This window comes from Saccostrea echinata, unplaced genomic scaffold (assembly GCF_033153115.1).
Source record: "Saccostrea echinata isolate AGI-Se365-2 ecotype Australia unplaced genomic scaffold, CSIRO_AGI_Sech_v1 ptg000045l, whole genome shotgun sequence".
In the NCBI taxonomy this organism is placed as follows: Eukaryota; Metazoa; Mollusca; class Bivalvia; order Ostreida; family Ostreidae; genus Saccostrea; species Saccostrea echinata.
The window spans coordinates 2,386,710-2,508,605 of NW_026889794.1; the positions used below are offsets into that span (position 1 = coordinate 2,386,710).

General features: G+C 33.1%; 2 protein-coding genes across 5 annotated transcripts; one reads left to right on the top strand and one right to left on the bottom strand.

Moving 5' to 3' along the window:
- Positions 1 to 55,801: 55,801 nt before the first annotated feature.
- On the bottom strand, positions 55,802 to 95,335 carry LOC133201763 (N-acetylated-alpha-linked acidic dipeptidase 2-like). 3 transcript variants are annotated; one of them, XM_061337558.1, is made up of 20 exons: positions 95,228 to 95,335; positions 75,872 to 76,075; positions 74,113 to 74,178; positions 73,466 to 73,622; positions 73,218 to 73,349; positions 72,462 to 72,587; positions 69,724 to 69,898; positions 69,328 to 69,418; positions 67,378 to 67,467; positions 66,876 to 66,961; positions 65,886 to 66,005; positions 63,451 to 63,533; positions 62,603 to 62,734; positions 62,206 to 62,291; positions 60,977 to 61,070; positions 60,617 to 60,747; positions 59,384 to 59,508; positions 59,041 to 59,134; positions 58,798 to 58,890; positions 55,802 to 57,398 (listed from the first exon to the last, which is right to left on the bottom strand). In XM_061337558.1, exons 1-20 carry the CDS (start codon positions 95,323 to 95,325, stop codon positions 57,209 to 57,211), a joined length of 2,373 nt encoding a protein of 790 aa, XP_061193542.1. In that variant the 5' UTR covers positions 95,326 to 95,335; the 3' UTR covers positions 55,802 to 57,208. The 3 variants fall into 3 exon arrangements, with proteins under 3 accessions (XP_061193542.1, XP_061193543.1, XP_061193544.1); XM_061337559.1 differs by lacking the exon at positions 95,228 to 95,335 and adding an exon at positions 86,317 to 86,356; XM_061337560.1 differs by lacking the exon at positions 95,228 to 95,335 and adding an exon at positions 77,381 to 77,409.
- A 6,558-nt stretch (positions 95,336 to 101,893) lies between these two features.
- On the top strand, positions 101,894 to 120,259 carry LOC133201766 (uncharacterized). Of its 2 annotated transcripts, none has more exons than XM_061337564.1 (2): positions 101,894 to 102,131; positions 119,329 to 120,259. In XM_061337564.1, exon 2 carries the CDS (start codon positions 119,332 to 119,334, stop codon positions 119,842 to 119,844), a length of 513 nt encoding a protein of 170 aa, XP_061193548.1. In that variant the 5' UTR covers positions 101,894 to 102,131; positions 119,329 to 119,331; the 3' UTR covers positions 119,845 to 120,259. The 2 variants fall into 2 exon arrangements, with proteins under 2 accessions (XP_061193548.1, XP_061193547.1); XM_061337563.1 differs by lacking the exon at positions 101,894 to 102,131 and adding an exon at positions 104,387 to 104,464.
- The last annotated feature ends 1,637 nt before the right edge of the window (positions 120,260 to 121,896 follow it).

The window sequence follows — 121,896 nt, forward strand, 5'->3', positions numbered from 1 at the left end:
ATAATCAATAGAGCTCTTTCCCCCTCACCAGAACCCCTGACCCAAGGGCCATGAGGCATTCTTCCTTATCATAACCATGCACTTCCTTTGTTCGAAAAATACCCAGGCGCACACAAGATTTTGAAAGAATTCATGCCAATTCCCTATCTAATCAATAAAGCCCCGCCCTAACACCAGAACCCCTTACCCAGAGGCCATTAAATTCATAATTTCTGAGGCAGCCATGCTCATCATAACTATGTACTTAGTTTATTTAATATCCAGGAGCAGAGAAGATTTTCAAAGAATTAATGCAATTTTACTATATAATCAATGGAGCCCATCCCTAACACCAGAACCCCTGACCCAAGGGCCATGAAACAATTTCTGAAAAGGCAGTCATGCTCACCATAACTATGTTCTTAGTTAGTTTATTTAATACCCAGGAGCAGAGAAAAAGATTTTCAAAGAATTAATGCAATTCTACTATATAATCAATAGAGCCCTGCCCTAACACCAGAACCCCTGACCCAAGGGCCATGAAATTCAAAATTTTGGAAGAGGCACTCTTGCTCATCATAACTATGTACTAAGTTACTTTATTTAATGCCCAGGAGCAGAGAAGATTTCCAAAGAATTAATGCATTCTAACTATATAATCAATAGAGCCCCACCCTAACACCAGAACCCCTGACCCTGGGGCCATGAAATTCACAATTTTGAAAGAGGCACTCTTGTTCTTCATAACTATGTACTTAATACCCAGGAGCAGAGAAAATTATTGCAATTCTACTATATAATCAATAGAGCCCTGCCCTAACACCAGAACCCCTGATCCTGGGGCCATGAAATTCAAAATTTTGAAAGAGGCACTCTAGCTCATCATAACTATATACTAAGTTAGTTTATCTAATACCCAGGAGCAGAAAAGAAGATTTTCAAAGAATTAATGCCTTTTCACTATATAATCAATAGAGCCCCACCCTAACACCAGAATCCCTGACCCTGGGGCCATGAAATTCATAATTTCAGAAGAGGCACTCTTGCTCATCATAAATATGTACTAACTTAGTTCATTTAATATCCAGGAGCAGATAAGAAGATTTTCAAAGAATTAATGCATCTTCACTATATAATCAATAGAGCCCCGCCCTAACACCAGAACCCCTGACCCTGGGGCCATGAAATTCACAATTTTGGAAGAGGCACTCTTGCTCATCATAACTAAGTACTAAATTAGTTCATTTAATAACCAGGAGCAGATAAGAAGATTTTCAAAGAATTAATGCATTTTAACAATATAATCAATAGAGACCCGCCCTAACACCAGAACCCCTGACCCTGGGGCCATGAAATTCACAATTTTGGAAGAGGCACTCTTGCTCATCATAAATATGTACTAAATTAGTTCATTTAATACCCAGGAGCAGATAAGAAGATTTTCAAAGAATTAATGCATTTTAACTAATGTATATAATCAATAAAGCCCTGCCCTAACACCAGAACCCCTGACCCTGGGGCCATGAAATTCACAATTTTGGAAGAGGCACTCTTGCTCATCATAAATATGTACTAAGTTACTTTATTTAATACCCAGGAGCAGAGAAGATTTTCAAAGAATTAATGCATTTTAACTAATGTATATAATCAATAAAGCCCTGCCCTAACACCAGAACCCCTGACCCTGGGGCCATGAAATTCACAATTTTGGAAGAGGCACTCTTGCTCATCATAAATATGTACTAAGTTACTTTATTTAATACCCAGGAGCAGAGAAGAAGATTTTCAAAGAATTAATACATTTTCACTATATACTCAATAGAGCCCTGCCCTAACACCAGAACCCCTGACCCAGGGGCCATGAAATTAACAATTTTGAAAGAGGCACTCTTGCTCATCATAACTATATACTTAGTAAATTTATTTAATACCCAGGAGCAGAGAAGAAGATTTTCAAAGAATTAATGCATTTTCTCTATATAATCAATAGAGCCCCGCCCTAACACCAGAACCCCTGATCCTGGGGCCATGAATTTCACAATTTTGAAAGAGGCACTCTTGTTCTTCATAACTATGTACTTAGTTAGTTTATTTAATACCCAGGAGCAGAGAAGAAGATTTTCAAAGAAATAATGCACTTTCCCTATATGATCTATATAGCCCCACCCTAGCACCAGAACCCCTGACCCTGGGGCCATGAATTTCACAATTTTGGTAGAGGACTCAATGCTTATTACAATGATGCCAACAGTTTGACTGCTTGATGTCCAGGAGTAAAGAAGAAGATTTTTAAAGATTGCATTATTTTTGGTGGTTTTAGCCCCACCCCTCAGGCCCCAGGGGGGCAGGGACCATGGAATTCACAATATTTGTTCCCCTTCACCCATAGGTGCTATATGCCAAATTTGGTTGAAATTGGTTAAGCGGTTTCAGAGAAGAAGCTAAAAATGTTCAAATGTTAACACACGACGCACACCGCACGACGCACGACGCACGCCGACGGACGAGAACGGATAGCAATAGGTCACCTGAGTGACTCAGGTGACCTAACAAACAGGCCGGTAGTACGAATGTGAGTGGGGGGGGGGGGGGGAGGTCTCCCACCCCACTTTTTGGGAAAATAGTCTTACTATAGTTTAAATATAAAAAAATCATTCATTGATTGAAATTTTATTGGAGGCTGCCCCCCCCCCCCCCTTCAAAATCACGGGCCTGTAAAAGACATAATAATAGCTCTTCAAAAGGCATAATAACGCTTTATGGAAAGGCGTTTTAATGCCTTTTAAAAAGACGTAATAACGCCTTTTGGAAAGGCGTAATTACGCCTTTATTTGCGTTATTACGCCTTTTTCTGCGTTATAACGCTTTTTCAAAAGGCGTTATAACGCCTTATAATTTTTTTTACCGTAGTTTGATCCTAATAGGCTTTCGTATTTTATAATTTTTTATTTGTATTGTAAAAATTCTTATTTGTATGCGATAATTTTTCATTTGTATTGTATCTGCGGATTGTTTATTTGTTTCGTTACGAAGGATTTCATTGGTCAAGTCTTAGCCTGTATCGGGTTGAAGATGTTCCTGGTGCTCAAAAGCAAACTGGACTCATAATTATGTATTTGCGAGCGTGTTAGACGGTTTTTGGATCCTAAAAGGGAGCGCTGGCAGATGGCAAATAAATACCCTCTCCTTGTCTCTGGTCATATTAGAAATAAATATTCTCTCCTGCGAGAGAATGAAAATAAATAATCGGATTCGACATTTGCCCCCCCCCCCCCCCGAGAATCAAATGGTCGTCACTTAGAATGCACTCAAATAGAGGAGTAGGGTTTGTGTTGGAAGAGTGCGCGATCGGAATTGTGGGAAGGGTACGAGACTGAGTTTTTGTTGGGCACCTGAAACATCTCGCTCGTTTTGAACATTTTCTACAGACTAATGACCAATAAAATCCTTAGTAACGAAATAAATAAACAATCCTCGGATACAATACAAATGAAAAATTATCGCATATAAATAAGAAATTATACATTGCAAATGAAAAATATAGAATACAAATAAAAAAATATATACAATACAAATGATTTTTTTACAATACAAATGGAAAATATAGAATACAGATAAATGTTATACAATACAAATTGAAAATTGTAGAATACAAATAAAAATTATACAATACAAATGGAAAATTATACAATACAAATAAAAATTATACAATACAAATACAAATAAAAATTATACAATACAAATAAAAATTATACAATACAAAAGGAGAAGATCGAATATTGCAACGTTTGACATGCCATAGTCAGCATTCAGACATTCGTAATCATTAATTTTAGATTGTTGCATTTGTCTTTGAATTAAATAATTTCATGATAATACATTCTTATCATCAGTCCGAATTTATTTCTTTTGATTAATATTTAACAATTGATTACTGAAATTGAAATTTTGCTTTCTTTCTTGCGGTAATTGGCTTACTTTCAAATGCTAGATATATTTTTGCGGCCGATTTGATGCTTTGTATCAATTTAACTTGTGGCTTATTGTAACTATCTTGTTTGTGTGTGCTGTCGTGTCTGTGCATTATACAAAACAAGATATAATTTATTGAATAACAGCTATGGCAAAGATGATAGCCTCTCAAAACTACATCAAACTTCAAGATCAAGGTCATAAGGTCAAATATCATAATAAAATCCGAGTAATGCACACGTGAAAAAAATATCAAAAACCAGAGTATAAGATCGGAAAGGTCTTGAAACAGGTAATGCACATGTCATATGTAAAAGCCACATCTTCTCTCAATCAAAAGTTATTGGCAATGTTAACATTTTTGAAAATTAGGTCAAACTTCAAGGTCAAGGCCATGGGATCATTTTTTAAATGCTTTTTACAGGTAATACACGTGTCAAATATGAATGCTCTATCTTCAATCCTTCAAAAGTGAGCAACACTGATGAAATGTTTGAAAATTAGGTCAAACTTGAAGGTCAAGGTCACGGGGTCAATATCATAGCACATTCGAAAACATTTTGACACAAGTAACGCACTTTTCAAATATGAACGCCCTATCATATGTCATTCAAAAGTAATCACCAAAGTTAATAGTTAAAATTAAGTTAAACATAAAGGTCAAGGGTAAGAAATATCAGCATGTTCGGAAAAACCTTGTCATTGGTAATGCACATGTCAATTATGAAAGCCCTATCTATTCTCAGTCAAAAGTTATAAGCAAAGATAAAAATTTTGAAAAGTAGGGCAAACTTGAAGGTCAAGGTCATGGGGTCAAAAACCATAGTATATTTGGAAAGGTTAATACATATTTAATATGAAAGCCCTATCTTTTCTCATTCAAATTTTATGACCAGTTTAAAGTAGTGTTAAAATCTTTGAAAAGTACACAGACAAAAGTGGCTTACATAAATTTTATATGAAATTCACATGAATTTCAAGTGAATTCTTTGCATGAGAAAGAGACAAAAAACAAGACATGTGAAATTTATGTGAAAACTTCAAGCCAATTTAACATAACTTTGATATGAATTTTACATGAAGAGCATATCGCATAAATATCGTGCAAAGAAAACTTCACATGAGTTCTAAAAAGAAATTTCGTTAATATCATACAAACTTAATCACATAATATACGCATGAAAAAATATTAACATAATTTTTCCCATTTTCACATAATTTTCAAATCAAAAGATAATCACATGAATATCATGCAAGTCACTTTTCCCTATAGGTCAAACTTCAAGATCAAGTGATCAAAAATCATTGTATATTTGGAAAGGTCATGTCACAGGTAATGTTCATGTGAAATATGAAAGCCCTTTCTCTTCTCATTCAAAAGTTACGACCACGGTTAAAGTTTTTGTGACAGACAGACTGACAAATGGACAGACAGACGAATGAGATATAATGTTCCCTCGCTTTCGCGAAAGGGGGGAGGCAATAAAACTCAAGATATTCAAAATCAACATTTTGACTTGAGTCTTTTCTCAGTGCATACTCTTGAAGCCTGATCATTCGATCTTTGATACATTAGAAAATTGGTCACGGGAGAGAAAACATGATATGAATGGTACTGTGAGAAATATACTTTTATTTCTCACGAACTCGTATCACACAATTAAGATTTACCGTCAAAGTGCACAGGGTATTGAACTCTTGATTATAAGAACTTTAAATTTTGAATTCACGAGCTATCGCACTTGCAAATAAAAGCTGATTATTTTCAAAATCCATTCCAAATAGCAACTCTCATCTCTCTCTCTGTCTCTCTCCCCCTCTCTCTCTCTCTCTCTCTGCATATAAAAAGAATATAACCTTTAAAGCAATTAAAGAAAAAGAAGTACCTTTTTATTGAATACTTATTCATAATCTTGACTTCTTCCAAAACCTCTGCCAAGAAGTGCAATTCAGCGGATCTTTCTATTCTCGCCAGAGTCATGTTATTCTTATGACATACATCATAAGCTGTGTGCCATGACGCCTGAGGTAGATGAATTCGATATCTGCACTTTGGGTCTTTTTCTACAGACGAAAAGGCAATATGGTCTGTACTTTTGTACATTTTTGACAAGTGAATTGCCTTAAAAATATAATTCAAGTTCGATAAAAATTTACCTTTCTTGAAATCATTGCCTATTTTAGCGTGTATTTCATATCTTGGCAGACAAATTTTTCATGAATATCCATTATCAAAATACTTTTACAACTAATGCCGTTAAATTCCGGGAAAAATGACCATCGTTTTGAATTGCTTGAAACATATTTTGAACTACATGTACTTTCTCATAAGTATCTGTAAATGATTTTGTCTCCATGCTCACATGCTTTCATGTATGATGAAGATATGCGGGGGGGGGGGGGGTGTAGCCAAACTGAATCTTTTAAATTTACTAAGTTTGCATTTTTTCACTGTGATCTAAAGTTTGATTTTTTTTTTTCAATATTAGAATCACCATAAGTGTACTTGACCAAAAACAACCCCCCCCCCCCCAAAAAAAAAACAAACAAACAAACAAACAAAAAGCCAAAAACAAACAAACAAACAAACAAACCTCTACTAAGTATTTCCCATATTGAAACATACTAAAATGTTACAATATATATTATTTTAATAAGTTCTTGTACTAAAACATCATTTTGAAGACACTCACCACTTAAACCCACCACTACTATGATGACTACTATGATATCTGACAATATTTGAAGGATGAGGCGTATTCTCTTCATCTGAAAAAAAAAATCTGACAATTACACATAGAAAACCTCAGCATAAATTTAGGTCTATGGTAATAAGCTTGTGTTTTTGTATGCAGTGGTATATTATACCCGCATTTAACTGTTTGCCTCTAAATGTACGCTAGCTCCCTTGTACCTACAAAAGTTATTCTATATTTTACATAAAATATATATAAATCTATCAAATTATATACAGCATAAAATTCACAGATGAGCATATGACCATGGGCCTCTTCTGTTAGTATTTCAAACGAGATGCTGTCATAAGACAGTAATACCTGCACATGTGTTTGCCTCTAAATGTACGATAGCTTCCTTGTACATGGGTAGCGAAGAAGCCACAAAAATAATTCTATAATTTATATAAAAGATGAATACATTCATCAAATTCAGCATAAAATGCACAAATGAGCACATGACCAATAGCCTCTTATGTTAGTACATGTATTTCAAATAATAAATTCATTAACGTTCTGAAATTAAAGTTTGTAATGAACCCAATTCTGATTTTAAAAATAGAGATTCAGAGAAATGTTTTTCTTAAAAAAAAAAAGAAGAAGAAAAACCCGGCCTAAATTGAAACTTGAAAATGTCCCCCCCCCCCTAATTGTCCCCCAGAGTAAAACTGAAAGTTTCAAAACCTTATTGCACATCTACAGGACACTACCTAATCTACCTAATATATTACAAAAGATAATTGGTCACTGAACATGTGCGGATCTAGAGGGGGTGCGGCCCCCCCCCCCCCCGGGAATTTGCAGAGTTATTAAAAGTATAAACCGAAGCAAATAAAACATGATTATACCCTTTAGAAAACGTGGACCACGTAATAGGTTTTCTTATGTTAGGGAATGGACTTCACGCTTTTTTCTTCGCTTGTCAGAAAAATCCTGGATCCACCTGGTGCATAAAATGAAAGAGGACCTTGGGGAAGAAAAAATTGCAACAGGCGGACGGATCAGGGTAACAACAATATACCCAAACTTTCTTTAGAAAGTGCGGATATAATTAAAGAAATTGTGACAAAAGCGGCCGGGCGGACCGGGATAACAACAGTCGATCCGAACTTTCTCCAGAAATTGCGGGTATATTAAATAACTAAAAGTAAGGTAAGTATGAAAACGTCAAACTATTAGAAGTACACATTAATTGTCAGACTTTAAACTCTGTTGATGTCTGCGGCAGTGCCAACAAGTTTTCTTAGAAAGTGGTAAGCTCATTTCAATGAATTTAGAAGGAGTGTTCCATGGACGAAGGAAGTATTAACTGCATGTCTTTTAAAAATTAATGATACTCGTACTTTTTTCCCGAGCTCTATTTGATTAAGGTATGCTATAACACGCCTCTTTTGTTTCATAGTGATTTGAATCCAGCCTACACTTCACGCGTCATTCAATAAAATAAACTATTCAAAATTTTACACGACAAATAAGGCCGACTGTGAATCTTCTCAAACCTTGTCAATTCATTCATTTATGGGAACCGTGCCTATGCATATACTTATATTGTATTAGGGCCAATTCCTGCATATTGCGAGGTAACTTTTTAAGAATTATTTTGCCTAATTAGTTACTGTCAAACAAGTCAAGTTCCCTTGTGGTATACTTAATTAATTATATTGACACTGTATTTTAATGTGTTTTCAAAAACAAATTAAGGGATGCATTTGCAACAATATTTCAAAATACGGGTTATATTCCTGCTTAAATATAAATGTGTCCTTGTTCAGTTTTTCAATTCAGAATGTGCATGGTGCATGGAAAGTGTAGTTTGACTCGTATTATTTAATCATAACTTTAATAAATATCAAATTTCAGAAAGTGGTCGAATATTGACTCTTAATTCTCTTTCCATTCTCTTTTAAAGTTTTTCAATCAGGAATGTTTGAAGAGTGACATTTATATATCATTTTTAGTAGGGATGTCAATTTTGTCAATAATTCATATTCGAATATTCAATGAAAGTATTCGAATATATTCGAATATTCGATAAAATTAATAAGATCTGTTTTATTTTAAATATGCATCATCCTACTCTCATGAAAGGTTTAGCGTAGGTATACTTACATTGGAAGTAAAACTGTATGAAGACTTTTGTAGGTGTACAATAAAAAAATCCATTTGATATTTGTCAATGTTTGAAATAAATAATTGATTTAAATGTAGAAAAATAAATTTTTAACCAATGAAACATGTGTATCTATAGTAGCTCCAACTGAGGAACCAGTCATCTAACAAAAGGCAAGATAGTCGTAACTGTATACTGTTCAGATTTCAATATGTGTAATAAATTACAATTATCTGCCTATTAAGAGATATGATTATAATCTTTGATTCAATGTTTTTAAAATATTAACAAATATTTCCATAGACAATTTTCCTAGGTAATTGACTAATTTCCCGATAATGAATATAAAATTCAGGATTATGTACTATACAACCCAAGATAATCAAGTAATTTACACATTTATTCTGAAATTAAGCCCTTTATAATATTAGACTGATTCTATCGGACATTCATTCAATGATCAATTAAATTTATTTTGATAAGTATTCTCACGCCTATTAGACAATCTAAGATTTCATTTTGTTGTCCTCGATTCTAGATCCGATCGTATCTAATTAATAAAAACTATGAAAGTACGTTTTGTATTGTACATAAAGCATTATTGTACAATTCTTTAATACCTTACTCAAAACAAAATACATGTAATTTAGTAGATCTTAAAGATAAGAAAGTAGTGAAAGAAATCAGGCGATCGAAACTGAGTGATCGCTAGTAAATTAAACAGGGATAATTCCAGCACTGTTCTAATCAAAATTTATTAACCACAGTACTTCTTTTTGAAGTCTGAAAAACACCGAATATTCGAATTTTAAATTCATATTCGAATATAAACTCATCGAATGAATATTCGAATGTTCGAATATTCGTTGACATAACTAATTTTTAGTCATTGTTCAAAAATGACAATAATGGCCCCGTAAAATACTAAATTTTTCATAATTTTGCCAGAAAATGCAACAGGAAACAGCTGCAATACACATTATTATAAATTTTCCCTGAAGAGATTCATTTACTGTCTCGTTACAAGTAAAATATAACCTATTAATAATTTATTAATATATTCGTTCATGCTTGACATGTTCTCTTTCAAACACTTAAAAAAATGTATCTTTTAATCTTCATTATTGAAATTTTTTTCCCAATACACCTATGCCTCTTCATCGATAGATTTATGTATGGTCATGTTGAATCATTTGAAACATGTTTCACCAAATATTTTGCATCTCCAAATTAGTTGCTAATGGTCTCCAAATTACTAATGGTTTTGAAAAGAGTAATACTACTTTATTTATACATCGACTTTCCTAGTTTCTTAAAAGTCTAAGACATAAGAGATTTTTTTTATTATTTTAGTGACTTGAATATAACTTTTTAAAATGATGATAAAATTCTGTCTTTTTTTCGTGAAAATTTTTTTTTTATGTATAGATGTTTAATTTAAACAATATTTTATTCACTATTAAAAGTGAATAAGATTGGGCAGTAGGCACGGCCTATTCCATCCTTCTCCTAGTATGTATAGTACTTGCAGTTATATGCTACTTTTGACTACGGATTACCACGTCTACGTGATCAATACATAGGGCTCACGGCGGATGTTCAATGGTCAACAGGGGATGTTTACTCCTCCTTGGCATCTGACACCATATCTGACACATATATCAACCCTTGTTTCCAAGGGTTGATATATCATTTTGAAAAAAAGTGAAACTTTACTAAAACCATATGCATTGAATTTTTAAGTAAAAAAGTACATAATCAAAGAAAATATGGCTTCATCTAACACCAATACCAAAAGCAAAAATCATGTATTTGTTTGTAAAAATTTCCTGAGTCATAATAAAAAAGAGATAACGAAAAGTAATCAATCTCTACTGACAATACAAATTTGCAAACAGGACATTAAACATGAACCCCTGGAAAATCCGGTGGCGGGATCGGGTACCTAGTGAGGAGTAAGCATCCCCTGTTTACCGGTCACACTCGCCGTGAGCCCTATGTATTGATCAGGTATATTGAATATTCCGTAGTCAAATTTAGTATAAAAACAAACAATTGGTATGAAACACGTCAGCCAAAATGCGACCCATTGATAGCTTTTATAATATGATTGAATAATCCCTAGCTCTCTGATTTGCTGAGATCCAATGTTGTATAAAAAATACCACTTTATGTTCACCTGCAAGTACTATTCCAGGTGAACAAAAGGATTTATTTTTTCCTTATTGGACTAATAGTAGAAAGGGGAATTCTAAATTGATGCAAATTTTCATTCGCACCCAACTTCCACTCAGGTGACATAATATCAGGCATATAGAATCGGGTGTGGAGGGGGGGGGGGGAGGGAGTCTGCTAGGACCTCATCAAATGTAAACAACTAAGATGACAGGAATTGCTTAACGAATTTATTTCATTTAATCAGTGTTGAATAATATAATAAAACAATTATTTTTTTCCGTCAATACGATGATTTAGCCACTTCAAATACAATATTTATTGTTATACCTTTCAATATTGGTTCCTATATAAATCTATGCTGAAACTAATATTTTACTCAGCGGTCATAAAAAAATCGATGTTTGACTGCAGAGTGAGATGTTGGACCTCTCGATGAGAGATTGGGCCGCTTACGTCACATAATATGGGCGGTATCAGCTTAATTTTATTTTCATTCATTGGTATTTGGCAGTGACAAAATTGACCGAGTTTTTACGCAGTGCGGGTAGAAAAAATTTACATCATAGAAGCCAACACAAGATACATGTATGTCAAAAAAGAAAAATAAATAAAAGGTATAACAAAACATTTATTGACTGTGTTCTCGGGCAAAATGCGTTTTATTGACCCCTCCAACCAAACGGTTTGCCTTCGGCATACGGCCTCAGACAAACAGTTTGGTTCTTAAATTGGGTCCGACAAAGCGCATGTTGCCTTCGAGCCAAGTCAATAATTGTATAATATTGTATACCTTAAAATAGCTGAATCATCGTATTGATTTCAAAAACAGCAATAATCATACATAATTGCTAACAAGGTCATATAACTACCATCTGATTTAGAAATGCTGACTTTAAATTGTAATAATTCCAGTAACATCAACTTAACTGTTTTGAATATTGAATTAAAGAATTACCTCAAACAAGAGAAAATAACTACAAATCCAGTCTGAATTGTTTTAACATTTTTAAAAGAAAAACAGAGCTTTAAAAAAAATGAAATATATGTATATTGCAAATATACCTGACAGGTGCAGATAGCAAATAAAAATTGAATTCTAGATACCTATTAGAGGTCTTTAAAATTTATTTATTAATTGTTCAACACTTTTCGTAATATTCTTTCAGAAAAGAAATCGTGCTCTGGATAAGATATGAATGATAGCAAATTATTTTCCAATTGTTGGAAACAAGCCAAGAGTTATTCAACAAATTTTCCTATCCAATAACTTACTCTTAAAATGGTTATCTATGCTTATCAAATAGTTATCTATGCTCAGGCTTTGTTGTTGTTCATCATTATTGTAGTGGTGCTGTTGATATTGACAATTTTTTATAGGCAATCCTGATTATTTTGATTATTTTTGAATTTTTTTTTTCAATTCGGCATACTATCACTAACGTTTATAGGAAGAAAATATGCACCAAAAACATTTAATGACAGAATTTACTACAAGTTATTCAATTCAATTCATTTATTGACATCACCATGTTGGTATACAGTCAAAATAAGAAATCAAATGACAGACAACAAAAAAAAGAAGAATATTATAACCTAATTGCATGCAATTCATTTTTACATGTTAAAACATTAACTAATACAACATTTATTTCTTAAAATTAAAATAGTATACTACTTCATCGTAGATATGTTCCCTTTGTAATTTCAAATTACAGATTTACATAACACAAAGGAAGTGTCATAAAACACATGTACTTACCATTTAGCTTCTTGACTAATGCTGCATGATTTTATCTCACTTCAGTTGCAGACTACTGGAAATCATTTCAAAAATCATTATATCATTAAGTTTTTAAAGCCATGCTTAAAACATTCTGCACATGGGCGGCGGAAAGGGTAAAAGAGACATTAATGCACAACGAGCAATTAATTTTCAAAAATATATCATATTGAAATACAAAACAGATTTGCTATAAACAGCATCAAAAGTCTCAGTTGCAAAATCAATATACACCATTGCAAAACGAACGAGCCGATGCAAAACTAGCAGTCATTTACAGAATTGTCGCTAGGTCGTATGCAAAAACAGACAGACATAATTTGAATTAACGGTAGATGGAGCGAGAGAGTCTGTACATTATAGAAACTCTATTAGTTCAATATCTGCAATTGTGCGAATTGCTACAAAACAAAGCTTGAAAGTATATTTAACTCTTTACGAGCTGACAATTCGCAAGTTCATAAATAACATGTTCTGCATTGCCATACTTTGCTTTTACATCTTTGTTAAGCTGGATAGTTAAAATAAATAAGTTGTGATAGTATAATTGACAAATTCTAATTTACAAGTTTTAGCATGTAGATATTTCTCAAGGCTCAAGTGAGCTTTTCTGATCACATTTTGTCTGTAGTCCGTCTGTCCGTCTGTCCGTCTGTCCGTCTGTCTGTCTGTCCGTCCGTCCGTCTGTAAACTTTTCACATTTTCGACTTCTTCTCAAGAACCACTGGGCCAATTTCAACCAAACTTGCCACAAAGTATCCTTGGGTGAAGGGGATTCAAGTTTGTTCAAATGAAGGGCCACGCCCTCTTTCAAGGGGAGATAATGAAGAATAAGTAAAAAATTAGTAGCATCTTTTAAAAATCTTCTTCTCAAGAACCACAAAGCCAGGGAAGATGAAACTCATGTGGAAGCATCCTCAGGTAGTGTAGATTCAAGTTTGTTCAAATCATGACCCCTGGGGGTAGGGCGGGGCCACAGTGGAGGATCAAAGTTTTACATAGAAATATATAGGAAAAACCTTTAAAAATCTTCTTCTCAAGAACAGCAAAGCCATGATGAGTCATATTTATATGGAAGCATCCTCAGGTAGTGTAGATTCAAGTTTGTTCAAATCATGACCCCTGGGGGTAGGGCGGGGCCACAATGGAGGATCAAAGTTTTACATAGAAATATATAGGAAAAATCTTTAAAAATCTTCTTCTCAATAACAGCAAAGCCATGATGAGTCATATTTATATGGAAGCATCCTCAGGTAGTGTAGATTCAAGTTTGTTCAAATCATGACCCCTGGGGGTAGGGCAGGGCCACAATGGAGGATCAAAGTTTTGTTAGAAATATATAGGAAAAACCTTTAAAAAATCTTCTTCTCAATAACAGCAAAGCCCTAATTGGTCATATTTATATGGCAGCATCCTCAGGTAGTGTAGATTCAAATTTGTCAAAATCATGACCCCTGGGGGTAGGGCGGGGCCACAATGGAGGATCAAAGTTTTACATAGAAATATATAGGAAAAATCTTTAAAAATCTTCTTCTCAATAACAGCAAAGCCCTAATTGGTCATATTTATATGAAAGCATCCACAGGTACTGTAGATTCAAGTTTGTTCAAATCATGACCCCCCGGGGGTAGGGCGGGGCCACAATGGAGGATCAAAGTTTAACATAGAAATATATAGGAAAAATCTTTAAAAATCTTCTTCTCAATAACAGCAAAGCCCTGATTGATCATATTTATGTGGAAGTATCCTCAGGTAGTGTAGATTCAAGTTTGTTCAAATCATGACCCATGGGGGTAGGGCGGGGCCACAGTGGACGATCAAAGTTTTACATAGAAATATATAGGAAAAACCTTTAAAAATATTCTTCTCAAGAACAGCAAATCCATGATGAGTCATATTTATATGGAAGCATCCTCAGGTAGTGTAGATTCAAGTTTGTTCAAATCATGACCCCCGGGGGTAGGGCGGGGCCACAATGGAGGATCAAAGTTTTACATAGAAATATATAGGAAAAATCTTTAAAAATCTTCTTCTCAATAACAGCAAAGCCATGATGAGTCATATTTATATGGAAGCATCCTCAGGTAGTGTAGATTCGAGTTTGTTCAAATCATGACCCCCGGGGGTAGGGCGGGGCCACAATGGAGGATCAAAGTTTTACATAGAAATATATAGGAAAAACCTTTAAAAATCTTCTTCTCAATAACAGCAAAGCTCTAATTGGTCATATTTATATGGTAGCATCCTCAGGTAGTGTAGATTCAAATTTATCCAAATCATGACCCCTGGGGGTAGGGCGGGGTCACAATGGAGGATCAAAGTTTTACATAGAAATATATAGGAAAAATCTTTAAAAATCTTCTTCTCAATTAAACAGCAAAGCCCTAATTGGTCATATTTATAGGAAAGCATCCTCAGGTAGTGTAGATTCAAGTTTGTTCAAATCATGACCCCCCGGGAGTAGGGCGGGGCCACAATGGAGGATCAAAGTTTTACATAGAAATATATAGGAAAAATCTTTAAAAATCTTCTTCTCAATAACAGCAAAGCCATGATGAGTCATATTTATATGGAAGCATCCTCAGGTTGTGTAGATTCAAGTTTGTTCAAATCATGACCCCCGGGGGTAGGGTGGGGCCACAATGGAGGATAAAAGTCTGAAATAGAAATATATAGGAAGATATGTTCTGATGAAGAACTGCAAAGCCATGATTAGTCATTTTGATATGGAAGCATCCTCAGGTAGTGTAGATTCAAGTTTGTTAAAATGATGACCCCAGGGGATAGGGATGGGCCATAATGGGGGATCGAAAATTTTACATAGGAACATATAGGAAAATATCTTCTTCTCAAGAACTGAAAATCATGTTTAGTCATTTTGATATGGAAGCATCCTCAGGTAGTGTAAATTCAATTTTGTTCAAATGATGACCCCCAAGGGTAGGGTGGGGCCCAATAAGGGGATCAAAAGTTTTACATAGGAACATATAGAAAAAAAATTCTTCTCAAGAACAGAAAAACTATGTTTAGGCATATTGATATGGAAGCATCCTCAGGTAGTGTAGATTCAAGTTTGTTCAAATGATGACCCCTGGGATAGGGAGGAGCCACAATGGGGGATCAAATTTTTACAGAGGAATATATGGGAATTTTTTAAAAAATCTTCTCAAGTACAACAAAGCCATTTGTTAAAACAAATTAAACAAATTATATAATATTGACATGGAAGCATCATCAGGTAGTTTAAAATTCAAGCCCCCCCCCCCCCCCCCCCGTAATCTTTTCAGTACTGAACTGATTTGTGCTTTTGCCTTGCCAATGTGCTCAGGTGAGCGATGTGGCCCATGGGCCTCTTGTCTTTTTTATCTTCAAATGAAGATACAAAAAACTCATGGACCAAAAAAGATAGACTTTACTGCATTTAAAATAAATTTCCTAAGATTCCTTAAAAGTCCCCTTTTGCAGTCCTCAAAATCCTAAACACAAGAACAAGTGCTCCCGAGGTTTATATTGTATTTCGTTACATGTATTATTTTAATTAGCATTTTCATCCATACATCCCTAGGTAATAATACAACAATAATAAAAAATGCTTGTGTTTGTGAGGGAGGTGAGGGGGGGGGGAGCAATCAAGCAGAAAAAAAAGATTTATGAACAATTCCCATTTGTGGTGTGGTTTGGTGTGGGTGGAGGAAAGAAAATTTGGATTGGGGTTAAATACAAGGCCTTGAAAACAGACCTTGTCTACCGTGGTTTTTGTTTTAATTTCGTAAGGGATTCATTTTTCATAGGTTATCCGTCTTTACGCTACTTTAACGTGTAAAGTAAAGAAATAAATTCTAAGTTTTTTTATCGTTAATGCCAACATTTTTTTTTTCTTTTCCAGAAAGTGGGGGAGGGTTCATACATGTATACAGCGGGGGAAGGGCATACACATATCTAAAGACGAACGTGATATCACGAGATCACTTTAGTCCAATAGCTGACAAAAAACAAAAAAACATATAAGGAAAATTGTAGGAACAAGGCTGTTTAGATTTTTTATTAATCGAGATTTCACACGGCATCTACATGTACAATGTATTTATACACATGTACTTATTTTAACCCCATCCCCGTATCCGGCTATCATATTTGCAACATCCTTAGAGACAGATGAAATTGATTGATCGGGACTTTCTTGCTAGTATAAGCTGCAGGAGCTTGCGGACAGGACATCTTCCCCTCTTTATATACACAAACTGGCCCGATGGATTTTTTTAAATTACGTTTTGTTTCATTTATTGTTCTTCAAACACTCATCATATATATATATATATATATATATATATAAATCCTTCTCGCAGAATCATAAAATTTTATACCGTGACTATGATTTGTATTAATTTTAAACGTTTAGCATACCTTATGGGCTATGTACGTTAGCGTAATGCAACGTAACAAGTTGTCAATTCCCAAGTCTACACATTACAATGCTGTGCATAGACAGTTTTCGTTTACATGTTGCACAATTCTGTAAAGATAGATAGTTACGATAAACTAATTGTGCAATTTAAAAATTGCAAATAGTCACCCGCGTGGCACAATGGTTAGAGCGTTTGTTCTAGAGTCGCAGAGTAAGGAGTTCATCCTTATGTCGCGTGTTCGAATCCCACTGCGGGACGTGGAAGACCGGTCTTTCCGATGAGACCGTATAAACCGAGGTCCCGTATGGCAGTAGGTGCTTGCAAGAAAACGATCCCTTTATGCTCAATGGCCCTGAGTACCTAGTCTAAAATTTGCAGCCCTCCATCAGCAAGTGGTGGCGACTCAATTTGAGTGAAAAATTCTCGAAACAGATCTCACATTTAGATTCTTCAAAATAAGCATTTAAGAAATTATCGAGATGAACCTCTCGGCTTTCCATAATTTACAGACTCGCGTGCCCTCTAGCGTTAACTCAGATTAATGTCCGTTCTTTTTTGCACGCCATCTAGCGTAAATAAAGTTTTATACTTTTCCTTTTATATCAATTTTCATTATACCTCTTCCTCGAGACATAATTTAGTTTATCATACATGTAACATCACAAACATACAATAACAACGCCCACTTACTTATGAATTGCAAAACTCGTTAACAAATAAAAGTTGTTTTAAAAATATCTGTTATATCGTTTGATTTGATCAAAGTCACAAAAAATGTTTTAAAATGAAAAATTCTCTGTATTTCTCTCTGCTGCAAAAAAAAAATACATTACGGCCACAAACACCCGTTTTACCGGCAACGCGTAAGTTAGACCGTTAAATCTGCAATAACAGTCGCAAATGAAGAATAAAAGAAGGCAGTTATTCGCTATACTTTCGCCTTATTCATACAATGTAATTGTAATCATATAAAAACAAGATCTTCCTTGTTTTGTGGTTGATCTGATTTTTTATCCAACGAGTTGTGCGGGGGTTTTTTAAGACTTGGCGAGGGGATAAAAAAGACGACGAGATGAATAAAATCATATCTCACCACAAATCACAGAGATTCTTTTTATCACATAACTTACTCATAGCTATCATATTTTGCACTGTTTTTATACGAATCCACTTTATTGGACTTTATAACTTTCACAAAACTTTTGTGATTCAAAACTGTGACATGAAATCAGTATCATTTGACCGGTATCCGCCTTGACGGTAAATAGGAGTAAACATGTGATAAAAATAAGATTTATCAGGATACGAAGTAAGAATTGTAAGTTTTAAACTTCTCATTTTTTCGTGTTATTTTTTTAATTTTAGAAAGTTGATTAATTTGTGAGATTTTTGCAATTTGATGAGGTAAGTTTTCAAATAAAAATTGTTTTATAACATGTAATTAAAATAAAATTATATAATTATTTAATTTTTTTCTTTTCCATTTCTGTTTTCAATGTAATGAATCACACAAATTTTATAAAATGTTTCTGGCTTATTGTCGTATTCATTTTTGTAGGTTGAATTGTGCAAGCAACTAAAACTAAAAATTTCCTGATTATTAGCAGATGATGTAGTAAAAAAAAACTCGTAGTTTAAAACTGTGTTCCAAAATATTTAATGAACAGAATTAGTTATTCAGGTTATCTTAGAATAAATAACTTTCATTGTAAGCTCCATATAAATTTCAAATAAAATTGTGGTAAAGAAATTATACTAAATGAATGGAAAGCTAATTGGTTTCTTATATCAAAGGAAACAAACTAACAAGTAGCTGAATGGTCACTGAAAGTTTTTTTTTTAATGAATTAAGAACATTTGCTACAAAAAAGGATAAATGGACTGATATATGTGTTTGAACTTATTTCCTGTTAATTGATGCAGATATCAAACTTCCAAAATATTAAGAAATTGTAAATTTTCTTAACTATTTAAAATTCTCTTGTTCTGTTGTTCTCCTTATAAACCTGTTCATTTAAATCACTTTATGGGATATTATTGAGCAATCTTAGTATTCATTTTCATGATTAAAAATGTTTTTAGCAAGTGTCTTTAAAAGGCACATAAATGGCTACCTAAAGTCCACTGTCAGGTCACGCACAGGTAGGCCATAGAAAGATCACTGAACGGTATCTGTTGAATGGTAATTCAAAAAAATGAACGATTACTTACTGAAAAGTCGCTTTATGTACAATGTACCGGCTATTCAGTATCGGTCACTATCTGAAAAGTCATTGGATGCCGTCTTTCAGTTTTGGCTGAGAGATCTTATTTCCTTCATTTAAAATATATGAAATCTGAATCACTTAATTTTATATAGTTGAAGTTTGATTTAAGACTATTAGAATAATATTTATGACATGAACCGAACGCTCCGTTTGATTGTTTCACACGACAGATAACATGAATTGGGTCGCCCGCGCGGCGCAGTGGTAAAGAGCGTTTGCTCTAGAGTCGCAGAGTAAGGAGTTCAAATCCCACTGCATGACGTTGAGACCGGTCCTTCGGAAAAGACCGTATAAACTGAGGCCCCGTGTCGCAGTAGGTGCCGGCACGAAAACGACCCCTCACTACTCATGATCAAAGGCTGTAAGTGCCGATTACAGGTCTAAAGAATGAATCTTCATAACACTGCTTTCTCGCCCCTTTTTAAATGCAGAATTTTACCTTTTCAAATCAGAACATTGTTATATTATAGCTAAAGTCTTCAAGCATAATCTGTATTGATACTCATAAAAGATTTCTGGGGAAAGAGACTTTCAATATATACATTATATCGATTAAATAAAATCGTATACTTCACTGTAAAATCCCGGTTTCGCCATTACAGCTATGTAGGTCATTGTATTATTTGAGTGAGTAGGCGGAGCGTCTATCAAGCGTGCGATGGTATAAATACATTAGCGTGTGTTCGAGGTGTACTAAGTTTTATGATTAACTGACACCTAAAAAAACCTTTTTTTTCATGCTAGAGACCGACAAAATATAAGCATACATTTTTAATTTGGCTGGTTAACTTACGATTCGTATTTGAAATGATTTACTAGAAATTTGTTAAATTATTTATACATTAAATATACAATGGAATTTGGAAACAGAACGTATAACGAATGATACACTATTTTTCATACTTTAAAGAAACCTTTTTTTTAAAAAAAGAAGATATAATTAATCCATTTAAGCTTATTACGTAATTAGAAATTTTTCATACATATATTTAATTTTGCACAATCCGAATGCTACAACAAATACACGTAGGCGGTTGAATTATGATATAAAACTAACTCAGTGTATAAAAAATAGATAGTTAAGAAAGTGAAAATTTTTAAAAAACGCCAATTAAATGTCAGTATAACGTCAGTATCATGGTGGATAAAGAAACATCAGTGTCAGTGTACTTTGTACAGTCCAAAATGTTTTGTTTCAAAAAATCCTGTTTATTCATGCCAGACAAGTTAATATGATCTTCCTCATTTAGGAATTCATTAATTGTCGAAATCCACTCCTGTACTTTTTGATTTTAACAAACTCTCTCCCTTTAGTGAGATAAATAACAAATCACTCCGAGGTATTTTTAACGCCCTTTTTCATTCGACTGATTTTTTTTGTTTACTAATATCTACGTTGATCGGACATGTGAAAGGGTCATACATATGCATGTTCTTGCTGTCTTTCTGACATACTTTCTATTTATCAATAAAAATATGCATTATGACTACTTTGACTAATGCATATTTTTATTGATAAATAGAAAGTATGTCAGAAAGACATTGCTTTTAAACATTATGCTTTAAAAATACCTGCGAACATGGACTTTTTTTTTTTACATGATCTAAAAATAAATTGTGAAATTTTGTGCTGGTGTAAAGAGTTACAGCATTTGCGTCAGAAGAAACCTGAAGCTTCCCTCTTTTCAAATTAGGGGTGCTTTTTGTGCAAATGTATTATCCAGTGACTTTTCATCATGTACACAGGTTTTTTGAGCGCTCCGTACTTCAATTTCTTTCCCTTAAGGTTTCTTCTACTGGAAGTATGCATTTGTGCACTTGTAACAAACAATTTATTTTTCTAAAGATATGATGAATGAATCGGTGTTTTTCAAATAATGGACTATAAAATTAATGACAGTTTTAACTGTAAAAAAGAACTTTTATATCTTCCAAGTCAATGAACGGAGCACTGATGTATATATAGGAACAAGGGCAAATGTATAATATATATATACCCACAGTAATTTAAATTGTAAAATTCTGTATTTATGAGACACAAGCAGTAAGTGCAAGCTGTATGTTACAGGACTTCAAAATAAATTGATAGATACAGAAAAAAAATCAAACAAAATCGACTGAAAATCTTAACACATCTTAATCATAAAAAGTTTTCTCCCAGAATTTTAATTACCCATTTGAAAAATGATTTGACCATCGATAGCTCGCAGACACTAGACACAATGTCGCATAGGTGTGCTTAAAGCGTGGAAGTGAATAGATTTGAGTCATGTGTTCAGTGCTTTGTTATTCATGAGGTCAAGGACGGGTTGGAATTTGTAAACAAGGTGCCTTTACTATGGAGACAAGCACCCGTGATTTTGTACCTTTTTGGAAAATAACAAATGAGCGCAAGACTGTTTCAATTTCTTTTATGAATGTAAATGACTAGTATAACTCTTTACATTGACCGTATTTACGACAACTTGAAACATCCATGCGCTCATATAAAAAATGGGCTTGCAAAATGGGGGTGTGGCCTAAAGTCTATGAGAAATAGATGTAAACAACATATCCCTGCTATATTAATCACATAAATACCTAATTACAGTGCAAGGAAGTAAAAATTGAAATTGAAATTAATAAACTACAATGTTTGATGGAAAGACTGAGGCAAAAATATGTAGAAAATCTTTAATCTTATTTTTTGTAAATTATCGGGGGTCCAGATTTGGACGTTTAAACGATTCATCCTTTGCAGCTCTCCACTTTAAACAAACAAGCAAACAAACATGAATGGGTTAAAATGGTTATTTATTGTAAATAAGAGAGAATAAATAAAATCCATCACATTCGCATCAAACTTTACTGTGTCCCTTTGAAAGTTCTATATGGTCTATCTGAAAAGGTCAAGGTCATATTTGGATTCTTCGATACCAGAATACAGGCTTGGATCTGTGATTATGGATATTGCAAATCATAGTTTTTTAAACCGACACGTTTTACGGAAAATAATACTGCTCAAACAACTCGTTTGTTCCTTAAACTTGAATTTGCAAACAAAGGAATCGACGCAGTTAATATATGTAATATTCTTAATCACAAATGGGTTCCACCATATTTCACGTTGAAGTCTACACCATGTATTTCTTATAAATATACATCGACTATTGCTTCCAAATTTTTTAATTACAAAAAAAATATACAATGCCTAGATGTCAAACATCTGATACATAATCCTGTTACGTGTTCATGTTCTTCTTCACAACAATAGTCCTGCTGGACATGTCATTACTGGTGATGTAAACATAATTAAAAATGAGGACCTTAAATCTCTTATTTTAAAAGGGTCACAATTTAGGGAACCCCGTTCTTTTAACAGGCGTCATGATTTTATAAATATTATGAATTCTGTGGAAGATTACGCCAGGTGATGGACCAAACACGAAAAAGAAGACCTTGACACTTTGTCAAAATGGATTAAGAGCATCAGATGGGTATTGAAGTATCGCATTAAACGATTGAGGGGCTGTATGAAAACGATTTATCCTTCTGCCTTTAATAATTCAGAAATGAAAAAAGGAATTAGATAGATTACACGATCAGTATGTACTGGTCCCAGCTGATAGAGCTGATAACAACATAATCTTTGTTTATAGGGCCCATCATTTGAATTGTATTTTAGAGGAACTAGGATTTAATTCTGCGGGTGGAAATCCAACTTACACCCAAAGCTCCCTTTCTAAGGAGGAAATTCTTGAAAATGATGTCCGTTTTAGATATTTTTAATATTCCCAAAAATCAAAATAAATTTGAATTACCATACCTCTACTGTATTCCTAAACTTCATAAAAATCCTTACAAACAAAGATACATAGCGGGTTCCAGTAGATGTAATGAAGGAAACACTTTAGGAGTACTGTACAACAGTATATTCGAGAAGTGGTGTAAATCAGATGTGGATACTTAAAAATTCCAAGGAACTTTTAGAAAATTTGAAATCAAAAAAACTTCACTAAAACCAATAACATCAAAACCCACGACTTTTCAACACTTTATACAACCAATTCCCACGATAAATTGAAGTCCAGGTTTTTTTTTAACATCATAGACAGCTGCTTTTTCAATAAAAATAGAACTTGTAAATGTACTTAACTTTTAATTGGTCATTTGCAAAATTGTTAAAAAGCATTCTAATTGTACACACAAGTACTTTGAGGTTGATACTAAAAGATGCTTGAGTTTCTGATCGACAATACCTATGCATGTTTAGGAGACCAGGTCTTCCAACAATCTGTTGGATTTCCTTGTGTACCAACTGCTCCCTATTATTAGCAAACCTATTTTTGTATTCATATGAAGCAGAACTTATTCAAAAACTTCTACATGAGAAGAAGAAAACACCTGTTGTGGCCTTCAACTCGACATTTCGATATATCGACGACGCATTATCAATTAACAATAGTTACTTCCATTCATATGTCGACTCGATATATCCCAATGAGCTTGAAATAAAAGATACCACAGAGTCTGACACATCAGTTTCATATTTAGATATTTTACTAGAAAAAGACGTTAATGGTAACTTAACAACAAAGCTTTATGATAAACGTGATGACTTCAACTTTTCAATCGTAAACTTCCCTTACCTATGAAGCAATATACCCTTATCACCTGCATATGTGGTTTATGTCTCTCAGTTGATTTGATACGCAAGAGCATGCTCTACGTATGAACAATTTCTAAAATGATGCAAGGTATTGACAAACAAGTTGATGAAACAAGGATATCAAAAGTCTCGTTTGAAGTCATCATTTTGCAAGTTTTATGGTCGATTCAATGACCTTGTCAGCACATACAACCTGTCATTGAGTCAAATGCTGACTGACTTTTTCATACTAATTATTAGGCCATTTATACACTGAACTGTCTACGGATTTTTCCCCGATCATGGCGGGTGTGACCGGTCGGCAGGGGATGCTCACTCCTCCATGTCACCTGATCCCACCTATAAATTTTGAGGTCTGTGTTTGCTCTCCTCCAAATTTGTATCGTTTCATTGGACTGTCGAGATTGAATACTGCTCATTCTCTTCATATTTCATAATATAGTACATGATGCACTCGCATAATTCACAACATGTGACAATCAATATGCCAATCTCAAATAATATATCAAATAGGAAATCATAAAAGATGGGATATTGTTCAAGCACAAATCCTAACTAAATACAAGCAGAAACACCGAGAAAGCTAATCACAAACAACAAATTAAAAAAAATCTACAAAGATGATCGATAGAACAAAATAATAAATGTTCAGGTTAACTAGGGATGGATAGCACGGGATCCAATTTGTAACTATTTAAAAAGGTTAGAAAATATGTAATCGGCTAGTCGGGAAAAAAATAAATAACCGTGTAAATTTCCTTAAAATTCAATTTACATGTGCAATGCAAGAACAAAAAACAACACAAAACAAAACAAAACAAAACAAAAAAAAAAACAAAAAACAAACAAACAAACAAACAAACAAACCAAATAAACAAAACAAAACAAAATTAAATAAAAGCACTCTGAATATTAATAGGTTATAAAAATTTATAAGTCTTCAAAGTATAAGTATATACGCTTTCAAATATTACAGGTGATTTGGAAGTAATTAAGGCTCTCCGGATTGAGATTCTTCGGGTAATTGATCAGTTTGTGAAGTGTAAATTGCTGTTGAAACACCAAGTCGTTCCTCAGTCTGTTCTCTATCTGTTTAATGATATTAATGAAATATGAAGATAAGATAACAAACACTATTAAATCTCGGATGTCCAATGAAACAATACAAATTTGGAGCAGAGCAAACAGGGACCTCAAAATTTAGAGGTGGGATCAGGTGCCATGGAGGAGTGAGCATCCCCTATTTTTAATTTTAATTAAATCACCTTTGAGTACTGCGAACTGATTACCGTGTAGATGATGTATATTTTACCTCGTCTATCCTTTACAGTTATTTGTCAAATCATGCTTTTTATACCTCGTAAATTAAGTGATAGGTCAGACTCAGTTTCTGTTTTTGATGACAATGCAAAATGATCTTTTTTAACATCTGGTCTGAAAAATTTTCGACGTCTTTGATATCTCAGGATGTTTTATGGTTTTCGTAATTTTTCTGCATTTTGAAATTGAAATAAGATATTTATATAAAACCTTGTGCTTGGGGGTTGAATGTGTAAGTTTCCACAAACAATGTCTACACTGTGCAATATATTCCTGGTATAGGTAACTAATCAAGCATAAAAGGATATTATGAAAGTCTTTCGTGTGTATAGAATCTACAACAAAAAATGTCAGCAAAATGTATATTTTAATACAATCAAACGGTTATTTGGTCGGAGCGCCTTGCGTTAACCGATTAGCAATTCTGTATTCGATTGACATCCATGTCGTAGTATGCATGTACCAAACTGAGCTTAAAACGTACGAGTGAGCATATTACCATGGGCCTTTTATGTTAGAATTTCAAAAAATAAATTCCAGTCTGGTGTTAAAAATTGTAAATTCTGAATTTAAAAGAGGGAGTTTCAGATTTGTTTTTGATTGGAAAAAAAATCCTGGATCTGCGCCTGCCCCCTTTGGCACCAAGGGTGAAAATTAAAATTTCGATTCCTTGTTGCACATTTGCAAGATACCCCGCAGGTATGTTAAGGCAGTACCCAGATCATATTTCGGCGAATTTAGACTTTTTTTCGTAAAATGTAACATTGATAAATCGCAAAAGTCATAGATAAAACATTTACTATCATTATCCCTTGTATAGAGGTCATTGAGTCTTAGGCTAAAAGAAGCACTCCACTATCCGTCATCACGTGACGTCTATAAATAGAAAAATTGCTCTTAATGAAAACGTGAAAAGTTCAACACTACCCGGAAACTAATTCATTTCTTTTAGTGAAAATAATTATGTAAAAACATTACTGGGCCATGAAAAGTGCTGCTAGAATCCTACTCTCCCGACACAGAAAAAAATGTTCCAATGTTTCACATGAAACCTTACCAAAATTTTTACATTTTATACATACGATCAAGGAATTGTTATCAATTCATGTTAACCACACGATTCTAGCAGCACTTTCCAAGTACTATAGAATACAAGCTTTCGATACAAACAAAAAATTTGATTCAAAGTATGCGGCGTAGTGTTGAACTTTTGCATCTTTGTTGTTATAGAACGACAAAGGAAAGGCTGATCGGGATTTCAAAGCACTGTCTGTGTTCATTTGAAGAAAACATGATAAGAATATATCAGCGTACCTGATTCTTAATATTCAATTCCTTTTGAAACACACATAACATTCACGGTATATGCTTTAAAACTCCCATTTCATCTATTTGTTTACATGAATTCTCGTCACGTTTAACTTTACTCGGCATATATTTGATCAATAGTTATGACGTCATGGGTTTGGTATTTAACCCCGGTGCTAAATATTTAGCTATTTATACCACCCAAAAACGACAAGATTTAGTTTATATTATGTTTTGAATGATTCCATTCATTTCTTTGACCTGAAATTAAACTTTAATATAGATATTAAGAAATCATAATTTCTAAAGTTCACGTCATACAGCTTACTATGACGTCATATTGTAAAGGCAAGTAGGATATCTCTGGGTGTAGCCTTAACATACCTGCGCATGGCCTCTATCATCTTGCAAAATACTATTTGGCTACTGTGCAAAATGTATGAGGAGTTCAGGGAATCAGGTTTTTGTAAAATGAAAACCGTCATTTTTCGACTCCCATTTGACCTCCAGGGTGAAAACGAAATTTCCGAAACTTTATTGCACATCTGCAGAAAACCGCAATCATCTTGCAAAAGATGGAATGGCTACTGTGTTCAATATATGAGAAGTTTTGAGAATCAGGATATTTTGATAAAAAAATCGTTTTTCAACCTTCAATTTACCCCTCAGGTTGAAAAACATTTTCAAAAACACATCTGCAGGACAACACAATCATCGTCCATAAGAGTGTTAATTGTAAGTTGAGTTCCGGGAACCAGAGATTTTCTCTTTTTTTTTGGCTCCCAGAGTGAAAATGAAAATTCCGAAACATTACTGCACATCTACAGGACACCAGCAACCATCTTTTAAAAGATGATTAAGCTACTGTGTAAAATTTAAGAGAAGTTCTAGGATCCTGTTTTTGTTTTTTTTAAAGAAAAACGTCATTTTTGACTCCTATTTGGCCTTGAAGATGAAAATCAAAATGCTGATACCTTATTGCACATCAACAGGACACCATCAATCTTCACTCAAAAGATGATGATGCTACTGCGTAAAATGTAAAATGTGGGAATCAAGTTGTTGTAGGAAAAAAATTCATTTTTTTGACCCTTATTTGGCCCGAGGGTACAATTGAAAATTCCATTTTTTTTTCACACCAACAGAATAGATGGACGGATAATAAATTTATACTAGAACTCTCTTTATAAATTGTGTATATGATTACAGAGAGAAGTGTGATAGGCACGGAGGGTGGACCAGGATAACAACAGTAACTTTCTTCTGAAATTGCGGGTATTTTAAATAACTAAAAGTAAGGTAAGTATGAAAATGTCAAAGTGTAAAAAGTACACATTAGTTGTCAGTAAAACTGTGGTAGTATTTGCCAGCAGGTTTTCTACAGAAAGTAGTAAAGATTGATTGATTGATTGCTTATTGCTTAACGCCGTGTCGGCAATATTTCAGCCATATTTCTGCGGAAAATTAAGTTTATTTGACCAGTTTTGAAAGGTTTTGGTTTCTCTGACGGGCCCCAGTGAGCCTACTCTTTTCGAAATCCAGAGAAACGATCTTTTACGTACGTGCCAAGGGGGTTGTAATCTTAAAAAGTAGTAAAGACAGTGGCATATTTTCCTTTCTCTAATGTGTAGGGTAATATTAAGTCAAAGCTTAAAGCTAAGGTGTGAAGCTCCAGATAGTGGGCATGTCCCCTTCCGTTTAAAAAGGAAACTTTCTTACTGAATAATCCAAATACCAACAATATGTTTTTTACATTGAATTTATCAATGAAAAAATAATTTCTGTAATTCATTTCTATTCCATCTCCTAATCGTGGGCTTGTGTTGCCCCCCCCCCCCCTTTTAAAAAATAGTCTGGTACTGACTTCACATAGTATTTCATTTTCAGAACGAAGAAATCCACCAGCTATAAGAATCAAAAAGTTTTATCATTAAATAAAAAAAACTGTAAAGGTGTATGAGTATAAAGTGCTGATTGCTATTTTGCATTTGATGTCCAACAAAATAAAATTGATAGATAAAATTCATGGTCAACTTTTTCCAGTTGTTCAACTAAGTATGTATATATATTATTTCTTTTTTAATCTTGAGAAAATGATGTGTATGCTACAGCCCTGTTGCCTATTGGGAATATACGCCACTGAAAGAGATTTCAACGAATTTAGAAGTGGGGGTGTTCCATGGACGAATGAAGTAATAATTGCATGTCTCAAAAAAAAAAATAAACTTAAGATAATTTTTTCCCGAGCTTTATTTGATTAAAGTTTACTATTCAACACGCAGCATAAAGAAAGCTTACCATATCTGTAAAGTTTAGAATGAGATCAAATAATACTAAATATTTGTCCAGTTAGATTTTATTTAATATACTAGTGCAATGTATTCATTTTCTGAATGACTGCCCAATAATGATAAATATAAATTATATGAATTTGAATTACCATAACTTTACTGGATTCCTAAACTTCATAAAAATCCTTACAAACAAAGATACATAGCGGGTTCCAGTAAATGTTCTACCAAGCCTCTTTCTGAACTCCTCACTAAAATATTTACTGTAATGATGGAGAAACCTCAGGTGTTCTGTACAACATTATATTCGAGAAGTGGTGTAAATAAGATGTGAGTACTTAAAAACTCCAAAGAACTTTTAGAAAACTTGAAATCACAAAACTTTACTAAAACCAATAACATTAAAATTAACGTACGACTTTTCAACACTTTATACAACCATTCCCCACGATAAATTAAAGTCCAGGCTTTTTGACAACATAGACAGTTGCTTTTTCAACACTTTATACAACCATTCCCCACGATAAATTGAAGTCCAGGCTTTTTGACAACATAGACTGCTGCTTTTTCAATAAAAATGGGACTCGTTAATATACTTACCTTGTCATTGGTCATTTACAAAATTATTTTGTCAAAAAGCTTTCTGCTTATACACATAAGCACTCTGAAGATGATGTTAAGGTATTCCATCCCTAATAACCTCAGATTCAATGAATTTGAATACATAACAGATGTGTACGGGTGTAATACTCAGTATATTTAGATATAATTCCCATTTATTACTATTAGCATGTAAGAATGGAACGTGTCCTAATTTATGAACTTGACAATTGTTGAAGAGTTATCTCCCTCTTTTTTTAAGTAATAAAAATCAATTTTATAAAAATATATTCGGTAAAAAAATTGTTTTCAATTTTCTTTCTATATCTAATGATTTAATGAATCTTTCCACCACAGTATTTATTGATATTCTTATTATTTGAATTTTTATTTTAAAAAATCGCTTGTCCTCATAGACTTCAATGTAATTTCTGTTAATTAATTATTGCTTAGTTAATTACATTTTTGAAACTTTCTCTTGGTGGATCCTTTTCTACTGTAAAATGCTTTAAATTAATATCAGAGTATTATATACGTGATGGATATTTAGGGATGGAAAACCTTAAAAAAGATGCTTGAGTTTCTGATTGACAATATTTGTGTAGTTTTTGGAGATCAGGTCTTTCAACAATCTGCTGGAATTCCCATGGGTGCCAATAGCGCCTCGTTATTAGCAGACATATTTTTGTATTTATATGAAGCAGAATTAATTCAAAAACTTCTACATGAGAAGAAGAAGAAAACACTTGCTGTGACCTTAAACTCGACATTTTGATATATCTACGACGTATTATCAATCAACAATAGTTACTTCCATTCATATGTCGACTCGATATATCCCAGTGAGCTTGAAATTAAAGATACCACAGAGTCTGAACATCTGTTTCATATTTAGATATTTTACTAGAAAAGGACTTTAATGGTAATTTAACAACAAAGCTTTATGATAAGCATGATGACTTCAACCTTTCAATCGTCAACTTCCCTTATTTATGTAGCAATATACGCTTATCACCTGCATATGGGGCTTATGTCTCTCAGTTGATTCGATACTCAAGAGCATGCTCTGCGTATGAACAATCTCTAAAACGAGGCAAGCTATTGACAAACAAGTTGATGAAACAAGGATATCAACAGTCTCGTTTGAAGTCATCATTTCGTAAGTTTTATGGTCGATACAATGACCTTGTCCGCACATACAATTGAGTCAAATGCTGACTGATGTTTTTCATACTTATTGTTAGGCAGGTATTCATACACTGAACTGTCTACAGATTTTCCCGTTTTTTTATCATTACAAGGAGCACACGGCGGGTGTGACCGGTCAGCAGAGGATGCTCATTCCTCCATGGCACCTGACCCCACCTCTAAATTTTGAGGTCCGTGTTTGCTCTGAATTTGAATCGTTTCATCGGACTTTCGAGATTGAATACTGTTCATCATCTTCATACTTCAAATGAATATATTATGGAAATCTCACTATCCTTTAATATCTTTAAAGCAATTTTTCATATTTTCCCTTTTGAATCCTGTATCAATATGTCAGAAGATTCATTGTTATCTTTGATAATATGAAAAGGGTTAAGCCATTTTTGTATTTTTATGAGCAAAATTTCAATTTCAAATACTAGTCGTTATATTTATTTAAAGAAGCGATTTCATAATTCTGATTTTTATTTCTTCTCAGGTTAAGTGATCAAAGAATAGGGTATGCAACATTTCAGCATTATAAAAATGTGTTGAAAATTGAATGAGCGTATTGATCTCACTTTAATATTTACAGTGTTCTCTATCTAGAAATAAAATTCGAAAATAAAATAGAGTCACACCAAAAATTCCTGTAAAGTTTTGATAAGATGTTATGCTGTTTTAGAAATGGAATCGTGAAGTGTAATTTTTTATATGGACAATTCTAAGAATATTTCTAGATATGGAATATTTGAAATTCATTCATATTGTCAGATTTATAAGAGAAGAGTTTTAAATAACACGCCTCTGTTGTTTCATAATCAGTGATTTGAATCCAGCCAATAAAATAAACTGTTTAACTTTCAAAATTTTACACGACAAATAAGGCCGACTGTGATCCTTCTCAAACCTTGTCAATGCATTCATTTATGGAAACCGTGCCTATGCATATACATGTACTTATATTGTATTAGGGTCAATTCCTGCACATTCCGAGGTAACTTTTTAAAGAATTATTTTGCCTAATTAGTTACTGTCAAACATATCAAGTTCCCTTGGGGTAAACTTAATTAATTATATTGACACTATATTTTAATGAGTTTTCAAAAAAAGTTTACAGCAATAAAGGAATACGTTTGCAACAATATTTCAAAATACAGGCTATATTCCTGCTTAAATATAAATGTGTCCTTGTTCAGTTTTTCAATTCAAAATGTGCGTAGTGCATGAAAAATGTAGTTTGACTCGTATTATTAAATCATAACTTTAATAAATATCAAATTTCAGAAAGTGGTCGAATATTGACTCTTAATTCTCTTTCCATTCTCTTTTAAAGTTTTTCAATCAGGAATGTTTGAAGAGTGACATTTATATATTAGTTTTAGTCATTCTTCAAAAGTGACAAAAATGGCCCCATAAAATACTAAATTTTTCAAAATTTTGCCAGAAAATGCAACAGGAAACAGCTGCAATACACATTATTATAAATTTTCCCTGAAGAGATTCATTTAATGTCTTGTTACAAGTAAAATATAACCTAGCAATAAAGAATATTAATTTATTGTCTTTTTCGTTTATGCTTAACATGTTCTCTTTGAAACATTTAAAAAAATTGTATCGTTTAATTTTCATTACTGAAATTTTTTTCCCAATACACCTGTGCCTTTTCATCGATAGATTTATGTATGGTCATGTTGAATCATTTGAAACATGTTTCACCACATATTTTGCATCTCCAAATTAGTTGCTAATGGTCTCCAAATTACTAATGGTTTTGAAAAGAGTAATACTACTTTATTTATACATCTACTTTCCCAGTTTCTTAAAAGTCTAAGACATAAGAGATTTTTTTATTATTTTAGTGACTTGAATATAACTTTTTAAAATGATGATAAAATTCTGTCTTTTTTTCGTGAAAAAAAAAACTTTTTTATTATGTATAGATATTTAATTTAAACAATATTATATTCACTATTAAAAGTGAATAAGATTGGGCAGCAGGCACAGTCTATTTCATCCCTCTCCCTATTATGTATAGTATTTGCAGTTATATGCTACTTTTGACTACGGATTACCACGTCTACGTGATCAATACATAGGGCTCACGGCAGATGTCACTGGTCAACAGGGGATGTTTACTCCTCCTTGGCATCTGACACCATATCTGACACATATATCAACCCTTGTTTCCAAGGGTTGATATATGATTGCGCCCATGGGAAAAGGGCCCTTATGGCAATTTTTACACATTTTAAGTTTTACATGGATATTAATAGAGCAAGGTTAGAAGTTGCCAAATCTGAATTTTAATGGCCCTAAGTCAACTCTAAGTAGGTTTTTTCTTCATTTATATCAATGATACTTTAACAGGTAAACAATGACGTCATGTTACTTTCGCACCAACGTCAAAAGTTTTCAGAGTGAACATGACTTTCACTTTGCATTGTAATGTTACTACGGTAATAAATGTATGTTATTGAGCATTTCCAGAAACATTTTTGAGTCATTGTCTCTTTTAATAATTGTATAATGTAATAATAAATAGTTGTATTAACTATTATCCATCATGCAGTGGTGTATAGAATTATGAGTGTTTGTTCGTTTGATTGTTTTACAATTCACTATACTGGAATGTCAGGAAAACCCGAGAAGCAAGCGGCTTCTGTTCAATATCAATTTATTCTCTCAAAACCAAAGTATTTATCTCGTGTAATAATCGTTTGAGAAACCTGCAATACTTGTAGTTAACATGAGTTTAATAGCATACGAGGGTTGTTAAAATCTTCCTACATTTTAGGTGTGCAGGGGGGATGCCTTCCCACCACCAACCCCATAACCTCAAAATACGTCATTTGGTTAGGTTTGAAATAATATTGAAATAATTCCTCAATTTATTTTTGCACCCTGAACTCTCTCCTTACGTACATGTATATGAGCAGGGTAATTTTCAAAACAAACAGCGATCATGAGCTCCACATGCCTGGAACTGGAAACTTAACTGCTATCAAATCTAGTTAATCATGAGAAAAATTGCGTCCTAGTATAACGATTTTGTTTGATTTTGTAAAATTAAATGGTTTTAGAAGAACATGTATACACTGGGTATTAATAGATATCGGGTATTTTATTGTCATTTCAACAAATTTTATCCGAACTTTGAATGAAATCAATATGTCATTTTTTAAAAATTAATATCAAATAGATTTTTCTAAGAAATAAATCATAATTGTGACATGACCCGGCGAGTTTTCCTTTGAAGTCAGCCGTACAATAACTGCGATACAGAACACTTTTAGTGGGCATTTCTTATGCAAATGAGCAGAAACTGTACTGTATCTGCAAAATATCAACGATATTTTTAGTGATGACGGAAAACTGAATCCGTATATTAAATAATATAAATAAGAATCAATCAAATCGCATGATACGCTGTTAGTATTTCCAAATTTGAAATGAAGTAAGAATAGAATTTTACAACCTAAAGTTGCCAGTGGAGGATTCAAAAATTTTAGAAAGGAGGGAGTGGGGGCAGTACACAAAATGGTTTTCTTCCAAAAAAAAGAAAATGTCCAAACTGCAAAATCGGGGGTTTCGTGGGGGGGGGGGGGGGTTCATAATCAGGCCTGACACTATATGTGCGTGATCGTTTCGTGTTGATAAATTAAAAGTGTATACAAGTTAAGCAAACATAATTTACGAAAGTCAAAAAGAAAAAAATCAAAAGGGGGAGGGGATACCGACGCGCGCGAGTGAGTGCTGGATCTGCCTTTGGTTCCTCAATACTTTGTTTCAAACATGAAGGTAATATGCACCCTTTCTTACATCTGTTTATTTCAATTTGGAGCCAAGAATACAACCTCCCCGGAACATTTTTGCTTCAAATACATTCCCATATATGATTCTTATGTATCAAAATGTTTTGCACTAAATTCATAGCTTAGATTTAAAAAAAAAAAATCAGCAACAGCTTAATAGAAAGGAAAAAACCTACGCAATCAAATATAAATTAAATTTTGCGAAAACATATTATATAATGCATCTCATAATTATAATTATTCAAATTGATAGATACCTGCACGTCGACCTCTCTCGGCATTTCAGTTGCGATTGCTTAAAATGGGGTACTAAATCAACTTTCTGCAAAATCATCTGATTGGTTGAGAGATATGTACCTAAATACACATGTAAATTAGCGAGGTCATAAGAAAGGTCATGTCACAAGTCATTTAGAATACACGTTTCCTACTGTATCGGAGACACAGGGCGGGGCCCGCTCTCGGCTTAAGCCCCGCCCTGTATCTCCGATACAGTAGGAAACTCGTACTTTAAATATAACATAATTATATATATGTTGTCGTTATGAATCAATGACATGCAGATTAATTAATAGAATTTTTTCGGCGGGGGGGGGGGGGGTGTAAAAATTAATTGAAAGTTTTATATATCCAGTCAGTTAAATGCGACTGGTTCATAATATTCCTTGACTGGCTGAGTTTTTAAATGACAAATTTTTACGATGTGGCACACATTTAGGTACATGTAAATATTGTTATGTGATGGTGTGTGTAGAATCCCCCCTCCCCCCTCCCATTTCTCGCGGCTTCTTTATCGTATGAAATTCTAATGTTATTGTTTTCAAATGTTATTGTATATGAAGTTTTACAATATAAAAATTCCATTCTGGCCCCATGCCAGAGACTTGGATATGCTTATCCTTGTAAAGCTTTACAGATACACTGTAAAGTAGTTAGGTCCCGGTAATATAAAATGACCCTGGTCCTCTACCCCGGTCTCCTTGCACTGCCACAAAAATAAAAACTTGCAAACATAGTCTTTTGTGCAGTATATTTTTAGAATTTAATTTAATTTGTACAATGCATGTTTAAATACAATTTTATCTTAACAAGATTTATTTCAAGAAATCGAAATAACAAAATCAGCCCGTTTACATAATTCAACAAGTTAAGCAATATCATACTAACCCGATAACTGAGATTATTATTTCAATAAGAAACGAGTTTTATATTGATAATAGAACTGTAATGACATTCTATGAATGACAAGGATTACATATATTTGACTTTTAAGTGACTAAAAACTGCAGATAAAGCTAAAACCTTTGAACTTTTTTATGCACAACACGAGTACCAAAATGTTATATTTTCGAGTTACTGAAAATAAACAGACAGCAAAAGAAAAAAAAGATAGAGATTTCTTTTCATAATACGATATTGTTGTGTTTTTGAAAATTCGCCTTTTCATTAAAGTTTCACATTTCACATTGTGTAAATAAACTTGATTTAATGTAACATCTCTCTCTCTCTCTCTCTCTCACACACACATCAGGTATACATACATGTAAACTTTTTTTTAAGCTAGAACAATTAGAACAATGCTATTTCATTCGGTAGTTTTTGTTTGTTTTCAAGTACTTACATCGGAAGTGGCAACAACAAAAATAAGACGAAACAATTTTTTTTTTTAAATTTCATTTTATTTTATTTAAATTTATGATCATTATTACTGAAAAAAATTAAAAATTCAAGTTATTTTAAAAAATAATTTCATGTTAGAATAAATAGAAGCACATGTAACAGATTTAAAAAAAAATGAAAGTCTGGTTCAATGTAGCATCTATTTCTTATTCTATATATTTTTTTCTCTTTCACTTTGACAGCAGCTAGTTCCATGAGCTTTCAAAAATACTTTTGAAGAAAATATAAATATAATACTTACAATTAAAACGTTTTTTAACTGATGATAAGTAAGATTTTTGAAAAATATTTTTTATACTACGGAAGCAAATTTGTATGAGTATGCTGATTTTGAATGGTGTTAAAAAAAAAAGAAAGTCCCTCTCTGGTACGTCTCTAGTATCTTGCTTGTCAGAGTTACCTGTATAGTTCTTAAAAATAATATCACGTCTGTCATTCGTTCGTACTTTTGCTAGATTTGTGAAAACTTACAAGAATACTTTTCATTTCTGTTGGAAGAAGTGTGATCAGTTTCAAATTTTTGGCAATTAAAGCATTTTACAACAAAAATTTATGCACGATGTACCAATGCTTCAATGTTTACATGATCGATGTGTTGAGAATGGTGGGGCGGATCTTATACAGGAAAACGATTTCCTCTGCAATATTTTGATAATATACCCGTGTCTAACAAATAACTTCAATTTGTCTATATATCAAAATCGCATTCGTTCATCCATATTCAATTATCCAGAAAATCACCTAGTCTGAAGCTTCTATACATGTATGTGTATAGGAAATGCATAGCCCAGATCAGAGACGTATAAAGCTACAATAACATGTAGTAAAGAAACGGGTCTCGAATAAAATTCTAAATACATGTATTTTAATTAATATCAGTGGACTAGAAGATCAAGACCTGAATTGAAGATATAAATGAAAATAAATAATTATTTCAATGTTGAGAACAAGACTTGAGCTGGACGTGTCAAAACGTAAATAAACACGTGGATAAAAAAATCTGCGTCGACGCTCACCGTCTGCAACGTCATATCTTTATGACGTTATTTCTCTGTTTTAACAAAATTGCCATAAGGCCCTTTTGTCATGGGCGCAATCATATCATTTTGGAAAAAAGTGAAACTTTACTAAAACCATATGCATTGAATTTTTAAGTTAAAAAGTACATAATCAAAGGAAATATGGCTTCATCTAACACCAATTCCAAAAGCAAAAATCATGTATTTGTTTGTAAAAATTTCCTGAGTCATAATAAAAAAGAGATAACGAAAAGTAATCAATCTCTACTGACAATACAAATTTGCAAACAGGACATTAAACATGAACCCCTGGAAAATCCGGTGGCGGGATCGAGTACCTAGTGAGGAGTAAGCATCCCCTGTCAACCGGTCACACTCGCCGTGAGCCCTATGTATTGATCAGTTATATTGAAATTTAGTATAAAAACAAACAATTGGTATGAAACACGTCAGCCAAATTGCGACCCAATGATAGCTTTTATAATATGATTGAATAATCCCTAGCTCTCTGATTTGCTGAGATCCAATGTTGTAGAAAAAATACCACTTTATGTTCACCTGCAAGTACTATTCCAGGTGAACAAAAGGATTTATTTTTCCTTGCTGGACTAAAAGTAGAAAGGGAAATTCTAAATTGATGCAAATTTTCATTCGCACCCAACTTCCACTCAGGTGACATAATATCAGGCATATAAAATCGGGTGTGGAGGGGGGGGAGAGGAGGGAGCCTGCTAGGACCTCAGCAAATGTAAACAAGTAAGATGACATGAATTGCTTAATGAATTTATTTCATTTAATCAGTGTTGAATAATATAATAAAACAATTATTTTTTCCGTCAATACGATGATTTAGCCACTTCAAATACAATATCTATTATTGTTATACCTTTCAATATTGGTTCCTATATAAAGCTATGCTAAAAAGTTCTAACATTTCCAATATTTTTCTCAGCGGTCATAAAAAAATCGATGTTTGACTGCAGAGTGAGATGTTTGACCTCTCGATGAGAGATTGGGCCGCTTACGTCACATAATATGGGCGGTATCAGCTTAATTTTATTTTCATTCATTGGTATTTGGCAGTGACAGAATTGACCGAGTTTTACCGCAGTGCGGGTAAAGAAAATTTACATCATAGAAGCCAGCACAAGATACATGTATGTCAAAAAAGAAAAATAAATAAAAGGTATAACAAAACATTTATTGACTGTGTTCTCGGGCAAAATGCGTTTTATTGACCCCTCCAACCAAACGGTTTGCCTTCGGCATATGGCCTCAGACAAACATTTTGGTTCTTAAATTGGGTCCGACAAAGCGCATGTTGCCTTCGAGCCAAGTCAATAATTGTATAATATTGTATACCTTAAAATAGCTGAATCATCGTATTGATTTCAAAAACAGCAATAATCATACATAATTGCTAACAAGGTCATATAACTACCATCTGATTTAGAAATGCTGACTTTAAATTGTAATAATTCCAGTAACATCAACTTAACTGTTTTGAATATTAATTAAAGAATTACCTCAAACAAGAGAAAATAACTACAAATCCAGTCTGAATTGTTTTAACATTTTTAAAAGAAAAACAGCTTTAAAAAAAATGAAATATATGTATATTACAAATATACCTGACAGGTTCCGATAGCAAATAAAAAATGAATTCTAGATACCTATTAGAGGTCTTTAAAATTCATTTATTAATTGTTCAACACTTTTCGTAATATTCTTGCAGAAAAGAAATCGTGCTCTGGATAAGATGTGAATGATAGCAAATTATTTTCCAATTGTTGGAAAAAAGCCAAGAGTTATTCAACAAATTTTCCCATCCAATAACTTACTCTTAAAATGGTTATCTATGCTTATCAAATAGTTATCTATGCTCAGGCTTTGTTGTTGTTCATCATTATTATGGTGGTGCTGTTGATACTGACAATTTTTTTTATAGGCAATCCTGATTATTTTGAATTTTGTTTTTTTTTCTCAATTCAGCATACTATCACTAACATTTATAGGAAGAAAATATGCACCAAAAACATTTAATCACAGAATTTACTACAAGTTATTCAATTCATTTCAATTTATTGACATCACCATGTTGGTATACAGTCAAAATAAGAAATCAAATGACAGATGAAAGAAAAGAAAAAAGAAGAATATTATAACCTAATTGCATGCAATTCATTTTTACATGTTAAAACATTAACTAATACAACATTTAATTTATTTCTTAAAATTAAATTAGTATATTACTTCATCGTAGATATGTTCCCTTTGTAATTTCAAATTACAGATTTACATAACACAAAGAAAGTGTCATAAAATACATGTACTTACCATTTAGCTTCTTGATTAATGCTGCATGTTTTTATTTCACTTCAGTCATGTCAGTTGCAAAATGTTCAGACCACTAGAAATCATTTCAAAAATCATTAAATCATAAAGTTTTTAAAGCTACGCGTAAAACAGTCAGCACATGGGCGGCGGAAAGGGTAAAAAAGACATTAATGCACAACGAGCGATTAATTTTCAAAAACATATCATATTGAAATACAAAAGAGATTTGCTACAAACAATATCACAAGTCTCAGTTTCAAAATCAATAGACACCGTTGCAAAACGAACGAGCCGATGCAAAAGTAACAGAACTGTCGCTAGATCGTATACAAAACTCATGAACCAAAAAAGATAGACTTTACTGCATTTAAAATAAATTTCCTAAGATTCCTTAAAAGTCCCCTTTTGCAGTCCTCAAAATCCTAAACACAAGAACAAGTGCTCCCGAGGTTTATATTGTATTTCGTTACATGTATTATTTTAATTAGCATTTTCATCCATACATCCCTAGGTAATAATACAACAATAAATAAATAAACGATAAAAGTTTTTTTTACAAAGTTTGCGCTTGTGAGGGAGAGGGATGGGGGCAGCAGTCAAGCAAAAAAAAAAAAGGATTTATGAACAAATCCCATTTGTAGTGTGGTTTGGTGGGTGGAGGAAAGAAAATCTGGAAAAGGGTTAAATACAAGGCCTTCAAACCAGACCTTATATACTGTGGAAGTTGGTTTTTGTTTTAATTTCGTATTGGGTTCATTTTTTTCTTAGGTTATCCATCTTTTTGCTACTTTATAATGTTAAGTAATAAATCTGGAAATTTTAAAGTTTTTGATCGTTATTTCAACAATGCAAACATTTTTTTTTTCTTTTCCAGAAAGTGGGGAGGTTCTATATATGTATGCAGCGGGGAAAGGCATACACATATCTGAAGACACTTCAGTCCAATAGCTGACAAAAACAAAAATATATAAGGAAAATTGTAGGAACAAGGCTGTTTAGATTTTTTATTAATCGAGATTTTACACGTCATCTTCATTCATTTATACATATGTACTTATTTTTAAAGATGGTAACTTGGATGATAACCCCCTGCCCGTATCCGGCTATCATATTTGCAAACAGCCTAAGAGACAGCTGAAATTGATTGATTGGGACTTTCTTGTCAGGATAGGCTGCAGGAGCTTGGAGAAGGACCCCCTCCCCCCCCCTTTATATACATAAAATTGCCCAATGGATTGTTTTCATACGTTTTGTTTCATTCATGGTTCTTCTAGCTCTCATTAAATATGCTTTCGATATGAAAAATAAAAAAATGGGTGAAAAACATTTGGTATATATAGTATCCTACTCGCAGAATCATAAAATTTTATACCGTGAATATGATTTGTATTGATATGAAACTTTAATTATACAGGTACCTTATGGGTAAGGTAACAAGTTGTCAATTCCCAAGTCTACAAATTAAAACGTTTTGCATAGACAGTTTTTGTTTACATGTTGCACAGTTCTGTAAAGATAGATAATCATAGATACCATTAACAAATTGTGCAATTAACAAATTCTAAATAGTCGCTAGCGTGGTCCAGTGATTTGAGCGTTTGCTCTAGTGTCATAAAGTAAGGAAATGATCCTAACGTCGCAAGTTCGAATCCCACTGCGGTACGTTGAGACCTGTCCTTCCGATGAGAAGGAGGTCCTTTGTCGCAGTAGGTGCTGGCACGAAAAAAAGATCCTTCACTGCTCGATGACCCTTAGTATCGGGCTTAAGTTTAAAATTTGCAGCCCTCCATCGACAAGTGGTGGGGTCTCAATATGAGTGAAAAATTCTCGAAAGGGGCGTTAAAAAACAAGCATTTAATAAATAAAGGAGTTTAACCCTTTGACCATCCATAATTTAATGACTCGCGCGCCATCTAGCGTTAACTCAGATTATGTCCTTTTTGGCACGCCATCTAGCGTTAATTTTGCCTAAAGTTTATACTTTTGCTTTTATATAAATTTTCATTATACCTCTTCCTCAAAAGATAATTTAGTTTTTAATACATGTAACTTCATAAAAACACAATAACAACGTCCACTTACTTATGAATTGTAAAACTCGTTTAACAAATAAAAGTTGTTTAAAAAAATTATCTGTTATATCATAACTCTGTTTAATTTGATCAATGACAAAAAAAGGCTCTTTAAAATGAAAAATACTCTCTATTTCACTCTGCTGCGCAAAATATATAACGGTCGCAAACATCCGTTTTACCGGCGAAGCGTTAGTTTAGACCGTTAAATCTGCAATAACAGTCGCAAATAAAAAACGAGAAGGCATTTTTTTATCCCCTAGCCTTGGAGAGGGGATAAAAAGACGAGTTGGATAAAATCATATCTCACCACAAACCATAGAGATTCTTTGTTGCATAACTTACACATAGCTGTCGCATATTTTGCACTGTTTTTATATGAATCCACTTTATTTGATTTATAACTTTCACAAAAACCCCTTGTGAAATAAGAACTGTGTGATATGAAATCAGTATCATATGACCGATATCCGCCTTGACGGTAAATAGGAGTAAACATGTGATAAAATTAATATTTATTAGGATACAAAGTAAAAAATTGTAAGGTTTTGAGTTTTATTTTTTATATTCATTTTTGTTTTTTTGTTTTTTTTAAATTTTTTGTTTTGTTTGTTTGTTTGCTTGCTTGTTTGTTTGTTTTTTTTTTGGGGGGGGGGGCGGGGGGGGGTAAGAGTTTTGCATTCTGATGAGGTAAGTTTTTAAATAAATTGTTTTATAATATATATATATATATATATATATGATTATTTAATATCGTTTTTCCGTCCCATATCTATTTTCAATATAATGAATCACACATATTTTATAAACCGTTTTTTGGCTTATTGTTGTACTCATTTTTATAGGTTGAATTGTACAAGCAATAAAACTAAAAATTTCCTGATAATTAGCAGCTGATGTAGTCAAAAAACTCTTAGTTTAAAACTATGTTTAAAACTATGGTTTCTTATCTTAAAGGAAACAAAGTAACAAGTAGCTGAATGGTCACTGAAACTTTTTTCTTCTTCTTTTTTTTCTTTTTGAATGATAATTAAGGGGGCCGACTGGGGTTTTAATTGCGCAATACTTCGCGCAGCATAGTAAAATAAAGCGTATTTACTCTTTTAAAGCAATTATTTTTACATAATTTATAAAAATTAACAAATTTAGGAAATCTCAGGTTAAAAAATCTAATTACGTTTTCAAATTACTGATTTTTTAAACGATTTTTCAAATGATGGGTAGATAGATGTCGTAATAGGGTGTTTTTGACGATATGAATAACCGAAGTTCTTTAACCGGGGTCATTAATTATGCCATAAAATAAAAAGTATAAAATACATTCTCTTGAAATTTTAAACATAGGAAAATAATTTAATTTTGTTTGTATTCTAGCCTCTGATTGGTTAATATCTAAAAAGGAACACAAATTATTTCTGTATAACCTGGTTTGGTATGGGGACACACCCCCCTGACAACAAGCTGAATCATCTGTATCCATACAATCGTCTCATTTCTAGTCCTCGGGATTCATGGAAAATTCCAGATTTAATAAATGTACCTTTAACTTCAAACAATAATTCGATCCTACCAAATGTAAACAAACATCAAGGCTGCTAGGACTATGGATCAGTTTTTACCTCCCCCTGCTTCCCATCACTTCCGTTACTTCCCTTAATACGGTTGTATTATTGAGCGGCAAATTTGAACTAATAAAAAGCAACGACATTTTACACCCATAATTTTTTAATGATTTTAAAATTAAATTATAAGGAATGACTCTAATTCTTGGCCAAATTATTCGAGTATAACCTGGTTTGGGTCAGTTTACGCTGTTTTATAATCCAACAATCATTTTAATTATTTTTTATGTAAATATGTGGTATCTGTCATATGTTTTGTTGTACTCCATAAAAATAGGAAAATATCATGAATTTTGACATTTTGAGATGTCCCCTCTGGAAACCAGAAGGTAGAATTTTGTGTTTCTTGCACAAAATGTACAATATAGTTTTACCCATCAAATAATATAATTTGAGCAAAAAGTCTATGGTAGCATTTGTATAATTTGCTCTGAAGTGCGAAAAAAAATGGTATTTTCCTATATACTCCTATAGTAAATGTACTTGTGTTTTGAGATGGTCCCTAAAAAATAACCAGACAGTAGATTTTCACTAAACTTTGAATATATACTGAAGTCAATGTGAGGTACATATGGTATAAAATTAAAAGGTTTCTCTATAGTAGTTTTCACACAATAAAACCCCAGTCGGCTCCCTTAAGTGCACTTGCTTCCAAAAAAATAAATAGATAAATGGAATGGTATATATGTTTGAACTTATTTTCGTGTTAATTGATACAAATATCAAACTTCCAAAATAGCAAGAAATTCTCACATTTTGTTGCTCCACTTATAAACCTACTTATTTAAATCACGTTATGGGATGTTATTAAACAATCTTGATAAATAATATATTTATGCGGCAACTTAATTATTTTACATATATAAATAAAGATTAAGAATCCATTTTCATTATTTAAAAATGTGTTAAGCAAGTGACCTTAAAAGGTACATGAATGGCCTTTAGAAGACCACTGTCATGTCACGGACAGGTAGGCCGTAGAAAGATCACTGACCAATATCCCCTGATTGGTGACTGAAATGTAACTGAAAGATAACTTACTGAAAAGTTGCTATATGTACCTGCTATCAAGTATCAGTCACTATCTGAAAAGTCATTGGATACCATCTTTCAGTTTTGACTGAGAGATCTTATTTCCTTCATTTAAAATATTTGTTAATGAAATCTGAATCACATAATTTGATATAGTTGAAGTTAAATGTAAGATCATTAGAATAACATTTACATGAACCGAACGCTCCGTTTTAATTTTTCACACGACGGACAACATGAATTGGGTCGCCCGCGTGGCGCAGTGGTAAAGAGCGCTTGCTCTAGAGTTGCAAAGTAAGGTGTTGATCCTTATGTCGCAGGTTCGAATCCCACTGCAGGACGTTGAGACTGGTCCTTCGGATGAGACCGTATAAACCGAGGCCCCGTGTCGCAGTAGGTGCTGGCACGAAAACGACCTCTCACTACTCATGATCAAAGGCTGTAAGTGCCGATTACAGGTCTAAATTTGCAGCTCTCCACTTTAAACAAACAAGCAAACAAACATGAATGGGTTAAAATAGTTATTTATTGTAAATAAGAGAGAATGAATAAAATCCATCACATTCGCATCAAACTTTACTCTCCCTTTGAAAGTTCTATATGGTCTTTTTGAAAAGGTCAAGGAAAGTCCATACCGGCTTGGATCTGTGATTATGGATATTGCAAATCATAAGTTTTTTTAAACCGCCACGTTTTACGGAAAATAATACTGCTCAAACAACCCGTTTGTTCCTTAAACTTGAATTTGCAAACAAAGGAATCGCAGTTAATATATGTAATATTCTTAATCACAAATGGGTTCCACCATATTTCAAGTTGAAGTCTACACCTTGTATTTCTTTTAAATATACATCGACTATTGCTTCCAAACTTTTTAATTACAAAAAAAATCTACAATGCCTAGATATCAAACATCTGATACATAATCCTGCTACGTGTTCATGTTCTTCTTCATCCTACAACTATAGTCCTGCTGGACATGTCATTACTGGTGATGTAAACAGAATTAAAAATGAGGACCTTAAATCCCTTATTTTAAAAGGGTCACAATTTAGGGAACCCCGTTTTTTTAACAGGCGTCATGATTTTATAAATATTATGAATTCTGTGGAAGATTACGCCAGGTGATGGACCAAACACGAAAAAGAAGACCTTGACACTTTGTCAAAATGGATTAAGAGCATCAGATGGATATTGAAGTATCGCATTAAACGATTGAGGGGCTGTATGAAAACGATCTTCTGTCTTTAATAATTCAGAAGTGAAAAAGGAATTAGATAGATTACACGATCAGTATGTACTGGTCCCAGCTGATAGAGCTGATAACAACATAATCTTTGTTTATAGGGTCCATCATTTGAATTGTATTTTAGAGGAACTAGGATTTAATTCTGCGGGTGGAAATCCAACGTACACCCATAGCTCCCATTCTAAGGAGGAAATTCTTGAAAATGATGTCCGTTTTAGATATTTTTAATATTCCCAACAATCAAAATAAATTTGAATTACCATACTTCTACTGTATTCCTAAACTTCATAAAAATCCTTACAAACAAAGATACATAGCGGGTTCCAGTAGATGTAATGAAGGAAACACTTTAGGAGTACTGTACAACAGTATATTCGAGAAGTGGTGTAAATCAGATGTGGATACTTAAAAACTCCAAGGAACTTTTAGAAAATTTGAAATCAAAAAACTTTACTAAAATCAATAACATCAAAACGTACGACTTTTCAACACTTTATACAACCATTTCCCACGATAAATTGAAGTCCAGGTTTTTTTGACATCATAGACAGCTGCTTTTTCAATAAAAATAGAACTTGTAAATATACTTAACTTTTAATTGGTCATTTGCAAAATTGTTAAAAAGCATTCTAATTGTACACACAAGTACTTTGAAGTTGATACTAAAAGATGCTTGAGTTTCTGATCGACAATACCTATGCATGTTTTGGAGACCAGGTCTTCCAACAATCTGTTGGAATTTCCTTGGGTACCAACTGCTCCCTATTATTAGCAAACCTATTTTTGTATTCTTATGGAGCAGAACTTATTCAAAAACTTCTACATGAGAAGAAAACACTTGCTGTGGCCTTCAACTCGACATATACCGTAAATCTGGAAATTTTTACGTCGATTTATTTTTGCGAATTTGGGTCAAAAAGCTGTTGATTAATTTTAACGTTTCAAAATTTTACGAATTGTCATTGGCGCTAAAATTTAAAAAAGAGTTTAAAATTTTCATAACAGTTAATAAGTTACGCATGTACATGTACATACAATAAATCACACATATACATACAATATTAAACGATGCCAGCATTCAAAAATCAAATAAAAATATAATAAGAGATATTATTATACTTTCATGTTAAATACTAAAATCTGATTGGTTTAGACGCATTTAACAATCCGTAATGTTACCCTCAGCGTTAGCAACACACTTGACAACGGGTAACATTACGAAAATATCACATGCGTTCAAATCATGCGCGTACGGTTCACCGTAGAATTCTCAAAGCGTCGGTTGTGCGTTTGAAAGAAGCCGAATAAACGACGTCAATAAAAGCTTGCGTCCGATGTAGCTTACTTGAAAACAACAAACGACAGACGAAACATCCCTGCGAGTGCAAACTTTAGATGACAAAGGACTTTTTGATAGCAAACAAACAATAAAGAGGTTGGTTAATCTTTTCCGAAGCTTTCTTATTGAGAAAAGTAGAAGCGGGGAGTTTGAAAGCTTTCTAAGCGTGAACTTAACGACGATCTCCGAATTTTTTTATGACACCCGAAATCAATAAGACATTCAGTATAATAAAATAAATAGTGCACGTTTTTGAGGGTAACAGTTGAAATTGACACCCCTCGGAAAACCATTGTCAACCTCCGCTGACGCGTCGGTTGACAATGGTTTTCCTTGGGGTGTCAATTTCAACTGTTACCCTCAAAAACGTGCACTATTTATATAATACATCTAAACTGTTTAAAGTTTTCTTACACTTTATTAAAACAATTCTCGTTAACAATCTGTCGTAAACACTTGTTCACCGGGTTAAAAATAGACACCAGCCGTCAGAAAAAAAATTGTTTACATTTTTTGTTGCTGATTTATTTTTAAGAAGAATATTTTTGCGTATGCACTGCACGCGCAAATTTGTTAAAAATTTATCTACAGTAAAATTTTCCAGATTTACGGTATCGACGACGCATTATCAATTAACAATAGTTACTTCTATTCATATGTCGACTCGATATATCCCAATGAGCTTGAAATGAAAGATACCACAGAGTCTGACACATCAGTTTCATATTTAGATATTTTACCAGAAAAAGACGTTAATGGTAACTTAACAACAAAGCTTTATGATAAACGTGATGAATTCAACGTTTCCATCGTAAACTTCCCTTACTTATGAGGCAATATACCCTTATCACCTGCATATGGGGTTTATGTCTCTCAGTTGATTCGATGCGCAAGAGCATGCTCTACGTATGAACAATTTCTAAAATGAGGCCAGCTATTGACAAACAGGTTGATGAAACAAGGATATCAACAGTCTCGTTTGAGGTCATCATTTCGCAAGTTTTATGGTCGATTCAATGACCTTGTCAGCACATACAACCTATCATTGAGTCAAATGCTGACTGACTTTTTCATACTAATTATTAGGCCATTTATACACTGCTCATTCTCTTCATATTTCATAATATAGTACATGATGCACTCGCATAATTCACAACATGTGACAATCAATATGCCAATCTCAAATAATATATCTAATAGGAAATCATAAAAGATGGGATATTGTGCAAGCACAAATCACTAACTGAATACAAGCAGAAACACCGACAAAGCTAATCACAAACAACAAATTTAAAAAAAAAATCTTCAAAGATGATCGATAGAACAATATATAAATGTTCAGGTTAACTAGGGATGGAGAGCACGAGACTCATCAAATATTCAAGGGATGTATAAACCTGCCGCAATAGCAGGCATCAAATTTTTATTATGTAATATTAAGTGGAATATATACAATAGTTTCATTTTACGAGACTTCACCAATAGCTTTTTTCTAAAACAGGAAACCAATGAATGAAAAGTTTAAGATATCCGGAAAAAGTAATCTATCATTTGGAGGAGAAAGGTCAGTAGACAAAAAAAAGTTTATATGATTCTAAAAAAAAAAACCCTATCAGAGACACAAAATATATGAAAAGCCAGGATATGTTCCAACATTATGAATCACGATGAAAAAGCATTAACCAGAAGTCTCTGATGAGACTGTAGCTCTACTGGTCTGTACGTATAACAAAGTAGCACTTGGATTTGAAACTTTGCAACATGCAACAATAAATAGAATTTTGTATCTTAATGTAGGTCTTCTGTGCCAAGTTATATTGAAATCAAACGAAAACTGTAGGAGGAGTAGTGTTTTGAAAGTATTTCACAGAAATTTCTATTTTTAGTAACCACGACAACACCATTCACTGAAATCAAAACCGAAATACATGTTATGTATCGTAGTGAATTCTAATTGTGTGCCAAATTAAATTGAACTTAGACCAAAACTGTAGGAGGAGTAACGTTTTAAAGGAATTTCACAGAAATTTCTATTTTAGTAACCATGGCAACATCGTTCATCGAAATAAAAAAACCGATGCACTAAATTATGTATCTTAGTGTAGTCTACTTGTGTGCCAAGTTATATTGAAATCAGACCAAAACTGACTGTGGAAGGAGTAGCGTTTTAAAGGAATTTCACAGAAATTTCTGTTTTTAGTTACCATGGCAACACCGTTCATCGAAATAAAAAACCGATGCACTAAATTATGTATCTTAGTGTAGTCTACTTGTGTGCCAAGTTATATTGAAATCAGACCAAAACTGTAGGAGGAGTAGCGTTTTAAATGAATTTCACAGAAATTTCTATTTTTAGTAACCATGGCAACACCGTTCATCGAAATAAAAAACCGATGCACTAAATTATGTATCTTAGTGTGTAGTCTACTTGTGTGCCAAATTATATTGAAATCAGACCAAAACTGTAGGAGGAGTAGCATTTTAAAAAATTGTTTACAGACAGACGGACAGACAGACAGCTAGACAGACGGACGGACGACGGACACCTTACCATCGCATAAGCTCTTCTGGTCTCTGACCAGTAGAGCTAAAAATTTACTCAGTCTAGATATCACATTTCCCAATTCAATTACCAATATTTAGCAGAGTTAATAAAAACAAAGGTACTAGTAAGAGTTCAAAAATGTATCAAGCTTTGATATACAATGTTCAACATTCTCAAAAAATGCTTATTTTGAACACATTCTCATTCATTTTAGGATACGTTTAGTCGCAGAAAATATACAGTGCATGCTTGACTATCAAATGTTTTTATACCATAGTTGTACCTTATGATACTGCACATTTTAGAGATAGGCAAATGTGCACTGTAGTCTTCTTCATAAAACTAAAAAAATTGTAACCCATTTTATTGCTGTATAGTAGCAGAAATACTTGTTTTAAAATAAATATCATCTTGAATAATTAACTATTTACCATTGAGTTAGTGACTTAATACTTACAAAAAAATTACTTCGAAAATTTGGCCCGTGTGAGGTCCTTTTGTCTTGTTTTTTAAGCAATAAAATGTATCAATTTGATGCCAAACATCATGGTTATGTACTTTTGTTGAATCAGGTACTAGTAGAGCATTTTGCTCAAAGTATTCAATGAGAATAAAGCCAAATCATTCTTGGATTCTTATGCGGAAAGACTAATTCTTGGACATGTATATACTTGTAAAAAAGGCAGGAATAAACACTAACAGTGGCTTGCTAGCCCAAATCAAACAAAATGGAAGGTCAATATGATATTTTTTCATAATTCTCTCTCTCTCTCTCTTTTAAATCAATTTTGGTCAAAATAAGCTTTCTATGGATCGCGTACATAGTAGAAAAATCTATATATGAATTAAAAATTAAGTGTTTTTTACTATTGATTTCCATTCTAAACGGCATGAAGTCGGTCAATACATTGATATTGATACTTGTTCACCCAGAATTATACGAGAAACGTTCGTTTTTCAGTTACATAATTTTTTTGTTTTTCAAAAATCTTGTTTTTAGGATAAACAGAACAAGAGGCCCATGGGCCACATCGCTCACCTGAGTAACTTTGGCCATGCTGTTCTTTACCAGATTTCCCCCTTTTAATATACCTATTGTGGCCCAACCCTACCCCTGGGGGTCATGATTTGAACAATTTAGATTCTACACTACCCCAGGATGCTTCCATATATAAGTTTCAGCTTTTCTGGCCCAGTGGTTCTTGAGAAGAAGATTTTTTAAGATTTTTCTTATATATTTCAATGTAAAACTTGGATTCCCTATTGTGGCCCCGCCCTACCCCCGGAGGTCATGATTTGAACAATTTAGAATCTACACATCCCCAGGATGCTTCCATATAAGTTTCAGCTTTTCTGGCCCAGTGGTTCTTGAGAAGAAGATTTTTTAAGATTTTTCTTATACATTTCAATGTAAAACTTGGATTCCCTATTATGGCCCCGCCCTACCCCAGTGGTCATGATTTGAACAATTTAGAATCTACACTACCTCAGGATGCTTCCATATAAGTTTCAGCTTTTCTGGCCCAGTGGTTCTTGAGAAGAAGATTTTTTAAGATTTTTCTTATACATTTCAATGTAAAACTTGGATTCCCTATTATGGCCCCGCCCTACCCCAGTGGTCATGATTTGAACAATTTAGAATCTATTCTACCCCAGGATGCTTCCATATAAGTTTCAGCTTTTCTGGCCCAGTGGTTCTTGAGAAGAAGATTTTTTAAGATTTTTCTTATATATTTCAATGTAAAAATTGGATTCCCTATTGTGGCCCCGCCCTAACCCCGGGGGTCAAGATTTGAACAATTTAGAATCTACACTACCGCAGGATGCTTCCACATAAGTTTCAGCTTTTCTGGCCCAGTGGTTCTTGAGAAGAAGAATTTTAAAAGATTTTTTTTTATTAATTTCAATGTACAACTTGGACTCCCTCTTGTGGCCCCTCCCTACCCCCGGGGGTCATGATTTGAACAATTTAAAATCTACACTACCCCAGGATGCTTCCACATAAGTTTCAGCTTTTCTGGCCCAGTGGTTCTTGAGAAGAAGATTTTTAAAGATTTTTCCTATATATTTCTATGTAAAACATTGATTCCACATTGTGGCCCTGCCCTACCCCCGGGGGTCATGATTTGAACAATTTAGAATCTACACTACCCCAGGATGCTTCCATATAAGTTTCAGCTTTACTGGCCCTGTGGTTCTTGAGAAGAAGATTTTTTAATGACCCCACCCTATTTTTGTCTTCTCTTGATTATCTCCCCTTGTGAGGGGACTTGGCCCTTCATTTTAACAATTTAAATTTCACTTCACCCAAGGATGCTTTGTACCAAGTTTGGTCAAAATTGGCCCAGTGGTTCTTGAGAAGAAGTCAAAAATGTGAAAAGTTTACAGACGGACGGACAGACAGACAGACAGACGGACAGACAGACGGACGGACGGTCGGACGACGGACAAAATGTGATCAGAAAAGCTCACTTGAGCCTTCGGCTCAGGTGAGCTAAAAATTGCTTTCCAGTGTCTGAAGAAAGCATCAAATTACAGGGAATTCTACAGGAAACTAAAAAAAAAGCTAAGCTTTAGCAAAGGTCATATGACTTCTTGAAAGTCAAAGTCAGCCCTCAATCCCATCTGAAATCAATCTTGAAAAACATAAATTTTATCAGTTCTATCTTTATGGGGAAAAATGGGAGAAAAAGAATTATAATTATTTTTTTTAATGTTAAAGGTGATTCCAATACAGAATACCAAAAGTGAATAGAACAAAAACACGGACCCCTGGAAACACCAGAGTCGAGACCCGCCACAAGCCCTCTGTATTGATCAGTTAAACGGAATAATCAGAAGTCAATATTAGTATAAAAAGCAATAACCTAAGAATTAGTATGAAAGTTAGCAATGATAATACGATTCAACGATAAGTTTTTTTTGTTGTTGGAAGAATGTCAACGACCATAGAATTTGCGAAATGCTGACTCTAAAGGACATAGTTAAAAACCCTGTAACTTCTTTTTTTTTTTTTTTTTTTTTTTTTTTTTTTTTTTTTTTTGTTGTTTTTTTTTTTTTAGAAGCCTGCCTCGGTTTAAGAAATTGATCTACTCAAAACATGCTGTTGTGTACCGAATCAGTCAGGAGACATAAACACCATCTGCATACGATACTGGGATTTCATAACATAAATAGGGAAATTTGACGATGGAAAGCTGAAGTCATCGCGTTTGTCGTAAAGTTTTGAGTTTGTCACTAGCATGTTTAGTCAATAAAATATCTAAGTATGAAACAGACGTGTCCTATTCTGTGCTGACATTCGCTTCGAGTTCACTGGGATATATCAAGTTGACATACGATGGAAAATAACTATTGTTAATTGATAAAACGTCGTCGAATCAATAGGCTATCCATAAATTTTACACAATGAGCATAATCCTCTATTGAATAATTATATTTCATTTATAAAAGTTTTCATAAATGGGGATTATACAAATCTCCATTACTAAAAAAAATAGACGTAACAATTCATGAGAATTAGTCTGAAATCGCAATGGGCGTGGCGTTACCAATATAGGAAATGAGGGTCTGAATTCGCTCACGGCGAAAACTCTGGCGAGACTCACATCTATTGGGGTGACATCACACACTGTACATACAACGACGAAAATGGGGATAAACAATATTTATCCCATTATGTTCCTAGAACCTATAAACTGTCCATAAAACTTAATAGGGACTATTACTTTAGATATCCCTATCAATACAACAAAGCTTTTATTTCCCATATCAATTTTCAAGTAACCATCGAGTGATGGTAATTCGAATGTATGACAATCCTAGCTCTTGGAATCAATCTTAGACCACAATAAAGATATAAAATTTACACAGAAAACTAAAAAAATTGAGATTTTACAGTTTGTAAACCTGATATAAATCTCAATATCCTTTTTATTACATTTGAATTCCATGAATATTAAATAAGTGGTTAATTTTTCGTATTCATTTGTAAAGAGAAAAAAAAATATCAGGTGGACATTTGCTTTTCCGCCGATGGTCCTGTTCACTTATAGTTACCATTTTTTTAATGATTCAAACAACTTTTCTATTATTTTACCCTTTTGTATATAAAATAATAAATACGAGCACTGGTCGATCAACTTCACAATTTTCTTTCACAATATTTTCCCTTCTTTTCTTTTATGTTTAATATGTACGTGAATATCAATTTTGTATGAAAATTAATTATTTCTTGTCATATTCTACATTAATAGGGTCCTTACTCGTAGGAATAAAAAAAATAATCTAAATCAAGAACTCGGCAAAACATTTATATGACATAACAATTATATGACAAGAGATAACCTCAGATTTCATCTTCAACTCTCCCTATTTATGAATGGTCTTTGTGTAAATTTGCTCAAACAGCTGCATTTGGCTTTTATGCCTCCCAACTAATTTGGTATATAAGCATGTTCTTAGTATAATCACTTTTTAAACCAAGGCACTACTGACAAATGAATTGACGTTACAGTGTTTTCAACAATCTAGTTTAAAGTCAGCATTTCGCAAATTCTGTGATCATTATAATAACTTTTTTTAAAGGATTCACTGTTCGTTATCGTCATCTTTTTCATGATGCCCTCAATGTATACATGTACGAGGGCTGTTCGGAAATTATTGAGACATTGTGTATATTCTTCTTTCTAATGAACATTTTTCGGTGAAAATTTGCATATACGTTTGACAAACACTAAGAATTAATAAAAGCAAGAAATATTTTTAAAATATTTTATTTCTTCTTTTCAATGGTATATAAATGTGTCAATGGTAGGGGTACCCAGCGCAGTCTAGAAATTGGATATTGAAAATTTGTAACACCAACGCTAAAACTCCCAGTGAATCCATAGTGAGAGAAAATAATTCAAATTATGTATATAATTTTTCGATTTAATTTTGACTTCATCTTGTGCAAGTTTGCTAGAATTTCGATCAGAAAAACGGAGATCATTAAAAAATTTAAGCGCGGTATAGCAATCTGATACATGTAACGACGACAAAACGGATTTTGACATCAAGGCGGCGCAGCGAGCATACCTAAAATTTTGTGTAGCGGTATTGAGAACTCTTGCCCAGACTAAACGACCTGCTAAAACAAAAACAATGCAATAAAACGTGTCTATGGGTTTATTTTTTCATTGGTATATTTTATATCACAAATTACTCAACCAGAGTAAAAACAAAAGCTTCGGACGACCATCAATTATTACGGACTAAATAACGTTGACCCACGTTGCACAACTGGGTACTGCATGATACTAAGTCAACCTGTATATGACACTTCGTGTATATTTTACACTGGAGTAGCAACAGCACACGTTTTATTTTAATTTTTTTTTTTTTTTTTTTTTTTTTGAAGAATTGTTTAAGAATTATAAGAGACAGTTTGAATTTCGGAATGTTGTATGTAATGACAGAGAAAGTAGATTGAACGATTCCCGATCATTTCACAATGAGAAAATATCGGCTGACCAGGCGATAAAATGACGTAGCGATGCTGCTCCAGGTCAATAGACATGTGCTTGTTTATAATTTCACCGGAACCTATTTAATCATCCTATAAATTAGAAATTTTGCACACTTGTTTTATTTGTTCTTTATGAAATGTTGACGAACTTTCATGAATTTATCTCTGTCCTTTGTGGAGTAAAAGTCATTGTCTCAATTTTCGAACAGCCCTCGTACACCCTTGGCCCTATTTGTTATAGTGTTACTTTGGATGTTCTAGTTGTTTATAAATAATTTAAACTGCAACTCTTCTATTGTTGGAGACCGTCTGGGTAGCTCAGTCAGTAAAGCGCTCGCTCCGTAATCGGAAAGTCGTGGGTTCAAACCCCGACCGCAACTGGCGCAAGTCAATAAAAAATATGTAGCAACTGCGCTCGCCATTTTTGAGATGAAAGTTGCGGCTTGCGTTGGCACGATAACGATCCCTCAATGATCTCAATGAGTAAAAAAGTATATTTAAAGCCCATCACCGGTATGTGGTGAAGTCTCTATATAAGTTAAAAATTTTCGAAAAGGACGTAAAACTACGTACAATCAATTAATCAATCTATCTATTGTTGAAAGTCAGCTCTGCTAAAAACTGCAGATACTTTCAAAGGTGATGATCTTCATACATCACGTCATGCTCCATACTGTGTGCGCTTCCTATTTGCCCTATTTGTGTGATTGAAAAGTCACTTTGTATCACTTGAACAGGAAAGGACATATGGAAAAGAACAACAAGATACACATGTACTAGAAATATCAAAACAAGGTAAATCATCGAAAATCTTGACGTGTCTTTTCTCATTTATTCCAAAAAAAGCTAAAACTATTAACGAGGAATGTAAACACTAAATACACATTTTATGTTTTTGACACAATCAAACTTCCTCTTTCAGTAATAATATTAAATATAGCAACATAAACACACAGATTCTTCATTACAATCTTTAAATTCAGCAGACAAACAACCTTTTACAAAACATTTGTTATTTTTATTTTACATACATGACATACTGCAAAGGACAATTATGAGAGTATTTATTCAATAATTACAAAAATTTAAATTAGCAATAGAGCTCTATGTACGTTCATAAATCAATAATAAAACAAAGATGTTGGAAAAAACTCTTCGCTCCAACTGACGATCATCACTAACGACAGAACACGGTTTTGGACAGTCCATCTAACAATATTTCTCTGATTTTCTTAAGAGCGTCAGAAAAACGCGTGTTTAACACATAAAAGAAAGTTTCGATCTTAAGCAACAATATCTCTGAGAAGGCCAAAAACAATATTCGTTATGTAAAATTGCGATTTTCTAGTTTAATAATCGATTTTCATTTAAATACACGCTGTATTTGTCTGCAAGTTAAGAATTATGCATAATTTGTTTTTGATTTTTTTTTTCAGGAATTTCTTATGAATCAAGTGGGATATTGCTGAAAACTGCCTAAAATATAAAGAAAAAAATTTAATTGAAGTGTTTGATAGTTGCTTGAAGAATACGTGAAATTATTGTGGCAAGTGATCATGCATTGCTTAACACGCTTATATTTACTTGTATGCCAAATCTTTAAGACATATGCATAATAAATATTAGCATATATCCGGGGTTTTTTTTTCCGTGTATTGCAAATTTTGCGAAAAAAGGGTAGATTTGTACAGTTTTAATTTTGCGTCAGTTATTTTTTGTGATTTAAAAAAAAAAATTAAAAAACGGTAACGTTTTTGTGGCACACAATAACCGATATAATTTCTGCGTGCTTTATTTCTTGCGAATTAAAATTGATCGCAAAAAATGCGAAAATTAGATCATCGCCAAAAAAAGCGGATATACGGTACTTCTGTAAAAACTACATATTTAAAACAGAAAAGAAAAAGAACTGGCCGACAATCATAAGCGATTTTTAATACTTTCTCTTCATTGTAAAAACATCATCGTAGTCAATATAAACATATAATTTTTAAAGAAAAATATTTCAAAATATACCTTAAAAATTGACATTTTACATTTATTATGGTGATTTTAAGTGCAAATTCACAAACATGATCATGTTAAACATTCATAAAACTCCACTTTTACAATTTGTAGGAAATAAGTATTACAAAAAAAAAAAAAAAACTGCAGTTACTAATATGAAAAAAATTCTAGGAAAAAAATCTAATCGATTAAAACAAATATCAAAGTCCAATTTCAGTTAATGTATTAGCTGCTGATTGTATTGTGAAAGTGGCTACATATACTTGTTGTTTCAATATTCCCCACTTTTCGGTTGCATTACGGTGTTCAATTTCGTTCATAGTGTCCACTATACCTGGGAAACTGTTGTCCGAGTAGGAATCATACATACTGGGCGCAAACATCACGTGTCTAAAAGAACATTAATATCAAATTCTTATGTAGTCCATATGCTTGGAAAATATTTTTTTTTCAATATATTTAGGACATACCAAATATCATACGCAAAGGTAAGTACGTGTATTTGGAATCTAAGAAATATTTTCTTACAATGAATTAAGATTTCCTTTGTTGCTATGTAATGGCTTAAATTGTTTATTTTATTTCTTCTTTCTTTTAAGACAAAATCCTAACACCGGTGTAAATGCATAAATGAAAGCCTAATTCAGGGGTAGACAAATAGAATTTTTCAGTACTTGCCTTCGGACAGGTTACCATGGTAAAAGTACATGCCCTACCAAAAAATATGCTTGTCCCACCTTTTTCTTAATTGACACAAAATTAAAGCATTATCGTTAATATTAAATTAATTCTCAATTGATACAATACATGGGGACCAAACTAGACCCCAAATTACCTATTTCTTCCACGGAAAAATTTAGGGGTAAGTTTTGTTCCAGGGAGATTTCTTAGCTTGTGCAGTGGGCTTATCTATATACATGTACATAATTTAATCATTTCTCTGTATTACTTTAACATCCCAAAAATACTCTAGGAGAAAAAAATTGAAGACGTCAAATCATTTGATGATTTCCAATGGCAAGGCATATGAATATCAAGCATTAGAATTAAAGTTCACATTGTCAATTTACAATTTCTCAACTGAAAAAAGATTATTTCATATCCTGCATAATATGCATACATGATCACAGTTCAGTATTTTAGTAGTAAAATTTTACATTTAAGATTCTTTCTTTCTGTATTTTCGGAATATTAGTAAAGTCAAATTATCAGTCTATTTTCTTCAAAATTCTTAAATGAGGTATTCCCTATTTTTTTTAATTTAAAATAATGTGTATTTATTTACTTGAAAACAAAAAAAATATTATACAGTATTTGATTATGAAAACCACCACTGCATGCCGATCGTGACTTTCTGTGATCGCCAGTCAACAGCTCCAATTTTAATATCAGTATAAACGTTTGTACTCACGTCATGAATTTTACATTTTTACAATACCTAAAAAGGTCTAAAATCCTCTTCAACTTTTTTGACATAGAATCGATAGCTGTTATGTTTTGTGTCTTGTGTATTTTTTAACTACACATGAATGGGTAAATTCTAGAGGAGTTCCGACCGAGTATTCGATGTAGTGATGAACAGCGGCGAAAACAGGTGCTCTACTGTGATTCATTACATTTCAACAGCAGTAAAACAAACAACATTTGATTTTTTGTTAACTTGTCCGCGGCAGGTACTACTTATCAAAAAACTTTCCCGCCAAACAAAATAGGTTGTCCCTGGCGTCGGGCAATGCTATTTGACTAGCCCTGCCTAATTCTCATTGTAAATTTTACTCAAATGACTTACTTGTACATTGGGCGGCCTGGAAGTCCCTCGCAATCAATGAAAGCTCTCTCAAATTGTATCAACCTATCATTAATCATCCTGCTCTCTAATACACTGTTGTAGAAATCAAGACTTAGAAATATACAACAAATCAAAAAAGTAGATATTTTTCTCTTTTATTCAAAAATGAATTTCATGTAACTACTATTTGCATGGTATAATTTTATTTCCGTCAAAAGCATACTAATTTAAAACATCAAATACCTTATTTTGTTTTTATGGTGTAATTTCTGTTGTAGTTTTAGATGGAATCTGTTTGCTTCCGTTGTTAAATTCTGTGCTGCAGATTCGAGAGCGGCTGTTAAATAAGAAGAGCTTATTTCAAGCATTTCTAAGGAATTTATCATCATGCAAGTAAAGTTTAAATTATCACTGTTTTGAAACATTTAATGAGATATTTATCATTAATTCTACATAAAAAGTTGAGCTACCAGCATAAAGCAGAAAAAATTTAGTAACTTAACCATTAACTCTAAATATTACTGTAATTAAATCTGCCTTTTTAAAAAAAAAAATCTAAAATTCCCAAGTTTATATTTTTTTTTACCTATGTTAACATTTTCTTTTGACCACTTTACTCCAAAATCTTTCTTTAAACTTGTTATAAATGTATTAATTGCTGAGGCATATCTTCTGACATCATACTTTAAAACTTTGTCATTGGCAATGTTCCTGAAATAAGATGATATGAAAATTATCTTACTACATAAAAGACTAATAAAGCAAGGGAAAAATAAACATTTCTACATATGGTTCGTAAGTTTGGCTATTTTTTTTTTACTGAAACCCAAGTTAAAAAATGATAAAAGTATATCTGTTATATTTTTAAAGTATGCCTCATTGTCAACTAAAACATTAAACAAGTAACTATGCTGGTGAAAAAGCTTTCATGAATATACATATTCACCTTGATTAATTACATGTGACAACATTCAGATGAATGGCAGGACAAAAACTTTTATGCAAGGAAAAAAGTTGTTTGGTTTTTTTTTTTTTAAAAATAAGTCCACTACCAAACTTACTTTTTTAAGTAACCACTTACTTAACATTACATTAACATTTGTTCATGAAAAAAAATGAACCTTAATTTGAAAAGAATAAAAACGCATTAAATATATAATATATTCTTATAGTATCTTGGCTAACAGATTTCATTACTTGAAAAAAAACCCCTAGATTTGGAGGTGAAAATAACGAGATGTGATCGATCTAAAAAAAAACCTACAAACGATGCAAATCTATGAACAGGGTGTAAAACACAGAGCCCTTGAGATTACAGGTGGGATCAGGTGCCTAGGAGGAGCAAACATCCCCTTTCAACCGGTCACACCCACCATGGGCCCTATATATTGATCAGGTAGACAGAATAATCCGTAGTCATATTCAGTATAAAAACAATGTCCTAACAATTGGTATGAAATACGTCAGTCAAAATACGACCAAATGATAGGTTGTATTGCAAACAAGGTCATTATATTGACCATAGAATTTACGAAATTCTGACTTTAAACGAGATAATTGAAATCCCTGTAACACCAACTTATTTATCAGTTGCTGCCTCGGTATAAATTTGTTCGCACTTAACGCATGCTCTTGAGTATCGAACAAAATTTTAGACATAATCAACATATGCAGGTGATAGTGGAATATTACTATATAAGGAAGTTGAGGATGGATTTTGCGTTGCATCGGAAGTAATTGGTAATAATTATTGGTAAAAAAAACATTCTACTTGAATCAGATAGGAGTAATAGATTACTTTTGTGGATTTTCTTCTTACCATGCAAGGATGCCCCACAGTCCAGCCATTGATTTCGTGTATGAGAAATCTGGATCAATAAACTTCTCGTACAGATAAATTGTTTCGTATGCAGAATGATATACAGGATATGAAAGAATATCCCATTTATCCTGAAAAGAATTGATAGTATATATATATTAAATTCATTTGATATGACATGCTTTAGCATAATAAATCTTGATTATAGTAAAATAAAAGATACTTCACATATATTCACTTGTGCTGTATAGAACTCTACCAAACATTGTTTTGAAAGGAATCTATCATGTTGAACATTTTGAATTTACTGAGTTGAGGTTAATGTATAATTTACAACATGGCAACTCTATAAACGCTCACCGAATCATAGGTAAACCACATGTCTACACTTGGTACTCCAGCTCTTTGATAAAATGTGGCCATGTCACTCCCTGATCCCAGGGAATAATATACGCTAAATTTAAAAAAAAACCAGAAATTATTCAAAGTACTAGATGTTTAAATAACGAAGCACATAAAAGATTCTAACGTGGTATAAAATTACTGAAAATTATTTTTAATATTTTTTTTGTGTAAAAGATAAATATATCACCAATCTTCAAATTATTTGACAATAAAAGCAAAAAAATTATTTTCTGCGATTGAAATAAGTTTGTTTTCATACTGGACAAAACAATACAGGTGGTAAAATGAGTCAAAATGTTCACCTGTGTCACCTTTCGTTTCCCGATATGTGTTTATTGATATGATGAAGATAATTATCAACAATTTATTGTCACTATCAAACTGAAGTCAATGATTTCAATAATTCAAATTTATAGCAATCTGGGGCCTGTTGAGAGGAGCCTATTTATCTGTGTGAATGTTGGTCTTCAATAAGGACCCTTTCTTTGCCTATTCGCTAAAAACACTTAAGGATGAATTTTACTTCTACACTTAACTACACTTAACTCCCAATTTGGAACAATTCAAGTCTCTAATTACATGACTTTAATAAACTGTAATATTTACTCAATAAGCAAGCATTAGCATAGGTTTCTTGAAAAGGACAAAATCAGAATTTCGCTCAGCCTTGTTCACTTTTGCATAATTTTTTTTCTCAACTGAAAAGGCCAGTTGATGTTTCTATTGGAAAAGAAAACCTACAAACATCTCTTCTTGGAAAAAAAAGGACATATCCCTTAATTTAAAGAAACTTTGAATTTGCTTTAAACAAGGATCATTTGCGTCAGGTTTATTTGTATATTTGAAAAGTGTCCAGTGTTTCTGGGGAAGAAAAAACTCGGAAATATGAAACGTTAACAAATGAACACTCAACAGAATACTTTACAGATAAACAGTTCGAAATTCATTCATATCAGAAAGGCCTTCTTAAGCTTTTGCCTCAGAAAAAAATTCAAAACGGTGGAATTCTAAGAATAAATTCACCAAAACGAACTTCATTATAAACCTTAAATACAGACACTTTCCCTGAAAATGTTATACACTCCATTTTCCTTTATCAGATTGATAAAAATTGCACAGAACACTTTTATATCAGTATATTTTTTGAGACAGGAAAGTATGCATTTTCTTTTGAAATTTCATACCTTGGTTCCACATCATTCGAACCATCTCTTGTTTTCCAAGCATCATACACGGTTTTATCCGGACTATTACTTTCTGGATTAGGAACCTTGAGATATATTTATCAATTCTTAAATATGATTGATATATTGACGCAAATAAAACGTTTTATGTTAAGGAAGCTTTATGGAGATGAAACTTACATGTACGTTGGGGAAAACATGCCAATAACGTTTTTAAGTACTTTACCTTGACCTAATATGATGTTAAAAATACTTAAATCTATTCTAAATTGTTTCATTTACTTTAGACTTCTGTTTATTCTTTTTTAATGATATTTGACCTTGTTTAGAGATTCCTTGATTTCATAGGAAAACAATAGAACCACAATGAAATACCAGGACTAACATGTACACGTACTAGTTTAGTAGCTTCATACAGAGAATCCTGCAGCAGTGGACTGGTTCCAGCAGTTAAGACATAACTGTAATCTACTGCATAGTCAACATTCAGGTAGGCAACGGCACGCTCATACAGCACTTTCATGTACTCCTACAAGCAATGACAACATTTCATTATGCATATATACATCGAACTTCTGGTGATTTTCTCAACTACAGTGTACATGGACATATTTACTAAGGTAAACATTAGGCTATTTATAGTTTTATTAATTATAGCCTTGTTATTCTTGTGGACATTTTTGTGTAAAAACTTTGTTCTCTGTTGGGAGCCCTTCTCAAGTCCTGAAGGCTAAAATTTGAACAAACGTGAATCTGTAATACAGGGGATGTTTACGTTTCAATTTGAATATTAATGGACCTGGAAATCTTCATCTGATGCTTTCTATACATATTCCTATGTAAAAGTTTTGACACACCCTTAGAGTGCCCAACTTTTAGACTAGGAGCTAGGATAAGGATAAATCTACACGACCTATCCCATTTATTTACAATTTGAAATGCCTGCTAACTTGGTGTAAAGCAATAAACAATCAATCAATGAATTTCTCAATTATCCTTCTTCAGAAATATAGATATTGTATTTAAAAAAAAACCTTAAAAAATAATAGTTCACTTAAGATGGTAATATCTGTGTGAAAAAAAAAAAAACTACATGCAAACAGTCGCTATATGGAAACAGACGATATGGTGTTTATCAAATGTAATCATCTTTGCACTAACTTTCTTGACGCCGATACAAAAATAAAAATCATGCAAGAAACAAAACTCCTGCATGTTTCATGATTTACAAGTTACCGTTCGTACCTCAACCCATTCGGTTGATCCTATTAAACCATGTTCCTCCGCTCCCCAGGCACAGAACACAATGGTGCGGTCAGGTCGAGTACCTTTATATATATATATATATATATATATATATATATATATATATATATATATATATATATATATATATATATATATAAAGCACATTTTACAACAACTCTTAAACTAACATAACTGCCCTAAGTGAAGAAATATTAATACAGAAAGCACAAAATAACTGTCCAATAACTGTATCTCACTTCCATTCTCAATGACCGTGTAGTGTAGGACAGCGCCGCGAGAATTCCATCGGCATCGAAAGCAAGTTTTTTGACTTGCCTAGATAGCCGAGCGGTCTAGCGCGCTGTTCCTGTACTGCTAGGAGACAGATTCCGTAGGTCGAGAGTTCAACCCCGGGCTGGGGCGGAAGTAGGTATCCTTATAAAAGTGAATTTCTTTGTGCTTTCTATATATATATATATATATATATATATATATATATATATATATATATATATACAGGGTGTTTCATAATATGTTACATTTTGAATCTTCAATTAGAAAAACACAAGAAAAAGATACAGACAAGTGTTTTTATCAATTTGAGGCATGTGTCCATAAGATTCATTATGTATAATTACCAACCAAAATATTAAACACTGGACGAAATCTCAAACATTAATGAAAATTAGTGAAATTTCTAAATAACGCCATTTTGTTACGTTGAATTTCACAACGTCAAAAACCCAAATTACATGTTCGTAATGTAACCATTTCAACTACAAATAAAAATTGCTTCTCAGAATTTGTATAACTTGTCACACATATTTTTAAGACCTCCTTATTTGAAGGTTTATGGGGTTTTTGGAGCTCATTCAGTATCTGTGGTCTAAGATTGTACACCCTGTTTCTAAAGAACCCCTACAGAAAAAGGCCCAAAGATTGAGATTGGTGAATGCAGATATCAAACTCTTTTCTTGGGGTATTGCATTATTAAAAATTTGTACGCTTATAACTTTATATCATATTTCAAAGTTCAATATATGCTGGCAATGCTGATATTGCCAGCTGAAAACATCCATCTGACTCTTTTCTAAGGAGTTTGCTAAACTATCTAAGAGTCTCCAGTTCCCAATTAAATCTTCGTTTCTTGAAGTCCTTAGGCTCTCTGGAGAACCATGTCATTTTTTGCATATTACCCATCCCTGTTTTTAACCTTGTTACTAGCCTTCTGATAAGCATCCTAAAAAGCTTCCATTCTTTTGTTGTAATATTTCCTTCATCTGTTTCTGAATATTGGCGACATGAATTGAAAAAAGAGCTTTACAATTCAGCAGTATGTTGATACCGTATAATAAAATTTATAAATACTTGTTTACTTTATACATAATCTTAGAATACATAAATGATATAACATATAAAGACTTTGTTCAAAGAAAGTGCGCGGTATTGTTTATAAAACACAACCTTTTATCGTCCAGAAAAATACCAATCGTTTTATGACCCGCCTATAAGTCGGACACAGAGTTTTGGACCAAAATTTAACTCCCCAAAAAGCGACTTATAGGCAGTATATACGGTAAGTCAATTTCGAAAAATAATCAAGTTATGACATCGGCGATTACGTCACAATTTATCATTGTAATATCACGATTTCCTTGACATTTTCACATGGAACAAAAATGCAAGATTTGATGTTTAAAATGATATATAGTTTTTAATAGAAATATGATAGGTAAGAAATATAATTAGATTTGAAAATGTAACATATATTATGAAACACCCTGTATATATCTAGAAAGCACAAAGAAATTCACTTTTATAAGGATACCCACTTCCGCTCCAGCCTAGTATTGAACTCTCGACCTACGGAATCTGTCTCCTAGCAGTACAGGAACAGCGCGCTAGACCGCTCGGCTATCTAGGAAAGTCAAAAAACTTGCTTTCGATGCCGATGGAATTCTCGCGGAGGTTGAGAGTTCAACCCCGGGCTGGGGCGGAAGTGGTTATCCTTATAAAAGTGAATTTCTTTGTGCTTTCTATATTAATATTTCTTCTCTTAGGGCAGTTATGTTAGTTTAAGAGTTTTTGTAAAACTTGCTTTATAAATAAAAATTAACTTCATTACAACGTGTATTGGTACCGATCCTCTAATTAAACTAATGTCCAAATAACTGTATCTCACTTCCATTCTCAAGATTTTTTTTTGATAATTGTCACACTCTTTATAAAACGTATGAGTTTTCTTTGCATGTGATGGATTAATTTTTAAGTCATCATTTTTATGATATATTTGACATCACAAATACAGCTTAATATAAAAAAAAATATATGTTGGATGTTTGAATATCTTGGATTTTTATTTTCAGACTCCAAGCAAATATAAAAAGATGCCATATGGCATTGTACTTTAAAATTGTACAAAATTACGCTACCAGATTTTAGCATCTCTCCAAATACCCGAATAAGTTCCGTCAGAACGGCAGTTCCTGAGAGTGGATCAATAGCACCAAACACCCACGCATCGTGATGGTTACCAAGTAAAATATACCTGTCTGTAAAGGTAATTAATAACAATTTAGTAAATATGAAACATTTTATATAAATTTCAAAATTATTGAGTGTAAAACGTAACGTTAGATATCTTATCATTGTAGAAAATTGAAAAAAAGACAAGTATATTTGGTGAATATGATGTTGCATGTTTTATATTTACAAACATATCAAATCCAAGAAAGATGTAAAATGCATAATATAAAGAAATTAACAGGCCCGTAGGAAGCAATTTCACTTTGAGTGGGCACAACCATATATTTTCAGTTGGGGGGACACTATCAACTACCAAAATTCCTTGACAAGCCAAAAAAAAAAAAAAAAAAAGAAAAAAGAAAAAAAAGGTCATCAGACGTTATTATTGAGGGGACACAATCATACAGTAGCTTTGTTTTCTATAGTATTCATTATATAGGCAAAACACCCCCCCCCCCCCCCCCGATTCCTACGACCATGATTAAGATGTAAAACATGTCATATCAAGCCCCTGTCTAAGTTGAATGAGAGGACTTCAAATAGTGCACTTAAAATTGATTGACATTCATCACAGGTATATCGAAATCAGAATCTCAAATACTGCAGCTATCTTGTAGAAATTACTAATCTTGAGGAGATTCGGCTAGGATATATTCTAAAGTATATTACATTACTATTACTTCAAGAGAAATGCTTACTCAGTTGTTGCTGAAAATAAAATAAATTTGCCATAAAATGAGGTTTACTATAATTTCAACATAGCTGTGATTTTGTTCTACATTAAGTGGGGGCAAAGGCATACTCTTGCCCCCCCCCCCCAATATCTGAAAAGTGCTGCCCTCCTGTGACTACGCCCATGGATTGGTTAGAGGTGGTAAATAAAACAGATGTGTGACCTGGTTCCGTTTGGCCTTTGATGTACCCAATAACATTTTCAACTATTCTTCTCTCTTCAAAGTTATTCACCTCTACACGAATTTTCCTACAATAAAAATATTCATCAGTAAAACATTACATTATAAGAAAGCAGTCGGAAATATACAGTTACACAGCATACTTGAATGATATACTCTATTTTTCTCGTATTTTGTGTGAGAGGAAGATAAAAAAAAGATAAAAACTATATAATATACTAGTATCTTATTTTATTTCAGTTGTAATCAATAAATATTTTTCTATTTACATTAAATACCAGATGAATTAAAGTGATGAAATCTACATGTTTACGAATGAATTTAATGAAAACATACTTTTACTTTCAGTATTACAACTTAAAATGCATGTGATTCCAGCACTTTGCAATTTTCAATTTATTGGTGTTCTGAACATTAGGGCTATGGAATTCAAAGTATAAGAAAAAAAATTCATGAATCTCGTGCCACTGAGTTTAGAACTTACAGACTAGAATTCCTGAATCCTGGCCCTAATCTATACGATATAGGAAGGGCTCCTCTCCAATCTGGGGGCACCTCTTCCCCAGCCATTTCTCTATAAATAAAATAATCGTCACGTCATGAAATAATCAATAATGCAAGAAATTATGCATTCATTTACCAAAGAATTTCTTAAAAGACCTTGAGGACAGATATGCAAAAAAAACTTTTTTCCAAAAATCACGAAAATTACAACTATGTATATATAAGTAAAATGAATAATTCTAACCAAAAATATTTTCATTCAAGGTTTCACAATAATGTCCTACAAAGTGATAAAAAGTTGTAGAGATTTATAGGGGTGACGACAAGAAGGTAGAATTTGAACATCATAGAAAGTTTTCAATTTCTTTATATTTTAGGAATTTAATATTTGCATTATTTAAAATCAAAATAGGTCCAAAAAATATATCAACTCAGACATCCATTTTTTTTGGGTTTTGTCACCTCTCCTTAAGAGTTGTTGTTTTATTGTACATAAAGTTTTTTTTTCACTTTTGTGTGAGGGTAACTCTTTATTGACATAAAGAGCAAAACGTTCAATACAGGTGAATGCTATAAAAGAAAAACGATAGTGAATAAATAGTAAATATAAAAATTCAGTTAATGCTTTCTGTATTATAGAAAATCATAACTATTTTGAAAATCAAGTAAATTTCTATAGTGTCGATAACCCAAACATTTAATTATTAGGCAATTATTTTCAAACTGAATTGTCTACGGATTTTTCCGTTCGCTGATCATGACAAGGAGCACACAGCGGTTGTAAGCAGTCGACAGGAGATGCTTACTCCTCCATGGCACCTGACCCCATCTCTGTTTTAAGAGGTCAGCGTTGGCTCTGCTCACAATTTATTGATTAAATGGTCCTGAGACCATGATCAAATATTTGTAAAGTGAGTTACAAAGTAAACACAATTAACTTTCATCTTGACCTTCGTTTGAGTGTCTAAAGTAGATTGTATCTACATGAACAAGAGATTATAGTCAACAAGCAAATAGCGGAAATACTTGAACTACAATAATAGACTGCCGTGTACCCATCAAATGTCTCCACAAAGCACGAGAGAGGATAAATTGTTGAAGATGATTCAACTTGAATTCATTAAAGATGACACAGAAAATGAAAGGAAAGAATGCCTCAGAAACGTTTCGTTGAAGATTTGCAAGGATAGTACACAAATAAAGGGATTGCAGAGTTAACGTATGGCGAATATTAGACAACCTAGAGTAACACGATCCAGAATAATAAAAGAATGCAAAATAAGGAAATAAAATAAGGATTGTTTGAGAAGATGAAAAAATAGGCATTGGACAGATAAAAACGAATACATGTATGAGAAGAAATCAATCAAAAGGACGAAGTATGCAGAGAATTAAACACAGAGACTCCTCAGTTACATTAAGAACAAAAATAAACATCGGAGATTTTTTTTTTCATTACATCAAATTTTAATTGAATTCAGAGGACTGATGTTGCATAAGGTTGACACCTAATGAGGTATTCATTCAATTTTTATATTCTACAGCTATTTACGTTTGCCCAGCCTTTTCCTCAATAGCATCACTACTGGTGTCAAGTTAATTCAATATAACGCACCCATTTTTTTTCCAAGTTGGATAAAGCAATGAGACTAAAATGATGTCATGTCTTGTCAGTCAGCGTTCTTTCAAATATTTTGAAAAACAACACTAGATAACGCAGATAAAAAATGAAGGTAAAATACTTTTTAGAAAGTGTTTAGGACTCCAAATCACTTTGACATAACCATGGTATTCGAGATATCCGTGTTCAGATACCGAAGCTGAGCTTACAACAAAGTTATTGAACAGTGGTTTAGAATAAACTGCACATTCGCACTAATATATTCTGATTACTTTCTGGAAATCATTGTGTAAGTTTAATGGAATTTACCTCAGTAGTGGAAGAGCATCTCCATAACTTATAGGTTGTGCTGGAATTCTAAAGTTTTCTGTATCTGACTGTTCCTTTCTGTATGCATAGTCTGTATAATAAATAAATAAATTCTAAGACTACTTTAATAATTAAAAACACAGATTCATTTTTTCAGTATCAAATTTGTTTTGTTTTGTTTTTTTAGCTTTTGTTTGTTTGTTTATTTTGTTTTGTTTGTTTGTTGTTTTTTTTTATTTCAAATTTAAATTGAAAACAATTCAAACTTGGATTTTAAACTCTTCGTAAAATAGAATTCATTAAAATATTAACCATGAATCGCCCATCAAATTAAATTTAAAGGTACATGTATTAATTTTTTTATGTTTTTTTATGTGTTTCATGTTAGATTCTCACCAGTTGCCGGGTAGAGAGGGGTCAACTGGTCTCCGTCTGGTCCCACTGTCCCCCTCTGGAGTCCAGAGGGTGGCATCCACCAGGAATCTGGGTAAGTACTGTTTCCTCTGTTAAAATCGAACGGGTCTGTATACATAATAATCCCTGAGGCGTTAAAACGCTGCGCATTCTTCACCTTAAATTTAATACCGAATGATTATATTTATTATGACTTTAAATTAAGATGGAGACAGACATATTTTTCACATTTGATTTCAAAAACATGTCAAGAAATCCTTACCAGTGTAAAATTGAGGTAGCTAGAGTCAATATTTTCAATTATCACTGATATTCCAGTAAGAGGCTCAAGGTAATGTCAGTAATGCCTTGATTGGAAATTAAATTGTACAGGTTTTAAAATAAATTACTCTACTTAGCTTTTTTTATTATATAAACGCTGTTTAATTACGAATAAAGTCTCCCTATAAACACGTTTTATGTTTTTGGTTCTTTTTATGGTCTCCCCTATAAACCCTTTTTATTATGTTTTGGTTCTTTTTTTCAGGGAGGGATGGCTGAATATATGTTCATTTTTTAAAATTTCATGTGAGGTTTAAATGCAAAGGAATATCCGAGATATAAATCGCTTTTATGACAAAAACACTTCTGCCACAAATTTCGAAATTTTGGGGATTATTTGAATTTCAAACTACATAAGAAATTCAAAATATGAACAGCTATTCAGCCCCCTCCCCCTGAAAGTACATAATGAAAATGTTCAATCACAAATACCATACATAATAAAGTAGTGCCTATATAAAGTTGATTAGTATTGTTATTAATAAAAAGTATTTAATTTTAAACCTGTATCGTTTAGGATATACCTCTGAGAGCTACTGACATTGCCTCGCACTAGCTACTGTGAGACTGATAACAGTAACGAGGTGAACTGAGCTTTTATCGAGACCACCCTGAACTACTAAGGATTCATCGCCATGTGAAAATTCGTGTACATATTTACGATCTTATATATGCATACATTGTAATATTTACATTTGCAAATGTTTTCCTTTATATAACACTATTAAAAGCAACGCGTACATGTATCTATATCCGTATAAACACGGGTTCCTCGCGTCATAAACGTTCGACGTAATTTCTCAGTGACGTCATAAAGGGTCAACGCGCAATCAATAGATCAAACTCGTGCCGTTGAGTTTGAAAAAATAAAACATTTCACGCGTTAAAGGTTATAATCAGGCTAATAAATAATAAGAATAAGTCACAAATGTAAATATAAGTAATAAGGTATCATTTTAAAACATCTATCGGGATATAAATACGGGTTGGTACGAGATCAAATTTACCATAAAGCCCTTCGGGCTTTATGGAATTTGATCTCGTGACCAACCCGTATTTATATCCCGATAGATGTTTAAAAATGATACCTTATTTCTTAAATAAAAAGACAGAAGATGCACATGTAGAGACCTGAGGGAAATCCATGATTTACTTTTAATATCTACTGTAATCATGGTACTTTTAAAAAAGATGGGTTTTTTTTGTAATTTTTCAGAATCTTCGTTCTAATGACAAGACGGAATTAATAACTTTCCGCTAAGATAGAATAATTACAAATGATAGGTCACTATATAACTTTTTATCTTTCAACAAATATTTGTCTTTAAAGTTTTCTCAGTATGGTTACTAAATTATTGAATTTCATTCTGTTTAAATATCGTCATGAATAGAGAGAAAATACCATTTTCCACTTAAAAAACATACGTTTACTCATGAGTGTAAGATGGTGGGTGCATTGTAATTCAGAATTTCTTTTCAAATTCACTTGCAGTATAGATAAAAAAAATCATCTCAACTTGCTACTGAAAGCACAAAAATTTAATATTTTTTAATACTAACTAAGATAGTGTAGTTTTTGCGACAGAGCAGATTGAATTTTGTAATGAGTTTCTAATGTCTACAATAATGCTTTATTATCACGCAGATGGATTTCCATTAAGGTGTTCTATTTTCATCAATACAGATGAACTTGAGAAATCCATACACTAATAGTTTCTAATGGTTTCAGATAACTTGTTAGGAGTGTCATCCAACAGTATTTTTTTTCCATGTTTTAATTATAACTTTTTTCCTAATAAATCATTCACTGACGACAGCAACGTTTTTTAGGGTTTTATTTTCCTCATTGAGGGATAACCTAACACTTCAAAAAGAAACAAGACCTCTTATGATATGTATGTAATTATGTAATACACCGAATATTGCAACACATTGTTTTATAGATTATACAGGAATAAGTCTTGCAAATTGAATATTAGAAACACATTTAATTTATAACGTAAAATTTCATGAAATTAGGATTCAATTCCAAATTGTGCACGTGGGAGGAAATATGAAATATCAAGAAAAACTAGTGCAAAGTTCTTAAGACACGCATAATTTGATTTCATATTCATACATCTTAAGAGAGGCTCAATAAAAGATAATTGACACCTCATGCACTAACTTCCAAGTGGATTAATCTATATACTCTTTGCCGGATGATGACTTGATGACTCAAGAGCATAAAGTTGTGATGACCCCACCCCCTCCTCCTCCTGTTTCTTAATTACTACAGCAAGCTAAATATAATAATGAGCAGTAAATGCTCCTGACCACCCCAGAGCACTGAGGGGGCAAGAGGAAATCTTAAATCAGCTTCACGATAATTGGCAATAAAGCGCATGTGCGAAGCGTACCTTGTCACCTCGGAAGATCTTCCCGTATCGTGCGATCATTGTTTTGCCTTTCAGATCCATGGACTTATTGTTTATAAGATAGAGGAAATCTTTTATCCTGCCGTAGTTTACATACACCAGTTCACCCTTTAGAGCAAAGTAAAAACATTTTATCAATATCTAATATATCTTGGATGTTTACCTAATAAACAAATTGAAATTATAACCATTGGACTTATTAGATCTTCCTAGATTCATTATCTCAAAATTATTCAAAGCTACAAAGTACATATACAATGTTTTCTTACTGCAAAAAAGAGCAAATTTATTAGTATTATACGAGTTATACAAACAAACATAGATGACTCAATCTGTGATACTTTGTTTCCTCATTTTTTTGGTAACAAATAGAATAAAATTTAGACAGTCATATATGCTGCTAATAAAAAAAGGGACAGATCAAGGACCTATTCATACAGTTTACCAATCATACTCAAACTTTCTGGGAATGACCATTTGATCATAGACCACTTCACAATAAAAGTACTTAGTGGCTTTGTGTTGTGTGTTAATATTTTTTAAATTAACTTTATTGAGTCAAATTATATACTAGAAGAGGCACACGAACACATAATACATCGTATTAATCCTAGATATGGATGCCTTATAAAATGAACTAAGGGTATACTTAAAGGAAAGGGTTTTGGTCTCCTTTTATTGTATAACATTATTGGAAAATACTTGCAACATTTAGGTTAAGTTTAATATCGTTTTTACCTCACTAATACCAGCCGCAGCGAAGGCATTGAATGGTGGAATGATTTCGGAATTGTTACTCAGATCGTCTAAAGCTGGTTCAAACAAAGCAGACTGAAAAACTAACTCATTTGATAACGTCAGAAGTTGTACCTGAAATTGAATTACAGAAACTTTGAACATCAAAAAAAGGTGATTAGATATGTCTTCATTTTTCACGGAAATGATACAAATCTGTGTTGTCGGTCTTTAAAAAAAACTAGTCATACCCTATTTGGATTTGTTTTATTAGGATAGGACATCAATACGTCATATGGTGTTACTTTGACCTCATCAATACCGTAAGATTTCCAAGTGTCATGCAATATCTGCACCAACTCATCTCCTCCAGGTGTTCCGGACATGCGCGGACGGCTTGTGTATTTTCTTTTTCCAGAAACAAAGAGTTAAACTGACTTTATATTCAGCAATTGTACGTTTTCACTTTAACAATAACAATTTACTAAATAAAATTCTAATTTGTTTTTCCCCCAAAAGTTTAAACAATTTTGCAAAAACTTAAAAAGTTGAAACACAATTTTTGACAAAAATAGAAAATATTCATGCACTTCTATACATTCGAATTCTGTAAATTAACGAAAATAGAAAGACTTTTTGAATTCGTCTTTCATATTTTTATACACAGATAACAATTCTATGAGGAAAAAGAGTCCTTTTATCCTTGTAGTACTGTACTTGTATGTGTTGATTCAGAATCTATTTACAAAGCCAAGATGAAAAAACTGTATCTTTTTTCTTTATCTCTTTAACTAAGATAATGAACGGAAGTCGTTTTCAGATTATTTTACATGATATGCCTTGTAAACGGAAATAAAATATTAAAAGCTTACCTCATTCTAACTACTTTGTTAATTACCTTAGATTTTGTTTGATATTTTCTTTGTTAATATGGCTTAAAATGGTTTCCACTGGATTTGAAGACCTTCAGAAAATAATAAAACGAGGAGTTCATTTACACATTTCATAGTGTCGGTCTAAGGTACATTTATAGAAACTATTAGATATATCAACTATAAAGACTGAGATTTGATAACGTTTTTGCATTACATTATCGCTGATAATTTTACATATTTTTCATAAACATTATGTTGATAATTTGTAGACTTCTTTTAAAACTGAGCGCTCGCTCCGTGATCGGGAGGTCGTGAGTTCGAATCTCGGCCGCGATAGACCTAAGTCGATAAAAAATAGGTAGCAACTGTTCCTTCGCCATGCGCTCGGCACTTTGAAGTGAAAGTTGCAGGTCCTTCGGATGAGACCTTAAAAACCGAGGCCCCGTATCACGGCAGGCGTTGGCACGATAAAGATCCCTCACTGCTCAATGGCCCTGAGTGCCGAGTAAAGGTCAAAATTTGAAGCCCTTCACCGGTATATGGTGACGTCTCTATATGAGTGAAAAATTCTCGAATGGGACGTAAAACAATATACAATCAATCAATCTTTTAAAACTTAGTAGTTGGCATTACGTCAAGAGTTTCGGCAAACTGCAGCTTTGTCTTGAAATATCATTACAATTGATATTCTTTCTAAATGAGTTCTCTTAATATATCAGTGACAATATTCATTCAATACGTCCTTGAACCAATATATAGTTGTATAATCTTTATATAACCAACAGATTTACTTAATTTTCAACACAGATCTGAAAATCGAAGGATGAATGGGAGTTGCCAAAATGAATTTAAATTTCAACAGACAGACAGAAAAGAAAGATGAAATCAAGAATTATGATTAAAAAGACTATATTTTCGTTGAAGTCTCCAAATTTGACTTGCTTCAACGTCGGCATGTCACTTTATACAACCAACATCATGAAAAGTGGCTGCAAACACTTCTACGAAGTTAGAGAAGCAAAAATACAAGAAGTTTAGTGAATCGCATCATTGAAACATGTAAGTCAGTAAATCTTAATGGTTTGTAAAGTTTAATTGGACATTAATATTTTTTTTTGAAAATCTCCCTCGTGCAGCTTGGCATTTTCTAAGTCTCCCACGACTCAGGAAATGTTAAGTGGCGAATACGACAAAATGCCAAAGACACAGTTAAAGGTCCATTGAAAATTAATGAAATATTAACGCTATCTTCTTTAAGAAGCCTTATAAAAAAATTAAACTTAAATCAGCCATCAGGAAACGTCTTGTGCCATTTCATGTATAAATGAAATATGGAGATAACGAACAGCACCCAAGCTTAAAGTGCATTTAGACAATAAAAATCGGGGGCAGAGCAATAACGGACCTCCAAAATCATCAGAGGTGGGATCAGGTGCCATGGAGGAGTGAGCATCCTCTGACAACCGTATTTTAGAGAGAGAAAAACTGAGTATGTTAGTCGAGACACTATATAACAATCAAGCTAGTATCACAAAACAAGACCACTGCGTGTCAATAGATATACACATAAAATATAAGTATTTATTCAGGTAAAATAAGGGCATTTTATATTTATCATCCATATAGATATTGTTTTATTTTATTAAAAAAATATACATACACTCGCATATTGAACAAAAAATAATTATAACTTGGGTAAGTCAATTATTTTAAAAAGTCAAGTAAAGTGTTTATGGAATGTTCAAAAGTTTCACAGTTTTTAAACCCTCAGTAATTAATTACCTGGGTGGATCTGTTGCTGTTTCTGGAGCAGTGACCCCTGCTTGTGGAATTGTTTGCTCTGATTGGTTTCGACCAATGCCATAACCTATACCAATTCCGACCCCGAAGAAAAGTAAAGAACAAACAAATAATATTAAATACTGCCATCTACCCCATCCTGTTTTCTTGTACACGTCCTCCGAGTCAACGGTCATACTGGAAAACCTGAAAGAAAAAAATGTCAAATGTCCAATGACCTACTTGTTAGATGAATCAAGTGATGTCCTAGTTTGAAAATACACTTGTATATTTGATTGAAGGCCAACAGATAACACTAAAACTTACATCCTGTGTAAAACGTAAATATAGATTAAAATCCTTCCTTCGTCGTGTTCAGAAACAGATGATCAAGCTTATAACGGGTAATTTATGATATATCTTATCAAACAAGCACAAATATCATTGATACAGGTACTAGAATATAACCATTGGCCGAATATCTCTCTTAACAATGAAATCAACTTCCACAAATCAAAGAGGAGGTTAAAAATCAAAGCATTGCAATCTCCATTATTGATCATTATATATTGTCATTTTGTTAATTTTTGCAGGAATCAAATTTTGTGGGTTTTTTGGCAAAAATACAAAACGTTGATATGTTAACTTTAATTAAGATATGTAACGCTTGTCTTATTCTATCATCCATATTATTGGTTTGTTGGTCACTAATTCAGTGGTCTGGCTTAATTAATGAAAAGGAATCATATAATAATAAAAAACATATATCACGAAAACATTCAACAAAAATTGATGTTCAACGAAAAATGAAATAATGAAACTTCTGTAATAAGTTACATTCGGTATTAGCGTTAGCTTGCTCTCTGAAGAAAAAAAAACACAATGACTTAAAAACAATACCTCCCACTAGGATAAAATTATTATGACATAATAGTGTTTAAAAAAAAAAATAACAGCAACACAAAAAATTCAAAGAAATACTAGTCAACGACTGTTAATTTCCAAAACACGACCTTCACACATTAACCCAAATTGTGGTGTTTGTTGACACATATTTTGAAGTAAGATACAATATAACCGGAAAATGACATTAAAACTCTGTTACCTCAATCTTTAAACTTCCTTTTAAAGAGGACATTTGGGTGTCTGGCACTGAGAGAGAGAGAGAGAGAGAGAGAGAGAGAGAGAGAGAGAGAGAGAGAGAGAGAATGAAATTAAAAAGGTGAACAAAATCTTACGCTCATGTGCCAAGCTACGATTAATATCTAAATAAAATAAAACATCTTATATATTCTGTCAAAATGACTTTAAAGTCTCATTTTATGTGGTTATCAAATAAAAAGGGGATAATTGACTATATCAATGTTTTATGCATCAAAATAAATCATGTTTTGAGTTTTCAAACCATCCTTCCTTTTGTTAATCCGGTAAACAATTCGTATCATCAAAAATAAACATTGATGCGGTAATACTTATTCTACACTCTAAATGTATATTCTAAAAAAAGCTTACCAGAAAGTAGTCATTAATAAATTCAAACTAATTATTCCTAAAACACTGAAACAAGAAATTCCATTAACGTCTGAGACCACGTGTATTCAAATGAATACAAAGACAACGTGTGTTCAGACAGCTCCATATGATCTTATAGGGGCCACTTCCTGTCTGGCACGTCAGTCAAACAATTAAGTTAACACCGCGATTTTTCTCTCATTCAGTGAATTCAAATAATCGAAAGTTATACTAAATTAACCTGGAATAACAAGAGGATATTGACGTAATTACTTTTTTTAAAAATCGAAACGTGAAAATAACTTACAAAGGTGTAAATCACACACACTTAATCCTTCAACTCATTTAAATATAACCGGAAACAAGCCGAAGGTATGTTCTTATCAATAATGTTATCATAAAATAGGTTTTATCTGTCATTACATATAACTTATGGATTTTATCTCGATCTATTGTTCCGTTTTTTCAAGCAGAGGGTACTAAAGTAAGAATAAACTCAGTCTTAACATCAGTTTCTATGATCAAAGCTTTGACTTCTCTAGTATTTCATACTGCAAATATTCAATTACACATACAATGAAATTATTATCTAAAGATTGACATTTGTTAGAGTTTGTTAAGATTGTAACTTTTTTCCCTTCGTTCTTACAAGAAAATATCAAAACTGAGCATGAATAATGGTATATTTTTGAAAATTTTTACTTAAAATTCATTCATTTGCTGATTTAGCTCACAAGAACAAAAGAGAAGTTTAGACATACACTGTACGTGTGTGGTAGACACGCCTTCCAGAGTTTACGTGTGTGGTTACTCGTTCTCTGACGGCGCTAAGGTGACTTCAATCACGTTCGGTGGAGTATAGCTAGATCCAAAACTCTGCTACATCGATAGTTTAGCAAATAATATTTTTCACTCATAGTGCTAGTAAAGGACATGACTCTTACTCGTGAAAACTTCCCGAACACTCACTTCCACACGACGTGAATAAACGCTAACATATAACAACTTGTCCGATTTACAAAAAATACAAAAATGAATTATATCATCGAACTGATGCCATGTTTAAATCTAATCACATTGTCACAAAATGAATTTCATTATCAAAGTAAATGCTGACATTAAAATTTAAAAGATAACTTATTATAGCAAAAACATTTTGGCTAACATACATATACACATTTAACACGAACACATTAATACAAAGGAAATTAACAGAAGGTTCCTAAAAATTGCCGAGATACATAACCAATTTGAAAACTACCTCGTTACATTAAATCTACCTCTAAATAATGACAGAAATACGACAAATGTTCAGTGTTCTTTCTGTGGCTAAATGAAAATGTCGACACAATCTACTAACATATTAAATTCTAAACTGTGATCTTGCAACAATTGTAAGAAAACAAAAAGGCGTGTCATAATAATCTAGTTTGAAAGACACATAAACCTATAATAGCAGTTATAAAATAAAACTAAATCAAAATGCATTTCATTGCTTGTAGCTTTATAGTATATTTCTGTTGCTTTCATTTTAAACATCTAGAAGTAAGCACAAGTTTGATACTAATACAAGGGGAAAGCTGTCAATGTGACAGTAAAGCGGATTTCCTTTTGTATGAACAGTACTGGTGTTTCTAACATGATGAAAAACGTGAAGATAACGAACAGTGATCAATCTTAAAAAATCTAAAAACAATACAAATCTGTGAACAGGGCATAAAACACGGACCCCCGGAAATTGCAGAGGAGAGATCGGGTGTCTAAGAGGGGTAAGCGTCCCCAGTTGATCGGTCACACCAGCCCTATGTATTGATCAGATAGACGGAACATTCAGTAGTCAAATTTAGTATAAAAACAAAGGCCTTACTATTGGTATGAAACACGTCAGCCAAAGTACGACCCAATGATAAATTATATTTGTAACACGGTTCCTTCGGGTGAGACCTTAAAAACAGAAGTCCCGTGTCACGGTAGGCGTTGGCACGATAAAGAACCTTCACTGCTCAATGGCCCTGAGTGCCGAGTAAAGGTATAAATTTGCAGCCCTCCACCGATATATGGTGACGTCTCTCTATATGAGTGAAAAATTCTCGAACGGAACGTAAAACAACATACAATCAATCAATCATTTAAACAAGGTCATTATAACGACCATAGAATTTAGGAACCCTGATTTTAAACGTGGTTGTTGATATCCCTGTAACATCAACTTATCAGTCAGTAGTCTGCCTCGATTTAAAAACTGATCGTACTCAGAACATCCTCTTGAGTATCGTGCAAGTTGGGAGACATAAACACCAGGTGATAGCGGAATATTACTATATAAATCAGGAAATCTGGCGATGGAAAAGCTGAAGTCATCTCGTTTGTCATACAATTTTGTTGTTATTTGACCCTTATCGTCTATAGTCAACCGTTACGGTAGCTCATTCGGTAGAGAACTCGCTCCCTGATCAGAAGGTCGTGTGTTCTAATCACGGCCGCGACTGACCTAAGTCGAAAAAAATAGGTACAGCAACTGTCCTTCGGAGGAGACCTTAAAAACAGAGGTCCTGTGTCACGGTAGGCGTTGGCACGACAAAGAACCCTCACTGCTCAATGGCCCCGAGTGCCGAGTAAAGGTCTAAATTTGAAGCCTTTCACCGGTATATGGTGACGTCTCTCTATATGAGTGAAAAATTCTCGAACGGGACGTAAAACAACATACAATCAATCAATCGTCTATAGTCAGTTAATCATCCAAATATGAAACGGATGTGACAAACTGTGTTGTCTTTTATTTCAAGTAACAATTATTAATTGATAAAACGTCGTCGATATATCTGAATGTCAAGTTGAAGGCCACAACAAGTGTTTTCTTCTATTGAGAAGTTTTTGAATAAATTTTGCTTCACAAGCATATAAAAACAGGTCAGATAATAAAGGGAGCACAATTTGTGTCCACCGAAAATCCAACAGTTTGTTGGAAGACCTGGTTACCAAAGACTACAAATATATTGTCAATAAGGAACTCCAGCATCCTTTTAATATCAACTTCAGAGTACTTGTTTGTAAAATCAGGGTGTTTTTTAAAAGTAATTTTGTTGATGATCAATCACAAGGTAGGAAAATTTCCGAGTTCCATTTTTATTGAAGAAGCAATTTATCGTGAGGAATCGTTGTATAAAATTAAAACAACTTCCTATTCTGAAAACTGTAGGAGGTGACATCCCAAAATCAATGTACCCTAAGTAAAACCAAGTTCAACAAATGGTATTTTCCTTATAAATGATCAATTATCAAAACCAAGTACCATGCACATCTCTGATATAATATGTACAATTGATAAGCAAAATAAAAACATCTTGAAAACTGTAAGAGTTATCTGGACAAATGATATACCCTACGACGGTTGTCCTAGAAAAAAAGTTGTTCAATATTTTTCGGTTCAGAATATGATGAAGTTAAAAACTGCATGCATCATTTTCAACAAAATATATTTCTATAAATAACATTTTTCTCTCGGTTGAACGACCGTCACAGTAGCTCAGTCGGTAGAGAGCTCGCTCTGTGATCGGTATATGGTGACGTTTCTATATGAGTGAAAAATTCTCGAATGGGACGTAAAACAACATACAATCAATCTCAGTTAAACGAATCTTAAAAAATAGCTGTACAAGTCGGTGCAACACTGAATTCAAAACGTAGTTCGTGACTTTTGTGAATTTTTTCAAGAATAGTGCATCTCGTTGAAATATAAATTAGTCAATGCATTTTATTTTCTACTATACACCGAGTTAACCATTTCACGCGTACATTATCGGTCTCCACGTATGACCTCAAGCTCTTGCTTTGTCAGTTGTCGTCATTTTTGTTGGTCTACCTAATGCCTTTTCCATCGGATAACCACTCCAGACATTTTTGATCCTTTTTCCCGAATATAAACAAGTGTCCGAGACATGTTTGTGTTGTTCTATCGTTTCCATTTCTTTTATCGTATGGACAGGAGTCATACCCCTCTGAACACAGTACTGAACGATAATTTGGTGTTCCGCATCATCGTTCAACGTCGCCATTTTTAGCAATTCATAACTGATGTTTGTGCACAAAAAGTCATATAAGTTTATCATTTATGAAGTCAAAATTATGATTTATGATTGATTGTAAGTTGCTTAACATCCAGTTAGAGAATTTTTCACTCATATAGAGACGTCACCATATACCGGTGAAGGGCTTCAAATTTTGACCTTTACTCGGCACTCAGGGCCATTGAGCAGTGAGGGTTCTTTATCGTGCCAACGCCTGCCGTGACACGGGGCCTCGGTTTTTAAGGTCTCATCCGAAGGACCCGCAACTTTCACTTCAAAGTGCCGAGCGCATAGCGAAGGAACAGTTGCTTCCCATTTTTTATCGACTTAGGTCAGTCGCTGCCGAGATTCGAACTCACGTCCTCCCGATCACGGAGCGAGCGCTCTACCGACTGAGCTGGTGTCAAAATTATGAATTTTCTTACATAAGTACTCAAGATCATAGAGTGTTTTGTTACATTATACTCACTTATAACTTGGTAATAAAGAAAACATCGCCGGCAATGCTATTTTTAAAAGTCAAAAAATTGAGGTACGCCGACCACCGATATTTAAAACCCTTTAAATACTATTTCTATATACAAATGATATTGCAACCTTAAAATATTTCGTTAAAATCAAAAAATATTATTTTTAAAGAATATTTATTAACATCTTTGTCAAAAAATACTGAATCAATTTTTTTGACTGTTTTAGCCAAAATATCAAAGCTGGACTTCGGCAAATTTCTTCAGAAAATGTTACTTTAAAATTTGCTAATTTAATTTGACGAGTTAAAAAGCCATTAAACTGTTCGTGACCCCTAAAATGCTTACCCTCCTGTCGAGGGTAGATTGTAATTCATTTAAAATTCTCTCTTCAAAAGTGGTTAAATTTTTCTTTTTATTTTTATTGAGTGAATACTATATATTAATATTATACTATATATTAATTCTTACAAATTACGACAACGTAATTTTTTACGCATATTCTAAATGTTTAATACTGACGTATAGGTCCAAGGAACCGGTTGTTAATATCAATGTGCCTATATAAAATTTGTCATGCTACTGAAGACATGTCACTCTCATTAATGATTTACTTACTAATTCTGGACTTTGTCTTGGTAGGAAGACTGCCAAATGTATCGTTTGTTTAATTTTAACAATATAGTGGTACTGGACACTTAAACAATTAAGATGTATATACTCAAAAGACTAACCATATTAAACGTTAAAGAGGAAGCCAAAAGTATCAAGATCGTCGATGACTAAGCAATATCGAAGTAGAAAATTAAATTGACCTCCCACATGCATAAATATATTCTAAGATTAACCCATTAAATGAGTCATTTTGAGACTTTTTCTGTTTAAAACTTAAATGTAACAAATCAATGCCGTCATATTTCCAGAACGGTCCTCCTTTATGCCATATTATTTCCTGATTTATCACATTAAGTATCTAAATCGAATTTCAATTGACTCCCACATTTCATAACTTAAATATACTTATGTCTCCTTAGCACTGATCTTTTGCACTAAATGAACAAAAACCACATTAAAACTTCTTTTATCTATGATATCAAACAACTTTGCTTCTAATCTTCAGAAAACTGCTATTGATATCAAAATGTTATCATTAACAAAATCTTACACCGAAGTAATGCTTAATAACCTTGAACTATGTTTTGCTTCAATCAGTGTGCGGGGGTGATGACATTTATATGAGAGACATATGTTATAGGCCTCGGTGGTTTAGACTGAAGGAAATGATTCAGTTCGTATTGACATTAAACAATATGAATATTTCTCTGTTTTCAGTAAGCCGGACAGGCTTGCGTCTTAGCTAGAATTCCGATTTTAAAAAAATCCAATTGCTATAGTTTATAAAAAAGTATGAAAATTTGTCAGAATAGAAAGTTTTGTTTTGTTTTGTTTTGTTTTTTTAAATCTTAATTCCTGAACAAAGTTTACATTGAAGCGATGTTGAACAATTCTTGTCAATTTTAACATATATATTTTACATCTCACTAAATAAATGAATGACTAAATAGTATGCAAATAAAATTATAAATTATAATGAATCATTTGAGCTTAATACGTAGTTAATTTTTGTTTATCGTATTTAATAAATGGTTAAATAATCAATCACCAGAGAAAAAAACGCATCATTAAAGATATCTTTTTTCATAATCATCGAAATGATAAAACAGAATTGAATATAAAACTTACTTGTATGGTTTCTCTTTAACATCCATCCTTTTTGTTTTTTGGTAGAAAAGGTACCTATCAACACTACGTCTCCAAGAATTGACTAATAATCAATGTATGACAACACCCCACAAGAAACCCGGTCAAAAAAACTTAGTATCATTGATCAATAAAGCACATTCTCCCACACAGATTTCAAATCAAAAAAATGTTAAAACTGTCACGCCCTTTAGACCATTTCATAAGGGTTAAATGAGTCGAGTATTATATATTTATATAAACTTACACTGATATGAAAGTAAATATAAGCATTTAGTTTGTCGATAAAATACGCATCACTGAAAACCATAAAATAGGTCCATAAACAGAAACATAACAAAATTCACATAAATTCCAGCCTTTGCTATTTCCTCCGAGGCTTGCACTGAAAATATTAAGAACAGTCATTACATGTACACAAGTTTAACCTCTATACTGGACAAAGGCTAGATAAAAACATCTATAACAAGGAAGAAATTAGAGCCATTAAGTGGGTACATAGATGTCCAAATCTTAACCGTAGACATGAACGCTGCGATTAGCCTTGTCTATAAGATTGAGAGCTTTACAGAACAATGACACCTTCAATAGTGAATGGCGACGTGTAAATTATATGAATTACTTGGTCGAGTCAGTTGAACTGTCACTTGTTCCTACATTGTCATTCAACAGGTCCCTTGGTGTAAACATTTCTGTTCTTATTCAAATCATTGCTATTTTTATTGTTGTCGTTTTTGTACAAATAGAAGAATTTAACCTCATGAAAATTTGGCCCACATTTGTAGTATGTTTATTTCCTTGTTCTCATAGTATTCGAATATTTTCTCAAAAAGTGAATAATGTATTTATGATGCGATTTTTTTTTCTCTTTTTTAAAGAATTTTTGCACTTTTTTAAAAAAAAAAAATGCTTACAGAACTTACAGAAACAAAGAATACATTCGTCTTTGTGAGAGAGACAGTCTTTCGTGTTTTGAAAATGTGGATAATTATTTTTATGTTAGCTAGATAGAAACACATGAATCGATTGATTTATTGATTGTATGTTTTTAACGTCCCATTCGAGAATTTTCACTCATACAGAGACGTCATCGTACTCCGATGAATGGTTTCAAATTTAGACCTATACTCGTCACTCAGGGCCATTGAGCAGCAGTGAGGATTCTTCATCGTGTCAACGCCTACCGTGGTACGGAACCTCTGTTTTTAAGGTCTCATCCTGAAAGACCCGTGACTTTTTCACCCGTGATATATTTTCACTTCTCTTATTTATTTTTTTTCCTTTTTCAATCATCTGTCATATTTTTTGTTTTGTATATGTACCTCTGACCAGCTTATGTACATTGTATATATATTATTTATGTACCCCATGTACCAGTATTCTGGTTTGGGTGAAAAAACTGAACTTGAACTTCACTTCTAGTACCGGAACAGTCACTACCTACGTTTACGCCTTAGGTTTGGCTACAGAAATGAAGAAAAGAATGGAAATACAATTAAAAGCATATTATTAGACAACAGTTAATTTACCCGAGACCAGAAAATTCAGCCAAGTTTGGAAAGCGTAAATAGCATGTAACGTACCCCTTATAACCTGTGAGAAATAGGACCCATTTTGACTAAGGAATTCGAAATTGATTATATATTCCCTATATGTAGAGACAAGAATTTGGATGCCCCTTTTAACACTTCGTCTCCATGATCGTAACAGATTTATAACATTTTGCTTGAGAGAAGACACACGACGCTATTTTTCTAAAAAGACAGGGGAGAGGAAACTGGGTTCTTGCTGAAATAAAATGCATCTCATTCCTTCAAAGATAGTTACTTCATGTCAGCTTTGGTTAATTTAGCTAGCAGATGGTCTTCCAGGCGGAGGAATAGGTATATTTTCATTAACGGTACATGTGAGCTAAAAAGTATTCCATATAAAACATATTTTCTCTTTTTTATAAACCATTTTTGAAACTCAAAGGGAACTGGTTTCTAAATACATGTATTAATTTTCTATAAATACATGTATTAATATATAAGTGAGAGCCATTTGTAGTTAAAAAATATAGGAATAGATGGTCGCAGATTATTCGGTTATGTCTTAGAGCTCAAATTTCTTCTGCATGTAAATTTTCCTTCTAAATAAAACCGGTTTAAGCAAGTAGTTGAATACATGACGTTAACCTTCAAAAACACTCTTGGTTTGTGTGACAAACCGATAAAGACTTAGATATGATAGTAAAATTCAAAGATGACACACTGCTTCTAGTGGTTACGGTAATTAACTCCGTCTCTGCTTTTTTTTCTTTGCTATGTATAGAACCATTCAAACAAACATTGATGAAATACTTCAAAAAGTAATTTTAGTCCTTATCAATCTAGAACTTATCTTTACTGCGTAATGCATAAATAAAACATAAATAACTCGAATGTCCCAGATTTCAAATATTCATTACCAGTATTCCACTTTTACTAGTTGCTACAGTTCAATTCACCACATATTATATTCATTTGAGACTGGTTGTTCCCATATTATAAAAAATGCTATGGAGGCTGTATGCAAAGCAAAAAAAAAAAAAAAAAAAAAAAAAAAACTAATGATGAAATTTAATCATAAATGCTTTTAAATATTTTGATGAAATATTTACCTTAATTTTTCTTGTGAGGAAAACATTGCTCTTCGCCAGAATTCTGCTAGGCCTTACCTAATCGATCCCAAGTAAATCTCCCTTGGCATTTAATAAGTTATGAATAGCAATCGAATGACGGTAAAATTCAGATAACGAGGCCCATGAGCCTCGACGGTCACCTGAGTATCATCAGTTCATCAGGCTCTGTCCTCCTTATGTAAAAGATTTCAATTTGTGATCAACTTAGCATCACCATGGAGGCTGATCCCTGGACCCTGAGGATACGAGTTAACTATTGTTGGGGGAGACAAGCTGCTCATTATTATCATGCAATTAATTTTTTTGTCAGCAAAATATAGAAAAGTAATGAAAAAAGTTTTTAAAATGTAATGATTTTTCAATATATGACGAACTTTACTCAGGCTCAATGTACTTTACGATTTAGTACCAGATAAATGTTCGTGACAATTATGTCCAGTGTAAAGAATTAAATTTTCATACTTGTCAAATATAAGACCAAATTAGCCCTACCCTGGGGTCTGAATGCTGAACTCAAGATACATAAAAATTACATTTTTGGTAATGGGTACTCATTGAAATCATGCAACCAGTTTTGCCTACTATATGTCTTTTGGAAAAGAAGATTTTCAAAGATATAACGCATTTCTCACATGTAACAAACTTTGCATCACATTCGGACTTGAACGATGTATCCAGGAGCCAAGGGTTTATAAGAATTATTGAAGGGTTAAGGTTAGACGATACGTTCCTCAATAATATATAATTTTTTCTAAGATTCTGTCTTTGAAGTAATGCTACTTTAATATGTTTACTTGCAAAAAATTGAGGTACCTTACCAGGCATTTGTGCAAGATACCGGAGAATGTTGTTTAATAAAAATCCTTTTGGAAAAAAAAAACTTAATTAGCCAATTAGGTGTTTCAATTTTTTAAAGACAATTAGAAACCAGTTTAGAAATCAGAAGGTAATTAAAATTTTGAACATTTTCCACACAATACGAAGATATACAAAAGAGATATTTGAGGAACGTGTCGTCTCATTGATACGATGTGAACAGTTTACCTGCTGAATCTCCAAGAATAAGTAAGATTTTGAAAAGTTTAAACACTTTAACCTCTACCAAAATTGTTATATCAGTATATGAGCAACCTATGAGCACAGTTTTGGTGGGTGGAGTTTTAAGTGATTATTATAATCATGAAAGCAGTTTGTCAAACCCCGAGCCTGAAACATGAGCCCCGGGATCAAAATATTTACAATTTAGGTAAACGGTAGCATACTTGTTAAAACCTTGCAGTTTGCCTGCTAGATGTCCATGATTAAGAAAAATACTTTATAAGATTCAACTATAATGATTTTTTTTCAATATATGACCAATTTAGCCTATGCTGGAGCCTGCGATCGGGGACCACGGACTTTGCAGTTTTTGGTAAAGGATTTGTTGCTAAAATAATCATATCAACAGTGGACTGCTTTCTGGGAGTAAATAAGACCATTTTTGAAGAATAAAAAAAATTCATGGTTTTGGTCCCACCTTTCAAATCCAAGTAAGGCAAGAAACTATAAAATTCAGTTTTGTTCCCCTTTATCCCGAAGATTGTAAGTGCCAAAGTTGGCAATAATTGGTTTAGTTCCTTCAGAGAAGTATTTAAGCTGAAAATATTTAAATGTTAACAAAGGACGGAAACAGATAGCAACAGACTCAGGCGAACTAAAATTGGTAGAGGAAAAAGGTCCACCTCTGAGATAAACGCAAACGATATTTTCATACATAAAGCGTCGACATGTTATATAATAATATATTAGTTTATGATGTGGTTGTATTTGTATTTTGTCTTTATTGGGTGTTAAATCCTGTTAAATATGTCTTTTTTGTTCTGAGTTGTAATAGCTTATTAGGAAGTTGTAATGATTTACATTGATTTTTAAATGTTAAAGTCATCATAACAACAGGCTACAGCCCAATGTTCAGGAATATGCATTCAGTATATGGAGGACGATATACCGTTACCTTAATGCGTCACTAAAACTATCCTGAGCTATTAGACTCAGGTGCTTATGGCTAAAATTGCATTCTACATTCATTAGTTTAACATTCGTTAAAACAAACATCAAAGATTGACACAAAAAAGTATATATACGTCAATTTTGCCATTTCTTGCTTTCATTTTGTAAAAGCTTTCACATAAGGTCTTGGCTTCCCTTTTTACAGGGTTTATATTTCTCAAGTGATTCGATACGCCAGAGCATGCTCTATGAACAATTTCTAAAACGAGGTAAGTTATTGATAAACAAGTTAATGAAACAAGAATATCAACAGTCTCGTTTAAAGTCATCATTTCGTAAGTTCTATGGTCAATACAATGACCTTGTCAGCAAATACAATCTTTCATTAAGTCAAATGCTGGCTGACTTTTTTCATACTAAGAGACCGTTCACGGTAGCTCAGTCGGTAGAGCACTCGCTCCGTGATCGGAAGGTCGTGAGTTCGAATCTCGGTCACGACAGACCTAAGTCGATAAAAAATAGGTAGCAACTGTTCCTTCGCCATGCGCTCGGCACTTTGAAGTGAAAGTTGCGGGTCCTTCGGATGAGACCTTAAAAACCGAGGCCCCGTGTCATGGCAGGCGTTGGCACGATAAAGATCCCTCACTGCTCAATGGCCCTGAGTGCCGAGTAAAGGTCAAAATTTGAAGCCCTTCATCGGTATATGGTGACGTCTTTATATGAGTGAAAAATTCTCGAATGGGAAGTAAAACAACATACAATCATACTAATTGTTAGGCCATTATTTACATACTGAATTGTCAACGGATTTTTCCGTTATTTTCCGATCATGACAAGGAGCACACGGTGGGTGTGACCGAACAGCAGGGGATGCTCACTCCTCCATGGCACCTGATCCCACTTCTGATGTCTTAGAGGTCCGTGTTTGCTCTGTTCCTATTTTGTAATGTCAAATAGACTTTTGAGCTCGAATACTGTTCGTTATCTCCACATATTTCACTTTAAATGAACATGAATCGAGGAAAGTTTGTTTAAATTGCCCTGGTTGTTCAAAAGAAAAATCTGATCATTTTCAAAAGGTATAAATGCAAATAACAATGACATGTAAAGTAACATTAAGCATAAGTAGTCCCACAATAATTTTTTTAAGTGTTCATCTAATTTGCAGGCTGTGAAAAGTTACACCTAAGGTAGAGATCAGACTTACCTAGTTCGGTCATTTAACCATCATGAAAGCATACATTTTTATTTCATTTCCCATTACACAAACCAGGCCAGACAGACACAATGTTCGACATAATTCTTTACCAGTTAACAGAAAACACCTTGCTTCTTTTAGTACAAGAATGACAGTGTCACAGCTACCTAACTGACACATGGAGAAAATCTACAGGAAGCTTAAGCAACAGAAAACACTGAAATTATTTTATCTAATTTGATTGACAAATAGACAGAAACACAAACCATACATAGGACACCAACCCTCTTGTTCTTCGATGTGAACAAAACTTTAGCTTACAAAGCCCTTCCAACAATACTAACCTGACGTGAATTTTATGATAAAAATGAAGATTTACGGTCAATGACACATTATCACTGATTTCAAGTTATCTTACTTCTACGGAAAAAAATAAATAAAATAAAATAAACGGAAAAATTCACTGACATTTGTCTCTACGGTAAAAATTAAAATAGGGATTTCTGAGGCAGACAATAAGGTTTGATAAGTCATGAATATATAAATATAGATTACAGTAGATGTATATATGTAATAATTATGTAAATGACACCTACTAATTACTAAAAAAAATCCTATTCAGCATTGTATGATGCATACAATTGTTTTTAAAAAATATCCTGTTATGCAGTGTAATCAGAAACTTATCAGCTGTCTTGGATTGGATGTCATTAGGTCACGGAAGATAACTCGTTAAGGTAACTTGTTCAACTATTGAAACTATTTCATATTCATAGTACATGTACCTACAAGTAAATCATTAAAGACAAATATCTGTTGTAAAGACGTTATCAATCTTAACTGCACTAAAAATACTATTACTACCAGAGGAAAAGCCCTATGCTCCACAAGGAACGAAGAGGACTAAGTAAGTAAGTACTAGAGGAAAACAAAAAATGTACAAAGATCCAGTGGCCATTGCAAGGTCAAAAGAAAGGATAAAAAAGTTAAACAGAATTAACTCTAATCCTCGACTCTTGTACAACTCCTTGAAAGTTAACAAACACAAGTTGCCAAGCTTACAAGTGTCAAAGAAATTCTTTTTTGTCAGTTACAGAATGGCATCAGTGTCTGTCATAGTTACCACATATACAGTAAAAAACGCGATGTAATCATCTTATGCATTACGACGAAGGTTGATTAGCAACAAGCAATATGACCAAGTCGATTAGCAACTAGCACGTGCCTCTACACTACCACAAATATGACTAATTAATTAATTGAAACAATCATAAGAACAGAATATTTTTAGTGCTTCCATCAATTTAAGTGTGTTTTACTTTTGGAATTAATAAGATAATGGTGTAATACACACGTGTACAGTAACAATATGAGTATTGGGTTTACCTCATTAAGAACCCAATCCATAAGAAATACATGTATATTTTTATGACAAAATTGAAATCATTTTCAAAAAACATTAAAGATCGATCTGGTATACCTGACTCATGATTACGTAGATGTGGAATAGGGAAAATTACTTCTTTTCTACAAAATTTGTTTAAATCAGTTTGACTTCGTCACCACAAAAATGATAACTGGATTATGTTAAAAGAATTAAGGTAAAACTCTTTTTGAAAAAAAATATATATACAAATCTATATCTTTCAAACAGACATCGTAAAACTTGAGATTTTTTATTTACCTTTGTATATGGGCGACAACACCCACCTTTGTCACCAAGTAAAAATTTCGAAACCTTTATTTAAGTCAATGATTTCAATATTTGAATTTCTTTGTTCCCAAATTAAGACCCAATCCTTTCCCAGATGCCTGGATTTGAATACATATGCAATTATCTATCTAGATGACATTTGAAAAATTGTATCCCTGCTGTTCTTAAGAAGAAGCTTTTAGTAGATTTTACTCTGATACATCCCATGTTAAATTTTAGCCCAATCCTTGAGCCACGAATTATGTTTTAACAACACATGTGGATATTTTATACATGTATTAATATGACTCACCGTGCCCAGCTATCTTAAAAAACATGTTTGTTTTTTTCTGCATATGACTATACCTACATACATAAGACCCTCTATCGTGGCCCCACCAAAGCCCTGGTTCAAAATTTGAAGAAATTTGAAGCAGCACTACATAGAGATGCTCACTTTATATAAATTTACCCAAAATACAGCGAGCATGCAGGATTTGGCATCTCTATTTCCAAAATTTTCCTGGGGAGGCCCCCGTACCCCGCCAGCAGGAGGGGAAAAAAACCCTCCCGCACCTACCCCCATCGTCGCTTCGCGACTAGGCCAGCAGCCTTTGACTGTTTGACAAAACTAATTCATGAACAGGGCTAGTGGAAATTAGAAATTGCTAACCCTGTGGGCTTCTGTGATTTTAAAGTTAGAGTCGATCCCTGCCAAGGGATCGTGATCTGAATAAACACTACCTGAGAATGTTTCCATATAAATATGACTAATCATGACTTTGCTGTTCCTGAGACGAAGGTTTTTATTTAAGATTTTTCCTATATTTTCCTATGTAAAACTTTGATCGCCCATAGTGACTCAATCCTACCTCAGGGGATCATGATTAGATCAAAACTGAAACTACACTTTATAATAAAGTTTTCACATATTAAGTTTAACTTTTCTGGCCCAGTTGTTCTTGCTAAGAAAATTTTTGAAAGATACCATTAAATTTTCACTTCTTAATCAACATTCCTTGAAAGACAATGTCGCCCTTCATGTGAACAAAGTTGAATTCACTTGATTGATTGTATGTTGTTTTACGTCCCATTCGAGAATTTTTCATTCATATAGAGACGTCACCATATACCGGTGAAGGGTTTCAAATTTTGACCTTTACTCGGCACTCAGGGCCATTGAGCAGTGAGGGAACTTTATCGAGCCAACGCCTGCCGTGACACAGGGCCTCGGTTTTTAAGGTCTCATCTGAAGGACTCGCAACTTTCATTTCAAAGTGCCGAGCGCATGGCGAGGGAACAGTTGCTACCCACTTTTTATCGACTTAGGTCAGTCGCGACCGAGATTCGAACTCACGACCTCTCGATCACGAAGCGAGCGCTCTACCGACTGAGCTACCGTGAACGGTGTTTTGGTGAAGAAGATGAATACGTAAAAAGCTTCGGAGGATGGACAATAAAAAAAATTTAATCAGAAAAGCTCAGGTAAGCTAAAAATTGTAATATTAAATCACCACAATACAACAAAATCACAGACTACAAAAGAACAAGAGGCTACAATGCTCACCTGAGTCACCTTAGCCTTTTTGTTTCTCCAGATTATTTTCAATAGATTTTCCCTTCTTTAATTTTGACCCCAAACTGTGGCCAAATTATAGCCCCCAAAGAATCATGACTTTACCAAACTTGATTTACACTATATGGGGATTACAAATATCAATATGACTAGTGTGACCATCTTTTATTGGAGAAGATATTTGAAACTATCAATGTGACAGTAAACTGGGTTTTCTTTTGTGGGAACAGTACTGGTATTTGTCACATAATTCATAATAACCTTCTGAAAACTGTAGAAGCTGACATCCCAACAAAATTTATGTACCCTAAAAGAATATTTTGCAAAGAAATTACTAAGTTCAACAGCTGGTATTTGTCTCATAAAAAATCAAAAAATAAAATCCAAGTAATATATACATCTCTCAAATAAGCACAATTGATCTGCAAAATAAAAAATCTTGAAAATCTGTATAAGAAGAGTTATCCGGACATCTGATATTTGTATTTTGCAAAAAAAAAGGCAAAGTTCAACAGCTGGTATTCTTCTCATAAATAATCAAAAATCAAATCCAAGTAATATGGATATCTCTGACATATTAGTACAACTGATCTGAAAATATAAAGAACTTTCTATTTTGAAAACTGTGACGAATTATCTGCACAAATGATGTACCTTATATGCAATGTTTTGCAAAACAAAGAGACTAAGTTCAACAGCTGGTATTTGTCTCAAAAATATCAAAAATCAAAATTCTGATTCCAAGTAATATACACCTCTTTGATATCATTATGTGTACATTGCTCTGCAAAATAAAAAAGTTCTTATCTTGAAAACTGTAGAGGGAGTTTTCCAGACAAATGATGAACCCTGTTTTGTGCAAAAATAAGAGACTAAGTTCAACAGCTGATATTTTTCTCATATTCAAATCAAACTCCAAGTAATATGCACATCTCTGATATATGTTCAATTGATCTGAAAATTTAAAAAGTTCTTATCTTAAAAACTGTGGGAGGATGTACCATTTTGGCCCGCCCGCCATTTTTACCAGTATTTCTACGGAAAACCCCCGGTTATTAATAATAAAAACTTGAATCCACACAATAAGGGAATGTTTGCTTATCAAGGTAATTTCAATTAGTTTTGCCTCTGCTATTTGCTTAAGATTTTAAAAAAATTCCCAATATATATTCTGATGTAACATTTTTTTTTGAATACTTATTTTTTGCCCTACCCTAGCTCCAAGGTCCATAATTTGGACAAATATAAATCTGCACACTGAGTGAGGATGATCCCATATTAAAATAATGTTGCATTGATGTTTTTTTTTTTTTAAAAAAAAGAAGTTTTTAAGAGCCCTCCCCCCCTTATATTTTCTCATGCAAAACTGATCCTCCTTTGTGGCCTCATCCTATCCCAGGGGCCATGTTTCGGACAATTTTGAATTTACGCTATCTGAAGATGTTTGCATATCAATATGACTAAAATTGATAAAAAGTAACGCAGAGATCTGAAGAAGTAATAAAAATGTATTTAAAAAATTAATAGTGAGACAAGACAGACGGACGACGGAAAAAACTTCGATCAGAAAAGCTTACTTGAGCCCTTTGATACTGGTGAAGAAAAAACTTCAATCTACGGCAAAGTGAATTTGAATCACTTATGCTAAAAAACAAGGTCATCTAATAAAAAAGAATTAATAATCATGGATTCATTTTATTCGTGTTTTTTTTTTTTTTTTTTTTTTTTTTTTTTTTTTTTTTTTTTTATTTTGTTTGTTTGTTTGTTTTTGATTTTTGGTAGTACTGAATAGAATGGCACAGACACAATATACCATTTAATCAGAAGATTAAAACTGTATATACGTATTCAGAAACATTACTTTATCCTAAAAAAAAGGAAAACTTTAAATTTCCTTTTTTAAAATGATACAGAAATCATATACATTACTGTGTTTCTTATGACGAATAATAGAAATTTCGAAGTTAAAAAGCTCAATAAGTTAATTAACACGAAAACCAAAACTTTGATACGTACGGTGTTCGTTCTGTACTTTCTACAGTGTTGAAAACAAAAAAAAAAAGAATGCATTTTTTTTTTTGAATCAAAATTGGATTTAATGAAAACTTTACCTAATAAACTTTACAAATTCATTTTCCATGATGTAAAATTTAGCTCAAGCAAATTTCTATTTGATGACAGTAATTTGACTTTTCAGTTTTGAATCAACGCAAGACTTCAATGTCGCTTTTTATGGAGAAAGAAAATCGTACGCTCTTTAATAGGATGATTGATGAATGTATATGACACTAAAATTCATAATTGTATAAAAATGTGCTCTTACATCAACAATTGTTAAGTACATACACCATACACAAGTGATGATGAAATATTGGAACTTTTTGTATCATTTCGAGGAAATTCAGATTTAACAGAATCAACACTGGTAACTTACTCTCTTTTTCCGCTGTAGATAACATCTCTTCCCGAATCATCGTCATCCTGTCGTTGATATGAGGAAGCGTTGGTTCGATGACGAAATGTACTAGACATTAAACAAGATCTGTTTAGTGAAAAAAGAAATAAAGTAAATTAAAAATTAATTTAAAGGAGAGGGATGGTCATATTGAGAAAATTGTAGGGGATTGGATGTAAAGCATTAAATTCTAAAACCCAAAGATGGTGTGCAACTGTTTATTTAATGCAGAAATTATATCTGAATTGAGAAAGACAAAAAAATCCAAGCTTATATACGAGGAAAGCAAGCCTTAACTTTACAGGGTTTACGAATTTTTTTAGGGAAAGATACGTTATACATAATGGAAAATGCACGGCATTGTATATTAAAAGGACAGAATCACTCGTGTCATTTCGTATAAGGGGCAGAGGAAACTTTCTGAAAGAAAGATATTACTGATGCTGTATATAGAAACATACATGGACAAGAGATGTTACTATGCTAGAGAAAATTAAAAATATAAAAAGGAAGTAATTAGACAGAAGTATTCTGTTTCAAGACAGGAATAAGACACCCTTTTCCGGAAGTTAACATACGATATATTTTCATATATACATGTACACATATTGGACACCCATTCAGCAAACCTCGGATGATTCTGTCGCCTTCATCAAACGATGAACTAGGAATCGTAGAACCCGAGATATGCCGAGTGTGGACAAACTTTTTTTTCAAACTTGTTATCCCTTAGATAATTTTCCAGAGCAATCATATGAAATATTAAAATTAAATTTATTTTGCAGAGCAAAATTATTTATTCTAGACACTCTATCAACTGTGTAATTCTGGTGCTACGTTTAAGAATTGAAAGTAATAAGCCAATCAACCAGAATACGGATTTATTATTCTACCGCGGTTACTGTCGGTTTCAAAAAAATGCCGCGGACATTATTCTACAATAAATCGCAAGCGTCATCAAAAGATTATCAGATAAGAAAAGCACATCAAACTTGTACTTGTGAAATGAATATATGACTTTAATACGTAATACTGTCCATTCTGACATATTTTATTATTTTAAATAAAATCTGCATCATGACGACTTTAAATTGAAAAATTCTAAATTTTTGTAGAGGACAATACCTTTTGTTAATATTTTCATCCACTGAATGTTATCTCCTTAATTTTAATGAAAACCACGATCATCTATCGATGCCAAACGTTAACGCCGCAAATTTATACAGACATAATAATATGTCTGTTCGTCCAGAATTTCGGCCATTATTTAGAGCATATACACAGTCGAGACAGATGTAAGGTGCATGTAATAAATGTCGCTGAAAAATTATCTATCCAAAATATTATGACACAGAAGGGAACTTCGTTTAAAGAATTGCAAAAAATAAATGTAGAAACTGTGCTGGAAAGCGACTTGGTCGATCATAAAAAATAAATAAATAAAATAATAAGGCAATGGATCTAACCTTTGGGACTAGGGCTGAGGGAAAGCCGAAGGGAGGAAAAGAGAACGAAGAGGGAGAAAAAATGATGGAGGTAAAAAACTTGGGAGTAGAAAGAAGAGAGCATTTTAATAATCCATTGAGGGAAAAGATGTGAACCCCCCACTCCCCGACACACACACGTGAAATCTACATTTTCTTGGAATGTGCAAAATGTCGAGATTAAAATACGAAGGTTTGTGTACGTGTATACGTATTTTCTTTCTTATCCATGGTTTTCTTTTTTCTTTTGTTTTTTCTTTTAATAATTATTAGATAGGCCTATTTTAAGTTGGGAGCATCATAGAGACTCACAATAATATTGTCTTTCAGCATTCTCGATAAATGAATCCTGGCAATGCATATAATCATATGAGAGCATTGTACGCAATCCTATACCAGTACCAACCGGTCAGAAAGGTCACATGTTTTTTACGTTTTCTGTCGTTTCAAAAAGAGTGAGAGAGATTTAGAACAGGGAACCCGGTATATGGAAAGAGTCTTAGCGTGTCATACAGAGGATGAAACAAATATTTTTTAGCATCCATAAAAATGAATCCTGACAATGTTCAATATATAATTTATTTGCCAATCATGGTCCCACGGGGGGGGGGGGGGGGGGAATAACATGGATGCAATATAATGAGCTGATAAGCAGGATTTGTTAACTTATAGGACAGGAAGAGCCACATCACCATACGAGTACCTACGTTTAAAAAACAATCCTAAACCAGTACCATCCAGTCTTTTTTCATGTTGTTCTCTCGTCTCTTTTTTCAAAACATCATTCGCTAAAATCAAATTTAGAAGGGGAAGAGGGATTTTTTTTTCATTATTATTAATTTTTAACACTTCACGTAGGGAGCTTAATAGAGGCTTGATACCATTATTTGTAAGCAAGCACCCACGATAAAAAGATTTCATTTTCTGACAATGTTCAATACAACTAGTAAAGAGTGCATTTGTAAAAACAGAGTTATCCTACCATCCGGTCAAATAAGGTCAACATTTTCTCCTTTAGTCGTTAGATTCTGTTATACTGAAATAAAAACAAAGTTTCTCTTACCGTTGATAAATCCTGTTCAGTTATGCAGGCGCTCAGAGTTCAAGCTATTGACAACATAATGGGGAGCATGAAAACACTACACTTACTGAATCGTAAACAAGAATAGAAGCGTGTATGTTGTGATTTGCGAGTTATCTCCCTTAGTCCAGTGTTAACTGCTTTGAGCTGCTTTTTTTCAAAGTCGACTGCCACAAAAGAAGCTCTGAGCACCAAAGAGCTCTAATATTGTAGAGTAGTTCTAGAGTGATCTGTCCTTAGATGTAATATAGAATAAATGGGAATCTACAATTAATGACACAATTTATAACGTATTTTTAAATGTACTCTTAAATAAGACCAAGAGAAGGCTTAGTGAAAGGGGGGGGGGGGGGGGGGGATGGTAAGAGAATCTGGACCTCTGAGATTTTCAGAGTTTATTTTTAGATAGTTGAGTAACATGCAACAATTCCCCCTCCCAGGAAACACGAACCCTCGTCAACTTTTAAGAAGAAACATTAAAGCAATATGAGCTGCAACTTTGATGTCGTAAAGTTTTGTAACTTACATTTTTTCTGGAGTGCTTTTTTTTCTATATAGAAAATCGAATACGATTTCATACCCCCTTTCCTTTTCCGATGACAATGCACATTGTTAAACTATACAAGAGCCATTGATTTCCATTTTATTCACAATCATGTGCCCTCGTAGCATTTTTCAAATGCTATAGCTTAAGAATTGGAATCTTTCAGATTTTTTTATCAAGTGCCAAAAATACTATGACAATATTGGATTTTTTTTGGTAATTGAAATTTAAACGTTGCTTTTTTTCTTGATTAAATTGATATTTTGTAGTCATTGCACACTGATTATTTACTAGAAATATATATACCTATAAAAAGAATAGACAAGAACTTTCTGTTGCCTGTATAACTTTTCTCTATGTTTGAAGTTCAAAATCCTAAATAAACAATAAATACTACTAATACAGCAATTATAAAACAGTTCGACTGTGGATCCTTAAAATAAGATTATATTTTCAAATAAATCATTAAATATAATATATAGGTGGCAAATACAAGTTCTTCAATCAACTATCTTACAGTACTTTTGTATATCGATAGTGCACAATCGACTTTTGATCCTTGAAAAAAAAATTACTTAAGATTGACAGGTGCGGATTCATGATTTTTTTTTTTCCAGTGAAAAGAATCTATTCCGTGTGTTGGGGTCCACGTTTTCTAGGGGGAGGGGGGGGGGGTTCCAAAGTCATTCTTTTGTATTTGCTTCAGTATGTACTTTTACTTACTAACTCTGCAAATTCCGGGGGGGGGGGGGGCACCCCCTCTAGTGTAGGGCCTCATATGTGCGCAAAAAGGTACATTTGACGGATACCTCATATTGAATCAACTGTCGACCGAAGCCTATCACAATAATAAAATTGGAACCGCAATTTAACATATTGACATTCCACTAGCAAAGAAACAGAAACTTTCCCTCCCATGTGGTTGACCATAGCATCAGAAATTTTACTTTACGAAAGTCGATCTCGCACATAGAAAATGTTACATATACCTTACAATGTTAATACCATATCAACAAAGTCTACTTATCTTGGCCTTTCACTCAACCTGTAAATCGGCATTTTTTTTTTTAAAAAAAAATGGTACTTTTAGTTTTTATGTAATTTTTCGAAATACTTGCCGTGTTGGAATGAATTCTTAAGTTTAAAAATCAACAAATCAATATCAGATACGATGATTTGTCAATTATTATTGCATTTTTTATTTCTTATAAATTTTGTTAATGTCGACGATATGTGCATTTATTTATTAAATACAAAAAAGTTTACTGTTATAAGAATAACTAAGGCGACGGTTTGAGTTTATGACTTATGACAACTGCACGGTAAAAGCAAGAAAAGACTGCAAAATGTAAGTGCCAGAAAAAGAAAAGTTGTATCTATTGCGTGGTTGTTATCGTCAATGTCAACAATGTCAAAGACAAGTGTCTTTTATTTTTAAAACTTGAAAACAACATTGAATTGGAGCAATCAAAAGTGAGAAATAAGTTCTGATCATCTTTTTTGAAGATTATTTCAAAATCCTCGGTCATCCAACATTAATATCTATGGAATTGACACCACGGTAACTTCTTCAACTTTTCTGCGCATGCATACCTTAAGGACATACGCAACGTATCTTACCTACTGATAAATTTTCAAGATATTCTTAATTTAAGATTATAGTGCCATCAGAAGTTCGTAGACAAAAGATCAGCATGCATTACCAGGGGTTTTGAAAAGATATCAATTGATGAAAATTCTTGTATAATTCAAAGAAAAATACACAAAAATTACAAAACATATATTCTAGATGTTTTGTTTATCCAAACTTATTTTAGAAGAAGCGTACAACAGCATATATAGACATAAAAATGTAGCACACAATTCCTTTAAGTATCGGAACTCTTCAAATCCAGGGAAAGAGACAATAAAGTTCAAACTACATTGTGTATGTCCTTAAAGAGCAAATTTGCATTGAAATTTTATATCACAACTTCTTATTTCCAAAAGAAGATACCTATTGATTTGGAGGTTGAAGATCAAGGTCAGAAATTCATATTTTGCAAAAGAAATATTTCCAGATAACTGTAGTTCTCCTTGAGCTTTTTCAATGAAGTTACATGTATATGTATCATAACTCAGTGACTTAAAGAAGACCAATTTTGATTTTAAGGTCAAATGGTCAAAGTCAAGGTCAGATATTCGTAGAAAGCATAAAAAAGGTTTTCCTTCGGCATTTTCAATGATATCTTATATCATAACTCTCAATGACTTTGAGGAGATCCCTTTGATTTTTGAGGTCAAAAGGTCAAGGTAAAGAATTATCTTGCATAAAATTATTTCCTGTTGATAACTCTACTTCTTTGGAGTTTTCGCAATGAAATCCTTTTGTCAATATGAAAAAAAAAGACTCCTATTGATTTTGAAGTCAAAAGGACAAAAATCAAATACAGAAATTTATTTATTGCTGAAAGTTCAAGGTTGATCTTTTTTCTTTCTACGTCTGGCACCCTGTTTATTTTTTGTCAGTTCTTCCACCCTCTTTTTTTTTCTTTAAGCGGGGGGGGGGGGGGGGGGGGAGGGGCACAAATTCTCTGAATTAGCTTGTTTGGTCAATAGCTTGAATATCACAAGTACATGTAATTCAATCTTTCTGTGGTATTCATAGCACATATCAATTTAATGGTTTAAATGATGTATTTGCATCTGCTTCTTCCAAATTTTTGTATTGCATGCTTAGGTTTGGAAGCCATCTTAATTAGGATAAATCATTTTCTGTATTGCGCTCTTAAAGAACTACGACCCCCCTTTGATCTACTTGATCAATACATAGGGCTCACGGCGGGCGTGACCGGTCAACAGGGGATGCTTACTCCTCCTAGGCACCTGATCCCACCTCTGGAGTTTCCAAGGGTCCGTGTTTATGCCCTGTTCATCACATATTCGTATTGTTTGTGGTTTTTATTAGATCGATCACTGTTTGTTATCTGACCCCTTCTTCATAGATTTTGCCAAAAAGATGCATTATTAGTAGGTCGTACTTAAACTCAAAATAAAGCTCTAAATAAAATATTTTTGAGCATGACACTTTGAAAGCGTAAAAATGATTTTTATGACGTTAGAGTGTAATTTAGGGATTAAACAGCGGAAGAAATACGCCAAAAGCGGAAGGGTAGGCAGGTCTGGAAACTTTCTTATTAAAATCTAAGAAACCCTGGTTTTCATCAAAACATTAAACATTCCATTAATTGCTCTTGTGCTTTTATATATATGCAAATAATTCCCTTCATTAACCAATATAACAAACAGGACACTTACAAATTTTTGTCTGATTTACTCATCATCAGAAATAAATAGGTAATATATGAGGACATTGAACAGTTAAGTAACCATAATTTAGCTGATCCATATGTTGCAGATGTCAAAATAAAAATCATTAAAAAGCTGTCAAGTTTCTGATGTGGGACAGGCTGTTACGCTTGAGTTAGAAAAAAAAAGGACGTTAATGCCTCACAGCGTCTTTCGCCGAAAAATGGTGACTGATTTTCTTCAAAACAGAGACGCTCTCTTCCAATCTGTGCCAAAATTAACGTGTGCATAATATACATCTTCTGCATAATAACGGCCATTGTAAACACACATACGAGTGTGCCTGGGAAAACATTCAAAGGTGCAGAATGATGATCGTCTGCCAAAGTTAGCGCGCGCAGTGCCGAGACGTTGCTGCTACTGTTGGGAAGTCATAGAAATTTCTTGGATTATTTTCAACAAAAAAGATATTTTTCTCCTACAAAGGTGAGTTTACGTTGATTATTTCTTGTAGAATATCGTGATTATGTTGCTGAACGAATATTTATTTCATTTTTATAATCATACGATTCTACATTACCATCTTTGTTGTGATAAAAACTATGAGTGCATAAACTACTTAACACATACATTCGTTCGATATATTAACGTTTTTATTGTAATCGATATGTCTACAATTCTAAACTGCATAATGGGCTCTTTATTTTATACTTGAAATAAAGTAGAAATAACAAAAGTAAAATCTAATACCAATTTATGGTTTTTATTTTAATTTGAAAATGCGAGCTCTAGGCAAATAAAAAAATGATCTTTTGCCCTTGATTCCGAAATATCCTCTACATTGTCTGTACGTGGTACCCTGATGGCCACCGCCGAAATACCAGGGACGTACGTTCTATAGGTTCCAGACACAAGGCTTCTTTTATACAGTATGCTAGTTTACTGTTAATATTATAACATGTATAGTAGTAAACTAACAAGCGCCTGTGGTCCCTGGATATACCATATCTCCAATCATCAGAGTCATTAACATCGTCCTTATTTTCATCATTATCCTCTAGTCTATCTCTTGTTTTCTTTTCATCCAAATAACTTATCACCAAGGCATATTAACAAACCAAGATATAACACATAATGTGTTTTGGGTCATTATATATTACATCATCATACAACTGAATTCTTGGGATCCCTTCTTTCTGTGTATCTCTAAATTATGTAATAATTGCCAAAGTACACGTGTCTTCTACTGGATGAGTACACGCTGAGATCATAAATATGGATATTGATTTTATCTCATTAATACATGAAAACAACAAAAAAGAGAGTCTCGATATGCTTGATTATGTTTTAGATTACGTAACCATTTGCATATCGTTATGTTTTAGGTTACGTAACCAACTGCAAATCAACAAGTATTCGTAATCTTTGGCCCTTATTAAAATAAATTTACACCAAGTTGTTGCAATGTATTAAATCATAAACAGTAAACACTGCCAATAAACTCATCAAATCAGAAGAACTGACCCAATCTAACGGAAATAAATGCTTTTATCAGCTCTACATCTCTTTATATACATGTAGGAGGTGTGCTAATAATGGATTTTATAAACATGCACTTTTACTATTATTGCTTTATCGCATTGACATACGAATTCAAAGGTGGGTAGGATTCTTTGGAACTTATTATTTTCAACACCTACTTTGTCACAGCCTTAAATAATCAGTTGACATGTTTCTCTTCTTCTGGTTTCTTGCCTAGTTGTTTAATTAGTTTTGAGGGCTGATGAGAATTTTAGCTAGCTTTTCAGAAAGTGTTGCCGTTTTGCGCTTGCTTAAATTTTCGCTATGTTAGTTATTAACTTTGACAGTTTGGTTATGGTTAATTTATTGGTTTTGAAGCAGTGGATTTGGTTGTTAAATTAGTTCTGCACAATTTCGAATATAGTTTGTACATTCTCATTCAAAGGTTGTCACCTACGCGTCTATAGTTCTTTTTCACTGGTTTGCAGTATACAAGTATGCAGATTTAAATGTGTCGGTTAGTTGACATTTTTCAGTATTGTATACATTTATGTTCCTGTATCACGCTCTAGAAAATGATATCAAGAATAACCACACTTAGAAGGATGTTGCCTAATATATATTCATGCATGATTTATTAAGTTTTTAAAAATACTAAGTAGTATAGAAGTTATTTTGTCTCTTTAAAATGTCATTGGATTCTAATTTATGTTTCATGTTTGTTTATTGATTAGTGGATGTGCAAGTTGTGTAACAAACTTTAAATATACAGAACAGATGTTACATGTACCTAGAAGCTTAGATAAATGTCCATGAAGAGGACAGACACAGCACAACAATAGAAACCATTTACCAGTTTACCAATTACAATTATGACAACGAAAATCATTTTTGGTTGTTTTCAATCAAATTTAGAAGGAGGTTCTTAATGTAACCGAGTTCAAAGCTCGATAACAAACGCACTACTAGGTAGTTAATTCAAAAAGACTCTGCAGTCAACATTTCACACCTAGAGTTTCTTCCTCGTTGTTCCCATGTACTATATGTGATCCAGAACCTTGCCAAATATTAGGATAAGAGCAGAAAGCCATAAAATCCTCTCGAAAATTGCTTGCCCTATTGTTAGATGTACGAACGCCGAGAAGATTCGCACGGAATGTATCTGGTTTAGCGTGAGATTTGCGTAATTATCTTCGGAAGTGTTGTGTATATATACCCTTGTATATTATAAGCTTATGCTGGAGCTGGATGCAGGTTTACCAGATACGTGGGGAATCTCGCTGAGTACTCAATTCCTGGTACAGTACTTACAAAACTGTTCTTTGTATAATATAGTACATGTACATGCAGCACTGTGCAAGATTTCTGGCAAATGCCTAGGTTTTGCAGATCTGCACGATGTTTGTTCTTCGAGATCATACAGTATAATATTGTCTTAATTGTAACTTATGGAACGCCATAGCTGCCTGAAGGTCATTTTCATTTTATATGAGGTGGTATAACCTTTATGTGAAGTGGTTAAGTCATTATATATAGTGGTAAAATCATTATATTCAATGAAAACTTTATTATACGCAGTGGTTTTATCTTTATATACAGTGATAAAATCATTATATACAGTGATAAAATCATTATATTCATTGATAACTTTATTATATGCAGTGGTTTTATCATTATACTCAGTGGCAATGTCATTATATGTAGTGGTTAAATAATGTAATGAAGTGATAATATCGATATATTATGTTGTAAAATCATTATATGCAGTGGTTTTTCCATTATATACATTACTGAAATCTTTCTGTGATGTGATGAATTCAATATATACAGTACAAAAATAATTTGTGTGATAAAGCAATCATTACATTGTATGAAACCCGCTGCATGTGGAGTGCCAAGTTAATTTCATTCAGTGCGACACCTTTACATGAAGTGAAAAATCTATTATGTGCAGTACTAACATCATTATATTATATAGTAAAATTATTATATACATTCCTAAAATCATGCTTTGCAGTGGTAACATCTTTATATGAGGTGGTTAATTAATTATATGATGTTGTTAATTTGTTATATGATGTGGTCAATTCTTTATATGCATTAGTCGTTTCATGTTATGCAGTGGTAACTTCATTATCATCATCTAAACTGCCAGGGTCCTTTTATTTAAAAAAATGCGCGGAGTTCCAGTTTAAAGAGTGTTTGAAAATAGGAAATCCGGGCCGTGGCAAATTAAAAGCTGGGACTATTCGAGTTTTTTCATAAAATTTTCAGACTCTTGTTTTAGGCTAATGTGTTTTCGCTGTAAAAATTGTATTTAAATACTTGGTATTTTAGATTTTCTTGACGATTTTTGGTTTCAAGTAAAATTGGTAGGCAGTTTCAATTTTCTGATTTAATATTTTATCTATTGTGCTATAAGTACTTAGTATTTTAGATTTTTTTTTTTTTTTTTTTTTTTTTTTTTTTTGGCGATTGTTGATTTCCATGTTGGTAAAATGGGTAGACTGGGTTGGCGATATTTTATGTGTGTGTGTGTGTGTTTGACATATTTGATAAAAATCTAATAAACTTAAAAATTATTCCGATGTTAAACACTGTATTTTAACTAAAAAAACTATTTATTTTTGATAGTTATTTCTTTATTTGAAAATGCTATTTTTATGCAAAATACACATTTTCATTAAAAAAAGGATTATTAAACCAGATCCGATCATCCGGGAAGAACCTGGTGCAAAACACCATAAATTATTTCTAATTTCATAATATGCAAATGTGCACTGGTACATGTATCTATATGCTAGTAGATGGAAGGAAACTGGATTACGTTAAATATGTAATTTGTTTAATACTTTTTTCGGGGGGGGGGGGGGGTTAAAATACTAATATCAACTATTTATAAGACTGTTTCTAAGACTTCAGAAAACCTTAAATCACATTGAAATGCTTAAAATAAAAATTGCTGCATGAAAACATTTCATTTTCAAGTTTCATCTTTGCCGTCGCCAACGTGGCACGGTGATCAGAGTGTCTGCTCTAAGAGACGCGGAATAAAGAGTCAATCCCTACATCACGGGTTCGATTCCGACAGTGGGACGTTGAGACCGGTCCTTCGTAAGAGACCGCATAAAGCCATAAACCGAGGTCCCGTGCCACAGTAGGTGTTGGAACGAAAAAAATCCCTCACTGCTCAATGGCCGTAAGTGCCAAGTATAGGACAAAATTTGCAGCTCTCCACTGGCAAATTGTAGCGTCTCCATATGAGTGAAAAATTCTCGAGAGGGACGTTAAACAGCAAACAAACAACCAAATTAAAATCATTTTAGCCTTTTTGAATAAAATGATAAAATTATAAGAGTTATCCTTCAAGGCTGAGGATCGGATATCCTTAAACCAAGCAACTTACGCGTGATTAAAGTCTGACACAAGGCTTTGCATTAATAGTCCTATAATTACATGTATATGTGATAATACTTTAATTAATTTATATTTTATCAAGTGACATGAAGATAATGAACAAGTATTTCGGATTTTTTATGTTTGACTTCCGGGAGATCAAATCCGATTTTAATGAACCATTGGCGTCGGAAGGAAATTGATAGTGGGGTGGCTAATTGAAATAGAAAAAAAAAATCAAACCTGAAAAAAAACTTGACAAGCAAAAAAAAAAAAAAAAGGAAAATTGTTCTCTCTCCAAACCCGAAAATCCTATTTCGGAGGGGGGGGGGGGGGGGTCGAACATCTTTCAGTACCAAATTCTTTTAAACACTACCAATTACCCTTCTTTCACTACAATGAATCGTGCCTGTAGAAAATGGGGAGGGGGGGGGGGCTAGACTACGCCCGAATTTTCAATGCCTATATTATGTCTACCTTTGTAAAAAAAAAAAGGGGGGTAATAGCCCCCCTCCCCCTCGGTTCCGACGCCTATGTGAACCGGTTTTTCTTAAACGTGTCATTTCACTTAAAAAATGCCTTTCAAAGAATGAATAATTTTTAACATCAGAATAATTTAAAAATTTATTAGCTTTCTGTCAAATATGGCAAAAAAAAAAAAAAAAAAATAAAAAAAAATAAAAAAAATAAAAAAACAAACAAACAAAAAACAACAAACAAACAAAACACGTAAAATGTCTACTTGATTGCCTACCCGATTTACCAACCTCACGGGCGGATTCAGAGAGGGCCTATGGGACCCCCCTCCCCCCTTGTGTCCAAAATATACACAAGATTTAATAAATCTATTGTTTTTTGGTTTGGTTGTGGGCTACCTACCCCGACCAAAAACTTGTCGGGCCCCCCTTTTCAAGATTCCCGGATCCACCACTGAACTTGGAAATCAACAATCGCCAAGAAAATCTAAATGACTAAGTATTTTAAAATTAAATGCAATTTTTACAGCGAATACACATTAACCTATAAAAATGAGTCTTAAAATTTCAGCACAGTTGATCAAATCAGGAAGCTGTATAATAAAATCAGAAATTAGAAAAATCTCGAATAGTCCCGGCTTTTAATTTGCCACGGCCCGGGTTTCCTATTTTCAAACACTCTTTAAACTGGAACTCCGCGCATTTTTTTAAATAAAAGGACCAGTTTAGATGATGATAAAGAAGTTACCACTGCATAACATGAAACGACTAATGCATATAAAGATTTGACCACATCATATAATAAATTAACAACATCATATAATTAATTAACCACCTCATATAAAGATGTTGCCACTGCAAAGCATGATTTAAGGAATATATATAATAATTTTACTATATAATATAATGATGTTAGTACTGCACATAATAGATTTTTCACTTCATGTAAAGGTGTCGCACTGAATGAAATTAACTTGGCACTCCACATGCAGCGGGTTTCATACAATGTAATGATTGCTTTATCACACAAATTATGTTTGTACTGTATATATTGAATTCATCACATCACAGAAAGACTTCTGTAATGTATATAATGGAAAAACCACTGCATATAATGATTTTACAATATAATATATCGATATTATCACTTCATTACATTATTTAACCACTACATATAATTACATTGTCACTGAATATAATGATAAAACCACTGCATACAATAAAGTTATCAATGAAAATAATGATTTTATCACTGTATATAATGATAAAACCACTGCATATAATAAAGTTTTCATTGAATATAATGATTTTACCACTATATATAATGACTTCACCACTTCACATAAAGGTTATCCCACCTCATATAATATGAAAATGACCTTCAGGCAGCTATGGCGTTCCATAGTAACTGGTGTGTTGTTTCTTTTGTTGTACTGTTTCTGTTTTCTACAACACTCCTTTCACAAATTTCTTCTGAAGAGACATGTTGTACTGATATTTTGTTGACTACCTTACTATTTCCACACACTCTTTGTTGTTGTTGTTGTCATGTTGCTGGTGTTGCTCAAATGACCTACTGAAGTAATTCTGTGCTCCACGTCTTTCATTTCGCTGCTTTATTATATAAGTTGTTAATGCTACGCACCATGCTTACTGTAGTTTTTCTGACTTTCGTCATAAAATATATTGCTGATAATGATGCAACATTTACCTTAAATTTTATTTTCATGATTTCTCGGAGAGTTTCTTGTGTTGTCTTATCAAATTTATCATGTAACTCCTGCTATTTCAAAACTCCTCTACAATTGCCATCTTTGTTCAGTTTCTATACCAACAACATGGACCCATATATAGCTGGTAATTTTGTTCAGAATGGCAAGGTCTTTGATTTGTTTTATTCATATAAATTCTTTTATCATCATACTGTTTTGCTATGTCCATTCGATTGTTCCTTGATTTGTATCGTTGAAGACTGTCATCTTTTTTGTTGCTCGATTCAATAGTAAGAATCTTAGTCTTGAGAAAGTATCCGGGTAAAATTCAGTAATAACTTTTAAAAAAAAAATCTGTTCATGTGATTTTGACTTATTTATATTGTGGAGATTTGAGATGATAAAACATACCTTACTGCATAAAGTATGTTTTGCAGCATTTGTATTTACAACCAGATTCCTTCTGCTACCTGCAGCAGAAACAGATTAGTCCATGTCATTTTTTTTCATTATATAAAAAAAGCAGATCGCTTTCACTGAGTGAGCGTGATAAAGTGTCGCTGACGGTGAAATTTCAATGATATGGATGATGGAGAGATGTAATACACTGTAACTTATTCTAAAAAAAAGGATTCGTAGACCTCTAAATTTCTTGAGAGCAGATGGTAACGCAAAACGATAAGATAGTATAAATAACAGAATAATAACAGAATAACAAATTGCCTGAGATCCACACCAGGCAGGTGCGCTCAATCTAACTCAAGGATTCTTTATGTTTTATAACATTATGGCACAAAATAAAGGGTTGTATTATTGCATCACACCTTCAGTTTTGTATATATTTTCGTACTCAGACAGAGAGAAATGGATATCCGAGAAACAAAGCAAAGATTGATTCAGGGATGGAGTCAGATCCGTAGCAACGGTTTCAAAAGGGTAGGGGGAAACTTCCCTAAAAAATCTGACCAAAAAAAAAAAAAACTAAACTGATCAAAAGTGGGGGGGAGCAAATTCCCAAATTTATCTGACAAGCAAAAAATAAGAAAAAAAAAAAAAAAATAAAAAAAAAAAACTAATTTACTGTCCAAATCCTGGAATTTGCCAGTGTTCAACCTTTCAACATCAAAAAGTGTGTGTGTGTTAGGGGGGGGGGGGGGGGCTACCAGCATCTAAAGGAAATTTACTATAGCAAAATATTGTACCCAAGAAAAAGGGGGCAGCTGCCCCCTCCTCCCGCGTTTAACGGGCCTGGGAGTTGTGATTGACAGGAACATCAAAAACTTAAATATTTTATAAGTTTGTTATTAAGTAGGTAATAGCATTGTAAATATGGAGGAAGGTCATAAATCCTGCCATTTGGCAATAAAGTAGTCCTTCTTTGTGTCCAGGGAGATGATTAACGCAATGCGCGATGAAGTAATTCATATTCATAATCTCAGAAACAGATCCCTGTCTGGCGTGTGTATTTGCAGTTGAGGGTTGATTGCAGACTTCATCTAAGGGCTACCTGCTTTAGATCTGGTTTTGTCTTCATCAAGAAACACATTTTCTACCATTGTTGTATCAATATTTGACCTTGCTGCATACTATGTCTGGATGTCAAAAATTTATTTCATCCATGATCAGCTTCATTCTTCTGTCACCAAAGGGCCACTAATGGATGTGATTCATTTCTGTCCCACACTTTATTCTTAAGTTGCAGAATTTTTTTGTTTGTCACATTGAGATGCAAGTGCTACATATAGGGGCAATTCCTCTTCTTTTTGTTGCTCTTCACAAAAAGTCATGCAGTTCCAAGGACTTGGGGTAAAAAAAATTGGTATCTACGACACCATGCATATGCATCACGCACTTGCATGTGTTCTTTAGTAAAACTTGAATCTGTATGGTCGATAGTCAAATAGAAAGTCTAAGCATGTTGAATGCTCATTCCATTACTTAGACACTTTCTATGTGATTTGTGCAATACACGCAGATCAGATGTTCCGGCCAGATAACATTATAATCTTCAAGTTACCAGATATATATACACACTTGGAATAAAAAGTCTCAAAACCAAACCTGATTTTGATATAGTGTAAATATTATTAATCTTTGAGTTTATTAATACATGTATATTAAACAGGATTTACCAGATTTACTTTAAATTTTACAATTTCTTACAAATATTGCACGGGATACCTTGAAACAAACAAGAATAAAAAGTATTGTTATGATATCAATAATACCGGTATATTACTCATTTGAACTCAGTAGTCCTATAAGACATTTGCGCTAAAGCTCAGCCTTCGGAAAGACGATTTGCAAATTCTTCATTCGTCATGTGTCTTTTGCAAATGGTCCAAGTGAAAGAATCAATAGGCTTAACTAATTGCTTCGCACTTAATTTTGGCGTTGTGTTTGGATTCTGTATAAGACGGTAGTGCTACCATATGTTTGTTCCATTTTCTTCCGCGAGTATCTTAATAGTTGCCTGACAATGAATTCATTAGTCCCATTAGAACGAGCGATAAATAGGTTTTCATTAGAAAACTTCAAGTTTTTTATTTTCTGGTAAATTGGCTTTATTATTAGGCCCTCCATTTGAAGCAAATTGACTTTTGAAATGTCAAGGATGTTTTAGAAACTTTAACTTTATCACTTTGGGGAAACACATCAGTGCCAAACTGCAGATTAACTAGGTCTTAGTGTTTGATACTATATCTCATATTTTGATTTGTATAATGGATTCACATGTTGGAGCCAAAATATTCAAGTTGAAAGTTTAACTTAGGAATATAGCTTTTTATACATCTTTTTATGCATCCTTTTTCTTTGAAATAAAGCTAAATTTTAAGAATATTTTTAAGCTCTCTAATTAAAAACCTGTCATTTATTAATTTTCAATCTATATAGTTGAAAATGCTTGCATGGCAATTAATATTGTTGTGTAATCAAATACCAGTTCAGATTGAAAATTGATAAACAAGAAAGCACATATGTATCTTTATTGAAATCATGTTAAGCAAAATGGTTGCACGCCATAGGAATACACGATTGAAACATCGTTCTCTAAATTTTTTTCAGTAAGAAAAGTATTTTACTATACATCTTAGCTCAAAGCTTGGGCAATGGAAGCTTAGGGTCTTTAACTCATTACATATAGAAAGTGGTTTTTCGTAGTGAGAAAGGTATAGAGCTATTAATTATGATGTTCTTATTTTCTGAAAATATACACACTTATAATATCGATATTTTACCATGGTTTGTATGATATATCACAATATCTTATTTTTCTTGCTTCTGTTCAAATTTGACATTATAAATTTATAATGGTTATAATATGACATCTAAAGTCAAAACTTGCAATATTTTGGGAGGAATATCGGGCAATTCTTTAACCATTAGGCATATGATTACTAGTACTTATATAGAGGTTAACGTTAAGTGAAATGCAAAACCTTGCTAGCACCTGGCGCATCATCTTGTGGTTAACCAGGATAAGGTATAAACCAGACACCTCCATTTCTATCATTGTTAATATATCAGGTAAATAAAGACAATTAACATCGAATATTTTAGTCAAAAAAATTTTTTTTTTGTTTAATATCAATAAATTGTCGTTTAGTTGTTTTATCGAAAACATTCACAGCGATTAAGATTTTAACAATGCATCCTCTATTAACATTGTTTTCACCCAACAATTCGCCTTGTTATATTGTGCAATGGATCGGAAAGAAATGTTTTTCCTATCTACCGAAATATCAATTTTCATGAAAAACAAGTTGATGATTCAAGAGAAAAAATGTTAGTTTGTTGTGCAGGTACGCAGTGGTGACTCAAAACGAAGCACTCTGTCGTTCTGTTTGGAATAAATCCAGTGCGATATAATGGTGCTCAGTGCATGTTAATTATATCTGGTGGAGGGTGTATTAACTTTCAAGATTGATCCCTTCCGTGGAATTTCAGGAAATATAGAAAGCAGAGTTTCCCCCTTTAAATGGTAAAACTAAGAAACTTTTTTGCTTGATAGAACTGATTTTTTTTTTAAATCTTTTATAAAATCAAAGTTGTGAAGTTTACTACTGGGAATTTGCGCTGCATGTTGAGTTAAAGTGATGCATTCAAATTATATAACTACATGCACATAATTAATTAAGTGCATATGCTTCAAGAAATCATTCGCTGTCCCAAATTCAGGATGCAACGAACTTTAAGAATTTGGAAAATATATAAATATATATGCATATAAATAGGAGCTAATGATAATTTGAAGGGATATTTCGAGCCATCTGGTGATTTCCCTCTGAATGTTATTTAGGCCAGTGTCTAAGTGCGCGTAAGTCAGATGCCAGCGGTGGCATTTTCATGAAGTGGTCATTCGAATCGTATTATTTTATGTATTAATCCACTGAATATATTTCTTTTATTTCATCCTTAAACATTTTTATCTCAATGAATTTAAAAGCTGATCAAATTGATTATGACTCAATTTGATGTGATATTGTAGAATTTAGTGCATGATATATTTACCTTTGCTCCTTCAGAAACTATGGAATCGGGGAGAGGGGCAATTTTTCTGTATTGATTAAACCTCTTAATTGGGGTGGGAGGAATTAGTGGAGACGGTTTGTAAAAAAGAGACCTTGTTCAATCATTAAAACAGTTTTACAAGATCTCTATTTACCTGGTACATCTTCGTTGAAGGCGAAAATTCATCAGAATTGCTTATAAAATATGAAAACATAATGGTTCAAATGAAATATGGAGATAACGAACAGTATTCAAGCTCAAAATTCAATTCAAACAATAAAAATTAGGAGCAGAGCAAACATGGACCTTTAAAACGTCAGAGGTGCATGGGATCAGGTTCCATGGAGGAGTGAGCATCCCCTGTCGACCGGTCACACCCGCCGTGTGCTCATTGTCATGATCGGACAAACGGAAAAATCCGTCGACAATTCAGTGTGTAAATAATGGCCTAACAACTAGTATGAAAAACGTCAATCAGCATTTCACTTAATGATAGATTGTATTTGCTGACAAGGTCACTGTATCGACCAAAGAAACTTGCGAAATGATGACTTTAAATGAGACTGTTGATATTCTTGTTTCGTCAACTTGTTTGTCAATAGCTTGCCTCATTTTAGAAACTGTACGTACGTTGAACATGTTCTTGCATATCGATTCACCTGAGAGACATAAACCCCGTATGCAGGTGATAAGGATTACATAAGTAAGGAAAGTTGACGATTGAAAAGCTGAAGTCATCATGTATATCATAAAGCTTTGTTGTTAGGTTACCATTAACATCTTTTTCTAGTAAAATATCCAAATATGAAACAGATGTGTCAGACTCTGTGGTATCTTTTATTTTAAGCTCACTGGGATATATCGAGTCGATATATGAATGGAAGTAACTAATACGTAGTTGATATATCTTAATGTCGAGTTGAGTATTCAAAAGTACGTACATGTACGAGTAATAATTAACTAAGATGGCGTTTAATTTTGAGCGTTAAATATATTAAACGATATTCCATTTTATATTATGATATCCACTGAAAGTTGGACAAATTTATTTTGAACTAATTACAAAAAAAATTAAAAAAAAAACGACGCACAGTTAAACAAGCATGCAACAGTCTAATTGAAATAATAAGTTTCACCCCCTAAAATTTTTAGTGAATTTTTATATTTTTATATTTTTACAGAAAAATTCCTATCATATTAAAGAGATGCCCAGGAATGTCTCAAGGATCCTCTTGTTTGTTTTTTTAAATCAGAACTGACATTGTATACGAGAATATTATCGGTGAAATGTTTAGAGTGTTTGTCAATCTTGTTTTGATTTCCAGTTGTTTCAAATCCCCATTGCTTTTTGTTTTCTTTTCTGAGATAGGTTTTCTCAAAACAGCTATTTAACACGAATCTTATTTCCAAACATGATCTTAACCGATAGTTCTAATTTTAACAAAAATATTTGTTTTTTTTTTTTCTCCACCACGTAACGTAGAAAATTCATGACCCAATACAAATTTTTGTATTCCTTACATAATTAAGGGAGCTCGGTGATTAGGACTCACTGTAGAATGTTTTTTAATTATTTTTTAATTTGCGATACACCCAATAAAAGTAAGCTATGATATGAAATTAAGTAGCATTTAAGGTATGTGGAATACTTCAGAATTAAAAGAAAACAATCTCCTGTTCAGGAATTTAACTGAATGAAGAAAGAATGAAGATTTTACAAAATTAGTACGAAAATCAATAACAGAGTTAACGTTAGAAACTGGGGCATGTTGATTTTGTTTGGCAAAATATATCATTGACCCTCGTTTGAAATGAAGTTCGCTATATTTTCACAACTGTAAGATATATCTCCCAGTTGGTAAACATTTGATGTAGGGGCCAAGGGATTTGGTAAATCCGCTCCAAACACAAATAAACAAATCCCTCCACCAATACGTCACAAAGACGCAATAGGAAATCTCGCTTTTTTTCCTCCATTATCGGCACAAAAATCTAATTATTCGGGGTTTTTTTTTATCGATATATAATTTACGTATGCCGCTAAAATATTTCAACTTACAACAATGCAAGTATTTATTGTATATTTGTTCATAGAACAATGATGATTGAGATATATACATGTACACGCAAAAATTTTGTTTGTGTGTATTGCCTAATTTTGAAATACCGAATTCAATATCTACAAAAATGTAAAATATTTTGATTTTTTTGGTATGGGTAAAGAATGAGAGGTTGCATTGAAATTCTAATAGCATTTTAAGGTTCATCGATACTCTGATAAGAGAGATCAAGTTGAAATGTCTTTTTTATTTAATTTTGCCCCGCAAGCTATGGTATAATTGTTTGTATTTTACTTATAAAAACATTTCTTTCGGAAAATCATAAAAATTAAAGCAACATTTTATATGAATGAGCAAAGGGTTTATGAACCTTAAACGCTCTATTGAATGTTATTATAAATACTGCCAATGTGGCTCGTGATTTCAAATCTTAGTCGGATCAGACCCGGAAAAAAAGATCATTTCAGAAAACAAACAAGATATGTTTATGAAACTCTGATGACCCGTATGGCAGCTCAAGGTCAATGTTTAAGATTTTTTTCAAACGTAGGAGAAGGTCATGAGGTCAGAAATATTGGTACCAAAGAAAAGGTCTTGTCACAAGGAATAAATGAGTGAAATACGAAAGCCCTAGCACCAACCGTTCAAAAGTTATGTCCAAGGTTAAAGTTTTTCAAAGGTAGGTCAAATCCCAAAGTCAAGGTCAAAAGGTAAAAAATGTTGGTACCCAAAGAAAGGTCTGATCACATGAAATATGCAAGTAAAATATAAAAGCTCCAGCAGCAACCGTTCAAAAGTTATGGCCAAGGTTTAAGTATGGCAAGATTTTATAAAAGCATGTCAAATTCCAAGATCAAGAGGTCAAATATGTTGGTACCAAAAAAAAAGGTCTTGTCACAAGGAATACAAATATGAAGTATGAAAGCCCTAGCACCAAACATTCAAAAGTTATGGGCAAGGATATTTTTTTTGTGGACAGACAGACAGACGGACGGGCAGACCAAAAACTATATGCCCCCCGAATTTTCGATTACGGAGTCATAATAATACGGAAATGGTCGATTGACTCAATGGGTCATTCATGGTACTACAGATGAGAGGTATCTTGCCACAACAGACATACTGGCTTACATTTTAAGGAGCACAAAAGACATTGACCTGAGCTTGTACGACAACCACATAAGCTTGTGATAGTATTGCTAGCATGTCACACTTCAATACAATCGATGAACCCATCCTCCTTTCCAGACTGTAAAAATCCTCCAAACAAACTGAAAAAAATGTCAACATTCGGGAGAAAATGCATTCATGCAAAAGCTACTTTGTTAGAACGTTTTAAAAGACCTGTCACGGATTTCTTTCTTTGAAATACACTGCAGCTCGTATCCAGTTTTCAAACAAGTATATCAAAAATTATAATAGATGAAAGTTTTCTATAATTTACAAATAAATAAATAGATAAATAAAATAAAACAAAAACAAACAAACAAAAAAAAAACCCAAAGAAATAAAGAAAAAGAAATGGCAGACTGGAAAGTTATGATAAAGAGATGAAACGTTCTAACAAAGTAGCTTTGGCTTGAATGCATTTTTACCCGAATGTTGATATTTTTTTAGTTTGTTTGGAGGATTTTTTAAGTCTGGAAAGGAGGAGGACGATCAAACTCATCTTCGTATGACATCAAACGATTGCCAAAATCTAAACAACGCAGTTCAAGCTTTGTGTATGTTTTCTCTTTAAGGAGTATCAAACTCGGCGGAGAGGTTACAGAGATAATCCATTAAGTATACCGAACAGCTATTAAGTTTTCCTCGTATTCTCGCTGTAGTAATAGTTAAAAAAAAGTTTGTTCCAGATTCTTCAAGCTGTTTTATCCCGAACTTTTCTGCTGCCAGTAATTTATCTCACCTCTGGTTAATTCCGGGAACTTGTCGTGTTCCCAACTCTGAAAATGTCTTTTAAGAACCACCTATAATCGGGTAGGGTGTTCGATATATGGTGCAATGTTGTTTGGGCGTGAAACAAACCACAGGAAGTTTTAGCCATTCATCTTCTCATTTTTCATGAGCAACATTTCCTTTCAAGTGAAGGCCTTAATTGCAAGATACATTCAAATATTTCTTTAAAGTTTTTATTCGGAAACCTTGAATAGTTTTTTTTTCTTGTCTATGGTGCAAAGAAAAATGTACATTTAGGTGCTGAATATATAAATATATCCTTTCACTTGCTGAAATCTGAAAAAAAAAAATCGGAAGTAATTGGTAAATGCATGTAATCATTCCATCTTCCCAGTATCCAAAATTGCCAAATTACCTCAATAACGTATGTGTTTCTAAGCGATTTCATAATAATATATATTCAATGCTGTAATCGTTGAAATGATTACGTTTAGCAATTTTTATATCCTTCGTAATGGAAGATTGGGGACATTTATTTTTGGTCTGTCTGCCTGTCTGTCAGCAAAACCTTTACCTAGCCCATAACTTTTGATTGGTTGGAGCTAGGGCTTTCATATTTCACATGTGTATTTCTTGCGAGAAGACTTTTCTTTGGATTCCGACATATTTGGCCTTTTGATCTTGACCTTGGAGTTTGACCCACTTTTGCAAAATTTAAGCAAAATTTTATCTTTGCCATAATTATTGATAGGCTTTCATATTTTATACATGTGTGTCCCTTGTGGTAAGATCTTTCCTTGGATACCAACATTTTTTTTTACCTTGACCTTGGAGTTTGACCTCCCTTTTAAAAACTTTGGGGTTTGATCTACTTTTGAAAAAAAAAACTTTAACCCTGGTCATTACTTTTGAACTGTTGCTAGGACCTTTTGACCTTGGAGATTACCTACTTTTAAAAAAAATAACTTGCAATTGGCCATAATTTCTGAGCGTTTGTGCAAGGGCTTTCATATTTCAGATGTATATTCCTTGTGACAAGACCTTTTTTTGGGTACATGTACCAACATTTTTTCCCCTCTTAACCTTGACCTTGGAGTTTTGACTTGCATTTTAGAAACTTCAACCTTTACAGTGAGCTGTAATACGGGGGCGTCAGTTTTCACAAAGATATCTTGTTTTTTTTTTTTTTTTTTTGTTTTTTTTTTGTTTTTTTTTTTTTGTTTTTGTTTTTTTTTTTCTGATGCTACTCATCTTTTGAAAATTACATAATTTCCTACTATGTATGTATACGTGTCCTTGAAATATTCTTATATTTTATTTCTGAATTCATTACATAGATATTGTGGTGTGCTTTGTGATCACTTATGTTTATAAAAGTGCCAGTCTGAACTACCCCGGTATATAGTCGTGCACTATAAACAAAATAGACATGAAATGTTTCACTGTCATTTATGCTTTTGGACCCTCTGACTGATTTTCATTCGAACAAACCTTAACAAACCATGAGAGAGAGAGGTTTCATTTAAAATTTAAACTTAATCCTTATCTGTAATTATTTGGATACATATTATTTATAAATATTATCAGGACCTTGATTTCTAATGCGTACAATGTGTTAGGAGTTTCAATATAAAGGTTATCGTATGTGAATAAACTTAAAATGTCTCACACAGTTACAGACCGAGTATAATGTATAGGGGAAATATGAATTGTTTGGCTTTAAGACAGAAATCACTAATAATGCCCAAAGACGAAAGTTGATGGTTACATTTTTGTCTGAGGGTTCAAAAAAGTCATGTTGCCCAGTTCTTACCTCCACTTACCGACGTGTTTGCTGACAATCTTTCTATCAATGAACAACTCGTGAGCATTCAGCGTACATGTATACTTCCGTCTTGCCGAAGATTTACGACTTTTTATAAGCTGTGACACAGGCGGTCCAATAATTATGAAGTTGAACTGATAATGATGTCTCAAACAGGCCAATATCAAAACCAATACAGACATCTCCCCTCAAATTTAACTGGACTATTTATCTGTATATAGTATTTGTACAGTGAAATATTCATAATGATCTACAATTAACCCATATAATCTATTTTTTTAGGTAATGGGGACAAGAATTCATGATCCTTTGTTCCATTATGAGACCCATTTTCCAGAGCGACTTTCCCGTTTACATTTGACACCCGATCTTGGGCCCCAATCCCCTCAGAGGCGAAATCGACGGACAAGGTCGTCACGACAGGATGTCCGGTATAAAACACAACCAGTGACCTTTGATGAGATTCAGGAAGTAGACGAAGAAAATGTTCACGAGGAAAAACCATCTGAAGAAATAAAATCCATGCAGGCATTCTCAAGGTCTATGGATGGTCTCTTACCAAAAGTTGGAGCAAAAGCTGACAAGAAAATTTCCACAAAGGCCGAATCACGTCTTCAGGGAACTGCAGAAGACGGACAAGACAAAGAAAACGTTGACAAACCTGTAGCTGGCAAACAAACGAACAGTAACAATTCCGGTTTGCCGCCAACAGGGCTGTCACGTGACCCAAGACGGCAAAGGATGACGGCAAAAGCGAAACGCCGACAGATGATGGCAGAGGCCAGGGAAGGAGAATAAAATACGTGATGTTCAGAAATTTATTCTTCTATTTCTTATATTCGTACGTTGTAAAGAATTTTGATATATGGTATATTTTGTGATATCGACTTATTTCATTGACATGCACGTGCTTTGATGGAGATAAGTGTATACCTTGATGATTTGGTGAATTCGTGGTTTTTAATGGCCGTGTACAGCAATTTGTTTCTTTATAACTGTGCCAATGTTATCGCCATTTCATTGATGTTAATGGGGGAAACAATTTCGTTGATGAATATTTATTTGTTTCGGACTCAGCCTCGAAATGTTGTACATGTGTGCTGAGCATTGTAAAACATGAGTGCGAATCATGAATTTATATAATTATACAGAGCTGACAGCATCAAACACAGTGTATGATTTGTCGTTTAAAATTAAAAACTCGAGCTATGCCTTCTCATGTCTTTGTGATCTATATACTAGTAATGCTCATCAAAATACAACGTAGCATTTTTCTTCAAACAAAGATAGGAATTTAAACCTGGGATCATTGACGACAAAAAAGAAAACTAAAATTTATTTTATTTTATTTATTTTATTTTTCAATTTTAATTTGAAACCATTCTCAAAAATTGCGTTATTATTTACTAAAGTATAATAATAATGTAAACACATTAATAAAGTCTTTTAATAAATTGGTATGAACACTTCAATGTGTGACACCTTCACAATACATCAACAAGTAAATGATTGACGGTATCAAATAATTGAAATTCCACTTCACTTATGACTTATCAGAACCTCTTAAAAACAAAAGCCATGTGATGTTCGTTTCGACAGCGACCATACAAAGCGCTTCTTGGTATTTTTCCAATCGACTGCGAGCTGAGTGCATTACTGAGCTTTCCAGAACTTTGCGCGTCCAATGCACGTGTGGCTAATTAGAGGAGACTTGGAATCATCGCTATGGGTTTCCAGCTCCAATAATGGGTTCACATACAATACAGCTTAACAATGTTTAGCAAAAAATGAATAAGTTTTGTTTCTTGAATATCGCTTTCAAGCATTTCTTATAGCAAATAATGGAAGAAAAATAAACAGTTTTTTAGCCCCATGTGACAGCTATTTTTCTATCCATTTTCGATTTTCAAAGGCTTCTAGCTGATATTTAAAAAGATAGTAAAACGATTTTAAAAAGTTCTCTTAACTATTATCCCGGTAATCAAGATTTTCCCATGCAACGATGAAAATTAGAGTCCAATTTATTGTACATGCAACCTTTCTGAAGTATATTTAAACATTTCCGATCTGCTAAGGTATACCTTTAACATCGTCAAAATTCTATGACTAAAAGGAAGACTTAAAGGCTTATAATCCTATGAACAAAAATATTCATAATTAACAAAATAAGTAAATAAATAAATAAATAATAATAAAAACCTGACCTCCTTCTCTTCTAATAACAAATTTGACGCCTTCATCGATCACTGTTCTTATATTTCCATGATACTGTAAACTTCGTGTACAGTATTATGGTGTAAAGGTTGCTCGGTAACGAATTTCAGACTCTCCTTCCATTTATTGATTAGTAATGTATACCATTGCATAATATTTTTAGAAGTAAAAAAATAATCAGTTTGCACAAAGTATGTTTCATTTGACTGTCTAAATAAAAACAATCAGCATTCTATCAACCCCTAGATCTCCCTATATATATTTTATCCTGCAGCAATGATCACGGATTTTGATGTCCGCATGTACCTATGACGTAATCGTGCTTCCAATTCAAAGACGGCAACAGTAGGTGGGTATAATGATAGAATCTAAGTGAAAGTAATATGATGCATATTTTTGAATACTGGTGGAGATAACCGGGCTATATCAATATATTTCTAAGAGAACACCGCCCCTGTGTTCAGCAGTTCCTACATAGCATATAGAGGTATGCAGTCAAATATGCATGTGTCATAAAAATAACATCTGTTTGTCGGTGCATTTGCCAGAAATAATAAGAGTGACATTGAATATGCAGATATGAGGCATGTTGATAAATATCAACATCAGTTCTACATGTCTAAACAAAGAGATTTG

Bases quoted from the DNA above. Each gene is read 5' to 3' on its own strand.
- LOC133201763 (XM_061337558.1), bottom strand. From the start codon at position 95,325: ATGTCTAGTACATTTCGTCATCGAACCAACGCTTCCTCATATCAACGA. The intron at 74,179-75,871 runs GTAATTAATTAC...TATTTTCTGAAG, and splicing joins ACAGCAACAGATCCACCCAG to GTCTTCAAATCCAGTGGAAA. The intron at 69,899-72,461 runs GTACGCTTCGCA...ATTAAATTTAAG, and splicing joins AGATCTTCCGAGGTGACAAG to GTGAAGAATGCGCAGCGTTT.
- LOC133201766 (XM_061337563.1), top strand. From the start codon at position 104,402: ATGCTGGAGCTGGATGCAGGTTTACCAGATACGTGGGGAATCTCGCTG. The intron at 104,465-119,328 runs GTACAGTACTTA...CTATTTTTTTAG, and splicing joins CGCTGAGTACTCAATTCCTG to GTAATGGGGACAAGAATTCA.